Raw genomic sequence first — 135,426 nt, 5'->3', positions numbered from 1 at the left:
TATCAACAATACAGTTATGTTCATACAAAATGTTGTTCTCCATTCACATACAAGAATTGTCGCCTGGACAACCAAACTGTACTGAAATCAGTCAATCAAATGAAGAAAACCCGACTCGCTAAGCCATTGAATTACTCGGACCCTACAAAGCATTTTGTTGCTATTTTAGCGGGCACCATAAAACCATGCGCTCTATCATTTGTTTAGCCAACGATAGCATGTCTGTCCGCCGTGAGCACCAGAGAGGCGTGCTTCCGTTGAATTAATATAGACTATGAAAACGGAAATACTGGTTGATATGTAACAGCGACAAATACTCTTGACGCATGCTTACAGCGTGTTGTATTGAATGTAGACAGTTTAATGCCTGGTTGTGTTCACCAAACAAGACTTTTAGTACTATTCAGTTCTACATGAGCCCGCATTCTCTGGTACCAGATAACCTACAGTGTACAATGGTGGATGTTTATGATTTTGTTTGTGGCCATCTACTTTCTCCGACTAAAGGGATATATGTTACGATGAGAAAACTCTCGAGCGTAGGTTGTCAGTAGTAGTTGTCCATGTACTATATCACTAAATCTTTATGTCCTGTAAATAGGGTTTTCGATTACATGGGGCGAAAACAGGGGTCAGAGGCAACAGCATAAATACATTATTTAAGTAGCAAATCGACATACATGTGACATGTTTACTGTATTCAAAGTGGAAGATTTATTGACTCTTGCGTCTTAACTGATTATATTTGTTTAGTCTTTACAATGATTTTTGTTTAAATAAAATAATAATTTTTCTTCTTCTCCTTCACTTTATTTAGTATTTCTAGGCCACAGGCCTCTTTGTACAATCGGAATACAATTGAAGTGCAAACAGTATCAAATATTACACATTTCTTTGCTTTTTTAAAAAACAAAAGCAGTTTTAACATAATTGCATAATATTATCAAAGTTGTAGTATTTCTGTTCTTACAGCTCTGGCGCAAATCAAGTATTTTGCTGTATATTTATAGTGGGTGAGTGAGTATGGTTTTACGCCGCTTTTATCAGTATTTCAGCAATATCACGGCGGGGAACACCAGAAATGGGCTTCACACATTGTACCCTACCAAAGTCGGGAATCTAATCCGCGTCTTCGGCGTGACGAGCGAACGCTTTAACCACTAGGCTACCCGACCGCCCGTCATATTGATAATAGGGTCTTACGGTGACAGCAGTTTATTAAACTCAAGAATATTTGGATGTAAAGATGTAAAGATGTACAAATTATAATAAATTAATAATTTAATAATTCATATGCCGCACTGACAGGGCTACAGATGCCGCATTGACAGGGCTACAGATGCCGCATTGACAGGGCTACAGATGCCGCATTGACAGGGCTACAGATGTCGCCTTGACAGGGCTACAGATGCCGCATTGACAGGGCTACAGATGCCGCATTGACAGGGTTCAGATGCAGCCTTGAGAGGGCTACAGATGCCGCATTGACAGGGCTACAGATGCCGCATTGACAGGGTTACAGATGCCACATTGACAGAGCTAATTAATACCTTCCTGATAGGACTACAGAAGCCGCCTTGACAGGGCTACCGATGCCACGTTGCATAGGTACAGATGCCGCGTTGACATAGGTACAGATGCCGCATTGACAAGGCTACAGATGTCGCCTTGACAGGGCTACAGATGCCGCATTGACAGGGCTACAGATGCCGCATTGACAGGGTTCAGATGCAGCCTTGAGAGGGCTACAGATGCCGCATTGACAGGGCTACAGATGCCGCATTGACAGGGTTACAGATGCCACATTGACAGAGCTAATTAATACCTTCCTGATAGGACTACAGAAGCCGCCTTGACAGGGCTACCGATGCCACGTTGCATAGGTACAGATGCCGCGTTGACATAGGTACAGATGCCGCATTGACAAGGCTACAGATGCTGCATTGACAGGGCTTTATATGCAGGCTCTGATATTGAACTGTCGCAGCAGATGACGTTACCGTGATAATACGTATGTAGCGTTTTCCTGTGTGGTGGTGAGAGGAGGTGTCAGTCACTCTTGCGCCCAGTTGGCCTGAATCATTCTGTCATTCGGCTACAGCTAAAGCTCCTTGCGACGTGATCATTCGTTGCTCCTTGATGTATCATACTAAGAGTTTGGGTGTGAATGAACAGTATATCGTTTCTTTAATACCCATATCTTTGTAGATTGGCATGCTGTAAGTGCAGCCCAAGTTTCACTTCACACACAAGTTTCACTGTTCTGGGTGCTGTAGCACGTTCGTTACTCAACTTGTTTTGGTTGTGTTTGGGCGATTGATTCTCAACCATTTTGTGACACTGTTCGGAGTTTGGACCAAGCGTGTCCAAATTTTTGTGTTGGTAGCGTCTCTTCATCAGTTTACATCAAAAGTACTATTATTTATGTCCACCATCCACAACAGCAGGAATTACATCTTGCCAGCAGTTGTGAGTACAAACATGTCAAGCTTATCAGTTTCCTGTCAAATTGCAGGGAAATGCACACTGGGCTTTTGCTACACATGGTGTTGTAACAAAATGGCCTTTTATCATATAAAATGAATTACCATACTGCTATTTTCATTGTTCAGTTTCAAAATCACGTACACCTGTACTGTTTTAGTAAACAGTGAGGACATTTTTACATTCTTTCCATATGTTGAATTTGAAATGTGACATAAAAACATTTCAGCTCTCTTTTATGAAGCAAAAAAATTCTGTCGTTGAAAAACCTGCTCTTACCTCTCATTAACATTACCAAAACACTGCAAGCTTCCCTGAATATGCGCATTAATATATATTACGTCAGAAGGTCAGCGATTTGTCAGTCAGACAGTGACATCAGTCAACATAGTTCCACTCTAGTTTCTAGAAACCTGTTTCTGAGACGGTGGTGTTACTAAATACAGTTTGTTTGTTGTTCAACGCCGTTCTCAGCAATATTGCAGCTATATGACGTCGTTCTAGAAATAATGTCCTGGACCAGACAATCCAGTGATTAGCATCATGAGCATCGATCTACGCATTTGGGATACGATGACATGCATCAACCAAGTCAGCGAGTGTTGCCAACCGATCCCGTTAGTCGCCTCTTACGACAAGCACAGTCGCCTCTTACGACAGGCATGGGTGACCTAAAATGATAATTACATACACATATTGTTTCTACCATCTTCTATATCTCCAGAGCTAGCATTTCGGTAAACCTACACTTACTCCTGGATCTTTTCCCGTGGTTTTTGCGAGCCCAAATAGTCCATCTTTAATTTTCATTAACATTTCACCGACCAATCAAACGTCGACATGAATGAAAGGTAAAGGATCGATGTAGCTCGTTTTGCCCAGAAGCCAAAGCTACCGCCAGTTGTAATGGGCATAAAGACATCCTTTCCTTCTAAAAGATTTTTTAGGTATTTCTTTTGCTTGTCAGTCAGTTTTTCAATGATGAATTTCTCGCAAACTCGATCATAGACAATGTGACTGGCCACCATGTTTTTAATATTGCCAACCCAACATTGAGGCTCACATTCTGATTGGTCCGTTATTGAGACTCACATTCTGGTTGGTCCGTTAGACCTAGTAGCACAGCCAATCAAATTGGCAAATGGAAAGGGCGGGTAATTTGAGATTGCGAGAACCACAGGAAAAGATCCAGGGGTAAGTGTAGGTTTATCGAAATGCTTGCTCTGCAGATAGAGAGGATGTGTTTCTACTTGCCTTTCGCGGCAATCCTAAAATAACTGTCCTTTATGAAAGGGAAGCTACTCTAACCCTAGTCTACGAGACGTGACGTTTGTTCTGCTTGTTCGGTCATAACGTTACGAAGTGCACGTTACGCACAGCGACGAAATGCAAAAAGGTTACAATTCGGACATATTTAGACCAAACCCAACTGTTTTAAATGGAGGTAAAGACCCAATTGGGAGAGGTCTATAAGCACAGATATCGGAACTGATCTCGCTAGGCTAGAGTCGTCGCTAAATGTTTTCGCAATGTATGTCTCCAAGGTCGCCCAAACTTGTAAAATGCCTAGCTATCCGTCCCAGTTAGACACTGATTTTTAGTATCTTTGACTATTTTATTGATAATGATAACACTGATCCTATTTTGTCTCCAGATTCCCGATGGTAAGTTCTGACACGATCCCCGATTGACAAGGGCGACGCCATGTTTGTTTGGAAACACTGAATGTAGTACCAACCTGACCTTTCATATTTGCATCTTTATCCGGATATGACCCCAACGGATGCCGTTTTTAGCCGTTGGCCTTACCCTGCCGAGAAACTTACCCATTATATGATAAACCAGATTATTCTCTTATTACCCAAGATCTATGGACTACAGCGACACTTAATCTATATTTTATTCTGCATACAGCACAGCTATATATACTGACATGGTGGTCAAGGCAGTGTCCGTCATTCATTTTCTGTTTCTATCAAGCAACACGTGCTGTAGATATCAGTTACTGAAAGTGTGACGGAAGGTGAGATACAGATCTATCTCGTTAAGACGACACACATACCGTGCACCCAAATGACAAGAAAGTAGGGACGATACCACGTGAAACACCATTGCTGAAATAGCGACGTAGGGACGTTTACTTAGGAATTATGGTAACTGGCTTCCGTTGCGAGAAGCGGCCAGTTCACGAAGCTGTCTTAACTCTAATATTGGTGTATAGGCGTCGTAGCGACACTTACCTAAGTCTATTCTCACAGCTGTCTTAGCGCTAAGTTATCTTGACTTTACGACAAAAAATACGACATTGTCGGACCTGTCTTAAGGGTTCACGACAGGTACAATGTTGGTGCATGGCGGCCAAAAGACGGCATGTTGAAGAAAACGATTCGATGGTATAAGTCTAATGTATCATTTCTGACCACAAAATCCAGTGTTTTCCACTTGCAGTTTAAAGAAACGAACAACATATCCCATCAAACACCGCTGTAACATTGTATTTGCCGATTATGGCTTAAGCCCGACTGCGAGTCGAAAACAGATGATTGCTAAACAGTCACCCCATACAAAATGTTACGTGGAAAAACACATGTACCTTTTTCGTTAATTATTATGGAACACCAACAGCATATGTGCATACGATCGCAAAAACCTTGACCTTTTCTTGCCATGGCCAGTTAATGTTTGTAGAGAGTAAGAGTGGTTTCCCTCTCACTACAAGTTTTTTGTTTGTTTGTTTTTTTGTTGGTTTTGCTTGTTTAACGCCGCTATCAGCAATATTCCAGCTATATGATGGCGGTCTGTAAATAATCGGGTCTGGACCAAACAATCCAGTGATTGATGTCATGAGAATCGATCCACGCAATTGGGATACGACGACATGCATCAACCAATTCAGCGAGCATGACCACCTGATCCCGTTACTCGCTTCTTACGACAAGCATGAGTTGCTGAAGACCTATTCTACCCCGGATCTTACGGTCCTGGCTACAGGTACAAGGTATGAGATATATAGCGTCTAATGGACACTGGCTGGCATGATTATTGATTGATCATGATTAATCATTTAATCCCTGAATGAATATTCCATTACAAATGATTAAGGAAAACGATTCAAGTTTATTCTTCAGTGTTACGATAAAAATACTTAAGATTTATAAGGTCGGTTTACAATCTTGGTAGGGTGATTCACAAAACATTACTTCCAAAGTTATCGAGTTTGCTCTCAGGGAGCGTTGCATATACCACGTCGGGAGATCCTGGATGTGTGTATGAATGTTTCATTGTTGTGTGTTCAGAACTTCCTTTTCACATCTGGCTAAAGCATGTTTGTTCCATGTGTTTGATGCAATCTCTCCTTTTGACGTATGGCCATACCGATAGGATGCACGTATTTATTATCCAGGGCCCCGTTCCACAAAGCCACCTTAGCGCTAAGGTGATCGTAACTCCCATACTTTAACACTGGCTTACGCTAGTCGTAGCGCTAAGATCGCTTTGTGGAACGGGGCCCTGGTCGATAGTTTCCATTTTGCAAGATGTCAGATCCTACGTACAGACAGTTTACAGGAGATATATTAATTTTAATGGATATCTCAAGGCAATCCTGAACATATAACAATGAAACATGTACCATCTTCCCGAGGCAAGGGAATTAACTGACTATAAGAGTCCAGTTTCCACCCTTGCCGAACTAGGCTGGAATTTGAAGTAAATGTTATATTTTGACTGGACTAACGAGTCTATGCGTAACGAAATCCTAAACTAAATTCCTAAACTTTGTTCAGATTTCGGTCGATTGCTGGATTTGCAAAGCAGGTGTACCGTCAAATCGGCGCCAACAGATATTTTCCAAATCTTTTCATGTTTTTAATCAAGGTGCTTTTTCGCAATATAGGTGTGTAGATTCAGATTAGTTCACTTGTTGTTTGAGTTGTACATTGTCGTTACTTTAGTTAAGCAGTGCAGAGTTATCGTCCTAGCTTTGTTTACAAATTATTTAGGTTGCAGGTGTTTGTTTTTAAGCCGAATGAAAAGAGCGTCGTAAAATGTGAGACCCCGTATATATCGCAATAATACGACGAACTTGCGCTTGTTGTACTGACACTATGGCGGCCTGGAGTTGCACACAGATCAGCTGCTCATCACCATGCAGTGCAGCCACATCGACACCAATGCGCATGCAATGGGAATATCAAGCACAGAACGATTGATTCAGAAGGAAATATAGGAAACCCGGAAAGACGAAAAATGCTGAGTGTGCGAAAACTGAAACCGTACATAACAACGCCGTACAGAGAATGAATCCCTCTCCTTTTTTCACCTTTTCTCCATGACGTGTTGCCATTCAATGTAATGATGCTACTATTGATGGAGAACAGTTAAATATATCCCTAAAATGTTTTGCCCCGTTATGTGCTGATGACACTATGAAGACACTATATAGCCTCTACCAAACTAGAATTACAATAGAAATTGGATGTTATTAGCACATATTGTGATAGATAGAAGCTTAAAATAAATATGTAAAATTCTAATATTCAATGGAAGTAAGAAAGAATTTGAAAACACGTTTATCCTACAAAACATCAATCTTCAGAATGTTGAGTATTAATATAGTGTAGAAATATTCCACACGAAATGTACTTTCACACCCACAAAAAAAACAATATGTAAAAAAGGCCTTAGAGCTATGAACTACTCGTATCAAAAGCAAGATCGTACAACTTATCTATAAGTACCCAACTATGTGATGCCATTGTACCTCATAATTTAACATACGATTCAGAAATTTCGGGCTTTGAAAACTTAAGAATGACTGAAAATGTTCACCTGACTTTCATAAGAAAAAATATTTCGTGTAAAGAAAAGCACACACCTATATATGGTGTATGGTGAAAGAGTAAGGAAATCCTTATATGAAGATGTGTAGTCTAAAATGATCACTCACTGGGCAAAACGTTTAACTAGAAACCAACAAAACTCTCCTGTCTCATATACACAGTTCTAATAGTTTTTTTGTGTGAAAAGTATTAATGATAAGGAGAAAATACGAGGCTCAATTGTATTCAAACTATTCTCTTCCAGACAGGTAACAACTACATCTGGACTTTAGGACATCATACAATGAAAAAAACCCAAATTACCTGAAATTGAAAGCAAAACATTGTCTTGAAAACCAATATGTTCAAAAATAATGATTTGACATAGACTCCTAATCTAAGGGAAAATTCTATACGATAATCAAGGAAAATATCCAAAATAAATCTTATTTACAAAATCTACCCAATAAATATATTTTTACTACATACAATATAATTCAGACTTTCAAACCACCGAGTACCAGTTGAGCTTGGTCGGTGGAACCATATGCCTGTTAGAGAGAAACTGTTTCTTATGCCAATCTTATGATATTGGAGACGAGTATCACCATTTTGTTTGCGAATACTTTGGAGGTATAAGAAAAAAGGTATTGCAATTTACACTGTCTGAAGAGGCCTTCTATGTTCCATCTGATAAAATTATATAAAAATAAAAATACTATTATATTAAACAAACATTCTAAATCTTGCTGTAAAATAATAAATAAGTGTAAGTAATATGTAATTTGTCGCCATGTATTTGTATATTGATCTCTGATAACGACCTGATTATGCTAAGCTGTGTGGCCATGGGTGAATTAAGTTCTGTTCTGTTCTGACATATTTGCGACGTTCCCCATCTGCGATGTGGCGTACGCAAATAGGTGCATTACTACTTATTTCCGTTTTCAAATTTTCATTTTTCTTCATCATCACCCTTTTGAATTCTTTTTATCTCCAACGCTTGCCACATCTATCTATAAAGACATCAGCTTTAGGATAAGATCCTTCATTGATCAAATGTACATAACAATAACAAGCAGCATTAACCACAACATCACAATTTATCGTCAATAGTGGTTTAATTGTTTACCTTTAAAACTTATATAACATTTAATAAAAAAATGAAATGAAATTTCGATCTAGGGACTTCCATGAATAATTGATGACGTCATTGGTAAACCTCTAGCTTATTTTCCCTCCGTCACAAAAGAGCTCACTGTCATAGCTAACATTTGTGTCGTAAGTAAATAACGTTGAGATAGGTTTAAGACAACTTCAAGAATAGCTCTTATGGCAGGCGTAATTTTCTCGTAAGACGCTAAGATTTGTCTTAGCTAAGACAGTTTCGTGAATGGGTATGCTAGTCACCTGGGTGGCAGTGTGCCGATCAACACAAGTCGAAATTTCAACATGATTCATTAAGTGACAGTAATTTTATTCCATTCAAAAATCAAAGCGAAAACGTTCTTTCACGGAGTTGATGGTGGCTTGGGTACTGTGTCAGATCTGGAAGAAGGGATTCAAACTGATCTTTCCTATCACGAGTGAACGCACTACCAATGTAGCTATACTTCCATCCAACACGCCATAGGCTACACAAACTTTCAGACAGCCGGAATCGACATACTAATAGGCATAACGTTTTGCACAAGACAATGGGGTCAGCCGTTTCCGGTGGTCGAAAGGGGGAGACCACTCCCGTTTGTCCATCCAAGTCCAGCTACAGGTTGTGTTTAAGCGAAGATGCTGAATGTGCCCTCTCTGTACATCGCTCCTTCATCATGTTGAGTAGGTTTTTCATTGTGAACCGACCAGCCGTTATAGGGCCGTGGCTTGTCAATGCTTCGTGGTTTATCTGCAAATAGACTCTGATCATAAAAATACACGCCACTACAATACACATTATAAAACTCACGAGCAGAGTATCGGAAATCAGGGTCATTAGCAAAATACAGTAAACTACGGTTATAACGAACTCAAAGGGACGACTAATTTTAGTTCGTTATAACCGTAATTTGTTATAAGCATATATACAGTATAACTACAGCAAATAGTCGGGACTAAAAAGTTAGTTCGTTATATCCGTTAGTTCGTTATAAGCGTGTTCGTTATAACCGTAGTTTACTGTAAACAATACGAGCCGTTTACCACACGCTTAATTCTGCCGATGACACCAGGTGTACGTGAAATGTCGGTGTAAGTCTATTGGCCCTTGGAAGTAATTAAACTTATACCAATTGTCTCAATATAATGATTTTATGACATTGCAAGAACAACCCAGTTGCCTTATGTCTATCCCTGTTATTATTCCTTACGTATTTGTTTGACTATCACCAAATTCCAATGCCCAAAACATATATATGTAGTATCTATTACTGAATATATGACCGCGGCCCTGTGAAAAACGGAACATAAAACCAAATTCACTCACTTATTCATTTTTTAATGGCCGCTCATTAAATTTTATGCAAAAAATATCTTCTGATTTTATATCTTTAAGATATTTTTAAAAGAATTTTTTTCCAGTTAATCAACATGGCTGGGATGCCCATCGTACCTTGTGCGGGGGAAACTGTGATAGGCCGCTTGTCTCTTCTCCCACGACGACAAGGAAGTCTGTGTTTACACCACACCACGACAACGACAACGACGACGGCTATCAACACAACAGCAGCCAGCACACTGAGAACTACTACAGCTACACTGCAAAATAGAAAGTATATAATGTAATGTTTTTGTAGAAATTATGATATAGAATACATTCGATTTTTGTAATCTCGAATGTGACAACAAACTCAAGGTTAATACGCGGTCTATATGTTATGATAAATCTCAACCCCTTATATCAGAGTTATCGACCCCTTATATCAAAGTTATCGACCCCTTATATCAGTTATCGACCCCTTATATCAGAGTTATCGCCCCTTATAACAGAGTCATCGCCCCCTTATGGCAAAGTTATCGCCCCCTTATATCAGAGTTATCGACCCCTTACGTCAGAGTTATCGACCCCTTATATCAGAGTTAACGACCCCTTATATCAGTTATCGACCCCTTATTACAGAGTTATCGCCCCTTATATCAGAGTTATCGCCCCTTTATCAGAGTTATCGACCCCTTATATCAGAGTTATCGACCCCTTATATCAGAGTTATCGCCCCTTATATCAGAGTTATCGCCCCTTATATCAGAGTTATCGACCCCTTATATCAGAGTTATCGACCCCTCATATCAGAGTTATCGACCCCCTCATATCAGATTTAATGCACGGTCTAAACTTTGTGTTACACGATCATGCCGATCCCTTATATCAAAGTTTATAAACGGATATTACACTTGTTTATACACTTACATTTGTTACATTTGTTGTCAGTGTTACATGGCCGGTTACATTTCACAAACAGTTTCACATTTGTACTTTTGTTCTGTAAGTGATCGGGTGACATTTATCCCGATTTCAGCACTAAAAAGCAGCCATATTATACTCTACTATTCAGTTTAACACATTGTATCGATACGTATGTCGGGCTTAACCCTGGACGGATGTTCAGCAATAAGTTACACAGAAAGTTCTTGTCCGCCCCGTGCATTGGAAGTATGTCATCACAATCGAATAGAGACCACAGCGTTCTCTATATGTATGGATCGTCACGATATTGCTGAAATATTGCAGATGTGACGTAAAGCACTCACTCACTCTATATGTATGGCCGTATTACTGTACCTGCTGTCCTCGTCAGTGTTGGTGCAGCAAGTGTTGTCACAGCAGTCGGACTCGCAGTAGATCACACTGACGCTGCCAGCGTTGCTGAAGGTGCATGGTTGACCTCCTTCAGCCGGTACTGATGACACAAGGCAGTGGTGAGTGATATGCACCACCTTAGCACACTGCTTTAGAACACATTCGTTTCAGTGTCTGCATATTGTGTGGTTATTATTTAGCCAAAACTACTTTTAAAATTAACTTCGTACGTATATCACGTGAACAGTACGGATTCGGCCTAAGTTCATACGTATATCACGTGAACAATGCAGTTCTATCCTAACCATATACGTATATCACGTGAACAATTCGCTTGTATCCTAACTACATACGTATATAATGTGAATAATACGGCTTCACCCTAACGTCATACGTATATCACGTACGTATATAACGTAAATAATACGGCTTCACCCTAACGTCATACGTATATAACGTGATTAATATGGTTGAATGCTAATTCGATACGTATATAAGGTGAACAATACTTAACCCTAACGTCCTACGTATATAACGTGGACAATATGGTTGTATGCTAATTTCATACGTATATCACGTGAACAATACGGCTTCACCCTAACGTCATACATATATAACGTGATTAATATGGTTGAATGCTAATTCGATACGTATATAAGGTGAACAATACTTAACCCTAACGTCCTACGTATATAACGTGAACAATATGGTTGTATGCTAATTTCATACGTATATCACGTGAACAATACAGCTTCAGCCTAACGTCATACGTATATAACGTGAACAAGACGGCTTCACCCTAACGTCATACGTATATAACGTGATTAATATGGTTGAATGCTAATTCGATACGTATATAAGGTGAACAATACTTAACCCTAACGTCCTACGTATATAACGTGAACAATATGGTTGTATGCTAATTTAATAACGTATAGCACGTGAACAATACGGCTTCACCCTAACGTCATACGTATATCACGTACGCCTATCACGTGAACAATACGCTTGTATCCTAACCATATACGTATATCACGTGAACAATGCACACCTATCCTCACTTCGTACAATAAGGCGATTCGCTAATTTCCTCTTTTACATTTCTGAAGTTACCGAATATTACATGGCTATTACTAAAATATACACCTAGGAACTGGTTGATGCCGCGGTTGTCGGCGTGGCCTTGTGGTTAAAGTCCGTTGAAGGCCCAGGTTCGATTCCCCTTATGGGTGTAACGTCTAGCATTTCTATCTTCGGGTAGACTGATTGAGTTTGGTTCAACGCCGCTCTTGACATGATTGTTCAGTTATATCACAGTATGTCAATCGAAGTGATTTGAGAGGTGTACCACTCCAGCGAGATCCTGGAGCACGGCTATGGTGGTGAAAAACCTAGAAATATAATTAGGGTGAACCTTTTTTTCGAGCTCGCGATCATAGGTTTCCGGCGTGCCCAACGGACATCTAAGGTACGCAAAACATAACCGATTGGATCTGCACTTTGTAAACACTTCTCAATGTACACCCGGTTACACGAGTAACTTAAAACAGTAAAATAACACGGCACATACCTACGTGTAGGAGTAAACTCCAAATTTGAACATTGAGAACACACGACAGTAGATGCAACATCTCGTAGGTCCAAGCAATGTATTTACCCATGGTCTGCTCTCAGCTGACGATAACGTCACAGGTATGTTCCTCGAAACAAACTCTACGGTCAATACTCGCTGTACCAGACAATAGACATATCATTGGCTCAGGGTTTCTGTTTATGGGTCTGTCAATCTCAAACGCCTTTGTAAGGATTCTGTGTACATGTTTTGTAATGAGACGGAATATATACACCCGTTATGAATAGAGACAAATTCGTTTTCTCAAGGGGTGATAGACTACCAGCGACCAAGTCCCGTAAACCACCGGAACAGTACAAAGGACAAACTTGAAAGAGATTTGGCCTTTTAACACTACTACATTATCAAACCCGTTTCGCAGAGCGTAGCCCTTTGAGACGTGGTTTAAGAAACTTGTACCTCTGCAGTAATATTGTCTGTTTATGTGTTGTACTTAGGTCTGTCCATTTGCCACTGTGTTATTTTTCAACACAATATTACTATTAATATATATAGATTGGCTGAGTGAAACGTGTTAACGCCACAGTCAACAACTAAATACCTTTTAGCCAAAACTCGAAATTACAAGGCAAAAGTCACACTGAAAGTCCCCATACTTGCACTATCGCTCTACTTAAATGATAGGTTAATAAAACCTTACTTTCAAATTCTGTTATAAACAACATATATTAAAAAAGCAGCACTGCTTGTCGCATCCTCCTGGGGCAAGGGCATTACCTGACTATAAAAGTCCAGTTTCAATCCTTGACGAACTAGGCTTGAATTTCCAAGCTCGATCGTAGCGCCGACAGTGGCTATTACGACTTATGTCCCTTCTAAGTCCCTCCTATTGACCAATCAGATTCCACCCCTCATATCACTTGCATTTACTTCAAACAAAATGGCTGTGCCCAGTTAAGACGACTTGATAGATAATCTAGATCTATATTTAAACAAAACGAGTCTTACCTCACGAAGTGGATCAAATCACATTGGCACCTTAATTACAAACATAAAAAGATTTGCAAAATCCCGTCGACACCCAGTTGGCGAGACACATAATTTGCAAATCCTGCATTCAATGAAAATCTGCAGGTGGAGTTCCATGTTGTTTACGAACTGGCTATGTAGTTCATTACGCGATTTTGATTGGACTATGCATAGATTCGTTTCTAACTCTGGATTTCCAGCCTAGTTCGGCAAGTTTGGAAACTGGAATTTTATGGTCAGTTAACTCCCTTGCCTCGTGAATATGTGCTTGTCGTAGCAACAAAGCCTCACATCTCAATGTTGAATGGTACGCTTTACATTTTCATCTGTTGTATCTTAAAGGTATGGTTGATACTTGGACAATTAACAAAGCTGGACAGAGGGACTGTTGAACGCTACTGTCAGAAGTATTCGAGCTTTATCACAGCGACCAGTAAATACGTACAACAGAAAGCTCGAGTATGGTGACACAATCAGCAAAGTCACAGAAGTTGACCATCCAATCCACATTATTCGCATCTTATCACAGGTATGTGATCCTGGGTACCAGTACCAGGCAGCCCAGGGGGAGTAATTTACATGTGGGATGGAACCTGAGAGATAATGTCTTTTCTTGTCCTAGTTGAGTTGAGCCTTGTCTATTCATGATGAGGTGATGTGAGGTGAAAGGGGGTTCAACGTAGCAATCAAGGTTATTGCAAACAGAGCGACGTGCACGCACGTGTGTTATGTTAGCTAGAATATTCTCTAATCATTCATGTCCCCAAATTTCGTATCAACAAAGGATGGGTTAAATAATTATTTGATAAATAAAATGTTCCTCGTGGGATTTTTCCATATGTCCAAATCAATTTTCAAACATTTATTAGTAACCATTTCCTTTTTTAACGCAAAATATGAAACTGATCTTCTTAAATTTAAAGATGGAGACATCAATTGTCCAAGGTACATATTCTGATGCAACTGCTACAATTTCATAACGATAATACCATTTCTCACATTGTTTAACATTTGCACTTTTGCGAAAAAACATGTATTTTAGTAGTTTTCGACCGGCTAACATTTAACTTCCAAGTCGAACAATAATCATCTAGAATATCCAGTTGCTCTTTTAGCCCACTTACTCGATCAGAGTGAGTGAGTGAGTGAGTTGGGTTTAACGCCGCTTTTAACAGTATTCCAGTTATATCGCGGCGTGTACTCGATCAGAAATAAAAACTAACATCATCAGCAAACATCAATATAAACAATTCAAATAAGCCGTGGAATAATTGTATTCCTCTTCGATAATTATGTATCAAGAATATCAGCAGCCAACTCATTAATAAAATGTGGAAATAAAATTGGGATTAATACACAGCCCTGTTTTCGTCCAACTGGGCAATCGAAACACTTTGTAAAACCACTGTTACACCGTACACGTGCTGTAACAGATGGGTACACAGACTGAATCATATTCAAGATTTTAACAGGAAGACCACATATTCTTAGTACACCACTTATAAGTTGTTTTCTTTCTTCAGAATCATTTTTTTAAAGTGAGCGAAGGCAACATAGAATCTTCCTCTACGTAAACTTGAATATCTTTGTATACTCGTACAAGTAGTTGGTGTTAACACGTTGTCCTTTGTTGCATACCCGTGTGTAAAACCTGGCACATTAACAACTCAGATAACTCCTGGGTTGACACCAAATAGTAGCAGAACCGTACCAACCTGTTGATGGAGCCCAAGATACCGGCCTTGACGTCCGGAGATACGCCCAAATTTCCTTCCGCGTTACTGTCCGGCACGCCTAGCTTGGTGTAGACAGCATCTGAGATTCTGGAGATGAGACTGGGACAGTATGCTGTACCAAGATTTTCATTGGGGCATTTGTAGTCGCCACCAACCGAAACATTTAGTTTTAGAGGTTATACGTTGCCTATTTCTGAAACTCAAATACCATTCACAATTATGAACTTGTGTCAATATTAGTAATGATGTTCTTTGATACAGTCGCCCTGGACGCATAAAACAAGGAAAACGATGAAAGATGTCACAGTCAATTTTTTGCCACAACCACCAAGTTTCAAGGTTTTGTTTTGAAGAAATAAAAAGGTACAGTAAGTTTAATAAAGAACAAAACTCATAACTACATTCCAAGATGATAAATGATAAACTTATGATAAACGTTTATCTAGAATACATATTGAAACTTTGATTGCGTCTCTGCTGGTAGTTTCAAAGGACTGAGTGAGTGAGTATGGTTTTACGCCGCATTTTAGCAATATTCCAGCAATATCACGGCGGGGGACACCAGAAATGGGCTTCACACATTGTACCCATGTCGGGAATCGAACCCGGGTCTTCGACGTGACGAGCGAACGCTTTAACCACAAGGCTACCCGACCGCCCCAGTTTCAAAGGAGACGACTTTGAATGATAAGTACCCAGAACAAGAGTTTGGATGCCTTAGCAAGACAATCATTCCAATATGGCTAACAGACCACACACCAAAGGACGAGGAAGCACGAGGGCCTTATTTGACCAACTGTAATTGTCAATTTTTGCGGAAACCTTGAAAATGTGAGTCGAAATTATGAGCCATAGGCAAATGAGTGAAAACCCGTTTTCTTTATAACACTAGCAAATTATGGTCTTTGGACATGACAAGTCACATCGGAATATCATCAGAATTCTGATTCGTTGTTTAAGTTTTATGATGCATTACCGTCTATAAATACGTGTTTAACAACTTCCTTGTCTGCAGTCGCAATATCGCAGACCATGTGCGGATGTTGTGACCTAAGTGGTCCCACTCCATACACCGGCCGTAGTCAGCCATCGTCATTCCCCGTGCGGGCGCAGTTGTAGCAACCATGCGTCTCCTGTTGCTCTGGATGCTCGTCGGAGTCGTCGTCGTCGTCGTCGTCGTTGTGTCAGCGCTGCCGGAAAAAAATCAACAGCAGCAACTCCGGCTTTTCTGGCGGAAACTGCTTCACCGGCAACGGAGAGGTAAGTAGTCGCCATTCCGTACATTTAGTACAGAAATACGACACTAACGTATCTCTCTGATGTGGCCGAGCCACCGAATGAGTAAGTGATGTTAGTTTAAACTCCGATTTGGACATTATATTTCATATCAGCATGATGTAGGAGGAAAATCGAAAGTAATGCTGGTCATATATTAAGACGTTTACACGAAGATGTTACTGACAAACTAAGAAACATAACAAGCGCGAAGACAGACTCGAACCAGCGATCATAGGTTTCTGGCACGCCTAAAAGACCTAACTTTGCAAATCGAGTAGCGGCTGTGCCCCGAGCGCACCAACCCTGAATATTACCACACGCTCCTGCCCGTATCCACAAGATACCAAACACAGCTGGTGAGGTGAGGTGAAATGGGGTTTAACGTCGCGTCCGAGATTATTGCACTTATATAGCGACGTGCATACACGTGTGTGTGTGTGACTGCTTGTACTAGACCGGACTGATGCCTATTTATAGTGCTAGCTCACTGAGATACCATGCCGCTGTTTAACATGAATACCCCACTCAGACACAGTATACTGACTCCGAGCCAACCAGTCCTTGTTTTAGCCCCTTAATGCCGAGCGCCAGACAGGGTAACAACAAGTACCATCTTTTAACGTCTTTTGGTATGACGCGGCCGGGGATCGAACTCCGGACCTTCCGCTCTCCGGGCGGGCGCTCTACCACTAGACCACGGAGGCGGTCCCCAAAGACAGCTGACTGTGTGTACCATATACACTGCATTATCATATAATGGATAGGTTTCTCGGCAGGATAAAGCCAACAGATAAAAACGACATCCGTTGGGGTCATATGCGGATAGAGATGCAAATATCAAAGGTCAAGTAGGGACTACTTTCACTGTTTATAAACAAACATGGCGTCGCCCTCGTCATTCGGCGATCGAGTCAGAATTAACCATCGGGAAACTGGATAAACTACAGGGATAATTGCTATCATTATCAATAGAACAGTCTAATATACTGAAAATCAGTGTCGCGAAAGGCAATTAAAAACAATTGTTGTTTGGCGAATATGTTGCTTCGCCACTGTATAAGAAACAGATTTCAGTTGGAACAATATTGGCTACTGTCACTGTCCGACTGACACATCAATTACCCTGTGACGTAATAAATATTAAAGCGCACATTCCAGGAAAAGTCGGTAATGTTTGTGAGAGAGTGAAAGCGATTTTGAAGCACAGCATTAAAGAATGACATTATATGATAAAGAGGTTATCATGCTTGTGTGTTTGGGGATGGTAAATATCCTGTATTAGGAATAAACACTATGTATTTAGCTCGCCAAGGCTCGCTAAATACAATGTTTATTCCAAATGCAGGATATTTACAGGATATAACACACTCGCGTGATAACCTCTATGTTTCTGTGTACACTATTACCTGTACGTACCTTACACTCTTATATGTATGTACCATACACTGCCTTCTGTATGTACCACATAGTTGTCTGTTGCACCATGCACTATCATCTCTATGTACCATACACTGTCATCTCTATGTACCATACACTGCCTTCTGTATGTACAACATAGTTGTCTGTTGCACCATGCACTGTCATCTCTATGTACCATGCACTGTCATCTCTATGTACCATACACTGTCATCTCTATGTACCATACACTGCCTTCTGTATGTACCACATAGTTATCTGTTGCACCATGCACTGTCATCTCTATGTACCATACACTGCCTTCTGTATGTACCACACAGTTGTCTGTTGCACCATGCACTGTCATCTCTATGTAACATACACTGCCTTCTGTATGTACCATACACTGCCTTCTGTATGTACCACATAGTTATCTGTTGCACCATGCACTGTCATGTCTATGTACCATACACTGCCTTCTGTATGTACCATATAGTTATCTGTTGCTCCATGCACTGTCATCTCTATGTAACATACACTGCCTTCTGTATGTACCATACACTGCCTTCTGTATGTACCACATAGTTATCTGTTGCACCATGCACTGTCATGTCTATGTACCATACACTGCCTTCTGTATGTACCATATAGTTATCTGTTGCTCCATGCACTGTCATCTCTATGTAACATACACTGCCTTCTGTATGTACCATACACTGCCTTCTGTATGTACCACATAGTTATCTGTTGCACCATGCACTGTCATGTCTATGTACCATACACTGCCTTCTGTATGTACCACATAGTTACTGTTGCACCATGCACTGTCATCTCTATGTACCATACACTGTCATCTCTATGTACCATACACTGCCTTCTGTATGTACCACATAGTTATCTGTTGCACCATGCACTGTCATGTCTATGTACCATACACTGCCTTCTGTATGTACCACATAGTTATCTGTTGCACCATGCACTGTCATCTCTATGTAACATAAATGCTTCTGTATGTACCATACACTGCCTTCTGTATGTACCATACACTGCCTTCTGTATGTACAACATAGTTGTCTGTTGCACCATGAACTGCCATCTCTATGTACCATACACTGCCTTCTGTATGTACCACATAGTTATCTGTTGCACCATGCACTGTCATCTCTATGTAACATAATGCCTTCTGTATGTAACATACACTGCCTTCTGTATGTACAGCATAGTTGTCTGTTGCACCATGCACTCTCATCTCAATGTATCATAAACTGCCTTCTGTATGTACCACATAGTTATCTGTTGCACCATGCACTGTCATCTCTATGTAACATAAATGCCTTCTGTATGTACCATACACTGCCTTCTGTATGTACCACATAGTTATCTGTTGCACCATGCACTGTCATCTCTATGTAACATAAATGCCTTCTGTATGTACCATAAACTGCCTTCTGTATGTACCATATAGTTATCTGTTGCTCCATGCACTGTCATCTCTATGTATCATACACTGCCTTCTGTATGTACCACACACTGCCTTCTGTATGTACCACATAGTTATCTGTTGCACCATGCACTGTCATCTCTGTGTAACATAAATGCCTTCTGTATGTACCATACACTGCCTTCTGTATGTACCGCATAGTTGTCTGTTGCACCATGCACTCTCATCTCAATGTATCATAAACTGCCTTCTGTATGTACCACATAGTTATCTGTTGCACCATGCACTGTCATCTCTATGTAACATAAATGCCTTCTGTATGTACCATACACTGCCTTCTGTATGTACCGCATAGTTATCTGTTGCACCATGCACTCTCATCTCAATGTATCATAAACTGCCTTCTGTATGTACCACATAGTTATCTGTTGCACCATGCACTGTCATCTCTATGTAACATAAATGCCTTCTGTATGTACCATAAACTGCCTTCTGTATGTACCATATAGTTATCTGTTGCTCCATGCACTGTCATCTCTATGTATCATACACTGCCTTCTGTATGTACCACACACTGCCTTCTGTATGTACCACATAGTTATCTGTTGCACCATGCACTGTCATCTCTGTGTAACATAAATGCCTTCTGTATGTACCATACACTGCCTTCTGTATGTACCGCATAGTTGTCTGTTGCACCATGCACTCTCATCTCAATGTATCATAAACTGCCTTCTGTATGTACCACATAGTTATCTGTTGCACCATGCACTGTCATCTCTATGTAACATAAATGCCTTCTGTATGTACCATACACTGCCTTCTGTATGTACCGCATAGTTATCTGTTGCACCATGCACTCTCATCTCAATGTATCATAAACTGCCTTCTGTATGTACCACATAGTTATCTGTTGCACCATGCACTGTCATCTCTATGTAACATAAATGCCTTCTGTATGTACCATACACTGCCTTCTGTATGTACCGCATAGTTATCTGTTGCTCCATGCACTGTCATCTCTATGTAACATATACTGCCTTCTGTATGTACCATATAGTTATCTGTTGCTCCATGCACTGTCATCTATATGTACCATACACTGCCTTCTGTATGTACCGCATAGTTATCTGTTGCACCATGCACTGTCATCTCTATGTAACATATACTGCCTTCTGTATGTACCACATAGTTATCTGTTGCACCATGCACTATCATCTCTATGTAACATATACTGCCTTCTGTATGTACCATACACTGCCTTCTGTATGTACCACATAGTTATCTGTTGCACCATGCACTGTCATCTCTATGTCACATATACTGCCTTCTGTATGTACCATACACTGCCTTCTGTATGTACCACATAGTTGTCTGTTGCACCATACACTGACAATTATATGTACCATACACTGCCTTCTGTATGTACCATATAGTTATCTGTTGCACCATGCACTGTCATCTCTATGTACCATACACTGCCTTCTGTATGTACCACATAGTTGTCTGTTGCACCATGCACTGTCATCTCTATGTACCATACACTGCCTTCTGTATGTACCACATAGTTGTCTGTTGCACCATGCACTGTCATCTCTATGTACCATACACTGTCATCTCTATGTACCATACACTGCCTTCTGTATGTACCTCATAGTTGTCTGTTGCACCATGCACTGTCATCTCTATGTACCATACACTACCTTCTGTATGTACCATACACTGCCTTCTGTATGTGCCACATAGTTATCTGTTGCCCCATGCACTGTCATCTCTATGTACCATACACTACCTTCTCTATGTACCATACACTGCCTTCTGTATGTACCACATAGTTATCTGTTGCACCATGCACTGTCATCTCTATGTATCATACACTGCCTTCTGTATGTACCACATAGTTATCTGTTGCCCCATGCACTGTCATCTCTATGTATCATACACTGCCTTCTGTATGTACCATACACTGCCTTCTGTATGTACCTCATAGTTGTCTGTTGCATCATCTCTATGCACCAATGCCTTATGTATGTGAAAAACTGTTATCTGTATGTTACATACATTATCTTTTGTATGTACAATACTCTCATCTGTATGTATCACACACTGCTATATGTATGTGCCATACGTTCATCTGTATGTACCATGCATTGTAATCTGTATCTACCATACACCGTTATTTTATGAACCATGCACTCTGGTCTGTATGTACCATATACCGTTATCTGTATGTACCATACATTGCCTTCTGTATGTACCATACATTGCCTTCTGAATGTACCATACATTGTGATCTGTATGTACCATACACCGTTATCTGTATGTACCATACATTGTGATCTGTATGTACCATGCATTGCCTTCTGTATGCACCATACATTGTGATCTGTATGCACCATGCACTGTTATCTGTATGAACCATACATTGCCTTCTGTATGTACCATACATTGTGATCTGTATGTACCATACATTGTGATCTGTATGCAATATACACCGTTATCTGTATGTACCATACATTGCCTTCTGTATTTACCATACATTGTGATCTGTATGCACCATACACCGTTATCTGTATGCACCATACGGCGTTATCTGTAAGTACCATACATTGCCTTCTGTATGTACCATACATTGTGATCTGTATGTACCATATACCGTTATATGTATGTACCATACACTGTGGCCTGTATGTACCATACACTCTGATCTGTATGTACCATACACCGTTATCTGTATGTACCATACATTGCCTTCTGTTGCACCATACACCATTATCTGTATGTACCATACACTGTCATCTGTATGTACCACACACCGTGATCTTTATTTATCATAGACCTATTCTACCCCGAATTTTCGCGGGTCTCACAGTGTATGATGCATACAGATTATGATGTATGGTACATACAGATCAGAGTGTATGGTACATACAGGTCACAGTGTATGGTACATACAGATGACAGTTTATGGTACATACATATCACAGTGTATCTGTATGTACCATACACCGTTACCCGTACGTACCATACGCTCATATGTATGTACCATACATTGCCATCTGTATTTACCATATACACTGCCATCCGTATGTACCATACCATACCAGTATGTACCGTGCACTGTATTCTTTATGTACCAGACACTATAAGCTGTATGTACGATACTCTGTAGTATGTATGTACCATGCATTCCTACCTCTGCGGCTTGAAACCTTCACCACAAATTAAAATAGTTGGATTTGGCCGAAATATATTTGAATTGTTACCATGTTTCGTTTTGTCGCTGTGTGTACATCTGACTACACTTCTGACACACTTAACGTTATGACAGGACAGACCGAGTGTCAACAACGTCTGACCGTGGCCGTGACGTCTCATAGACTAGGGTTAGAGTAGCTTCCCTTTGACAAAGGGCAGTTACTCTAACGGACAGACCGATGGATTGCCGCGAAAGGCAATTAAAAACAATTGTTGTTTTGCGTATATGTTGCTTCGCCACTGTTTAAGAAACAGATTTCAGGTGGAACTACATGTATATTGGCTACTGTCACTGTCCGACTGACACATCACTTACCCTGTGTATGTACCATGCATTCCTACCTGTGCTGGACGACCACCTTACGCTGTATTTCAGCCCGTATCCGGTATGAGTGCACCAACCAGACCATTAGCCTGGACCAGCCTGCCGCCATCGTGGAGGGCTACAACCGGACTCCCGACCACTACTTCGACAACTCCAACTGCAGATGGAAGATTACTGTGGGGAAAGGGGAGAACATCCTCCTCGCTTCGCTGGACTTCCTGTTAGAGTACAGCCCTGACTGCCGGTGAGATTACAGGTTGCCAGGCAAGGACGACCTCATTAACAACATAAGGATATCACCGTTAGTGTTGTAGGATCATATCCAGTATCCAGGGTTCGACATTCGTATAGTAGGGTCGTCTACATCGTAACGTGCATTGCTTGGTGTATATTATGGTGGCAGAGAGGGGACATCGCTTTCTCGCTTTCTCCCTCTATCACTTTCTCGCTTTCTCGCTCTATCGCTTTCTCGCTTTCTCGCTCTATCGCTTCCTCTTATGACTAACCATAGTCATATCAAGGAATCGGGTGTTCTTTAACTACATTTGAATAGTTGTACTGTAAATCTTGAAATTAACGTTAGAGTTAATTATAAATGCAAAAAAATTAGCGTAGACATAATTACCGTATTCGACGTAATAAGCGCCCAGGGCGCTCTCAAAATTAGGATATTATTTTGGTGAAAAAAAAAAGAGTTGAAAGATTAATTTCGTGGTTTATGCTGACAGCCTGAAATGTTTATGTACGACATATATATTTTTCCCGAATCTAATTGCCCATATTTAAGTGTGCATATAACGCACGAGTGCGTATTATACGCCAATAAATAAGTCTTGTGTACATTAATCAATCGGAAGGGGTGCTAATATATTAGCAAATATCGCCGTGGGCGTTGATTAGAGCGGGGCGCTTATTACGTCGAATACGGTAATTATACTTTGCATTTATGTCTCAGAAATGACTGTTGATAAGACGGCCTCACTGAACACTTTGAATAGCGGAAATACCAACTTGAATATAAAACCAATCAACTATCTATTTCCACATTACGGTTACTGAGAACAATATGTCATCCAAAAACTAAAAATTATATAATGGACATCCGGTAGTATTACCATTGCTTGGGTGATAACTTCCACTTTGACGACATCTACTCCGCAAACAGAATAAACGTTGATATAAGCGTTGTTTTTAGGAAAACACTATTGCTTTTTAGGAAGTACGTACTGCTCAGCGCTATTAAGCGGTGTAATTTGCTATCTGTTTTGATAGCTAAATATAGGGCCATAAATCAATCAAATTTTTTTTTTACGCAGAAATACGTGGATTGTTATAAAAGCACATATGTCTGTACTGTTAAATTATATCTAAGTAGATAGTGAGAAAATTTCAACATTCCGTCCATATGTATAATTTGAAATGCGACTCGAAAAATCTCAGCTCTCTTTTATGATTAAAACCCACATCAGCCACACACACACACACACACACACACACACACACACACACACACAACCCACCCACCCACCAACACACTGAGGTCAGGTTTAACCATTCACTAATGTTGTTTTACGTATATACTTTTTATCGTAAAGAAACACATAACGCATACGACCCACATCGTGGCCAAGAGGGAATATTGCTATACCGCGATAAAGCGATAAAGCGAGAAAGCGATGTCCCCTCTCGGCCACCTTAGTATATAGAGCTATGTTACCAACCAACGTGGTCACCAATTAGCCATAATCCTTCATACAGGGGACACGGGTGGCCCAGTCGTCTAAGGCGACGCGATTCACTGTGCAGAGTTGCGTCCCTTGGGCACGCCAGAAACCTATGATTGTAGGTTCGAATCCCGGTTCGCCCCGATTATGTTTCTAGGTTTGTCAGCACCATACCCGTGCTCGTGGGTTTCACCGAAGTGGTAAACGTCTGAGACCTGCATCACTTCGGGCTTTCCTCCCACATTAAGCTGACACGCCGTGATATAACTGGAATAGTGTTAAAAGCAGCGTTAAACCCAACTCACTCACTCACTTCATACAGTCATGATCAATGCAGCCTTTTCTTCATAATCACAGAGAGTGTTTCAGACAAGCGGATTCAAGACAATAGGGAACCACAAATTCAAGAAGGATTAACTCGAATTGTTGCAATCTCATAAAAGAACCTAATTCAATTCTGTCAGAATATTTGATTTTTCAATTTTGTATATCACTATCCCACACTACAAATTTAAGAACACATGCATTCCTTGATCCATCGGACATTTGTCCCTAAACGTGCTAAAGATAAACTTACATCTCTTATCTGCAAGATGGAGGGGCAATGTGTCAAACATGAAAACAAACGTCTTTGATAGGCATTTAGAAGCTGGAGTACTAAGTAAGGATAAGAATTTATGGATGAACAACTTCTTTATTACAACTAAGAGCGACGTTTCGGTGTAGGTTCTAACACCGTTATCATGTTGTTTATGTCACTGACTTCACCGATGATTGTCACCACTACCCTTGTGTGTACATAGCCATCTCCCTGAGGCAAGTGCGTTAACTGACTATAAAAGTCCAGTTTCCACCCTTGCCGAACTAGGCTGGTATTATGGAGTTACATTTTGGCTGGGCTAACGAGTCTATGCATAGTCCAATCAAAATCGCGCACCGAAATCGAAATCCGGTTCGTAAAGTGCCATGCAGATTTCGGTCGACTGCAGGATTTGTAAAGCATGTGCACCGCTAACTCGTTGTCAACAGATATTTTCTATATCTTTTCATGTTTTTAATCAAGGTGTTCACGTGATTTGATGCACTTCGCGATGTAAGACTCGTTTGATCACAATATAGCTCTTGATTATCGATCAGATCGTCTTGACTGGGCGCCACCGTTTTGTTTGAAACAAATGCAAGTGATACGAGAGGTTGAATCTGATTGGTCAATGGGAGAGGCATAGAAAGGACATTACTCGTAATAGCCACTGGTGGCGCTACGATCGAGCCCAGGAATTCCAGCCTAGTTCGACAAGGGTGGAAACTGGACTTTTAAAGTCAGTTAACTCTCTTGCCTCGGGAAGACGGTACATAGCAGGCTTCTCTATTCCAGTATAACAATATCTACTCTACTGTATAAACATTGCCTCCTACTTGTATATATACTTGCCAACCACACTCTGTAAATCACTTGCTTGATAACGGTGTTAGAACCCACACCGAAACGTCGCTCTTAATTGTAATAAAGAAGTTGTTCATCCATAAATTCTTATCCTTTGATGAAAACAAACGTTCCTCTGAAGAATACTGAGAAAACAATATGTGAAATACCGGACTTCCTCATAGATACATGGAGAGGACAGTCATGCAAGGAGTAGGCATTCCCAAGTGTGCTCCCATTCTTCCTGACCCGTTTCCTTATGCACATGAATCGAAATTTCTGATATCTGATGTCGTTCAATAATGGTCAAATAGTCGACCCCCTTCGATTGATGTACCCGCCTCAACTAGCAATAAAAGAGCCCAGTGAAAGCATCTCATCTGTTCAGTGCATAAAGATTCAGAATGACAACCTACTACCCACAAGACTGTGTGACAAAACGGACGAGTGTCCGGGTTCTCTGGTTTGTCAGGCTCAAATCAAAATCCGTGATTATATGGAATAGCATAATGTTGTTGAAATGTCTATTGGCTTTTCGACAAAAATACGAAAAGGATTTATTTCATACTGCTTCTGACTTTTGTTTCAGTTTTGACTTTGTCGAAATATTTGACGGGGCACCTACATCTTCGCACTCCATTGGTAAATTTTGTGGTCGTCGAGATGTCCGTCTCATCAGCAGTTCCAGAAAGTTATACATCTACTTCCGTTCGGATGAAAGTGTTACGGCGCCCGGCTTTCGGTTTCAAATACGCAAAGTTGAAGAGGGTGAGAATATTTGAGTGAATGACTTCGACAATATCTCGGAATGTCAGCCTGCTGTAGGGGAAAACGTATTGCACTTGTTAAATCCCACAAGCAGGGCGCGATGCCAACAAAAGGATCATAATCACAGCTACGATTAAAGGATCCGGGGACGGCTAAAGCCCCCATTTCACCACGGCCACGAATATCCCGAATCACCCCGAATAGGAAATTTTACATGTTCGTAGATAAATCTCAATCATTTCTTGAAGTTCTTAAATGAATCTTATTTAATTCCCAAACATTCGTACAGTTCGCGGGAGTTCGTCGAATCGGCGAGAAAATATTTGTTTGTCAACAACGTCCCTGGAAGGGCTGCATCGTAATCAATTCGTAATGAATTCATATGTTCCGTAACAGCTTCGTAATCGATTCTTTTGCATTCTTGGCTATTCTTAGAGATTCGTGGTTCCCAAAATTTCTTGTCCTCAACCCGAAAACATCCCGAAACAGCCACGAAAGTCCCGAGTCAACTACGAATCATGTAAGAATTAAGTAAGAACAACATTCAGCATATTCGTAACTTAGTCGTAAGCAATTCGTGCATGATCCGTACATGAATCTTGTAATTCGTACATGTTTCTTAACCTATTCCTGGCATTCATCATTTTTTTCAACCCGATAAGCCACGATAGTTGGCATTATATTGGCCGAATCATCACGAATTTCGAAAGTTTCCGATTCGGGGTGATTCGGGATATTCGTGGTCGTAGTGAAAGGGAGGCTTTATGCTACTATTCCACACATACCACGAATCCCACGAATTGATAAATTTTAGGATTCGTAGTAGAATCGTTATCAGTTCGTGAAATTCTTAACTGATTCGCATATATTCGTAGTTAGTTCTTACAATTCTTGAGCTATCGGGAATTCGTGACAAAAGTTTTGAGCTGTTCAAAGTTTTGGCCACGAACTCCCGATTAAAAAATTTCGTAGTTAATTCGTAACAAATGCGTAATGCATTCTTAGGCATCGTAACTGAATCGTAATCGATTCGTAGGCATTCGTAGGTATTCTTTACTCATTCGGGGATTCGTGAATTCGTGAATTCGTGGCTTTACGCAATCGGCTACGAATCCCACGTATACACGCCGAAGCAGGTACGAAGCTCACGATCCAATCACGAATCAGCTACGATTGCCGGGAAATTGGGTATATAAGGAAATTAACATTGATTTCAGGTCATTAGCTGCTGACGATTGTGCCATTATAACACGAAATTCACGATTCAGCAAGATGATCTACGTTGGACATCCATTTTGAAGCTGATGCCCAAATATGGGTGGGGGCCTTTTCATAGCTATCTTGAGGGAAAAAAACAGAAATTGTCAAGAATAGTCACGAATTCATTTTTATTCGTACCTGATTCGTACATGCATTCGGCGTATTCTTAACTGATTCTTAACTGATTCCTAACTTTCGTGCAGTATTCGTAATAACTTCTTGTAAATCGTAGTGAATTCTTGACAATATTCATGCGAATCCAGCCGAATCCCACGAATATTTGTAACTCTATCGTACCTGTATCGTAACTAGATCGTAGAGCGTCACGAATTGAACCAGAATATTTGCCAAATTCCACGAATCCTCACGTATCCTAAAATTTAAAAATCGTGGCGATTCGTGGGATTCGCGCTCTGTGTGGAATAGAAGCATAAGAGAAGCGAACTCTCGATAGCGAATTGCGATATCGTGTGAATGAATAAGTGAATAGGGATTTCTGGAAACATCCTGTCGACCTGAAAAGTAAGGACTTCGGACAGTCAGAGATAGAAAGTAAATCCTTACCGCCGACGTATCCTGACACAAGTGACAGAGCTGTCTTTCAACTTTGTAAATTTGGTACATGGCACCGACTTTGGCACGTATTTCATATTTAGTGACGAACACCTTATACATTCAAATAGAAAACTAGCTGACATTTTCGGTGTACGAAAGTGAACGTAATTTGTTCCCGAAACTGATGAAGACAGGAACTAGCCTGATCAACAACTCTTTCAGCATCCAGCCCCACGTGCAATAGAACCATGACAGCGATTACGGGGACCATTCGCTCCATCAACTACCCAAAGCGTTACAAGGGCGACACCATCTGCTTGTACAAAATCAAGGTTAGAATACATGTTTCGCCAAACACTCTCAAGTTGCTGTGGTGGTGGGCTGTCCGTATGTCAGATGGATACATTTATATTTTCGTGTCAGTATGGCGCTGAACTATCATAACACATAATTTGTACAAGGATTGTGTGTAGCTGATAATTTTAGAAATTGCGAGTCGTTAATGATTAATGAATTGGAAAATTTGTTTCTACATATTGTTTCTTGTATATGTCTTTGTTAGTAGCTAAGTTATATCATCATTGTGGCCAATGCCTCCTTTTGCAGGCACCCGCAAATAAACGGGTGAAGCTGGAGTTTGATGACTTCAGTTTGGAGAAGAGGCCCTGTGAGTACGACTACCTCACTATCTACGACGGACACAGCTCAGGTGAGAGACAGGCTTTAGGTCAGGTGAGAGACCGGCAATATGTCAGGTGAGAGACAGGCAATAGGTCAGGTGAGAGACAGGCAATAGGTCAGGTGAGAGACCGGCAATAGGTCAGGTGAGAGACAGGCAATAGGTCAGATGAGAGACAGGAAATAGGTAAGGTGAGACACAGGCAATATGTCAGGTGAGAGACAGGCAATAGGTCAGATGAGAGACAGGCAATAGGTCAGATGAGAGACAGGCAATATGTCAGGTGAGAGACAGGCAATATGTCAGGTGAGAGACAGGAAATAGGTCAGGTGAGAGACAGGCAATATGTCAGGTGAGAGACCGGCAATAGGTCAGGTGAGAGACAGGCAATAGGTCAGGTGAGAGACAGGCAATAGGTCAGGTGAGAGACCGGCAATAGGTCAGGTGAGAGACCGGCAATATGTCAGGTGAGAGACAGGAAATAGGTCAGGTGAGAGACAGGCAATAGGTCAGGTGAGAGACAGTAAATAGGTCAGATGAGAGACAGGCAATAGGTCAGGTGAGAGACAGGCAATAGGTCAGGTGAGAGACAGGAAATAGGTCAGGTGAGAGACAGGCAATAGGTCAGGTGAGAGACAGGGAATAGGTCAGATGAGAGACAGGCAGTAGGTCAGGTGAGAGACAGGAAATAGGTCAGGTGAGAGACAGGCAATATGTCAGGTGAGAGACAGGCAATATGTCAGGTGAGAGACAGGCAATAGGTCAGATGAGAGACACGAAATAGGTCAGGTGAGACACAGGCAATAGTTCTGGTGAGAGACAGGAAATAGGTCAGGTGAGAGACAGGCAATAGGTCAGGTGAGAGACAGGCACTAGGTCAGGTGAGAGACAGGCAATAGGTCAGGTGAGAGACAGGCAATAGGTCAGGTGAGAGACAGGCAATAGGTCAGGTGAGAGACAGGCAATAGGTCAGGTGAGAGACAGGGAATAGGTCAGGTGAGAGACAGGAAATAGGTCAGGTGAGAGACAGGCAGTAGGTCAGGTGAGAGACAGGAAATAGGTCAGGTGAGAGAGAGTCAATGTGTCAGGTGAGAGACAGGCAATAGGTCAGATGAGAGACAGGAAATAGGTCAGGTGAGACACAGGCAATAGTTCTGGTGAGAGACAGGAAATAGGTCAGGTGAGACACAGGCAATAGTTCTGGTGAGACACAGGCAATAGGTCAGGTGAGAGACAGGCAATAGGTCAGGTGAGAGACAGGCACTAGGTCAGGTGAGAGACAGGCAATAGGTCAGGTGAGAGACAGGCAATAGGTCAGGTGAGAGACAGGCAATAGGTCAGGTGAGAGACAGGCAATAGGTCAGGTGAGAGGCAGGCAATAGGTCAGATGAGAGACAGGCAGTAGGTCAGGTGAGAGACAGGAAATAGGTAAGGTGAGTGACAGGCAATAGGTCAGGTGAGAGACAGGCAATAGGTCAGATGAGAGACAGGAAATATGTCAGGTGAGAGACAGGAAATAGGTCAGGTGAGGGAAGGCAATAGCTCAGGTGAGAGACAGGCAATAGTTCTGGTGAGAGAGAGTCAATAGGTCAGGTGAGAGACAGGCAATAGGTCAGGTGAGGGAAGGCAATAGCTCAGGTGAGGGACAGGAAATAGTTCTGGTGAGAGAGAGTCAATAGGTCAGGTGAGAGACAGGAAATAGTTCTGGTGAGAGAGAGTCAATATGTCAGGTGAGAGACAGGCAATAGGTCAGGTGAGGGAAGGCAATAGCTCAGGTGAGGGAAGGCAATAGTTCTGGTGAGAGAGAGTCAATAGGTCAGGTGAGGGCCAGGAAATAGTTCTGGTGAGAGAGAGTCAATATGTCAGGTGAGAGACAGGCAATAGGTCAGGTGAGGGAAGGCAATAGTTCTGGTGAGAGAGAGTCAATATGTCAGGTGAGAGACAGGCAATAGGTCAGGTGAGGGAAGGCAATAGCTCAGGTGAGGGAAGGCAATAGTTCTGGTGAGAGAGAGTCAATAGGTCAGGTGAGAGACAGGAAATAGTTCTGGTGAGAGAGAGTCAATATGTCAGGTGAGAGACAGGCAATAGGTCAGGTGAGGGAAGGCAATAGTTCTGGTGAGAGAGAGTCAATAGGTCAGCTGAGAGACGGGCAATAGGTCAGCTGAGAGACGGGCAATAGGTCCGGTGAGAGAAGGCCATATATATAGAGATCTGGGTGCAGTTGTACAAAACAACCTTAGCGCTAAGGTTACCTTATATCCTTACGTTTTAACCTTAGGCCTTTACTAAGGTTGATTTCCTGTTGCATAAAACTACCTAACGCTAAGGTAGCCTCAGTGATGGTGAAAGTTTAAGGTTGATCCGACCAAACTTTAGCGTGGCTAAGGTTCACACTTCATTGAATTTCAACATGGCTACTTTCTTGCTGATGTGTGAGGAAACTGAGAGAAGTTTAAGAAAACAACGTGTTTTCCGAGATCACACCATACAGCGTAAGACACGACGCGAAGCCATTTTCTCTCGTAGACAAAGTTCGTCCTTTGGTCGAAAGACCAACACAGCGTTCATACGCTATGACAGTGGAATCTCGAGTTTTACTTACGCTGAGATATTTAGGAAAAGGGGAATTTCTTTCTGGAATTGGAGATTTGCATGGTATGGATAAATCAAGCGTGTCGAGAGGCTTTCATTCTACGGTAAAGGCAATATGCACGGTCTTAGACAATATAACTTTTCCTTGGAGTCACGAGCAGCAAACTAAGGTACAGCAAGGTTTCTATAGAATTGGTCATTCCCAAAACTTCTCGGTGCCGTCGATGGAACATTTATTCCCATAAAACGGCCTTCACCAAACGACGAAGCGGCCTACATATGCATCAAGGGATACCATGTCCAAAGGTACCTTTGTGCAACGGGCGTAGCTTTTTCATAAGGTTGCCTTAAGATTAATCTTAGTAACTAAGGTCAACCTTAGTAGCTAAGGTCAACCTTAGTAAAGGTTGTTTTGTACAAGGCACCCTGGTGAGAGAGTCTATAGAACAAGTGGGAGACAGGCAATAGGTAATTGGTTATTGTATATAAATCGCCGTTATAGCTAAATATACTGGTCATTACAATCAAATAGTGCAACTTCAGAATGGAACATGACTTTTTCAGCATCCAACGTGCTGGGCACCTACTGCGGGCGACGCGCGCCACGGTACATCGTCTCCTCCACCAACAACCTGTTGCTCTACTTCCACACCGACGGCTACGTCAACGAGAAGGGGTTCAGCTTAAATTATTCATTTGTTGCTGACACTGCCCAAGACGCTGAGGAGGTGTTTGGCGACACACCAGTCGAATATGACCCAGGTGAGCTTGACCAGGGACCCTTATCTTGGCAAGATGGTGGCGTATGCCACGTCGCTGTGACATTTGTATTATAAGGCACCAACCGTGACGCAATAAATAGAGAAGCAACAAATAGCAAATTCCTCGCTGTCCCCAATACGCTGTCATTTGATCCCCCCAAAATACCTAACAGAAATATTCTAGAAACCTCAAATCGACTTTTTCTAACCCAACATTTTCTTATATGATCATATGAATTGAATTATATGACCAATCAGAATCGAGTACGTTAAAGTGAGTGAGTTTGGTTTAACGCCGCTTTTACCATTAAGCTGATGTGGAGGAAAGCCCGAAGTGATGCAGGTCTAAGACGTTTACCACTTCGGTGAAACCCACGAGCACGGGTATGGTGCTGACAAACCTTCCTTCCTTCCAGACTGCTCCGCCACGTTTACAGAGCTAAGACCACACTTGAGTAGTCCGATGTTCAATGAAGACCATTATCTCCAGAGGAAGAGGTGCCGAACCATCATCCGGGCACCCGAGGATCAAAGGGTCATCTTAAATGTTCAGACGTTCGACCTTGAGGAGAGCCTTGACTGCATATATGATCACGTGAATGTCACGTACCAATCCAAGCAAGGTAAGCTCTTGGAAATGTATATACATTGCATTTAACTGCTGCATTGCCTATACTCAGCAAAACTACACGGGGCTCCATTTACCGAAGAAGTTGTTGTGATTAATTCTAACCTAAATGACTCGAGACCCCGAGTACAAGATTGAGTGAGTGAGTGAGTGAGTTGGGTTTAACGCTGCTTTTAACAGTATTCCAGTCATATCACGGCGTGTCAGCTTAATGTGGGAGGAAAGCCCGAAGTGATGCAGGTCTCAGGCGTTTACCACTTCGGTGAAACCCACGAGCACGGGTATGGTGCTGACAAAACTAGAAACATAATCGGGGCGAACCGGGATTCGAACCCACAATCATAGGTTCCTGGCGTGCCCAAGGGACGCAACTCTGCACAGCGAATCGCGGCGCCTTAGACGACTGGGCCACCCGTGCCCCCCCGAGTACAAGATATCAAAGAACATAATTAATAGAATGTTTTGTTTATTAATAAGGAACCATTACAAAAAGCATTACCCGGAAAAAAATTAAGAAAACAAAACAGAAAGAAAGAGCTAATTTTCCCCATTATATAGAGGCATTGTCGATTTAACTGATTCGATCTCAACTGATCTCAAAAGAATGGCGGGCTCCTGAATTTTATGAAATTATGATATTATGGAAAAAAGTAAATACATTTCAGACCCTGATGGTCAAAAGCATTCGGATAAGCAAACTATTTTTTAGCACGAAGTGGTAGAACTCGACCGATTCCATAAACATAGGTTTTCACTAGAATTGACATTTGGGGGTTCCATTGTTCCAGTAAATATCTGAAGCCATGTGAATTCGCCCTGACTCCAAGTTTAAATGCCATCAGTGGACATGGAAAACTATACGGATGCTACTTATTGATTATGATTATTATCTCTCTCTCAGTCTCAGTCTCATGCACATTTTGGCAGGTGGACTGAACACAGTCCGGATGTGTGGGTACCAGAATCGGAACTCGCGCTGCTTTGAGTCGTGGAGCAACGAGTTAATCTTGGATTTTTCCTCTGACCGGATGTTCGGGGGGAACGGGTATAACGCCACCTACCGGTTTGTTCCGGATAACTACACCGGTGTCAGTGAGTACAAACCGGTGTAGTGTAGTGTGTGTGTGTTTGCGCGTGTCTGTGTCTCTGTGTGTTTGTGTGTACGTTTATGTGTGTGTGTCTGTGTCTCTGCGTGTGTGTGTGTGTGTGTGTGTGTGTGTGTTTGCGCGTGTCTGTGTCTCTGTGCGTTTGTGTGTGTGTGTGTTTGCGCGTGTCTGTGTCTCTGTGCGTTTGTGTGTGTGTTCGCGCGTGTCTGTGTCTATGTGTGTTTGTGTGTCTGTGTGTTTGTCTGTGTGTGTCCCATCCGAGATTCGAACCTACACTGCTACAGTGAGACCCCTAATCGCCAGCACACAAGGTCATCGATTTAACTCACTCAGCCACCGAGGCTTGCACATAATGAAAGTCCGACTACTGATAGTCTAGATCACGTTCTGTGTGTACCCCTCTGGTCACTGTTAATTGGCAAGTCCGAAAGCTATGAACAAACAATGTCATTTAGAAAGTGGTCGAGAAAAGTACATATTCCAGTACTTTTTTTTGGTTAAGCTCCCATCCGGGATTAGAATATGTACTTTACCAAGAAAGTGTTATCCAAAATATACTATTTGTTACATTTGACCGCTTTCTAAATAGCATTGTGTGATCATTCTTGTTCCAGCCTGCAACATGTTCTCCTGTGACGACGACTGTAACGGCTACTGCTACAGCAACGACCCCGGAGACTTTAAATGCGCATGTCCGATAGGGAGAGTACCTAACAACTGTGCTTTAAACGTGAGTACCAGCATACCCCCTCACTCACACGTTATAATAAATATGTTTTCAGTAACATATAAGAATAAGAAACTATGCCTTATCATCCTCTGGAACAATGACGTTTGCACATTTTAAACGTCATAAAAATCCCGTTATTGTCCACTGACGCCCTATTGTGCCGCTGCCTGATATTTGCAGAGTCGTGAGAGCGACACGATGGTCTACTGAAACGAACGTTTCAGAAAGTAGTACCAGATCACCAGTCCTACTGATATACCCAATTAGTCCTGGGCTGGGATTTTTATTTAAAAATTGTCCCAAAAAAGTCTTCTAAAAATAATAATGCTATATATATTGCAACAAAAATTGCATTGCTCCATTGCGTTTTCTAGGAAAAGATTTTTGGTTCATCGTTTTTAACAAAACAAATATCTAGTTTTTCAGATAATGTCGATAAAATATTTGGTCTCAGTACATGATCCCAGCAAGGAACAGATGTTGGGGAGAATGTCTTCCTGAAGCTCGTCCTGGAAACCAGTCGTTATGTGCTGCAATGTCACATCAATCACTCTTAAACCCGTGACGATTCGGGTTTGAATTGGTCTTCAACCCTGGATTAACGGGATCGGATTGTCACGCTCGCTGACTTGGTTGATGCATGTCATCGTATCCCAAATGCGTGGATCGATGCTCATGATGTCAATCACTTGATCCAGACTTGAGTAATTACAGACGGCCGTCATATAACTCGAATACTGCTGAGTGCGGCGTTAAACAACAACAAACACACAAACAAATCAATCACTCTTAAGATAACGACACAAAGCCCAGACTGAATGTTTTCATTTATGTTTCGTTTGCTATAACGCCGCATACGTACCATAGTCACTCCGACATTCGCTGTGTAGAGTGACGTCCCTTGGGCACGTCAGGAACCTATGATCGTGTATTTGAATACCGGACCACCGATCATGTTTTTAGGTTCCAGACATCATATCTGGCTTTCCTCCAACATCAAGCTGACACGTCGTGACATAAATGGAATACTGTTCAAAGCGGCGATAAACCCAACTCACTCACTCACTCGCTGTTTCAGGTGAAATGGGAGAAACCCCTGCACAATATAACAGTGTATGAACGATCGCAGGTTACCCTAGACTGTGCCATCAACCACCCCTACACTATCACAGTCTGGTAAGTACACGTGGAAGGTCTTTATAATTAGAATACAGATTATTAGCTTACCTAACTGGCCACTGCTCAGTGTATTACTGAGTGGGGGCGGTCGGGGGCGGTTAAATCGTTCGTTCGTCACTCCGAAGACCCGGGTTCGATTCCCGACATGGGTACAATGTGTGAAGCCCATTTTTGGTGTCCCCCGTGATATTGCTGGAACATTGCTAAAAACAGCGTAAAACAATACTCACTCACCCAGTTGTTTCTGAGTATAGTAGTACTAGGAGGCAGCTTATGTTCCGCGTTTCGGGATATTTTGTATTGACCTTTGCATTTTGATCATGCCCCTGAATTCTATTCCCTTTCATTTTCAACACCACTCCTCAGAAACAACTGGACCAATGAAGCTTCACATGCTTGTTGCTACCATTGATGTCATCCCACCAAAAATGTTTGAACATGATTCTCAATATGGCTAAACTTTTGACATTCTTCCACCATCTTCTCCTTTGAAACTGTAAAAAGGGAAGCTGACTTTTTGCATGTTTTTCTTTAAATGTAAGTTTGTTATTTAACGCCCAACTCAGCAATAATCCAGCTTTATGAATTGGTTGCTGAAGACCTATTATACCCCGGATCTTTCGCATGTATGCTTCTTTGTATATTTTCTGAAACTCATTATGATCGGGTTTATAATTTGTTTTGTTTTTCATAATAAAAAGATAATAAATTTAATTTCGCAAGACGTTAAACAGTTAATCCCCAAGAACCATTGTGTGCGTATTGATTGCTATACACATTCCGAGGCGTTGACAAGGTTGCAAAGACAAGTTTTCGTTGAATCATGTTCTGAAAGTCGGTCTGATCATTTGCCCCTAAGGTTGAAGTGTTATAAAATCATAACAGTTCTTACATTTTAAATATAATTGATAAAAATGTTTTAGTTGCAGATTAAGAGACATTTGTGAAATGTAGTTATGTGTTTTCAATAATGAGTGATAATATTTAAGTGAGCTACGCCCGTGGTTCGTTTGTTTTTCTCACCTTTGGACATTGGTCGTCGAACATAGAATCGATACCTTTTGTATTTAATTGAGACTGGATATCTTTTTAAGATACAGAGGTAAAACGTGATATTTTTAGATTACAACTATGAGCCAAAAGATATTAAAAAAATATGTACTATTGTGATTGGTGGCAGACAATTATTTTCAATCAATATGAAGCATGATAGTTTATTTTCGAGGATAAGTACGAATTTTCGATAAAACCCAGGCCACCAGCCTCAGAAAATTAAATGGTCGGTCCCTAACCTGGATCTTCACGGGTTTCGTTATAACTGAGATGTGATTCATGTATTGGCTATAAAGTGCAGTGTAGGTTTTAATGGACTTTCACACATGTTGCATGTGTCATGCAACATTAAAATTAATTACAAATATTTAAAAACAAAATCAACTTACACTGTGCTAATCCAGGGACTTCAACGACACGCTGCTGCCAGATGACACGATGCAACATGTCAGCGTCAGCGAGTCTACCATCACCTTGAAGAACGCCCGATTGAACGACACGGGCAGATATACATGCGTTGTACAAGCTGGGGAATGGCTGAGGTCACGGACAATATGGCTGACTGTCAAAGAGGGTATGCTGTTATTTCGCCACCTTGTTATTCTCCTAGTTGTTTTTGCTTGGAAAAACTCAAGGTGTGGGGTGTGTGTTAAACGTGAATACTGTTCATGATCAGTGGCGGATCCAGGGTTTTGAAATGAATATAAAACGGAGATATTGTGAACATAATACACAGGTCAAACCCATTTCTGCATGTAGTTAGATGCTTTGATAGTTGTTATACATGATTTGAAAATAAAAATTAATTAATTTTTTTAAAATTTAATTTTGTTTAAAGAAAGTAAACTTCTTCTAATACATGATTTCTTTAATGTTCTCCAACTGTTTTTTTCAATCAATCTTATATTCATTGATGAAGTATTTGTTCATTTGTATTGAAGTGATGTTTTCATTGTCAGGCTGTTTATACTTCCTTCACCATCTGTACCACCTCTGATCATAATGTGGTTAGGTGAAAGGATTATTTGGCAAGTCACTTTGACAAACAACAACTTCCCTCCAGCGTGTCTAATTACTATCACCACCTAACAGCTCCATCACCAACAAGAAATGAATTCGTTCTGAGCGTTGACTCGTATATGACTTGAATCCGAGATTCATGTGTGGTACAGCCGAGGCTTGAAAATAATGAAGCTTCACTCTACCATAGATAATATGTGGATAGTCAACACACGAAAACGATTTGAAATAATCAGTAGATTCTTAGGAAATTGAAGGACAATAAATATAAATTACTGTTGTCAAAACCTTTGCCCTGTCAACTTCAGCGCATATATTTATTTTATTAATCAATCAACATAACATTTTACAGATTTATCTGAAATGATAAAGGGATAAAAGAAAAAGAAAATGTGATGAAGAAACTCATCAGTTATAGAAAACGTACAAAAGATGTCAAATTTAAAGATTTTCGATACACCTTTATCCATCGCATCAAACAAACAAAGAACTATTTCGAATGCTAATTCTTGATGATGATCTATGTTCATTCTGTGCAGCTAATTCTGAAGCGGTATTTCATATATATTGCGGCTGCAAGCACGTTAAAGTGTTTGTGGTCAAAATAAAATGTTTTCTAAACGCATAATTTACAGAAAAAACAATTTACATTTACAATAATTTTATTATACTTGGGTACAACTCAAGGTTCAAGGTCACATCCTATTGGCAGGAAAAATATATGTGCATGTATCAAGTATTCAGATAGGACTGGCCAAATTAACAGGTATTTTCTCTTTAAAACAGATGAAAACCTCTGTGGATTTTCGTCTAGGAAGATAATAGACCCAAACATTAACGCTGCTGATAAGAAAATTGCCGGGAAAAACTCCACAAAAGCACCACATTTCATCCCTTGGCAAGTCGTACTTTGGAACATATCTTCGGTAAGATGGTAGAGTATGCCTTTTGGGGGTTGGGGGTTTGTTTGTTTGTTTGTTTGTTTGTTGTGCAACGCCGCACTCAGCAATATTCCAGCTATATGACGGCGGTCTGTAAGTAATCGAATCTGGACCAGACAGTCCAGTGTTTGACATCATGAGCATCGTTCCAGGCAATTGGGATACGATGACATGCATCAACCAAGTCAGCGAGCCTGACCACCCGATCCCGTTAGTCGCCTCTTACGACAAGGATAGTCGTCTTTTACGGCAAGCATGGATCTACCCCGGATCTTCTCGGTTCCGTTTGGGGATCGGGGGGGGGGGGGGGGTCGGATGGATAAATTACATTACCCCACGTTAACATGAATATGGTTGTCACATATCTTGATTGCCTACATGCTCTATACTTTCCTTGATCAGGATAATCTTTTTCTCTCGTTGTCTTTGCAAAGTAGAATGCGTCCCAGCTTCATGGGTGTAATTGTAACGTGAATTTCATTAATATATTTAATCTGTTGCTTTATGTGAGTCTACATACTAACCAGGCGGTTCAGTTTCAAGGAAGCGTATGACGTCATTCCTTGTATCTAGGCGTTTAAGATAGAGGTACCCTGTCCCACAAACCAAGCCTATTTTTGCAAGAGACTGTGATATGTTGGAACTTGTTTTGATTGTATAAAATGTCCATACTCTCTTGCAGTCAATCTGATATTCCCTGACCAGTTTCATTCCACACCATTTGTAAAAATGACATCCCGTATTCGACGTAATAAGCGCTCGGGGCGCAGTAAAAAATCTCTTATTAGAATATAATTTTGGTGAGAAAAAACGACAGAGTTGAAAGATCGTAAATTTCGTGGTGCAATGCTGTCAGCCTGAAATGATACAAAAGAAAAATGTGTGCGTATCATACACGACAGATATATTTTGAAGAATTTAATTGCCCATATAATTAAGGATGCATATAACACACGAGTGCGTATTATACACGAATAAATAAGTCTTGTGTACATTGATCAATCGGAAGGGGTGTTAATTGGGATTGTTCACTGGCCAATATATTAGCAAAATATCGCCGTGGGCGCTTATTAGAGCAGGGCGCTTATTACGTCGAATACGGTAATATTTGTCTCATATACGACAGTTTAGTTACCACACACCCGTGACCTGTTCCAGGAGTCCGTCCATTGCGGAGGCGTGTTGATATCAGACAGACATGTCTTAACTGCAGCTCACTGCGTGAAGGGAACGGACACGGGTAAGCTCAACCTCACCACCATCAGAGCACTGATGGGAACCTTGTCTTGCAAAAGTGAGAACGGCGAGAAGAAAGAAATTACACGGTTTGTCACACATCCCAAATATAACCCGACAACCCTGGAGTACGACTTTGCTATTCTGGAACTGAAACGACCGGTTCGAATGCTCTCTGAGACTATCTACCCGATTTGTTTACCCACCAAAAAAACCTGGTGGGGCATCACAAATAGCCAGAAAGGCATCGCATCAGGTTGTGGCAAAGATTCGGATGGCGCTCTCCCAGACAGGCTGCGAATGGTGGACATTCCTCTGGTGCCCAGGCACAAGTGCACCGAGCAACAGGAGAGGGCCAAAAGAACCTTTTCATCTGACATGTTCTGTGCGGGCTATGCCGGCGGTAACATTGGCGACGCATGTGATGGGGACAGCGGCGGGCCCCTGGCTGCGAGAGTGGACAACCACTGGACGCTTCTTGGACTGGTATCTTATGGTCAGGGCTGTGCCGAGAAGGGAAACTACGGTTTCTATGCCAATGTGTCTCACGCCCTACAATGGATACAGACCTTTGCAGGTAGGATTTAGACCAACCTCAAAATCAAGGGAAAATTTATGTTTCATTTTTCTAGGCCGTGTTTCCCAAACTGGTCGCGGTTACGTAGCCTATTGGGTTCATTCATATTGAAGATATTGATACAATCTTTGAAGCCACAGTATGACTGGAATATTGCAACACGCGGCGTAAAACCTTACTCGTTCACTCGTTCACTTTCACAAAACGTGGCCATAGGATTAGGCAAATGAATGGTGTGTGCTTTCGTCTTTCTGAAGATCCAGAATCTAAGATGATTCTACTTTTTATATGTTCTATTTAATAAGGACCAGTTATTGCCAAAAAAGGCCAAAAGACAGTTTACTTGTTTACTCAGACCAGCCCGAAAGTGTGAGACAAATTAAATAGAATTAAAAAGCAAGCCGTTCACGTTTAAACATTTGAACAAATAATTTTATAGCTCACCTTAACGAAGACCAGTTGAAATGGTAGTTCTACTTTTTATATGTTCTATTTAATAAGGACCAGTTATTGCCAAAAAAGGCCAAAAGACAGTTTACTTGTTTACTCAGACCAGCCCGAAAGTGTGAGACAAATAAAATAGAATTAAAAAGCAAGCCGTTCACGTTTAAACATTTGAACAAATAATTTTATAGCTCACCTTAACGAAGACCAGTTGAAATGGTTCACAAGTTATCCGAAACTTCATATGCTGGATTCCAGTTATGTTTGCTGAGATTAGACTGTATTAAATTCAAATATCTTTTAGAATAATCTTTAAAATCACACTTTTTACTGTAAGATGACCATGTACATGTATGTATTGTATGTATGTTTGATATTGCTAACAAACCTATAGGAAAGATACCCATTTGAGATAACTGGTAGTAAACACAATCTAATGTGTGAGATGCAATTTCAGGTCCTTGAGTGGTCACTCCGAGGTGATGACGTAAGATCAGATTATGATTTACAGTAAACTACGGTTATAACGAACACGCTTATAACGAATTTACGGATATAACGAACTTACTTTTTTGGTCCCGACTATTTGCTGTAGTCATGCTGTATATATGCTTATAACGAACTACGGTTATAACGAACTAAAATTAGTAGTCCCTTTGAGTTCGTTATAACCGTACTTTACTGTACTACTTTCCTGATACATTAAATACATAGGTTATCCGTAATACACTGATGAATTACCCATGATTCAGTCAAATTCACCTACATCTGGATGTGCGTCCGTACCTCATGGTTTTAGAGTGTTAATAAATGTTCTTATCTACAGTAAACTACGGTTATAACGAACACGCTTATAACGAACTTACGGATATAACGAACTTACTTTTGTGGTCCTGACTATTTGCTGTAGTTATGCTGTATATATGCTTATAACGAACTACGGTTATAACGAACTAAAATTAGTAGTCCCTTTGAGTTCGTTATAACCGTACTTTACTGTAGTTTGCATTATAATCATTGCCTTGATAATCAACGGAGTTTGCGAAAACCTTGCGAAACATGGTAGGGATAGTTAGCAGCAATCGGGATGACGTCACTCATGATCGCTGTGGCATGCATTCATGCGCCTCTGGTATGATGAAAATAGACAAAATATGCATCGATTCAATACTCAAATGTTGCGATTTTAGTGTGTGTAAATAACAGATTACTGCCCCCGTGCCAATGATATACCATTTATTGTACAAATCGTTGTTTCATAACGTATCTGACTCGCTTACGCTCTTTAGATAGTTACGTTTCCAAAACAACTCTTGCGATATAAATGGTATCTGACAGCCCCTCGTGTAATAATAATAGTAATAATATGCATGTCTATAATGCGCCAAATCCATGCCCTAAAGTGTGCTCTAAGAGCTAAATTATTACTACTGCCAGTGTATTGATCAGTGTGCGCTCGATTATTGTTAACTTCCTGGGGAGTATACAACCCAAGCTGCCTGTGAGGAGCTAGAAGGTTAACTGCCACATTGCCATCTCATCCTACCGGGTACCCATTAACTGCTGGGTGAACAGAGGCACATTTCGTACTAAGTCACTTGCCTCAGGAGACAGCAAATGTGCTTCAGTGGGGAGTACACAACCCAAGCTGCCTGTGAGGCGCTAGAAGGTTAACTGTCACATTGCCATCTCATCCTACCGGGTACCCATTAACTGCTGGGTGAACAGAGGCACATTTCGTACTAAGTCACTTGCCTCAGGAGACAGCAAATGTGCTTCAGTGGGGAGTACACAACCCAAGCTGCCTGTGAGGCGCTAGAAGGTTAACTGTCACATTGCCATCTCATCCTACCGGGTACCCATTAACTGCTGGGTGAACAGAGGCACATTTCGTACTAAGTCACTTGCCTCAGGAGACAGCAAATGTGCTTCAGGGGCCAAGGTGCTTAACGTAGCCACCCATCCAACTATTCTCGGAGACCGACGTTGCTTTACCTGATTTGTGACCCGTGCACCGTGCACATGGCCACGTGCCACCACTAGGTATTGCATGTAAGATACATCTGTGTAATGTCTATATCGGTTTTCAATGCATAAGTGCATTAATTCACTTTATCAGTGTTGAAAATCTAATATACTCATAAAAAAAGAAACGCAAAGCCAGATAAGTGTGAGGTAGGAAAATACATTTATACGAGGAACCGTACAAGGTATTGAGCCAAACTGTTGTGGAGAGAACACTTGGATACAAGGAAAAAATCCAAGGTGAAGGTCAGCTACCATCAATAACGAGTTTGTCCCCCGTTAGAATCGATAGCGGCCTGACATCTCCTGCCCATGGAAGAGACGAGTATGCGAAGCACGTCCTGGGAAATGGTAGCCCACTCGGCCTGCAACGCAAAAGCCAACTGCTGCAACGTCTGGGGTTGTGGTTGGACGTGTGTCCAATTAATTTCACAGGTGCACTATCGGGTAAATCCGGGGATCTGGGGGGCCAGGGGGGGCCAGGGAAGAACATCAATGTTGTTATTGTGTAGTCAGGCTCTTGTGATCCGTGCTGTATGCGGTCGAGCGTTGTCCTGCTGGAATACACCTGGCTATGGTTATTATTGTGGTAGGAGAATTTCGTTGATGTATCGTTGAGCCGTAAGGTTGCCCTGGATATGGACCAAACCCGCCTGCCATGATGAGAGATACCCACCCACATCATAACGCTACCCCCACCAAACCCGTCTACTTCCTGTACACAGTTTCCGGCGTAATGTTCTTCCCGATGTTTGTAGACCTGTGCTCTTCCATCCCCTCGACGGAGGGACCATCTCCGTGGTCTAGTGGTAGAGCGTCCGCCCGGAGAGCGGAAGGTCCGGGGTTCGATCCCAAGCCGCGTCATACCAAAAGACGTTAAAAGATGGTACTTGTTGTTACCCTGTCTGGCGCTCGGCATTAAGGGGCTTAAACAAGGACTGGTCGGCTCGGAGTCAGTATACTGTGTCTGAGTGGGGTATTCATGTTAAACTGCGGCATGGTATCTCAGTGTGCTAGCACTATAAATAGGCATCAGTCCGGACTAGTACAAGCAGCCACACAAACACACACACGTACATGCACGTCGCTATATAAGTGCAATAATCTTGGACGCGACGTTAAACCCCATTTCACCTCACCTCACCTCACCCTCGACGGAGGAGAAACCTTGATTCGCCGCTATCTCCATCGCATTTGAGGCCATACTCTGTGTTGACCACACCAATGCAGTCGTTGTTGACGATGTTGTCGACTCAGTATGACGCGTCGAACAGGACGTCCTGCTCGTAGAACTGCGGCTTATAAACCGTTTCGTACGGTCTGGTCGGAGATTCTGCGCAGTCCGGGTATTTGGGATGCGGTTGAGGTGGCTGTGGTCGTCCTTTCACGTAGATGGCGCAGTCGGATGTAGCGATCTTGTGAGGGGGTGGTTACTCTTGGTCGTCCCGACCTTGGCCGATCACGTGTTGACCCATGCTGTTAAAACCGATCCCAGGGCCTTGTGATGGTGCTGGGCACTACATTGAAAACCCTGGCTACAGCTGAGTAGGATTCCCCTGCCTGTAAGCGGCCTATGACATTGTTTCTTTGCACTTCCGTTAATCTTGGCATGTTGTTGAACTGTCACTGTTCGATTGACGCAGATGTCAGGCAAACGATAACCCTGCACTTTAATACCGTTAAAAGTGCTGCTGCACGTGCAGAACGTGCAGCTCCATGGTCATTTTGTTAATGCACTGGGTGCGTTTTTTCCGAATCGTATGTGTTTCCTGACTAATTGCTTGCGTGTCCTTATTGTGATCATTTTGATCCGGGACATTTGTCATTGACACTATAACATATTAAACCTCTTCATTTGGCACCTCTTGGTCTGCTAATTTTGCTTTCATGACCAAAAATATCCGTATTGCCTTTCTTGTTTTGAAGAGTATATATGTATAATGTAAAGTGGGTGAGTGCGTTGGGTTTAACTCCGCTTTGAACAGTATGGACACAAAATCGGGGCGAAACGTGATTCGAACCCAAAATGACATAATACTGCCGTGCCTAAGTGACGCAACCTTATCACAGCGAAATACTGCGCCTAAGACGACTGGGTTCCTGTATTATTTAAAGACGACAGTGCGATAGCATTATAAAGGACGAGTGATTATTTTTACAAAATTCCTGGAGAAGGTCGCATATCTGAGTACAATTTCGTCAGTAACTTTTGTATTTTATGACCGTCCTCGGCTCGACATTGAAGCAAAGGTGTCATGGGGCGCCTCCTTGGGCAAGTGCTTTTGATCGAAATTTGCGTCTGTTCACCCCGCAACGAATGGGTACCTGGTAGGATGAGATGGCAATCTAAATGCAAACCTTCACGCGCCGTTTTATTATTATTATTATTATTATTTATTATTATTATTATTATTATTATTATTATTTAGGCTCATGTGGTAGAACGCGGTTTATCGAGGAGAACTACAACACTGGAAGGATTATTAATGGACACGATGCCCTTGAAAATCAGCTCCCGTGGAGCGTGGCATTGGTTGATACGGCAACAAATCTACTCTGCAGCGCTACGATCATCAGCGATTCGTGGCTTTTAACAGCTCGTCACTGCATTGAAGAGTAAGGTCTCATTTAGATTTTCTCCCCCACAATTTTGGATGTGGTAATGTAAAAGGCTACGAATTATTTCCTATAGTACCCTACATCAACCAACGACAAACATAAACCTCGACGCGTGTGGTGCATATGTTCCACTATCGGGTCATCTGGCCGCCTCCGTGGTCTAGTGGTAGAGCGTCCGCCCGGAGAGCGGAAGGTCCGGGGCTCGATCCCCGACCGCGTCATACCAAAAGACGTTAAAAGATGGTACTTGTTGTTACCCTGTTTGGCGCTCGGCATTAAGGGGCTGAAACAAGGACTGGTCGGCTCGGAGTCAGTATACTGTGTCTGAGTGGGGTATTCATGTTAAACTGCGGCATGGTATCCCAGTGGGCTAGCACTATAAATCGGCATCAGTCCGGACTAGTACAAGCAGCCACACAAACACACACACGTACATGCACGTCGCTATATAAGTGCAATAATCTTGGACGCGACGTTAAACCCAATTTCACCTCACCTCACCTCACCTCACTGCCAGGTAATATGGATCAATACAGAGTATAACACGTACACTGTCAGGATGTACATGTACACCTGAGTGGGGTATTCATGTTAAACTGCGGTATGGTTTCTCAGCTGCTAGCACTATAAATCGGCATCAATCCGGACTAGCAAGCACACACACACACACACACACACACACACACACACGTCGCTATATAACCCGGGCGTGTGAGTGACGCAATTCGTTGTGCAGAGTTGGGTCCCTTGAGCACGCCACAAACCTGTTGATCACACATTAAGCTGACACGCAGTGATGTAACTGGAATACTGTTAAAAGCGGCGTTAAAACCATCTCACTCACTCACTCACTCACTCACTCACACTGAAACATGCATGACATGTCATGATAAAACCGCTTCAAAAGTGGCGTCATCATTTCACGTTTGATATGTCTAACAGAATTCGAAATTCAATACATTCGAGAGTATTTGATCTGACGAGTTTTTTAGGGTCGTGTCATTGGAAGCGTTCATGGGTCGAGGTTCGTTATCAGGATGCAGATATAACACGCTTGATTATCGAGGATGATGTTTTCTACTCTTTACAGCCTGACACCCCGTCTTCGAGACAAGTTGAAATTCTTGCCTGGGAGCTTGAAGTTAACAGACAAAAGCAGGATGGTCCGTGTGATCAAAGAAAGCTACATACGTGAGCTGGACAATGTGAACATTTTGCTTCAGGAAAATGGCACTTCTATTGTTTGATTTTAGTGGTATTTCTCTCGTGAATAAGTGTTGGAATTAAGTCTCTCTTTTGAGAGCTACGACATTAAGTTTTAAAACAGAGTACCATCATTCTCTCACTAAACGAACACGTCACCATCTTTTACTGTAATGAAAGTCATCACCCTCACTATGACTCTTTGTGTTGTCTTTCTGCTGTTCAAGAGGAGGCGGTTGGGTAGCCTAGTGGTTTAAGCGTTCGCTCGTCACGCCGAAGACCTGGGTTTGATTCCCGACATGGGTACAATGTGCGAAGCCCATTTCTGGTGTCCCCCGCCGTGATATTGCTTGAATATTGCTAAAAGCGGCGTAAAAACATACTCACTCACTTTTATGTACAAGACATGGGGATTTCGGTTTGACGAACAGGGCCCCGTTCCACCAAGCGATCTTAGCGTTTCGTCGATCGTAACTCAAATTCTTTAATACTGGCCTACGACAGTCGTAGCGCTAAGATCACTTTATGGAACGGGTCCCAGGTGCGATAATAACGACACTTCTTTTTTCAGATGAAAGTGCAGATCTTTCCCTGGTAAAGGTGGATCCTATGCCGTTTGGCGATGCTGTCAAAGCTGCGTGTCTGCCTGCTGAGGATGATGTCACTGAACCAGGGTTGGAGGGCGTGGTCTCTGGGTGGGGGAAGACATCACTTGAGAGTGAAGGTAAGAAGTTTTCTTATTTCTAGTTTGTCATAGTTTTTATAGGCAATATATGCACACTTGAGATCGCCCATATAGTCCAAAATAACAAATCTTCAAAAATACACTGCTCATGCCGTTCAAAACACATCAGTGATTAAAAGTACAATTATTTTGTTTTACGAATGGGCAGTTTGGTGGTTACAAAAGATATTCATGTCTATAGTGGTCAGTAGTATTCAAGCGTGGAAGTGGTGTGTGTGTGTGTGTGTGTGTGTGTGTGCGTGCGTGCGTGCGTGCGTGCGTGCGTGCGTGTGTGTAGTGGGGAGGGGGACTGAAGACACCCTCGTCCTGGAAGGCAAGTCACGTCATCAACACCAGGAACGATCCAGAGAATCCACGAAGGTGATGACTTACCGGCGAATGGAGGAGCATCGTATTGCTGCGTCAATATCGTCCATTATCAGTTCACTGGCTTCCAGACCTCCTGATATCTGATAGAAAAAAAACCATGCACAACATGTCTCTTGATAACTAACAAGGATATGTTTGAAGCTGATTCAGACAGGTTCTGACAACAATCTGTGACTATGGGTGAAACTCTGGTTCACCATTTTCAACCATCAGTCAAACATCAATCAAGAAGTGGAAGTATTTGGCATCACCACCGTCAGAGATGACGAAGACTTCCAATCAGCTGGACACACATAACACAAGGGTTTTGCAGGCTTTTCTTCTGCAATGAACTTGCCGCCGTGATAAAACTGTAAATATGGTTTTTTTTATAAAGGGTGTTGAACCCAAAACAAACGAACTGCTCTGTATTTGTGTTAATGCTATAACACAACCATGATTCTGACTTCTGAGGTAAATGAAACGAAGACTCATTAGAAATACATTTATTTCGGAAAGCCAAAGACGAACGTTGCCTCCGCCGATGTAGCATCAACAGAGGCGGTAGATGTCAACGTTTTAGAAGTTTAGATTGCAGGACCAGAGGCGGCAGATGCAACAGTGGCAGAGGCTGTCGATTTTCTCTGAATGACTACATCTGCTCGCTCCTCCATCTGTGCAAATGTTCTTTGTAACAAAAAAGCGCAGTGCGAGTTTACGCTTCATAACACCTTTTCACAGTAATGAGTGAGTGAGTGAGTAAGTATGGTTTTACGCCGCTTTTAGCAATATTCCAACAATATCACGGCGGGGGACACCAGTAATGGGCTTACACATTGTACCCATGTCGGGAATCGAACCCGGGTCGACAAGCGAACGCTTTAACCACAAGGCTACCCGGCCACCCTTCACAGTAATGTATGTTGGCAGATGTAAAATAATAAAACGTACTTTGTTACACTTAAAACGAATATGTGATGTTAGATATATCGATTAGTTTGAACTCCAGAGAACATGTGATAAATATAACAGTTTGTAAATATACTCACAACGTGAACTAAAGTCTTGTCGAAAATGCAAGAAAAACGATTTTCCACTTCTTTTAAAAGATATAGCTCATAAAGCAAAGGCTGTAACAAATATTATCAATTATCATATAGTTACATGTAACAATGTCAGAAATGCATGTTTACAGCTAAAGTTGAGATAAACATTCATAAGTGTATCACAATGTGTGTATACAGAGATGTCTAGTTCGACTAATTTATATCTCTAAGGTAAGCTTTTTGGCAATAAAATAATGTGTTGTATCTGGATTATTATCTGATTTGCAAATGCCCTGCTTTCCAACAATTTACATCTTGTAACAAATGTTATATTTGGGAAAAAACTCTCTGAGTAAAGTACAGATTCTCGTACTTCTCGCAAGTCTAGGTTTGTCAGGTTTAGATTCAATATAGTTGAGGTACTGCTAAAAGAAAACATATACAACAGTTCATTTCCATTAAGGGGGCACGGGTGGCCCAGTCGTCTAAGGCGCCGCTATTCGCTGTGCAGAGTTGCGTCCCTTGGGCACGCCAGAAACCTATGATTGTGGGTTCGAATCCCGGTTCGCCCCGATTATGTTTCTAGTTTTGTCAGCACCATACCCCTGCTCGTGGGTTTCACCGAAGTGGTAAACGTCTAAGACCTGCATCACTTCGGGCTTTCCTCCCACATTAAGCTGACACGCCGTGATATAACTGGAATAATGTTAAAAGCGGCGTTAAACTCAACTCACTCACTCACTCATTGAAAGAGCATGCTCGATTCTACCTCAAACGTTATGAAATGCAGATACCAAGGGCTGGAGTTGCTGGAACACTGTTCAGCTTAAAGGGAACGTTTACTATCGGAAAGTTGAAGTCATCCCTCTTTTTTGTCACTCTGGATCTTTATGCATAGATCTAGATAATATTATGAAACAGATGAAGAAGTCTCACTGGTCTCCTTTATTTCTATTTCAGGTGGGTATGTCAGTGGAAGGGAATTGGCAATTTGAGTGTTATTGAGCGATATCAGGTCATTGGTGCACGTGAAGCTTAATTAAATTAATTATATTGGCGCAATTCCCTTGTATGTCTACAATCATCCTGCAATAATTATTTCAGGTGGTCCGTCCAACAACCTGCTGTACCTGATGGTGTCCATGCTGAACGACACCCAGTGTCGGCGCGTGTGGCCGCAAGTGAAGGACAACCAGGTGTGCTTCCAGGCGAAGAACACCTCCTCCGAGACTGCTTCTGGGGACAGCGGCAGCGGACTCGTCGCCAAGCTCAGAGGTACGACACACTATTCATCACCCGATGCAAGTTAGATCATTAGATTTTTTGGCAGCCATGAAAGTAAAAGTATTGGCTGTTACTGCAGACCTCACTAACTTCGTATAATATTCTGAAGATTATTTGTCCCCTCAGATGAAGATGAGCGAAATGTTTGGGATAGAACAGTTTCGTATAAGGCTACAGTGGGGTCCGCGTATCGAGGTGAGGGTGAGGGTTTAACGTTGCGCCCAAGATTATTGCACTTGTATAGCACTGAAGATTGGTTTAGTTACTTTAAATGTTGTTTGATGGCCACAAAAGCAACGGTAATGATCTTGACCACAGTCCACACGAAAACTGAAACGCAGCTTCAAGACAATAGTACCAATAGCGTTTAGAGTACAGTAAACTACGTTTATAACGAACACGCTTATAACGAACTGACCGATATTACGAACTTATTTCTTAGTCCGTGCAATTTGCTGTATATATGCTTATAACGAACTACGGCTATTACGAACTAAAATTAGTGGTCCCATTGAGTTCGTTACAACCGTAGTTTAATACTAATTAAGACATAACCAAATCTATAGGATCTTTGAAATGTGGAAAATCGACCTGGTTTTCTTTATAACTTCAAACGAATCATAATTACAATGCATAAATTGATTGTTTAATGTCATGCTTACCACTGGATATGTTCCAGAAGCGTGGCAAAATAGTGTCAAAGTGCCTATATGCAGCGTGTTTACTGACATATGCTTTCATAAACAAGTCTTCGCTTAACCGTTTAGGGTGAAAGCAACGGTAAAGTACCTGTAAACACGCAAAAGGCACTTGTGTTGTGAGTACAGGGGTGTGTTCTGAATCCTTTGGTTTTTTTTTCTTATTCATCAATACATTAGCTGCTGGTATACCTAAAACAATATAATGATAATTGTTAGCGGATGAGGATATTTATTTTCCATTTCTGATAAGTGGACTACAAGACAAAATACGACATACTGAATACCTATTGTTCAACTTGTAAGTTAAACTTTAACCGGATTGTCTGATCCAGACTCCATTATTTACAGAACGCCGTCATACAGGTGGAATATTGCTCAATCAGCAAAAACAAAGAAGAAACACATAACCTTGATCTGGTCGCTTATGCGAAATAATGTAAAAGCTTAACTTGTTTATTCTGGTTTTGTGAAGACGTTAGCTGTGCCCAAACATTTCTCAATACCTTTAAACAATGAACTAGTGGCATATGCCGTCACGAATGGTCTAGCACACGTTCTACCTGTTGTCGTTTTGCTATATATATACAATGTTCAGAATATTGTCCTCGTGATCGAGTTGGGTGCACGCAATTGAATATTGACAATACATTCCTTGACCACACAGTCTGTGTTCTCGCTGTTTTCTTAACCGAATTGAGAACATAAAATTATATAGTTTTGTGTTTATCTGCCCCTCAGTGGAACATGTCAGAAGGGAGCACGTACTAAGTACATATCTCATCAATAGATCAATTTTCTCGCCTCATGTCAACTGTATAAATAAACGGGCTATGGGAGTGTGGGAATGTGATGACAGCATGCACCCCGACGTGCACGTGCAGCGTGATATAACGGAGGAACATTTTCAATGTGTGCGTGCGTGCGTGCAAACTATGATAAAAGGTCTATGGCTCATGATGTTCTTCAATGTGGCTCTGAAAACCGGAAACTTTGACCAATCATGTACGATTTGTATTTGCCACTAGGTGCTCACTTAAACAATATACACGGTGGATTGACAATTTCCACACTTTCGGGTGTCGGAGCCCGTGATTAATATGGTGTTGCTTTTCTTGCAGAGACCAACGTACTGATGGCGACGTACTCGGGAGGACACCCCGGCTCGAATATCCCCGGCGTGTATCTGAGCATCAAATCCTTCGTTCCTTGGATAAAGGAACACATGGGATGGGAGTTGGTGTGAATGTGATGGCAGTATGCACCCCGACGTGCACGTGCGACGTGATATAATCAAGGAGGGACAGAGATATACAATCAGCATGGGTTGCTGATGACCTATTCTACCCCGGGTCCGTTTTATAACAAATATAGAACAATGTTTCCGGCAGACAGAGGAAAATCTAGAGAGATTAAAATCGTTAGGACTTGTCTGAGAGTTTCTTTTACAACTGCATGTTTTGAGTCGCTTTTTGCCTGCTGTTTTACATAATTATTCCAAAGAACGCCGGTCTTACACGTTAAGAGTGCCTGTAAAAGTTGAATACATTTCTAAACACATATATATTATCATAGAGCTTTCTGTAAACTATAAAAATACATGTATTTGTTGATTCACCGTCTTTGTGAAATCACTCTCTTTATCATCTTCCCGAGGCAAGAGAGTTAACTGACTATAAAAGTCGATTTTCCACCCTTGCCGAATGAGTCATGAATTTCTGAATTATAGTTTGGCTGGCTTAACGAGTCTATGCATAGTCTAGTTCGTAAACAACGCCGTTCAGATTTCGGTCTAATGAAGGATTTGCAATGCATGTGTACCGCAAACTGGACGTCAACAGATATTTTCCTAATATTTTCAAGTTTATAATGAACGTGAGTTGATGCACTTAGCTAGGTAAGATCCGTTTCATTAGAAATATAGATCTTAGTTATCGATCAGATCGTCTTGACTGGGCGCCGCCCTTTTTGTTTGAAGCAAATGCAAGTGATATGAGGGGTGTAATCTGATTGGTCAACAGGAGGGACATAGAAGGGACATAACTCGCAATAGCCACTGGTGGTGCCACGGTCAAGCCGCGAAATTCCAACACCGTTCGGCAAGGGTGTAAAGCGGACGTTAACGCCCTTACCTCAGGAAGATGTGTTCATGTTGATTCACGGCTTATGTTGATTGGCGGTCTATGTTGAATCACTGTCTATGGTATATCCCTGTTACTAACGATTCTTGATACTATTGGATTTATATTACATTGATGCCCAGTATATAGCTGCTCGTTATACCACAAATAGTTTCATGTTTTTGAAATAAATATGAAATGATTTTACTAGCATACGCGTTTCTTCAGCGTTAACAATCTATTTTCATTTTGATAGTTTTGCCATTATACATCTTAATATATTTTATTAATGATAAGTTGGCGCAGAGTGAAGAAGCTTGATCATATGGACCGAATTCTAACACTGGTCTGATATGTGACTAGAGTCACGGTCACGACAAGACGGTCACCGTCACAAGACAGTCATGCAAATTATTCATCATCACAAATCTGAATTCAATTTGAACATGTTTGCGCCTAAATCTGTAATATTTCCGTTTAATTGAGGAGCTGTAAAAAAATTAGTGAGTAAGTAAAGTTTTGCACCGCTTTTAGTAATATTCCAGCAATGTAACGGCGGGGGACACAACCAATGGGCTTCACACATTGTACACATGTGGAGAATCGAACTCTGGCCTTCAGCGTTACGAGCGAACGCTTTAACCACGAGGCTACCCCACCGCATCCTCAAAATTAAACCAATAGGATATATTATATACTATATTAACATACATATAATATGAAATATGTCAACATAAGTATCTTAATAACCAATATGATGTCCTGAAATCATCGTGTAATATGAAATATGCAATAACAGCCGATTCGTCCATGTTACTGTAGTTAATCCGTCATGCCATTTTGAACTTCTGGTGATTGGTATATATGCATCTTGTAGCTAAATATGGAGGTGTTGTCAAATAATAACACATAAAAACTGTTAAAAAGCACTGAATTTATTTTCCAAACAAACACATATATTTGAGATCTGTTCGGAGAGTACCGATCCATTTCATAGAGCTAACTATTTGTTGATAATTCCGATGACTTCATGCTAGAGCTAAACAGCATTCTTTGTACAGCAAGACATTATGGCAGTTGAACCGTGACAAACTGTTACAAGTCTGTGACAATATGACACTGCTGTGACAATGTGTGACCATGTCTTGACATTGTTTACGCAGCACTTTTGTCAACAATGTTGTTTTATCTTGGTCGACAGCGTTGTAACCTTTTTATCGTGTGACAAATGTCTACAATGATGTATGGTGTCTAAAAAGTCTTCGCATTGCGATTGACGTTGTCCACGACTGCACTCCGTCACCGCCACCGCAATCCGAGCGATGTGATCATGCATATGAAGCACCCATACAATCACGTTCACCTACACTTCGACACAAAACAATACAGCTTCGCGAAATGGCATTGTGATACACTATATTTAAACATATGTCGGCAGAGATGCTTCCCCTTATAAGTGAACATAAAATGCTTAGCGATGAAGTAACATGGAGCAGACAAAACAAGTCAACTCTCTCTTCTTGTTGTAAAGGAGGTAAATATTTTGAAAATAGATTAAATGATGGAATTCCCATTACAAATCATGAAACAGACCGTCTTAATGGTAACGTCTCTGTATACAGACCGTCTTAATGGTAACGTCTCTGTATACAGGCCGTCTTAATGGTAACGTCTCTGTATACAGACCGTCCTAATGGTAACGTCTCTGTATACAGACCGTCTTAATGGTAACGTCTCTGTATACAGACCGTCTTAATGGTAACGTCTCTGTATACAGACCGTCTTAATAGTGACGCCTCTGTATACAGACCGTCTTAATAGTGACGCCTCTGTATACAGACCGTCTTAATAGTGACGCCTCATGGAACAGACCGTCTTTATGGTGACGTCTCTGTATACAGACCGTCTTAATAGTGACGCCTCATGGAACAGACCGTCTTAATGGTGACGCCTCGTGGAACAGACCGTCTTAATAGTGACGCCTCATGGAACAGACCGTCTTAATGGTGACGCCTCCTTCAACAGGGCGTCTCGGTAATGACGTCTCAAGAAACAAGCCGTTTCAGTGATGACGTCGCAATATACAGATCGTGTCATTGATGACGTCTCAAGAAACAAACAGTCTAATGGTGACGTCTCAGTATACAGATCGTCTCATTGGTGTCGTCTATGAAACAGACCGTCCCAGTGATGACGTCTCGTTGACGTCGCAATATGCAGGCCGTCTCAGCGGTGACGTTTCAAGAAACCTGCCATCTCAGCAGAGAAGTCTCGGGGCATGACCTACTACACTCTATGCCAATGAGCAATGAATGAAATATTCACAGAGATACAAACGATATAAATAATATTTACATAGATAAGAAATTTTGTCTATAGTAGGACGGCATTGCTTATTTACATAATGTACATTACTGTCGCATAGTGGCAAAACAATCATGATATCATTGTAACTGTACGTGATATCACTATAACAGAACTGTAATATCATTATAACCGTACATTATCTTGGTATAACTGTATGTGATATCAGCACGGATAGATGTTCCTTATGAATCTACTAAAGCAGGGCTTGTTTTCAGTTAGGTCTGTTAGAAATTATGAACACCAGAAAACGTTACACATGTGATGTTTCCAAATGAAATCAAGTTCTGCGCGGTTTGTCGCTGCTGCTTTGAATAGTTGGTTTTGCATTAATGTCTTGCATTGATGATAACTCTACAGTGATGGGCAGTCCGTTTGTCAAGAGCTGGAGGTTAACGTGGGTACCTTCAACACTTGCAGATTCATCAACTTCCAACTAGCGATATCAAACTGCAGTAGATCCTTACTCTGTTCGTTGTAATGTTTTTAATTCGTTATTTACTTCGTAATCTCAGATCATGCTCTGTGGTTGAATTAGTTGGTTTGATGAATCTCTTGGCTTTTGGGTGACGCGATCCGGAAACCAGATCTTGAACAGGCTTAATTAATACAGACTTTGTGAACAGTGAGTAGTATACCCCTTAAACAGGGTGGTACGTGGTTTTCCTACAAGTATTTCAATACACATATACAATGAAGTACAGTCTCTAGCAACCGTGGTTAAAACAATTCACCAACGTAATACTTCCAGATATAGTGATATGTGTAATTCCAAACACACACACAAACTGATAGACAGGACAGGCCACGAACCCCTGCAGCCGCCTCACTATTCCCGTTTCGTGACAACTGTGACAAACCACAAACAAGACCTAGTATAGTGTCGCAAAACGGATAAAACATGACACATTATCATAATATTTGTGATACTAAATATTGATATTGATAAAGATACTCATTATTTAAGGTCATACGTTTGTCGTTTTCAAATGTTTAATACATGAAATAAAGCACATAACATAAAATAATTATTCACATTGCGTATTCACACTCCTGAACCTCCATACTCTTACGTTTACTTTCTGAATACTAGTACCCTATCCTTGAAAAACGAAATGTCTCCGGTGTATCTACAGGTTAATGTATCGTCAACTGTCACGGTTTGTCCTGGCTGCAAGAGGATGATATTCTAGATCATCTGATCGACTGTCTACGTCTTAATTAAACAAAGCGCTGATTCTCCAGTTCGCTAAAACCGTTATAAATGACACGTTAATAACCATGACAACTGACAATGTGTGCAGGGTGCGGAGTCCGTGTGGTTGGAAATGGTGGTGGTCCAATGTCAGTCAAAATAGTAGTCATCTTTTATTCGGCGGCACAAACACAGGGCAAACGTCATCCCGAGGACCTGCAAGGTAAAGAATGAAGTAAGTCACATGGGAGTGAGTGAGTGTTGTTTTACGCCGCTTTTAGCAATATTCCAGCAATATCACGGCGGGGGACACCAGAAATGGGCTTCACACATTGTACCCATGTCGGGAATCGAACCCGGGTCTTCAGCGCGACGAGCGAACGCTTTAACCACTTAGCTACCCGACCGCCCCTCAAGACACATGGAGAAAAGGCAGTATATTTGTTTTATATGATGTTAAGGTGATTATCTCAACTTAAGTAATAATTCTCCTCGTTTGGCTGTTTATTGTCAGAAATATACTAGCGGTGACCTGTAAATAATCGAGTCTGGACCAGACAATCCAGTGATCGATATTGTGAGCAACGATTCACGCCGTCGGGGTACTATGACACACAATTAACCAAATCACCAAGCCTATTCTAACCCAGTATCCCAACGCTACTACATCTAGTGGTACAACTACCAGGTCACTTTCTCCTGAAGATCCGGGTTAGAATATGTCTTCAGCAACCCATGCTTGCCATAAAAGGCGATTATGCTTGTCGTGAGAGGCAACTAAAGGGATCGGGTGATCAAGCTCGCTGACTTGTTTGATGCATGTCATCGTATCCCATTTGCGACTGGGATCGATGCTCATGATATCAATCACTCAATTATTTACGAACCGTGCGGCGGTAAACAACAAACAAACCAGGCAACTACATGTACGCTGTGAAGAGTTGCGTCCCTTGGGCATGCCAGAAACCTATGATTGTGGGTTCGAATCCCGGTTAGCCCCGATTGTGTTTCTAGGTTTGTCAGCATCATACACGTGCTCGTGGGTTTCACCGAAGTGGTAAACGTCTGAGACCTTAATCACTTCGGGCTTTCCTCCCACATCAAGCTGAAACGCCGTGATATAACTGCAATACTGTTAAAAGCGGCATTAAACCCAACTCACTCACTCACTCACTCACTACATGTACGTATACTGAAAGAGCATGACATTAATACAACTAGCATTATCCTTACCATCATTGCAGCCACGCCCACCCCTACCCCACCAAGTATCCGTGCGTTGCTTGCGAGGAAAGCAAAAAACTTCGTGTAGCAACCCTGAAACAAAATTCACAAACGGCATCAACCAAGAAGATAATGACCAAATAACATTACAAGTTATTATTTTGACTTATCACATAAATCTACGGTGGTCGCATGGTGATCCATTTATAACAGACATTGTGTCGGGGAAGTAATTATCCGGCTTTGATTGCGTCCTACCTCTGTAAACATCTGGTCATTGAAGGTGATGTCAACCACCGGAGGCCCGACCGCTGGTGTCAGTTTGGGATAGTCCAATCCGGTACACTTTGTCAGGTTCTCGGACATCTGTGTTTTACAACAGCTGTCGGGGATGTACCTTCTGATACCTAAAACAGACAAACAACAGACATACATCAGACGAGACACGTCTCTCAGACATCTGTGTTTTACAAATGCTGTCAGGGTTTTACCTTCTGATACCTAAAACAGACAAACAACAGACATACATCAGACGACACACGTCTCTCAGACATCTGTGTTTTACAACAGCTGTCGGGGATGTACCTTCTGATACCTGTAACAGACAAACAACAGACATACATTAGACGACACACGTCTCTCAGACATCTGTGTTTTACAACAGCTGTCGGGGATGTACCGTCTGATACCTGTAACAGACAAACAACAGACATACATCAGACGACAACCGTCTCTCACACATCTGTGTTTTACAACAGCTGTCGGGGATGTACCGTCTGATACCTGTAACAGACAAACAACAGACATACATCAGACGACACACGTCTCTCAGACATCTGTGTTTTACAACAGCTGTCAATGTGCGCCGTTTGTCATCTTTAACATGCAAAATTGAAGAATGCAATTTTTTAATTATTTTGACAAAATACCTGTCCACTGAACCCGGCTAGGATCTGACCAGTGGCCGGCCCCTATTCCCACCATGGTCAGTAGTTGCCACTACGTACACCCTCCCGCACCTCACACAGTATCTACCGACTGTATGTCCCAGGTGTACGCTATATCATAAGTAATACACGAGTCAGGTAGATTATGCCCCGGCGTTGCCAGGCTACCTGTCACATTTTCTCTTTACAATAATACATTTTCGGCCTAACGAGACCCTAAATTAGATCCCCACCTCGCTCGTGCAATGCTATCTTGACCGTCTCACTCCAGGGTGAACGACAAGATATCCCACTTAGCTTCGCCCAAAGTCTGGCGTGATTTGTGGAGCCGAAGCAGCAAATGTCAGTATTGATAACGCAAGTATTACGGACGTAACAGATAGCGAGAGGCGAATGTTCATCTGAAGGAGATAGCCGCTAGAATTATTGAAACCATTACAGTTATACGGTTGGAATGGAGAGGCTGTATGACAAGCATACAGTCCTGACTATAGGTGTGTTCAGACCTGGAACAATCATACCATTGGATGATAGTGTGAGTAGCAGTCTAGTGAGTGAGTGAGTTGGGTTTAACACAGCTTTTAACAGTAATACAGTGATATCACGGCGTGTCAGCTTAATGTGGGAGGAAAGCCCGAATTGATGCAGGTCTCAGACGTTTACCATTTCGGTGAAACCCATGAGCGCGGGTATGGTGCTGACAAACCTAGAAACATAATCGGGGCGAACCGGGATTCGAACCCACAATCATAGGTTTCTGGCGTGCCCAAGGGACGCAACTCTGCACAGCGAATCTCGGCGCCTTAGACGACTTGGCCACCCGTGCCCCCGAGTAGCAGTTTTATTAGTGAGTGAGTATGGTTTAACGCCGCTTTTAGCAATATTCCAGCAATATCACGGCGGGGGACACCAGAAATGGGCTTCACACATTGTACCCATGTCGGGAATCGAACCCGGGTGTTTGGCGTGACGAGCGAACGCTTTAACCACTAGGCTACCCGACCGCCCCAGCAGTTTTATTAAGCGGGGTACGCAGACCAACCAAAGCTGGTATCCGCTGCGGATGTCACCCTCTCCCTCAACTCGTTGTTAGGTTAAGCCGACCATAGTAACAGGAGTGGGGCACGGGTGGCTCAGTCGTCTAAGGCGATGCGATTCGCTGTGCAGAGTTGCGTCCCTTGGACACGCCAGAAACCTCAGATTGTGGGTTCGAATTCCGGTTAGCCCCGATTATGTTTCTAGGTTTGTCAGTACCATACCCGTGCTCGTGGGTTTCACCGAAGTGGTAAACGGCTTAGACCTGCATTACTTCGGGCTTTCCTCCCGAATTAAGCTGACACGTCGTGATATAACTGGTTAAACCCAACTCACTCACTCACTACTTAGAGGAAACGCGCAGACACAAAGGGCCGTTCTGTCTCTTAACACACACGTAGGGACACGTATTAGTCTTATAGTTTGTTTGTCTGTTTGTTGTTTAACGCCGCACTCAGCAATACTCCAGCTATATGACGTCTCCCTGTAAATAATCGAGTCTGGACCAGACAATCCAGTGATTGACATCATGAGCTCATGATACACACAAGCAACACACATTAAACTGAGGACCTAGTCTGTCTCATGTACACACAGGCTACACACACTATACTGAGGACCTAGTCTGTCTCATTATACACACAGGCAACACACTATATACTGAGGACCTAGTCTGTCTCATGTACAAACAGGCAACACACACTATACTGAGGACCTAGTCTGTCTCATGATACACACAGGCAACACACATTATACTGAGGGTCTGGTCTGTCTCATGATACACACAGGCAGCACACACTATACTGAGGACCTAGTATGTCCCATGATACACACAGGCAACACACACTATACTGAGGACCTAGTATGTCCCATGATACACACAGGCAGCACACATTACACTGAGGACCTAGTCTGTCTCATGATACACACAGGCAGCACACACTATACTGAGGACCTAGTATGTCCCATGATACACACAGGCAACACACACTATACTGAGGACCTAGTATGTCCCATGATACACACAGGCAGCACACATTACACTGAGGACCTAGTCTGTCTCATGATACACACAGGCAGCACACATTACACTGAGGACCTAGTCTGTCTCATGATACACACAGGCAGCACACATTATACTGAGGACCTAGTCTGTCTCATGATACATACAGGCAGCACACATTACACTGAGGACCTAGTCTGTCTCATGATACACACAGGCAGCACACATTACACTGAGGACCTAGTCTGTCTCATGATACACACAGGCAGCACACATTACACTGAGGACCTAGTCTGTCTCATGATACACACAGGCAGCACACATTACACTGAGGACCTAATCTGTCTCATGATACACACAGGCAGCACACATTACACTGAGGAACTAGACTGTCTCATGATACACACAGGCAGCACACATTACACTGAGGAACTAGACTGTCTCATGATACACACAGGCAGCACACATTACACTGAGGACCTAGTCTGTCTCATGATACACACAGGCAGCACACATTATACTGAGGACCTAGTCTGTCTCATGATACATACAGGCAGCACACATTACACTGAGGACCTAATCTGTTGCATTATGCACACATATACATTTCCAGCTTAATGACGCTGCCACCATTGTGTAAGTATCTGACCATGTTACCTGTCTGGTTCTTGTACCACAGGGTGTTCTCCTTGTAGTACGCCCAAGATGTCGTCGAGTTGATGCCACCATCCACTCCACAGCAACCGAACTGAGAAGAAACAAATACAAAATTACGCGTCAGTATTGTTCCTCTTCCTTAGGGATGATTACATATGCCTATCAAGGTACGACAAAGTGTTAAGATTTACGTCCCTTTGCCGTGTCAGGATCCCTATCTCGTTCTTGTGGCAAACGTCTTCGAACCCCGTCACCTTGAGATTTTCTGTTACAGTTGGTGATTTCAACTTCAGGCTTTAACCTAACTCACTATTTAATTATGATGCCAATGGAATCGACAAAGCCCTTTCCATATTTATGAGAAATTTGCGATTCTGACTACATCATGAGAATGTGTTTATGAATCCCTATCAAATAGTGATGGTACAAGGTATTCATGAAAAGGTGCGCGTACCCTGCACCACCGATAGAACAAACACATGCAAAGGCAAGTCAATTGTTCACCTGATCAAAACCTTAATTATGGTACAAGGGAATTGGTCACTGATGTGTCAAATTTGGAAATGTCCTCCATATATCTACAATAACAAATTTTGAAAGCTTTAATGAGGCCTTGAATGTTCTGACCTTGGTAATTATAAAACAACTTCTGAGCAAGAGTTTATGACGCTCTTTGAAATCTAGGTAGAAAGAGCTTGCTCGATTGTACCTCAAAATTGGCGAAATGGAAACACTAGGGGCTGGAGCTGCATGAATACTGCTCGACATAAAGGGAATGTTGATTATCGAAAAGTTGTAGTCATCCCTCAGGGAGACCAGACCGGGATGATGTGTAGTTTTACTTGGTACTGACCCTTGAAGATGCAATCCATCCTTGTCAATCCATGCTTGCCGAAAAATGGGACTATGCTTGTCGTACGAGGCGACTAACGGGAAGGGGTGGTCACGTTCACTGATTTGGTTGATGCTTGTCATCGTATTCCAATTGCGTGGACCGACGCTCATGATATCAATCACTGGAAGTCTGGTCCAGAGTTACTAATTTACATACCGCCGTCATATTGCCGGACTATTGTTAAGGGCAGCGTTAAAAAACAAACAAACAAAAAAACTTGGTACCGGAGCAGTCCAGTCCCTGCCTTCTGGGTATGGTAATACATTGTATCAGCTATCTCACCGCAGAGCAGAGGAAATTACGGTAGGCAAAACTGGGCGTCTGTAACCTGGGCCTCCGTGGGTTAGAGTTGGGCGGCATTGTCACTTCTGATCGTCTTGTCTAGTTTGACGTTCCCACTATGTAAGTTTTAGGGCATATTACCATTGAGAACACTACAAATCGGCTTCAATTGTCATTAGGATAAGCTAGCATGGGGCTTGATCATCAGGCTTTGGTTGTAGGACATTACATCCAAACGGTGGTGTTTGTTGTTCGCCAGTGCAGTACCTGGTTCAGGTTCGAATCTGCCACGGTGATATTGGTAAAATATTGCCGACTGCCGCTCAGTCATTTCTGCACGACGAACAATTAAACGCCCCAAACACACGTCTGTGACCCCCCCCCCCCCCCCCCCCCCCCTCCCCCCCACAACAGTCCGACCTAACCCAGTCGGGATTTTTTATTCACATGCTTCAAGCAGCGTGCACTCGCTTCAGAAATACACTTACAGAATTTATGGCAATCGTTGACTTCTCTGCAGCATGTTTGAGATTCTTCATCTCATTCCAATGCTACAGATGTAATGCGAACAATGTCTCCATCATTAAGTCTTCCAATGTAACCTGACTGTCGCTGTAGGTTAGAGTGGGCCAATCAGAGCGACACTCACACCGAACCTAGCCTACAGAGAGTTTCATCATGTCATAGAGGTAATCATCCCTGTTGTGTCCCTTGACGTTGAGAATACAATGAATTCTAATGCGAATAGCGCACTGGCTTGGTATGTTTGCTCATACGTGATTCAAGATGATAGAACATCATTTTAAGCCAGGCGCATTTTGTTTTAACGGATGAGACTTTGAAATATAAATAGGATATTTTTGTGTAAGAATCTGCCTTTAAATCAACCCTTGAAATAACTTTCTTTCGCCTCTTGCATCTTGTCACGTTAACCTGAACATTCGTGAAACATGTAGAAGGTTTGTCTGGTTGGAGTGGAAATATAATATTTTGGAAGCTGCATGTTTAAGTTCATGTTATTTTGCAAGCATAAAGTACGAGTCAGATGTCGGTTCCAGCTTTGTACTGGATAATATTCACCTTCCTAATTCAATGAAACTGTCGACCAATCTGCCACCCACTTTCCCTGAGCGCTTGCTCATGTGATATTTAACAGAACGTCGAGTGTAAGGACAGTCCTTCAAAATTGTCATGTAATTTTCAGGATAAATAGTTTATACGGCGTCCTGGCCCTAACAACGTCCCGTTCTCTTTGGTCACCGTGACCTGTGCTTCATACACAAACGACCTTGTCAAGGCCAGGCTAAATATTCCTGAAAACTCACAATTTTTTGCATAAAATCCCACGCATTTGTAACTGGATCTTTTCCTGCCATGCCGTAACTTGAGTTCAGTGACCGATACAGCTCGTTTATCGTATGCTCGCCAATCTGGAAATAATAATAATAACGATCATAAGTATAATCATAATGGGAGGGCGTGGTTTGATTAACGTTGGGGCTCTTCGTGATAGAATTGTTTTGTGCTCTTTTGTACACATTTATTTGTCTGATGATCCTCTTGTGAAGCATGTCAAGACTCATGATGAAAACAAGGCAACGAGCCAAGGATGTGGGACATAATCTCAATGTCAATGTTGTTTTAGTTGATGGTTCTGTACTGCTGGACCGTGCGGAAATGAGTGTCGACCAAGCGAAGAGCCATATCAAATCGGCCCAGACTCAGTTTTTCAAGGAGAGGCTATCTGAACGACCACTGCATCGAGTTTATGTGCAGTGCGTTGAGAAAATCAGCAACCCTGCGGAGTCCTTCGCTTGGATGAAGGCGGCTGGCATGAAAAGTGCTGCTCAGGACCAGTCACTTCCTATTCGAGACCGCCAGTGTGTGATTTTGCAAAATGTAAATATGAAATGTAGATTGTGCAATGAATTACGTGAGACTGCCCAACACATTGTCAGTGGGTGCCCCGCGTTAGCATATACACAGTATCCTAAGCGACGATCATTTTATTACCGTCTTCGCAATGCTTGTGGTTTTGACACAGAGGTCCATCCATGGTACGACCCGGAATAGGGCGTCATGGAAAATGTAAATACAAAATTCTTTGGAATAGGTCAGTTTACAGCCTCAGACGTATCCGGGCCTACAAACCTGATCTTGTCCTTTTTGATAAATCCAATTATAACACGTATAACATTTAATTTTCTGTCCCTTTTGACACTATTTTGATTGACAAGATTCAAGAAAAATATGGCAAATATGTGGACCTCCCTTTCGAAATTTCCCGCTTACATCCCAAGTACCAAGTTGTCCTACCCCCTATTATTCTCGGTGTCTTAGGCTTGGTACCTCCCAATCTGTTGACTGACATTGGGAGAGTACCCGGGGTTGCTACCAGGAATACAGCCCTTCTGACAATCTGGGTAATGCAGAAGGCTGCAGTGTTGGGGAGTTTTCACATTCTCCGAAAGGTTCTGGGTGGGTTTGGCTAGGCAGCGCTTCCTGGGAGAAGTCCCATTCGCTGTCTGGGCTGCGTGTAGAGGGGGCAAGGGCCCTGAGCTGATGATGATGAGCCTAACAAGCCTGACTGTGCCAGGATCACCCAAACTCTCTTTGATGCATTTTTTTTATTTTAATATGTCAATAATTATAATAACAATAACAAAAACAATAATCATAATAATATTGGTTCAATGAAGCCTGGGGCTAGATAGGTGCAACCACATGGCACCTACCTGGTTTGAAATGTTGTAAATTTGTGCAGAAAAACGCAAATTTCATTTGTTTCAAAGATAAGATGTTTAAGATATGTGATTTTTTTTAAAAAGACAAAAAGTTATAAATAAAAATATATTCTAAACATTAGAACCATGTGGAGGTATTCTATGAGTGTTCACTGAGCGCCAGCACATTTCATGTTTTGGATATGATATCGCTAACGTAAGATATTGAAAAATCAAGCATGTGATAAACTGGACTGCGTGGTCTAATTTCTTTTCTTCCTCAGTTTAACGTATTATACGTATCGCACGACTGATTTAATCTAACTTGCTTGATTTACTTTTGACTAGTTCAAATAACTACAAAGCGACACCAGCAAGTCAAAGACGTATACAGATATGACAACAGCTACAAACCAGGTCTCATATGGCTAGCTTTGTCCTACACATGTCTAGACGGTTTAATTAGTACCGTGTGTGAAATGTGTATAGCTGGATCGTAATAAAGTTAGGGTGTCTGCTTGCTGCTTGGTAAATTAGAATATGAAACCTTACAGACGAGGAAGGGTTTGCTGTCATGATGATGATGTCCTACCTGGCCTCTGTATGCATAGACGAGGACGCCGCCCACGACAAGCCCGAAGAACATCACAAGCAGTAAGGCGAAGAACTGCAACAGACACCAGTACTTAGCTAGAGCATCATGGGGTGCATATACATACATACATACATACATGAAGGTATTAATTGCATGTCTATGCAAGGTTAAATACACGTTTCAAAGGTAAATCCCGAATTCTACATAAGGTTATTCACACGTGTCAACAGGAGAAAACGAGTATGTGTATGACTACATAAGGGTACTTACTCGTTTCAACCAGAGTTGTATGTATGTCTACATGAGTTTATTTACACGTGTCAACCAGAGCTATATAAGTTCTGCACCAGGCGTAAATGTCTCCACAATAGTTCATGGTACAGTGGAATGCTTAGAGGTACCTGTAAGCTTTATGTTACAGTTAAAGACCCAGAGGTGTCCAATGTCTACTTCAGGTTACAGTTAAAGACTCGGGGGTGTCCGATGTCTACTTCAGGTTACAGTTAAAGACTCGGGGGTGTCCGATGTCTACTTCAGGTTACAGTTAAAGTCTCAGAGGTGCCCAATGTCTAGTTCAGGTTACAGTTAAAGACTCGGGAGTCTCCAATGTCTACTTCAGGTTACAGTTAAAGACTCGGGGGTGTCCAATGTCTACTTCAGGTTACAGTCAAAGCATCGGGGTGTCCGATGTCTACTTTGTGTTACAGTTAAAGACTCAGAGGTGTCCGATGTCTACTTTGTGTTACAGTTGAAAACCAGAGGTGTCCGATGTCTACTTTATGTTACAGTTGAAGACACAGAGGTGTCCGATGTCTACTTTATGTTACAGTTGAAGACTCAGAGGTGTCCAATATCTACTTTGTGTTACAGTTAAAGACACAGAGGTGTCCGATGTCTATTTTATGTTACAGTTGAAGACACAGAGGTGTCCGATGTCTATTTTATGTTACAGTTGAAGACACAGAGGTGTCCGATGTCTACTTTATGTTACAGTTGAAGACTCAGAGGTGTCCAATATCTACTTTGTGTTACAGTTAAAGACACAGAGGTGTCCGATGTCTATTTTATGTTACAGTTGAAGACACAGAGGTGTCCGATGTCTATTTTATGTTACAGTTGAAGACACAGAGGTGTCCGATGTCTATTTTATGTTACAGTTGAAGACACAGAGGTGTCCGATGTCTATTTTATGTTACAGTTGAAGACACAGAGGTGTCCGATGTCTATTTTATGTTACAGTTGAAGACACAGAGGTGTCCGATGTCTATTTTATGTTACAGTTGAAGACACAGAGGTGTCCGATGTCTATTTTATGTTACAGTTGAAGACACAGAGGTGTCCGATGTCTATTTTATGTTACAGTTGAAGACACAGAGGTGTCCGATGTCTATTTTATGTTACAGTTGAAGACACAGAGGTGTCCGATGTCTATTTTATGTTACAGTTGAAGACACAGAGGTGTCCGATGACTGTTTATGTTACATGCGATGATAGGAAGCTGGTAGATGTATTACCGTAACCAGCATGCATCGGACTTCCTTGATGGCGCCGCAGCATCCGAGGAATGAGAGAACGATGACCACGCCCCCAGTTACCATGAGAGCCAATGACAGTATGGAGTAGAGATTGCTGCCCAAGATGGCCGACACCTTCGTGATCCCCGTCTGGCTGGTGCGGGTGTAGATGCCCAGCCCTAACAACCCACATCCTGCGACCTGGAACATCGAATATGACGTTCAAACAAGCACACATGTTATAATGAAGTCGGATAAAATACATTGTCCACTTCAAGTTTCACTGACAGTTCATTTTGAAATAATTAATGCCATGTTTTATGTGGATGGAGAATACAAAAATGATTTTCAACATATTCCTTGGAAATGCCCAGATCTGACTGAAGCGTGTGCTGTTATGCCAATATCATACGCATCGAAAAAACCCTTGAGCATTCTTCAATTACCGTTAAGTGTAGAAATGTCTATCTAATGCACTGGCTGTAGACACATCGATTAACTTTGAAAAGTAATACATTGAACTAGACAAGAGGTCATAACACAGAAAGGTCAAGATTGGAGATGCGGTGGGAAGTTTCCGATAACATGAAATATTGTCCCTGACCAATTAATAGTTGGTTTTGTTTGGGTTTTATTTGGGTTTTTTTTTTTTTTTTTTGGGGGGGGGGGGGGGGGGGGGGGGCTCACAGAAAATTTATCTAATATTTATTTTGTGCGGTGTTTTCTTCAGATACACTTAAAATTAGTCAATACGTCATGTATGGTTGCAAGCCACGGGTCAAAGCAGTGCCATTTACACCAGCACAATGTGATCGTGGAACATGAGGATGTTACAGGCATTGATCGCGAGTCACTCCGCCATACTGATGAAGGACTCGCTTGCCCCCTGTGTCCTGAATTCAGTTAGATTAACGGTGTAGCTATCTCAGAAAAATAGCTATACATTGATCCAAAGTTTGTCGATTTCCGGACCACGATAATGAAACACTTAATCGTGAGTTGAGAGCTGCATGGACCTTCAACGGGACTTGTTATCGCGGAGATAAAGCGGGGAATTGTTTAAGATGTTAGCCTTAGAAACAGGCTCGAGACTCGTTGAAGGATGAGACTTTCAAATAAAATCGGAGCTTTGATGTGAATCTCCCTTCAAGCAAAAGGATGGCACCCCATTAAACTGTTTGCGTTGTAAAACATAATCATGTAGGAGTGAAGCGTCGTAACTCTCCATGACATCAGCATCTGTTTGAAATGAAACCACACAGCCTTTGATTTATCACTCGTAATAAGTCGAAACACGACTGGGATTGTCAGACACTGGACTTTGAAATTTGATGAGTGTTATAAAAGGGAAACGGGAACGTCATACATTGGGGACATAACACCAAAAGAGAAAGCGTTGTTCATGGAACACCTGGTGTCTGCACTTCCTCTGTGCTGTGTCCTGTGTCCTGTGTTCTGATTCGCATATCGTGTGTGGCATTTGATTTCCGTGGCTGATATCTTCCCGGCACCTACTTTCAACTCTATGAAATCATATTACAGTGAACTACGGTTATAACGAACACGCTTATAACGAACTAACGGATATAACGAACTAACTTTTTAGTCCCGACTATTTGCTGTAGCTATACTGTATATATGCTTATAACGAATTACGGTTATAACGAACTAAAATTAGTAGTCCCTTTAAGTTCGTTATAACCGTAGTTTACTGTAGTATAGATTTTCGACACTGTTGGAATGCACCCCCTTCCAGTGTAAGAGCCAGCTGAAATAAGGTCGCGATAAGCTATATGAAATCACCATGAGTATGGTGAGATAGATTTATGTGATTATAAGTCCTACTACAATGTTACTAACCAGAAGAGAAAGGTCAGTCAGTTATTTCGAATGTGAACGACACCGATAACATATTTCCGTTACATCCGGGGCTTGTTGGTTGGTTGGTTGTTTAACGCCACACTCAGCAATATTCCAGCTATACGACGGCGGTCTGTAAATAATCATCGAGTCTGGACCAGACAACCCAGTGATTGATGTCATGAGCATCGATCAACGCAATTGAGATCGATGACATGCATCAACCAAGTCAGCCATCCTGACCCCCCGATCCCGTTAGTCGCCTCTTACAACAAGCACAGTCGCCATTTACGGCAAGCATGAGTTGATGAGGACCTATTCTAACCCGGATCTTCACGGGTCGGGGGCTTGTAATCTGGTTCTGGAATAACGGTAAGAAGACGGCGGCTGGTGGCCCAGATGTTAAAGGGTGTGACAAGAACCCTGGAGACATTCCCCAAAAGTTCAAAAGTGCGAAGCCCACTGACACTGTCGAGACAAAACAACGAATGAGGTTCGTTATGTCCGATCTTCGGTACATTATTTGTGTTTGTTTAACGCAGTAAACCGACACAATCCAACGACGACGTTCCGTTGTCCGTGTTGTCACAGACCCGCAATTTACACTGGACGAAGCACAGGAATATCTATTGTGACCGTTGGAAGGTGTAACGAGGACAACGAATCAAGTCGTCCTCAACAATCCTCTGATACCCAGCATCAGTAATGACATGATTACAGACTTTATGTCGGTGATGGAGACGCTATCGCGGACGCTGTCGTGGATGTTGTCCTACTTGGGGAATCAAACAGTGGTATTGACACGTTCCCGGGATAATTGCAGTTAGAAACACCAAGTCTTATAACTCTTGTGTCAGTGTGGGAGTGAGTGGAGGGGTCACCAGTAGCACTCCATGTCAATAGTGATTAGTCCAGATACTCGCAATTAAATCTTAAGGTGGAGTGAGTGAGTGAGTTGGTGTTAACAGTAATACAACGGCCATTAATCATAGATTTCTGGAACACCCCGAGGATGCAAATCGACACAAACGTGCCTCAATTCAGGTTCATCTGAACGGAGAAGCTGAAGTGATATTTAAGAGAGACATTAAGAGATCCAATGCCACATTTATAGTTCTCCGTGAGGCGCGTGTTGAGAAACAGCCGTCATGGCTGATAGTGTTAATGGCGCGATCGAGGGGGGTGAATTAAGCCGAGTAGGCATGTCGAGCTCATTATGATGCCATTACGACCCAGACAAAAGCTATAATTTGCACCGACAGAGTCAAATACATGAGAAAACCACCTGGATGAATAGACGGGAAGAATTAAAGATTTTGTTTTGTTTGTTTGTTGTTTAACGCCGCACTCAGTAATGTTCCAGCTGTATGACCTCTCTCGGTAAATAATCAAGTCTGGACCAGACAATCAAGAGATGGACATCATGAGCATCGATCCACTCAATTGGGATCGATGACATGCATCAACCAAGTCATCGAGCCTGACCACCCGATCCCGTAAGTCGCCTCTTACGACAAGCACAGTTGCCTTTTACGGAAAGTATGTTGGGTTTAATGCCGCTTTGAACAGTATTCCAGTAATATCACGGCGTGTCAGCTTGATATGGGAGGAAAGTTATGCAGGTCTCAGACTTTTACCACTTTGGTGAAACCCACGAGCACGGGTATGGCCAAACATAATCGGGGCGAACCGGGATTTTCGAAACATCATAGGTTTCTAGCGTGACTAAGGCGGCGCCTTACACGATAGGCCCGTGCCCCTACCCACCCCACAAGCATAAACCATGACTCACCAGGATGATGGCGTTGAACAGGAACATGGAGTATTTGAGGAAGTTACCACATCCATTGAGGCCCATCTTGGATGACTAAAACACAGAAAAGATATGGTGAGTGAGTAGGATTTTACGCAAAATCACGGCGGTTGGCGTACAAATCGCCTTCACGCATTTGGGGAATCGAACCTACGGCGTGACGATGGAATGCTTTAAACACTGCTCCACCGCCCAGAAAAACAAGACGAATCTTCAAATCCCGTGAGACACGAGCTAAATATCCCGTGACTTAAGAGAATATTATTCTAACCCTGTCATGTGAGGGTAATGCATACTTGACTGGGCGTGGAAACAATAAAATTCTTCGTGAAATGAGAAGAAAACGTACATTTTCACTTGCAATAAGGAATACCCTGTCTGTCTGATATAATAATGTGAGTGAGTGAGTGAGTTGGGTTTAACGCCGCTTTTAACATTATTCCAGTTATATCACGGCATGTGGGAGGATAGCCCGAAGTGATGCAGGTTTCAGATGTTTACCACTTCGGCGAAACCAACGGGCACGGGTATGGTGCTGACAAACCTAGAAACATAATCGGGGCAAACCGGGATTCGAACCCACAATCATAGGTTTCTGGCGTGCCCAAGGGACGCAACTCTGCTCAGCGAATTGCGGCGCCTTAGACGACTGGGCCACCCGTGCCCCCTCCTATGTTGCGTAATGCTCGATTACCCAGTGTATATTACATCTGTATTCTATTCGATGTACGACGAACCCCTTCGACAACATATCTTTGTTCCGGAAGTGACGTCCCCACTTCCATCGAGGTAATATCTAAGTACCCACAACATTTCTCTCTCATGATAGTAATTTGGTATGACGAGAATTTTTAGCGTCGTGCTTTCGAAACAAAGCGAAAATAAGGCAATGGTATCGAATTGGTCCAGGTACGTATTTATCACATAAAGGTATAACACACTGGATAATCGAGGGTGGCGTGACGTATGAACAATACATGCTGAATACAGAAAACACGTGGATTGTGTATCGGAACAACAACTAAATATCCATGCTAGGCAAAAGCTATACCTCCAACGTGCGATTCGAGAATACTATCAGAACCTGAGAACAATGAAATCTCCGAGTAACCTGAGAACAATGAAAACTCCAAGTAATCTGAGAACAATGAAATATCCGTGTAACCTGAGAACAATGAAACCTCCGTGTAACCGGAGAACAATGAAATCTCTGTGTAACCTGAGAACAATTAAATCTCCGTGTAACCTGAGAACAATGAAATCGCTGTGTAACCTGAGAACAATGAATACTCCGTGTAACCTGAGAACAAAGAAATCTCCGTGTAACCTGAGAACAATGAAAACTCCGTGTAATCTGAGAACAATGAAATATCCGTGTAACCTGAGAACAATGAAACCTCCGTGTAACCTGAGAACAATGAAATCTTTGTGTAACCTGAGAACAATTAAATCTCCGTGTAACCTGAAAACAATGAAATCTCTGTGTAACCTGAGAACAATGAATACTCCGTGTAACCTGAGAACAATGAAATCTCCGTGTAACCTGAGAACAATGAAAACTCCAAGTAATCTGAGAACAATGAAATCTCCGTGTAACCTGAGAACAATGAAATCTCCGTGTAACCTGAGAATAATGAAAACTCCGTGTAATCTGAGAACAATGAAATCTCCGTGTAACCTGAGAACAATGAAATCTCTGCGTAACCTGAGTACAATGAAATCTCTGTGTAACCTGAGAACAATGAATACTCTGTGTAACCTGAGAACAATGAAATCTCCGTGTAACCTGAGAACAATGAAAACTCTGTGTAATCTGAGAACAGTGAAATCTCCGTGTAACCTGAGAACAATGAAATCTCTGCGTAACCTGATAACAATGAAATCTCTGTGTAACCTGAGAACAATGAATACTCCGTGTAACCTGAGAACAATGAAATCTCCGTGTAACCTGAGAACAATAAATACTCCGTGTAAACTGAGAACAATGAATACTCCGTGTAACCTGAGAACAATGAAATCTCCGTGTAACCAGAGAACAATGAAAACTCCGTGTAATCTGGGTACAATGAAATCTCCGAGTAACCTGAGTACAATGCAATCTCCGTGTAACCTGAGAACAATGCAATATCCGTGTAACCTGTGAACAATGAAATCTCCGTGTAACCTGAGAACAATAAATACTCCGTGTAACCTGAGAACAATGCAATATCCGTGTAACCTGAGAATAATGAAATCTCTTTGTAACCTGAGAACAATGCAATCTCCGTGTAACCTGATCACAATGCAATCTCCGTGTAACCTGTGAATATTGCAATATCCGTGTAACCTGAGAACAATGAAACCTCCGTGTTACCTGAGAACAATGAAATCTCTGTGTAACCTGAGAACAATGAAATCTCCGTGTAACCTGGGAACAATGAAATCTCCGTGTAACCTGAGAACAATGAGTACTCCGTGTAACCTGAGAACACTGAAATCTCCGAGTAACCAGTGAACGATGAAATCTCCGTGTAACCTGAGAACAATGCAATATCCGTGTAACCTCAGAACAATGAAAACTCCGTGTAACCAGTGAACGATGAAATCTCCGTGTAACCTGAGAACAATGCAATCTCCGTGTAACCTGAGAACAATGAAATCTCCTTGTGACGTAATGTAAATGAATACCCCGTGTGATTTGAGGAAAATGAAAAAATACAGTGTCACGTGAGAACAGTGAAAAGTCCTAGTAATGTCAAGACAACGATAATCCCGTGTAATGTGAGATAAAGGAAATCCCCATGTCTTCTTACATGAATGAAATCTCCGTGTAACATGAGATCAAAGAATACCCAGTGTGACGTGTGAACAAGGAATGCCGTGTGTAATTCGAAAATAATGAAGTCTCCCTGTAACGTGAGAACGAAGAATTCCGCGTGTAACGTAAGAAAAACTGATATACCGTGAAAAAGACCCATCCTAACCGTGATCAATACATTTTATAATTCGTAAAATTAGAGGGGAGTGGAGGGGTTAAAGATGCCACATGTTAAAATCATATGTGTTTTGAAGAATAGTAAAGACCTTATCAGACTGGAAACTTTAAGGTTGGGGAAGGTTGTTTTGTGAAAAAGAAAAATCATATTTTTCAGTATTTCCCACCAAACGACGGCTGAAAATGTTTTTTGTTTACGGAAAGAATTTGCCAAAACTTTAAAATGGCCAAACCATTCGCATTGATTGAACTACCCGACATCATATAGAAGCCAATTGTAATCATGTTCAATATACGTGTAATGTCTGTTAAAACTAAAGTTTAATCCCTTGCATATTCCACCATGAACAAACACTTCACCCTAAAGAAATAAGCGATACCGTCTTCGTGGAATGACCTCATGTTGGCAACAATTTGGAACATTTACATTTCAAAATGTTACGTGTTTTCTGAGACACAGCTCCCATTTTTGGCAGTGACAAGGTGACCTTGTGAACTATTGATTGCGCATTGACTGTCAACAACCCCTGCCCTTGCAGTGTGCTCATCAGAGGTCAGGACGATCTGAGAGTTGACTTAAGCATGCACATCGTTAGATGTCAATCCACGGGCAAAGAAACAAGACCCGCTAGAAATATGTACCTGAAACACCTGCTTAAATCGACACAACTTTATAATAGAGACATTAACAAGTGCATGTCGTGATCTTAGTGTCTTGCAGCGATGGCGGCATAAGGTGTTGGTCTTTGTTCTACAAAGCGGTCTTAGCGCTACGATTGTCGTAATTACATGTTAAAGAAAGGAGCTCCGATAGTTTGTATATAATGTATTTTGTGTATTTTATCTTTAGTTGTGTCATCGTATAACCGCTAAGATAGCTTTGAAGAATGGGCCCTGGGCCACCCCTTTTCACAAAGCGGTCGTAGCGCAACGACTATCGTAAGTCTTGGCTGGGGCGTAAGTCCTTGTTAGTTACGGCAATCATAGCGCTGCGATCGCTTCATGGAACGAGGTCCTGCATATGACCATGTCCAATGTTTTGTTCTTACTTTGATTCTCAATACATCATATAAAGATACACCGAACCCCATTAATGCTGACACCGAAACCGCTTACAGTGAAATCATCCCATTTAAACAAATCAAGATGAAGTAACCACGTTCGGATGTCCATTTGACACTGACAGTCCATAATGAGTGGTGTCCGCACTATCGGGGTCCTGACTCACCGGTATTGCCATTAATACTAAAATGTAGAAAATGTATATTTTATGAATGATACAGATAACGTTGGGAGTAGAGATACCTAACAGTGACGGGGAGGTGGAGTAGGCTATAATACAGATAACGTTGGGAGTAGAGATACCTAACAGTGAGGGGGAGGTGGAGTAGGCTATAATACACATAACGTTGGGAGTAGAGATACCTAACAGTGACGGGGAGGTGGAGTAGGCTATAATACAGATAACGTTGGGAGTAGAGATACCTAACAGTGACGGGGAGGTGGAGTAGGCTATAATACAGATAACGTTGGGAGTAGAGATACCTAACAGTGAGGGGGAGGTGGAGTAGGCTATAATACACATAACGTTGGGAGTAGAGATACCTAACAGTGACGGGGAGGTGGAGTAGGCTATAATACAGATAACGTTGGGAGTAGAGATACCTAACAGTGACGGGGAGGTGGAGTAGGCTATAATACAGATAACGTTGGGAGTAGAGATACCTAACAGTGAGGGGGAGGTGGAGTAGGCTATAATACACATAACGTTGGGAGTAGAGATACCTAACAGTGACGGGGAGGTGGAGTAGGCTATAATACAGATAACGTTGGGAGTAGAGATACCTAACAGTGACGGGGAGGTGGAGTAGGCTATAATACACATAACGTTGGGAGTAGAGATACCTAACAGTGACGGGGAGGTGGAGTAGGCTATAATACAGATAACGTTGGGAGTAGAGATACCCAACAGTGAGGGGGAGGTGGAGTAGGCTATAATACAGATAACGTTGGGAGTAGAGATACCTAACAGTGAGGGGGAGGTGGAGTAGGCTATAATACAGATAACGTTGAGAGTAGAGATACCTAACAGTGACGGGGAGGTGGAGTAGGCTATAATACAGATAACGTTGAGAGTAGAGATACCTAACAGTGACGGGGAGGTGGTGTAGGCTATAATACAGATAACGTTGGGAGTAGAGATACCTAACAGTGACGGGGAGGTGGAGTAGGCTATAATACACATAACGTTGGGAGTAGAGATACCTAACAGTGAGGGGGAGGTGTAGTAGGCTATAATACAGATAACGTTGGGAGTAGAGATACCTAACAGTGACGGGGAGGTGGAGTAGGCTATAATACAGATAACGTTGAGAGTAGAGATACGTAACAGTGAGGGGGAGGTGGAGTAGGCTATAATACTCATAACGTTGAGAGTAGAGATACCCAACAGTGAGGGGGAGGTGGAGTAGGCTATAATACAGATAACGTTGAGAGTAGAGATACCTAACAGTGACGGGGAGGTGGAGTAGGCTATAATACACATAACGTTGAGAGTAGAGATACCTAACAGTGAGGGGGAGGTGGAGTAGGCTATAATACAGATAACGTTGAGAGTAGAGATACCTAACAGTGACGGGGAGGTGGAGTAGGCTATAATACACATAACGTTGAGAGTAGAGATACCTAACAGTGAGGGGGAGGTGGAGTAGGCTATAATACACATAACGTTGAGAGTAGAGATACCTAACAGTGACGGGGAGGTGGAGTAGGCTATAATACAGATAACGTTGAGAGTAGAGATACCTAACAGTGACGGGGAGGTGGAGTAGGCTATAATACACATAACGTTGGGAGTAGAGATACCTAACAGTGACGGGGAGGTGGAGTAGGCTATAATACACATAACGTTGGGAGTAGAGATACCTAACAGTGAGGGGGAGGTGGAGTAGGCTATAATACACATAACGTTGGGAGTAGAGATACCTAACAGTGAGGGGGAGGTGGAGTAGGCTATAATACAGATAACGTTGGGAGTAGAGATACCTAACAGTGACGGGGAGGTGGAGTAGGCTATAATACAGATAACGTTGAGAGTAGAGATACCCAACAGTGAGGGGGAGGTGGAGTAGGCTATAATACAGATAACGTTGAGAGTAGAGATACCTAACAGTGACGGGGAGGTGGAGTAGGCTATAATACAGATAACGTTGAGAGTAGAGATACCTAACAGTGACGGGGAGGTGGAGTAGGCTATAATACAGATAACGTTGAGAGTAGAGATACCTTACAGTGACGGAGAGGTGGAGTAGGCTATAATACAGATAACGTTGAGGGTAGAGATACCTAACAGTGAGGGGGAGGTGGAGTAGGCTATAATACAGATAACGTTGAGAGTAGAGATACCTAACAGTGACGGGGAGGTGGAGTAGGCTATAATACAGATAACGTTGAGAGTAGAGATACCTAACAGTGACGGGGAGGTGGAGTAGGCTATAATACAGATAACGTTGAGAGTAGAGATACCTTACAGTGACGGAGAGGTGGAGTAGGCTATAATACAGATAACGTTGAGAGTAGAGATACCTAACAGTGACGGAGAGGTGGTGTAGCCTAGTGGATAGGGTGTTCGCTCGTCTCGGATCGATTCCCAATGAGTACAACGTGTGACATTGCTGGAGATATTGCCGCGATATTGCTGGAGTTTATAAACGTCAAACTCACTAACTCTTACTGTGAAGTGATACGGTATTTTAGACAAATATCTTTTAGAAGTATTCGGGAAAAAGCATGTTTTCAGGTGCATTCAAACATATACATTTCAAATCTACATGATGGTGCTTCTGTTGAAATATCGCATTTAGCCGCCTGAATCAATATGTGACGTGGGTCTTTGAGTGCTAGTGGTTAATTAACGTTCGCTCGTCACGCCGTGACTCGTGTTACCATTTCGAAAAGACACCATTTCTGAGTACAGTGCCACCACATTTAGCCTGAATATTGCTAAAACCGACGTAAAACCCCTACTCACTCACTCACACGCTCCTAACGGGTAAATGATAATACACATGATATATACACTGCAGTACAAATGGAGCATCCTCACATGTGGTAAGAGCATCGAATATATCTCTTTTACAGAATAGCTTTCAGGTTCAGCATTTGATCCTAGGCTTATCTTCATGTGTTTAAATGGATGTCCATAATAAAAATGTTTACAAAAACGGTTTATACAATTTGCCTTTAATGACATCAATGAGGTTAATGGTCGGGAAACTAGGTTACTCGAAAACTGTGTGGAATGGAACTCTGTATGTCAGCTGTTCACAGTTTTTCTTTTAAACGTTTAAGCATATTTACATAGGAAGAAATACTAGACACACTTTGAAAGTATTGCCCCACCGTCTACATACGAACTCGCGTAGTTTATAATCAAAACGGCTAAGGAGCACCCAAAATGAAGCCGATGAAAGGTTGCCTCAATGCAGTGAACAGTTAGATCAACAATTTACTGCAGAGAGAAGTTGTTGTTATTGCTTGTCTGAAAATACCCCCTCACCTGCTGCTGGAAGCTGTGCGTTTATAAAGTTTTGCTGGAAATTGGGCGAGAAATTAATAATTAGAAACATGCAGAGTGTGATTAGGTAATTTGGCCTAAGTGATTAGTTTATTTTGCATGCAGTACTGGCGGGTAGGAGATATGCAGGTCTTCAGTTAGACTAACGCTTAGTCTCTGAAAATATATAATTTTGACAGCACATTTAAATTGAAAGGAGTCCTAGTGAGATGGGAGCCTAAACCCGTGGAAAGTCTAGACTTGCTTCATTTAGAAATTACAATAAGCCTGAACGGAAGAGGAAATAATATTGTTCAGGGACTGTGACACAGGCTAGACAGCTTACCGATGTGTTGGTGGGTTCGGGGTTCTAGGGTGTAGGGGGGGGGGGGATGTAGGGGGGGGGGGGGAATGGAAATTCAAGGATATGTTCGCATGGTGTGCGTTCGTCCCATCTCCTTGAAATTGTATATATTACAGGAATATGTACAAATTTTTTTAACATTCAATCAAGAAGTTCAATTAAAAAAGAACAATTATGAAGATATTGATTTACATATTCCCATTCAAACGCTGACAAGAGTATCTCGGACTTTCCGCGTGACGAGCTAACGCTTTGACCACTTGGCTATCCCTCCGCCGAAATTAAGACATGAGTGAGTGAGTAAGTGAGTGAGTGAGTATGGTTTTATGCCGCTTTTAGCAATATTCCAGCAATATCACGGCGGGAGACACCAGAAATGGGCTTCACACATTGTACCCATGTGGGGAATCGAACCCGGACCTTCCCCGCGACGAGCGAACGTTTTAACCACTTGGGTATCCCTCCACCCCTATTAATACTTGAAACATGCTGAACATTGCTTAGAGGTTAATATCTGACTTTGGTAATGTGTCAGCAATCTGTTGTCGGTGATAATATTGGTGACAAATGCAAAGTGGGCGGTGTTGTCTTCTTATTTGAACATGTATGTGATAAAAACACGTGATTCAGTGAAGGAACGTGTCTCAACGAACAGTAGACATATATACTTTCTCTGTCTCAAACGACTCGTCAAATTCAAACGACACCTGAAATAAATAGTAAATTAAATTAACAACAGTGCACTGTTGTTTACAAATGGTTCATAAATAATTGGATTGATATTCAAATTAGTTGCTTGACATTCCTTACATATATAACACATATTGATACAGATAAAAAAAACTTTAAACATAAAATATTACGCTTGCCAATTAAGGAATGTGTGGTTCCTTTAGTACGAAGAATTGTATGTTATCAAAGATGGCGGGAGGTGAGAAATATTATATTTACTGGTTATACTACTTGTCATTAGATGAATTCAGTTACCGTATTCGACGTAATAAGCGCCCCGCTCTAATAAGCGCCCACGGCGAAATTTGCTAATATATTGGCGAGTGAACAATCCCAATCAGCACCCCTTCCGATTGATCAATGTACACAAGACTTATTTATTCGTGAATAATACGCACTCTTGTGTTATATCACCCTTAATTATTGGCAATTAAATTCTTGAAAAATATATCTGTCGTATGTAAACATTTCAGGCGAAATTTACGATCTTTTGATTTTACGAGATTTTGAGAGCGCCCTGGGCGCTTATTACGTCGAACACGGTATATCAATTTTAACACATACATCACATTAAATTACACAACTCATAAATACAACAGTGGAATTTACGTGCTGTACATACACATTAAGACGAAGCATACTTGGGATGGGAGAAAAAATGACAGGTGCCCATTCAGCAATAGGTGAAATATGAACCGAGTGTTTGTTACGCAAACAAAGGTTCCGACAGGTACATAAGAGAGATGAAAAGAAACACTGAATATATGCACACACAGATATCACTAGAACGACAGAGACGTGTACATGTGAATATTGCATGCTTTAATCAACAGAAAGTCAACAAAAATGTCAGCAATAATTTCTTTTGCATTTGTGACCGATAAAACTGAGGTGTGTGAAATAGAATGGTTTGAAAATTGTTTACTTTATCCGGGCTATACGTTCCATCACAATCATATGGCACCTGCAAAGAAAACAGTCAATATTGTATCACTAAATATGCTAAGGCGTCCAACATGTGTATCTTGACCTCAAGGGAAGCTGGATGGTTGTATCAGGTGAAATAAAGACGGCTGGTGTACATTGGACGTTGTGAGAAAACCCGTGGGCTGGAAATAAGAAGTACCTGTCTCTCCGGATAGATAATCCGTATAAAGTAATCCTAGTTGCCTGAATGTTATTCTATCTATTCCAAAATTGTCTTTTTTCTGAGAAAGGAAGAGGTGGTTTCCTGATTACATGTGGAGACATTAGCCCAGTCAATCTAGTATTTGATGACGTCACAGTACTGTGACGTCATAAAGAATGGATGAGGTCATCTTTCTTTATTTGCGACAACGCATTGACGTGACACCACGTTGCAGTGGATCGCTTTCCATCAAATGAAAACAATCGAACTGATATGAATTTGGCAATCAGCACGAAGCAGAAATAATCATTCTCATCGAGACATCCTGAACATGATTGCATCGATATCCTTTCCCCTGTTGCCATAATTAATTTGGAAGACAATTGTAATTGATCTCCATACGAAAACAGTAATCGTCAAGGGCCAGTTACACAATTTTTCATCTTTCTTACTGTAACCAGACATAGTTGTATGTTCATGGTCACAAACACACAACCATTATTTTTTTTTAGCAAAACCAAACACGCACATACACACACACAGACACAAAGAGTCAATGTATTTGGCGGGAACATAAACATAAACAATTCCTACCTCATCCACAAAAACGGAATCTTATAGAGTATATTTGTGTGTTATTTTAGTCACTAAGATAAACTTTAAACCAGATCATTCCCGGGGACCTTTGATCGTGCAAAACGTGTGTCCATCACTGTTCCTCTGTCAAATAGGGGGCACACTAACACCGACATCTAGGGTTTAACAAGTACACGTTCGCCTAAGCTCTTCAAATATCTCCAATCAGATCGTTTTGCAGCTTCAGAGGCGGGCGGCTGTAGTCGACTACAGCGGTAACAATCACGACGTGATCCCCAGAACAAACTAGAGTAAGACTGAGCACACATACGCTTCACCGTCTATATTAGATGAGAGACTTGCGTGTGACTCCAGTTATAGTAGCTTGGCTGCGTACAGTGCACAGGAAAGAAGCAGGTGTTACTCCAGTTTACACTGGCCCACAGGTGCTTTATCACACCTCCATCGACACAAAATCCAGCCGAAACAATGAGCTAAAAGCGGCTTCCATGTGACGATTATACCTTTTCTTTTTTCAAGGCGTTGTAAAAAACAAAAGATGCTTTCGTATCTCATCCTTATTCGCCCTTTGATATTGGCCGTTTGGGGTTACTAAGGAGAGTTTAGCAGGCAATATGTACAGATTGTAACTGTAAATGAATAAACCAGACACCCATTGTAAGCTCTGCTATATATGTACATATATGGACAAGCTTAGATAACAACTGTTGAGAGTAGCAAAATAGGACAATGGTGATCGAAGGCAATGCACGTGTTGTTGATATTTTCACTTTGAACATTGATTTTATAAAATAAGTCGATTTTTTAGAAGTTCGAGTCACAAAGATATTAAATGACATAAGCCTCTACACTACAAAATTGACAAGTAATCCATATTACATTTTCATGAGAAATGTTGATAGTTGAGCCATGTAATATTGTTGTTGCTGGAGCAGCAACTGTTGTAGTCGACTCTTCAAAGGGTGAGAAAGGGGTTATAATTAGTCTTATCTCTGTAATAACACGTTGAGGTATTTATTCACAAATTATTAGTTTTAATCGGTAATCGATAATTACTGTCCGATTTACAGTCACGGACTCTCACTGTCACATGATAAAAGCGGTGTCTCCCGACCGGAAGTGTGCGTTGACGTCGCTAAAGTCTGTAGGAAATATCTGTCGACCGGGGACTTTAAAGCGGAAAGAACGTTTCTTTATAAGCAATGTGTCTCTAATATCCAATTCCAGACCTTATCTCAATCCACGATGTCGACAAAGGTGTACATGCCGCTTTCAGCGTAGTCCATGCTGTTGGCGTACATTTCCTCACTAACGTGTCACCGACATCTCGGATGCCCAAACATGGCTCTACTTCCGAAAACGTCATAAAACGCCACTATTTTAAGAAAGGCATACAGACTTTTTGCACGGAGCTTTACCTGGCCAAACATATTGAGAGGTTGAGACTGAACCGTTACATGCTTCAGCTGGATGAGGTGAGGGATCAATGGGTCCGGTGTTTAACACCGGTGTTTTACATCTCGGGAAACCTAACATTCAGATTGATCGTACTGAGCATGTCTGTCTGGCATAGCTTCCGGGCATTGATCAGAAAAAATACCCTTTGAAGAAATTAAGACTGTTCGAGCATACCTGACTAACCCAGCACCGGTAGTGCCATACGTTGATGAGATCAAATTCGGGGAACTGTTCAACATTGGTCAGAAAAAAATATTCTTTGAACAAATTAAGTCTATGCGAGCGTAACTGACTAATCTAGCACCGGTAGTGCCATGCGTTGATTAGAACAAATACGGTAAAACTGTTCAATATTGGTCAGAAAACAAAAACAATACTATGTGATCAAATTAAGTCTGTGCGAGCGTATCTAACTAATCTAGCACCAGTATTTTCACGTTGATTAGAATAAATACGGTGGGACTTTTCAACAAAACGATGCTGGAATATTCCATTAAGGACTGTAATATTCATACTTGAATACTTGGACGCAGTGATAGTAGTAGATATAAGACATAGCCAGTGGCATTACTCAACATAGGATATTAAATATAGGACCCTCCTTCTGTCAGTATTCAGTAAAGGGTACTGACTATGGCATTATTAAATATAGGACATTTCTTGTTTTATTTAGTGTAAGACACTGCTTGTGTCAGCATTCAGAATAGGGTACTGAGTGTAGCATTATTAAATATAGGACTATCCTGTCAGTATTCAATATAGGGTACTGACTATGACATTATCAAATACAGTACGGTTATAACGAACTCAAAAGGACCACTAATTTTCGTTCGTAATAACCGTAGTTCGTTATAAGCGTATATACATAATCTTTACAACAAATAGCCGGGACTAGTAAATACGTTCGTTATATCAGTCAGTTCGTTATAAGAGAGTTCGTTATAAACGTAGTATACTGTAAAGGACATTTCTTGTATTTTTTAGTGTAAGACACTGCTTGTGTCCGGATTCTACATAGGACAGTGGTAATGACATTTATGACATTACACTTCTAGTGACACTATTCAACATAGAATAATGCTTGTACACCTATGAAATAAAAACAAACAATATTGCTTGTTGCCCAGATAAATAAACATTACTTGTTTTCATTATAAGTCACTGTTTGTAACGTATTCTGCTTGTGTCAGTATTCAAACCAGGACAGTACTATAGGATACTACTGGTTACAGTATCCAATAAGCACAGTACTACAGTACTAGTGACATAATTCCATATGGGACTGTAATGTATTACTCTACTGACAATATTCAATAAAGGACATTTCTGTTGTACACTTTCAACATATGAGTGAATATGGTTTTACGCCGCTTTAAGCAATATTCCAGCAATATCACGGCGGGGGATACCAGAAATGGGCTTCACACATTGTACCCATGTCGGGAATCGAACCCGGGTCTTCGGTGTGACGAGCGAAAGCTTTAACCACTAGACTACCCGACCGCCCCCTCAACATATGCCATTACCTCGGTACATTACCAGTGAAAATCTTCAATATAAGATATTGGTAGTGATATTAGTCCATATAGAAAACTTATTAACGATATTTTTCGATACACAATATTCCGTGTTACACCGATAAAAAAGAATACCTCCAATGGCTACATTAAATACATTCAATATGGGACAATGACAGTGACAATCTCCAATATAACTTAAAGCAGCAAAACCCTTTCCATATTCATAAGAAATCTCTTCCAAAAGCATAAACACATGCTCATGATATAGTCGGAATCGTACAATCGACTTGTTTTGGGCAGATATTTCTTAGTTTTGTCGCTTACATTTATGCATTACTATCAAATAGTGAGCGTATCCTGCCCAACAGGTGGCACTCGCCACAAACACATGCCCAGGCGAGTCAATTGTGCACCTAAAAAGCACGGGAACATATGGTAAAAGTCAAAATAGTGAAAAGCATCGCATATAATTCTTGTAACTGAGGTATTAAATGTCGAAATGTCCTCCACATGTCTACCATAAAAAAGGTGTACACTTTTGAGCAAGCCTCGTAAGACGCTCTTCGACATCTTTGTCGAAAGAGTTGCTCGATTGTACATCAAGAGTGAAATGTAAACACCAGAGGTTGGAGCTGATGGAAGATTGCTCGACATAAGGGTACAGTTGACTATTGGAAAGTAGAAACCATCCCTCTTGTTATACAGTCTGATGGAAAGTGTTTTGTAACTCTGAATCTTTAAGCATCGATCTAAACATGAAACTGATGAGGAGGTCCCATTGGTCACCTTGATTTCGAGTTTAAGACACCAGTGACACAATTCAGTACAGGATACTCTCATGACACAATTCATTGATGGGCACATTTAATGACTGTATTCAATGTTAAACAACTCCCGCAACAGTTGCAGTAATGAGGCAACACAATGAAGAGCCTACTTCCCACCCAGTGCACTACAGTATCTGTAAATAACATTGCTAGGGGCGAAAGGTGCTGTTTCTGCCCGTTACCCTATGATGTGGGTTGTCAGAACCTACACCTTCCATGGCTGCCCTTTGCTATTAGTGACACTTGGTGTCCAATGAAAGCCCATGTGATGAAATAGGAATATGAAGATGTGTCCTTTACCATGGTGTTAAAAGTAGGAAAAGGGGAATCTGTGTAGATCCCGAGAGATAAGAGGTATCCCTCATACAACTTCAAACGACCCAAAACTGTTTTCTGTTAAATAGGCACGTTTTGTTAAAACCATGAAGTAATGTAGTTTCACGTAATTTGCATTTCCCTACAGTTGTCAGGGAGCCTCGGAGGTATTTCGAGCCACCATGCAATCAGAGTATGACCGAGCTAACCCACATTTCATGTTTTTACTTGATAGATGCACCCAATAGTGCAACTACATCTCTACACTTTGTTTCTTTGATGTTTAACGCCGCTCTCAGCAATATTCCATCTGTATGACGGTGTTCTGTACATAATCGAGTCTGGACCAGACAACCAAGTGATTGACATCATGCATCGAGCCGCGCAATGGGGAAACGATGACATGCATAAAAAAATCAGCGAGCCTGATTACCCGATCCCATTAGTCACCTCTTGCGACAAACAAGGGTTCCTGAAGATCCAGCCTGGATCTGGGCCTGTACAGAGTGACTGCAATTAGGAAACACATCAGTCTTTATGAAGTGTCCATCTGTACATAGTGAATGCGTTGTTCGACATGTGGAGCTAGTGCGGAGACCAGAGACGACATTAATAAGGACGATATTGATGTAAAGACTTTGAGCAGTCTGCCAGATACCTAGTGTGTTGCTGGTTGGATACAGGTCACCAGCGAGGTTGTACCTAGTCATGACTCAAACACTTTACTTACAGAAAAACAACATAGCAAGATAACGTGTAATGTGTCCAATGCTAAAGCATCGTTTGCGTTGCGTCACCATTTGGACATTCAACGTGATTTATTATCGATTGATCTGAAGTAGGCATTCGGGACGAGAGGCGGTAAGCTCATCCCATTATGTGACTTAATTTAGGTCACATGTTAAATACTCTGTTTACGTTCTATTTAAACTCTCAAACCCATAAATGTTATTTACTAACAAAAGTAATAAAAAATCATTCGAATTATAAGACGACCGAAATTATTGAAAACGTAAGACTAAGTTTAGATATATATTAAAGTAAAACTAAACTCCTGCCGTACAAAGAGCAGCTTAAATAAAATCTTCGTTAAATAATCAGGTCGTGCAAATATTAAAAGAAAACGCTGCAAATCTAAAAATTGTGAATGTAAATCTAAGATATTTTTATCCATAGTCGAATCGGGATTATCTTTATCATTTTTGCTTATGACATTCTATGCACTGGAAACCCTGAATGTACACAAATAGGATATTGATATAGCAGACAGGGCAAATAGACATATCCGGGACCACAAGCTCTTTGTTCAGTCCACGAGTCCGGAGCCACACATGGTGCCAAAATATGATCGCTCGGAAGTCAGTGCATGACAGCCATCTTTCAAAGGTCTCTATAGTGTTCCGAATGAATAATTGAACATTATTCTTCACCTCAATGCCAAAGCAGCAACAGCAGACCACATCCAGAACGGTGGGTTTACAGCCTGCTTCACACCTGCACACGATGCGGAAGCTGTCTGTCTCGCTTATACTTCCGCATGGGAATTCCGGTGTTGGTCTTTTGTACATCTAGCTATTGCAAGAATGGGTTCATGGACATTGTATCCGTGTATGCAATCGTACTCGGGTATTCATTTCGACATCGACTTTTCAACCACTAGGGGGGCGGTCGGGTAGCCTGGTGGTTAAAGCGTTCGCTCGTCACGCCGAAGACCCGGGTTCGATTCCCGACATGGGTACAATGTGTGAAGCCCATTTCTGGTGTCCTCCGCCGTGATATAACTAGAATATTGCTAAAAGCGGTGTAAATCCATACTTACTCACTCACTCCAACCACTAGGTTACCTAACCCACTGCCCCTTTTGTAAGGAACACGGTTCTTCTTGATTAAGTTTCTAGCATAATACCCGAACTCGTGGGTTTCACTTCAGAAAAACGTCTAAGACCTGCATCATTTCGGGCTTTCCCTCCACACCGAACTGACACGCTGTGATAAACTGAAACTCACTCATTCTTCTAAGCAGGGACTGAATTACTTTAGGTTCCTGTCATTGGTTCCTTGGTGATGTTCGTGCATGCGAGGTTCACTTTACTACGACCCGGTTGACCTTGTGTTGCATCGCATCCCGAAAGCCTGGATTAAGGCTCATGATGCTGAGACAGGTTTGACTTCAGTCATGTCTATGGAGTATATAACGTTAGCTGCAAACGGCGATGTAGCATTCATTCACGCTCCATGAACACTGTCACAGAGCAGGCAAACCAGTGGGTGATGGAGTGAGCATCGACTAAAGGGTGGCATGTCATGATCGCTATTGCACGTTTCCAACTAGGAATTATTGTTGTCATCAGTCACTGGGACCAATCGCTGTTTATTAAAACCCCATTTGAATACCAAAGGATGTTATGTACACACTCTACCGCCATAACATTAAAAAACGTTTAAAACATTGACCGGTAAAATCATTTTCACATGACGTATTTAAACACACCAGATTGAAATAAATGAAATGCATGATCATTTATGAAATATTATCATTATTTCCAGGGAATGTTCAGTGGTTCCAATTATTATCTTTGTTTCATGTAGAATTCCATATTTTCAACGCTTTCGTTCAATCTAAATGGGAGTCAATACAATGAATACCAAATAGTTCAATAACTTCGATTCATGCAATTCCTCTATGCCTAAGCAAATACATTCTGTCCGCTGGTCATATTTACACGGGGCACTGTGTCCATGACACCGGTCTTGGCAAGTTCGGAGTGTAATAGTGTCCGCATTTGCGATGGCCAGCAAGGACCTCATCATGCACGACAGGCGCCCCGGGCCTCCGCAAGGCAGGGCCTACAACACGTCGCTGGTAAATACAACACAGCTTCGCTAATCACTATCGCAAACAAAAGAGTCAAATGGTGGAGGAGCGATGTACTATATTCCTGTCTACACACGAGAGTTCTACCTCACAGTACATCACAGGCGCGGAGGAATTTCTGACTTTTTTATTTAGCGGAAGCACTAAAACTCTAAATAACTGATTACAAACATTCTATATGTGTGCTGGTGCTTCTTTCCTTGCGTTGTTTTGTATTAAGGTTAAGGGTTTATGAAGAAAACAGTCTCGGTACAAAGAAACATAATGCAATATGTTTTCCATCAGGAAATTGTTTTAGCAGGAACAACTGGTTTACTAGTTTCCATGCAAGACACATCAGTCACTGCTGTCGCACCATCTCTGATTTAATAAGGCAAATTATACATATGGGCATCAATGGCTTCCGACTGAATACTTTATATCAATGTTATAAATACGTTTGCATAATAGTGTCAGTACAAACTGTTATTTTGATAGATGGATGGATGGGAATATAGATACTTTGTTATTCCGTTGTTCATTAAGATCCGTTCTGTGTGTAAGGAAATATACAACATTTTGAATTGTTTCTTGTTTTTCACATATCGTTTGAGACGATGTAGTTTCATGAACCCGGTAGACCGTAATAGCATGTAAGGTTTAGCATGTAAGGCTAGTGCGGACACCAGAGACGACATTAATAAGGACGATATTGATGTAAAGACCTTGTGCAGTCTGCAAGATACCCAGTGAGTTGCTGGTTGGATACGGGTCTCCAGTAGACGGTAGACCGTAATAGCATGTAAGGTTTAGCAGTGACACCCCTCACGTCTTCAGCTTCGGATAATTCGATATATTTCACCGATCTCGTTGACTTCGCATTCACGTGGTTTCACTGCACAAATGGGCACATTTAGTGACTGTATTCAATGTTAAACACCTCCCGCAACAGATGCAGCAATGAGGCAACACAAGCTAGAGTCTACTTCCCACCCAGTGCACTACAGTAACTGTAAATAACATTGCTAGGGGCGAAACGTGCTGTTTCTGCCCGTTACCCTATGATGTTGGTTGTCAGAACCTACATCTTTCATGGCTGCCCTTTGCTATTAGTGACACTTGGTGTCCAATGAAAGCCCATGTGATGAAATAGGAATATGAAGATGTGTCCTTAACCATGGTGTTAATAGTAGGAAAAGGGGAATCTGTGTAGATCCCGAGAGATGAGAGGTATCCCTCATACAACTTCAAACGACCCAAAACTGTTTTCTGTTAAATAGGCACGTTTTGTTAAACCCATGAAGTAATGTAGTTTCATGTAATTTGCATTTCCCCACAGTTGTCAGGGAGCCTCAGGGGTATTTCGAGCCACCATGCAATCAGAGTATGACCGAGCTAACCCTCATTTCATGTTTTTACTTGATAGATGCACCCAATAGTGCAACGTACATCTCTTCACTTTGTTTGTTCTTTGATGTTTAATGCCGCTCTCAGCAATATTACACCTATATGACGGCGGTCTGTAAATAATCGAGTCTGGACCAGACAATCTGGTGATTGACATCATGCGCATCGAACCACGCATTTGGGAAACGATGACATGCATCAACCAAGTCAGCGAGCCTGACTACCCGATCCCATTAGTCGCCTCTTGCGACAAACAAGGGTTGCTGAAGATCCAGCCTGGATCTGGGCCTGTACAGAATGACTGCATTTGGAAACACATCAGTCTTTATGAAGTGTCCATCTGTACATAGTGAATGCGTTGTTCGACATGTGGAGCTAGTGCGGACACCAGAGACGACATTAATAAGGACGATATTGATGTAAAGACCTTGTGCAGTCTGCAAGATACCCAGTGAGTTGCTGGTTGGATACGGGTCTCCAGTAGACGGTAGACCGTAATAGCATGTAAGGTTTAGTAGTGACACCCCTCACGTCTTCAGCTTCGGATAATTCGATATATTTCACCGATCTCCATGACTTCGCATTCACGTGGTTTCACTGCACAGCGCATGCACTTAATAAATCAACCGTTTTCATTTACAACCATTTATTAATTTATTGACGAACTACAATTATACATTTTCACTCTACTTAATCGCCTATCTAGAAATATTGCAGACGATTTCGCTTAAAGCTGCAGCGTCCGGAGTAACGGAATTCCTTGTACACTGTAAGTTTATGAATTAAGGTGGGTTTTTTTCTGCAGAACTATGCACATGTGCAGAAAACGTAATTCTCCACTTTGCAGTTTTATTTTCTAATTGTTACCACTGCCCCTCCTTGCTGAGGCATTGCCCCCAGATACAGAACAGACACATGTAATTATTGTTCAGAGCTCAGAACACAAACTTAGGTACAGAACCTACCGCGATGAATAATCAGTAAGCTACCTAACAAGAATGTATTTTGAGAGCAGGGGTGTATGAAGTAATTATTTGGTGCAAAATGTTGTTCCGTTCTTCGTATTCCAGCAGAGGTAACGAGAAGCACATGCAGACAAGAACACTGACCAGCAACCTCATGCTCATTACTCTACAGTGAAAGATGAACATGGTACAGCGAAGTGCTTAGTTCTAATTACTCACTTTATTTATTCATTGAGGATTACCAAGCTGAATGTTTCAGAAGGGGATACATGTTTCCTAAATGGGGTGAATGCTTCTTGGTACACTCTTTAAGAACAGAGTGCTGTTTTTTTCTATTGAGAGACGTGTCAATATTTCCGAATATCTTTTTCCATGTGGAACTAGATCAACATTAGAACAAGGGATTACTACATGTGGACCTGTATTGGTTTAGAATCATCATCTGGCCCATATATGGTTGGTCAGTCTACTGGAAGCATGGTCCGTGCTGATACAACTATATTTGAAGGCATAAGTAAACGTTCTCTTATGAAAATGGAAGAGTGAGTGAATGTGAGTGAGTTGGGTTTAACGCCGCTTTTAACAATATTCCAGTTATATCGCGGCGTGTCAGCTTAATGTGGGAGGAAAGCCCGAAGTGATGCAGGTCTCAGACGTTTACCACCTCGGTGAAACCCACGAGTACGGGTATGGTGCTGACAAACCTAGAAACATAATTGGGGCGAACCGGGATTCGAACCAACAATCATAGGTTTCTGGCGTGCCCAAGGGACGCAACTCTGCACAGCGAATCGCGGCGCCTTAGACGACTGGGCCACCCGTGCCCCCGTCAATGGAAGAACCAAATATGTATAACTGTCGATGGAAGAACCAAATACATGTGTATGTATAACTGTCATTGAAAGAACCAAATATGTATAACTGTCGATGGAAGAACCAGATATGTATAACTGTCATTGAAAGAACCAAATGTCTGTGGAAGAACCAAATATGAATAACTGTCATTGAAAAAAACAAATATGTATAACTGTCAATGGAAGAACCAAATATGTATAACTGTCATTGAAAGAAACAAATGTCTATGGAAGAACCAAATATGTATAACTGTCAATGGAAGAACCAAATATGTATAACTGTCATTGAAAGAACCAAATATGTATAACTGTCGATGGAAGAACCAAATATGTATACCTGTCATTGAAAGAACCAAATTTCTATAGAAGAACCAAATATGTATAACTGTCTTTGAAAGAACCAAATGTCTATGGAAGAATCAAATATGTATAACTGTCATTGAAAGAACCAAATATGTATAACTGTCATGGAAAGACCAAACGGCCAATGGAAGATATGTATAACTGTCAATGGAAGAACCAAATATATATAACTGTCAATGGAAGAACCAAATATGTATAACTGTCAATGGTAGAACCAAACTGTGAATGGAAGATATGTATTATTGTCAATGGAAGAACCAAATATGTATAACTGTCAATGGAAGAACCAATTATGTATAACTGTAAATGGAAGAACCAAACTGTCAATGGAAGATATATATTATTGTCAATGGAAGAACCAAATATGTATAACTAAATTACAATGATACGCTTCCAGTGTTAATCTATCTTCATTCCGAGTATTTTCGAGCACATTCTGAACTCTTGATCGCCAGGTTTGCATGATGTTACAGTGACGTGTGTATTCAATTCAACATATCATCCAACATATCATAGCAGCCAAGGACACGTGGTACAGATCGCCAGTGAACAGACGTCCCTTCTGTGGAGAGCAATCCCAGTTGGCGGGACTCCAGTGTTAATTAACCTAATGTTTGCAAACATTATCCACAACTCGTAAGGCGTCAGCGGTGCTTCAACATCGTAAAACAAAGATAAGGATCAGCCCTATTTTCACGATATCACTGTTGCCTCATCGCCATAAAAGTGAATCTTACTCTTGCGATAGCATCGCTACCTCACCACTGTAAAAGATAGATAAAGATCACCTTACCCGTGCCATCTCAACGAGGGTTTTTAACAATGATAAGCCTAGTGCGATGTTAGCCTTGTCATCATTAAACGGAAATAAAGAGGTGCCTTACTTTTGCGATATTATCACTGCCTCATCATCCTAAACACAAGTAAATGTGTGCCTTTCCTTTACGTTATCATCCCTGCCATGTCATCATAAAACAAAGATAAATGTGTGCCTTACTTTTATGATATCATCACTGCCTTATTGTCATAAAACAAAGATAAATGTGTGCCTTACTTTTATGATATCATCACTGCCTTATTGTCATAAAACAAAGATAAATGTGTGCCTTACTTTTATGATATCATCACTGCCTTATTGTCATAAAACAAAGATAAATGTGTGCCTTACTTTTATGATATCATCACTGCCTTATTGTCATAAAACACAGATAAATGTGTGCCTTACTTTTATGATATCATCACTGTCTTATTGTCATAAAACAAAGATAAATGTGTGCCTTACTTTTATGATATCATCACTGCCTTATTGTCATAAAACAAAGATAAATGTGTACCTTACTTTTATGATATCATCACTGCCTTATTGTCATAAAACAAAGATAAATGTGTGCCTTACTTTTATGATATCATCACTGCCTTATTGTCATAAAACAAAGATAAATGTGTGCCTTACGTTTACGATATCAACACTGCCTTTTTGTCATAAAACACAGATAAATGTGTACCTTACTTTTATGATATCAACACTGCCTTATTGTCATAAAACACAGATAAATGTGTGCCTTACTTTTACGATCATATCATCACTGCCTTATTGTCATAAAACACAGATAAATGTGTGCCTTGCGTTTGAGATAGCATCACTGCATTATTGTCATAAAACACAGATAAAGATGAACCTTACTTTCGCGACACCACACATGCCTTGTCGTCATAAAACACAGGTATAAATGAACCTTACTTTTGCGACATCATGTCCCAGAACTGTCTTATTATTCCATGCAATCATGTTGACCAGGCGAACTTATCCTCCAACTACACACACCTACATCTACAACTACACCTACATCAACACCTACATCTACCGTTAAGGAAGCCTACGTAGGAAGTACAGGAACTCCACACAGAAGTGCCTCACCACCATACCGGCTGCGGCCAGGACATCCCTATACGGGATTAAAACACACACAACTCAATCACTGCACATCTCAACTGGAGGACCTTGCCGGTGGACCTTCCGTGCAGGTGTTGTCCCAGTCGTCCCAGCGGTCTGGGTGGTACAAAGGGTGGTTGATAAAGATGTGAATGAAATGCACTGCAGTAGTTACAGACACTCAGCTTTGTTGCTATTAAATCTATCTCTTTGACGTCGTCGGATGAAAGGAGCTGTTGGTAACTGTATTCCAAGCCTACACATATTTAAACACGTTAAGAGAGGCAGTGTACAGATAGGGTTAAAGACTGTAATTAACATTTCAAAACGGCTTGAAAAGTACCTGAGCTCCCGCATAGAAGGAAATCTCGTTTACACAATCGGTTTGTTGATTAAGATTGTCATTTAACGAACTGTAGTCTTACACTGAGCCTTGTCAAACAACTGATACACACACTCGGTTTTCACTCTGACTAAGCAATAGTGAGGTGTTTCTAACAAACAAATAGTGACACATGTATTGAAAGACGACATTACCCTCTATATAGTATGCTGATTTGAATCAGAACTGTTCGAAATCATCTATAGCCATTGTAAACGTGTAAATAACAAACTCACATTCCCAATCAATATTATTCCTTCGTGATCAAGTCTGTGACAGTCCCTTACTTACATACTACACAATACTGAGTAAGCACGTAGCTGTAGCTGACTAGGAACTTACGTTCAGTCATTAGGTCTTGTTAAAATTGCCTTTACATTTAGTACTGAGGTGTTTCTCAACTGTCATTTCACTATAAATATATGTTCATCTTGAACGCTGACCATTTCCAACGATTCAGTCTCTAAAATACCTTTCGATGAAACATTTTAATACCCTTGCTCTATTTAGTACTGAGTTGCTGAAGATCTGTCATTTAACTAGAAACTCACGTTCGGCCATTTTAAACCCTGAAACAATCCCGACTCATTCCCCATCATTAATATTCCCAAATTATATCATCCATCGTTAGAATACGATTCACCACACCTAAGTACTGAACACATGCGATACTACTTTGGTGTACAAACTGAACAGGACATGGATTAAATAACTTTAAAGAGGATTAACTCACGATTTGTCGGAGTGAACGCCTTCCAAGTACTTCCCCGCGGCGTTCAGAGTCACCTGCAGCAGTTACCTGGTCGCCGAGTGTTGAGCTGCCCGGTGACCGGGCTATCGACTCGGTTGTGGACAGACGGAACTACACACCAACACACGCTGTCGCACACAGATCTCACGAAAACAATAGCTGTAAATATTTGGGCATGCAGGGGACTAGCCTGATCGAAGCTGTGTTCCTATGGTGAACAAAAAACCCTGCTGACAAGGTATAATTCGTACGGGATTAGACCGAAGGTTTCAAAGGTGGTCAAAATAAGGAGTCAATTTGTTTTTAATCGTTGATATGACAACGTGACTTAAAACATACATCGTTAAGGAATCTGCTTAGCTGTACATTCCCATTTTGTCTAATTCAAGTTATACATTTTTTTACCTAACTGATTTTGTCAAAAATGAATCTGATTAGTTAACGTCTACTTTGACATCTAAATGTATTGTCGGAGATGTTTAATTTAATCACGTCACATGCAGTACTTTAGAATAATATTAGAATAAAAATGTTTCTCAAGATCCTGAAACGCCTAAATTGTTTAATCTAAATACTAGTATTGTGTAAAATTGCCATTTGTAGTTCACACGCTAGATAATGATTTAATTAATTGTTTGAGGTATAGTTGGTGTTTCCGTTGTCACCTTACCTTACAAGTTTACATCTTTGAAAAAGGACACGTAAGGTTATTGCAGATAATGTTCCCTAAAACACTATATTGAGGCTATCTTACATATACACCTGAGTAATCTTTATTTTCAGCCTGTGTTTACCCCGTGGGACGCGCAAGTCGCTACAAGGAGCAATAGGGATTTACTTGGTTCGAGCAGCGGTAGAAACTCCACAAAGGCGCCAACACTGGATTAGCTTAGGTTAAATAAGATTTAGTTGCTCACAACCTCAAAAAGTCAGCCTTTGAAACACGGACGGTCCTACTGCACTGAGAATGTCTTTAGGTGACTCTCAACAAGGATGTTCTTTAACGCTTTTCATGACGCAGTGCCAAGTCTGACAAGACCCATCACCTGAGATGTCTATGTATCTGTGTCGTCACATGCATACTGATGACTGGACCAAGAGCATCATCAGTGACCCGATGCCCTGGCTGTACAAATATGTCCTTTCATAGAAACGATGCAACGTTGGAATGGTGTGGAAGTGGGACGCAGGGGAAAGATACATAACTAATTGTTTCCAATACACAAGGCTCTTAATACAAGGACAAGTAGAGTCTTCAAAGTAATACCAAACATCGAATGTACCCGTTGTAATACTACCGTGAACGCAACCTTCATCGCAATACAACACAGCGAATGAAACAATCGCAATACAACACGGCGAATGCAACCGTCATCGCAATACTACACAGCGAATGCAACCGTTACCGCAATACTTCACAGCTAACGCAACCGTCATCACAATACTACAAAGCTAATGCAACCGCCATCGCTATACAACACAGCCATTGCAACCGTCATCGCAGTACTTCACAGCTATTGCAACCGTCATCGCAATACTTCACAGCGAATGCTACCGTCATTGCAATACTACACAGCGAATGCAACCGTCACCGCAAAACTTCACAGCTAATGCAACCGTCATCGCAATACTACACAGCGAATGCAACAGTCATCGCAATACTACACAGCTATTTCAACCGTCACCGCAAAATTTCACAGCTAATGCAACCGTCATCGCAATACTACACAGCGAATGCAACAGTCATCGCAATACTACACAGCTATTGCAACCGTCATCGCAATACTTCACAGCTAAAAGCAACCGTCTTGTGCCGTCAAAAATGACGCTGTTCGTTCTTACTTTTGTTTTGTTTGTTTGTTGTGTAACGCCGCACTCAGCAATATTCCAACTATTTGACAGCGGTCTGTAAATAATCGAGTCAGTTATTTACAACATGTGCATCGACCTACGCAGCTGGGAAGCGATGACATGCATCACCCAAGTCAGCGAGTCTGACCACCCGATCACGTTAGTAACCTCTTACGACAGGCATGGGTTGCTGAAGATCAATTCTCCCCGGATCTTCACGGGTGTCTCTCCAACTGAGAGCATGACATCCGTAAAAATGTTTTAACTTTTATTTTATTGTCACAGGCACATATACTGTATATCACCAAAATTAATTCTTTGTAACTTGTGAACTTGTAATGTTAAATGGTTTTAGTAATATTCCTGCAGTATCGCGGCGGGCACGCAGAATGGGATTCACACATTGTGCCCATCTGAGAAATCGAACCAGGTAGTTGGGCGTTGCAAGCGAATGCCAAACCACTATACGAAACTTCATAGCCCCGTATGATATATAAAACACAGCCAGTTCAGCTGACATGTTAGGCTGAATACGTGCGCGACAGACCTTTTCCCGATAGAATACTTAACTTTTCGCTCAAGTATCCCTGTTAGGTGGTTACCGTGTCTGAATGGCCGTCATTGTACCCGAGGATATCGACAAACGGTTTATCTAGTCCACTCTCCAACAGTTTTATCAGATGATCATGCAACGTACACACGTATAATCGTCGACTGTGCGGTCTTATAATTGCACATTGTCTAATCTTATAAGCGAACAATCATAAGTAGACATACACGAGTACAACCAAACATGTGCGGAACAATATTGCCGTGTTAACCGTATAATCTTGTAAGCGTAAGACCGTGAAATCGCAGTCCGACAGTGATGAAACGTAGATACCATCGTGCCCAAGCATAATTCTGGAACTGGGGGCTTGGGTAGAGTCATGTTGTTGTTTTTTTCTTCATTTTCAGATTTGTGTTCTTCATAAAAGAGAGCTGAGAATTTTTACGTCACATTTCAAATTCGACATGTTGAAAGAATGTTAAAATTTTCTCACTGTTCACTAAAACAGTACAGATGGGGGGATTATAAAACAGTGCATTGAAAAAAGCAGTATAATAAAACATTTTTATATAATAAAAGACCATTTTTATAACACCATGTGTAGCAAAAGCCAAGTGTGCAGTTTTCTTCAGATCAGATTGGCAGGAAACTGGTCAACCTGTCACCACTACCCAGGAACCTTTACATGCGTATCCTCCATCTGAGAAAAGATATTATCACTGTGACGTAATCAGTTGATGGAGTCATCCTGGCAGTCGCTGGGCAGTGTCCAGAAACCTGCGTCGGTACAAAATGAGAGCTTGCAGACCACTACGAGACGTAACGCTGACACTGAAACGCTGGTAGAACACATACTGGCAAATACAATACAAGCATGTTTATGTTGTATCGTTTTCCAAGTAAGAGAAAATGATGCTTAATGGGCATTTCACACCACTGTCAACAACTGTTTCAGTCATATCACAGCGGGACAAGTGGAGTCAATAACATTGTCCAAGGATACGATACAGTCAGTGACTTGCATGATAAGGCATCTGGAAATGGAAGATTTGAAATGACTGCTGGTATTAAAAGATAAGTGTGACAGGTGTACTGTCCATCATGCTCCTGGACCCGTGAAGATTCCGGGGTAGAAAAGGTCTTCAGCAACCCATGCTTGCCGTAAAAGGTGACTTTGCTTGTCGTAAAAGTCGACTCGCTCGCTGACTTGGTTGATGCATGTCATCGATCCCAATTGCGTGGGTCGATGCTCATGATATCAATCACTGGATTGTCTGGTCCAGACTCGATTATTTACAGACCGCCTTCATATAGCTGGAATATTGCTGAGTGCGGCGTTAAACAACAAACCAACCAACCAACCAACATCATGCTCCTGTCTCGATGTGGTAACCTTCCAACTGTCAGACGGCTAGGCTAATACACCAGGAGTAGGTAAGGTTGTGTGCACTGGAAATTGTTTGTTACCTGTTCACCTTAGTGTAAGTGGAACAGCCCTACACAAATGACAGAGAACCAAACTATTATTGCTCAACCCAGCTTTAGCAAAAGTCCAACCTCATTAAAACATTCAAGGAGTCTTCAGCCCAGTGCACAACTTCTCCTTCAGACGCAGCAGTCTCCCTTCAGACTGTCTGTACACCTTCCTGGGTGGGAGAACAGCACCAAAGTCTATCTAGGTCAGCTTAGCACCTTCTGACTTCTTCATCTCCTACCAGTTCCACAAACCTGAAGAGGTTGAGGTACTTATGTTGGAGACTACGGTTCACACGAACATGGAGACCCTCCACATACTACATGTGGGATTATAGTAATACTGTAATGGTTTATCTTCCCACTTGGGAAAAGTGGTTTGTAAATGGCAAAGAGACATTTCTTATCAACGTGTCCCAAGTTTCACACAAATAGAGAGCTTGTAGCCCAAGTTTTCTTTTCTAGAACTTCTGTTCTAATCTGTTTATGTTATGGATAGGTTAATCTTTTAAATGCTTTCTTATTCTTTCTAGCATTTAATTCACTTGATAAGAATGCAAAATAAATTCTAAGATCAAACGATTTTATTAACATACACTGAGTCCCATGGTCTATACCATTGAAAGAAACGGACACAGATCAATAACAACTTGTAGACACTGGTTAAAAATCTGGTTAACCTGTATCACCCAACGAGTTTAAGTATCTTACTCTGCACACAGTTGGGAGATGCTCTTTCATTTAGTAGGTAAACTAGGCGGTGATACTGGTCACTCTTCACTGACCTGTCCGACCATTGGCACGTCTGACATTTGGGAGATAACCCTCGATGTCAGAGATAACCGGTATCGCTTTGCTCCCGAAATACTCTGTATTGATGAGGATGTCCATATTTCCGTCGAGAATTTTTTTAGGATAAGATTTTCAAGCAGATGGAGGCTGAGTTACTTATTTACACACAGTTATAAGCTGTGCCCCCCCCCCCCCCCCCCCCCCCCCCAACCCCTACCCCCCTTGAAATATAATGGTGTGCCTTACCGAACAATAATGGAACTGTGTGCTAATATTTGTGTCTATTCGTACAATTAATGAACTGTGCGATGAAATTGGCGTCTAGCCGTACATTTCTGGAATTGTATGGCCGCTGAACCGCATAGTGTGTAACCATGTAATCAAATAGAATACGTATACTAGTACGTTCATCATTAAAGCTCCACCACCGTGATATTGCCAAAAGCGGTCCTAACCACACTCACTCACGAATCATTCAATCACACAATAGTACACCCCCGTTATCCTGGAACCGTATACTCATAAACTATATATGTGATAATATTCTCTGATCATATCCTGGGGCGGTGGGGTAACGTTGCTAAAAGCGTTCGCTCGTCACGCCGAAGACACGGGTTCGATTCCCTACAATGTGTGAAGCCCTTTTCTGGTGTCCATCGCCGTGATATTGGTGGACTATTGCTAAATGCGGCGTAAAACCATACGCACTAACTAATCATATCCGTTTCCTACCGTTTCCACCGAGAACAACGATGTCCCGCACATCGATGCAGCCGTCGCAATGACCTTAACTCATAAGCCTTGTTCAAATAACCTATATGACAATAAAAGTCCTGGTTGTCTTTTCCACTGCCGTTACCAGGCCTGGGCAATTCACTACAATCTGAAACCCAGCAACAGCAGCTGCCGACAGCGGAGTTTCACATCGGTACGACTACGTGGTAAAGCAAGCAGCCTGAGACTTGATCAGTTACCTTAACAGTACCTCTTTAACTCTCCAAGACAAAGTAGCACAACCGTCTGGTACTCCTGGAACGTTGTGTCTATTTTACGTTAAAAACGGGTAAATGTGTAGCCAAAAAAGTTCACAGTCTGATCCACTGCGAGGTAGTCATCGGATGAAAGGTATAAAAACTGATTGTATTTCACGAATGTCCGCCTCAGTCTCATCTAGATAGCTGTACACACAGGGGAACATTGCTGCAAGCCCTGGCTTCTAGGCAGTGGTATGAGAGTGCATTATTTGGTGGTCGTTGTTTGCCTTGATTGGCTTGTAAACAGCTCCCCCTTCAACACACATCGGCCTGACCACGTGATTGAGCGGAATCACCACAGCGGTTTTATATTGATATTCCCACAACAACATACAATGTGGATGTCACAAGCCTGGATGACGTGTAACGTGCTGGTTCGATAATATTATTCTGTCCGGCCATCTTAGTAACTTCTACAGCTCTCGCACGGACTTTCTGCGAGTTGTTTCACGCTAAATACCCTACGAAAACGCAGCGCCGTTTGTAAAAGCTTTAAGTAAATAATTATAACATTTTCTTCACTGATGTTTGACAAAGGACGAGATATAACAATGAAGGGAAATTTTTACTTTAGGACAAATTTTAAACTTAAACTGCTACATATTGTTATGGAAATCATAGGGCATACACATGTGACTGACACGTAACCTTTAAATTTCATTTTCGCTCACTTATAAATGTTTAACGCGTGGCATGATCAAGTATAGACGTGTTGAAATAATGATCAAAAAGTTGGATTCACGATCATACGAACACATCTGAACTTTCACAACGATTTAATTAGCGTTTTGCTTTTATGTAATTATGCAGACCTCGTCCTTTAATTTGTATCTTGGTATGACTGATTAAAAGATAAAATCCCTGGAGCGGTTGCTATTGGCCACGTGATTATGGACACCATAATCCTGGACAAAACGACGATGTGGCTCCAATTCTTGGCAGTTAAAGACAAATATCATGGTCTCTTCCCACAGACAGGAAGTCGGACGGCGACTCTTCAACGTCGACGTTGTCGTTGGTGAGGCGACGGCCGAAGCCGACGCTACGACTAGCCGCACAATCCGTCCGTTTCTGTCGAAGATCTGTCTCCCTGATTGACCATGTCAGTCAGGTTTTGTTGATAGAGGTACTACATAAAGTGGTGCGAGGTCAGTAACCCACGAACATTCGGCGACGTGAGCTGTTAATTTACATTTATAGATCGCGCTTGGGATTAAGGGTCCTACCCGGAGGGGGCTTATGATTAGAGGGGATACGCCGAGTTTACTGTATGCAAATGGGATAGAATTTCGATGCACTTTAGAAACATATTGAAACAATTAGGTATTTTAGATAAACGACGTTTCAAAATAGCAGCCTCCTAGTGTTAACCTAGACGTGATGATAGGGTGCTGAGTGAACACCTCCTAGTGTTAACCTAGACGTGATGATTGGGTGCTAAGTGAACGCCTCCTAGTGTTAACCTGGTCGTGATGAGGTGGTGCTGAGTGAACACCTCCTAGTGTTAACCTAGACGTGATGAGGTGGTGCTGAGTGAAAGCCTCCTAGTGTTAACCTAGACGTGATGAGGTGGTGCTGAGTGAAAGCCTCCTAGTGTTAACCTAGACGTGATGAGGTGGTGCTGAGTGAAAGCCTCCTAGTGTTAACCTAGACGTGATGATAGGGTGCTGATTGAACACCTCCTAGTGTTAACCTAGACGTGATGAGGTGGTGCTGAGTGAACGCCTCCTAGTATTAACCTGGTCGTGATGAGGTGGTGCTGAGTGAACGCCTCCTAGTATTAACCTGGTCGTGATGAGGTGGTGCTGAGTGAACGCCTCCTAGTATTAACCTGGTCGTTATGAGGTGGTGCTGAGTGAACGCCTCCTAGTGTTAACCTAGGCGTGATGAGGTGGTGCTGAGTGAACGCCTCCTAGTGTTAACCTGGTCGTGATGAGGTGGTGCTGAGTGAACGCCTCCTAGTGTTAACCTAGACGTGATGATAGGGTGCTGAGTGAACGCCTCCTAGTGTTAACCTAGACGTGATGATAGGGTGATGAGTGAACGCCTCCTAGTGTTAACCTGGTCGTTATGAGGTGGTGCTGAGTGAACGCCTCCTAGTGTTAACCTAGACGTGATGATAGGGTGCTGAGTGAACGCCTCCTAGTGTTAACCTAGACGTGATGATAGGGCGCTGAGTGAACGCCTCCTAGTGTTAACCTAGACGTGATGATAGGGTGCTGAGTGAACGCCTCCTAGTATTAAGTTAGTCGTGATGAGGTGATGCTTAGTGAACGCCATAACAGCGACAACATTAATTTAGATCTACCGAGGATGTTGAGAATCCTGTCGTGTCATTATCTCCAATGATGTATTAAATGCATTGAAGATATTGGGGGTTTTAATCACTCCTTAAATTGTCTGATGGTGCGGAGAAGCTCGTCCTTAGACATACTGTGAGGATAGACAAAGGCATCCTATCACACACTCCTGAGACATACTGAGAGAATAGACAAAGGCGCCTTATCATACACTCCTAAGATATACTGAGAGGGGAGACAAACACGTCCTGTCATATAATTCTAAGATATCTAATGAAAAGATAGATTAGACGTATTATCAAACACTCGTAAGACATACCGAGAGGGTTCACGAGCATGTATCTTGAAAGTAACACATCGGGCCGAGAATCCAACAACCGGGCTTGTTTGACAGTACGTTTATACTTTAATATCCCTTCTGTTTCATGCGAGGCAAATGAGATTCATGTTTACAACTTTACATTGGTTTGTATTCAGTGCGTGCGGGTATCAAGTGCCAATTAAGTATCGCCATTGTAATAAAAAACCGTTAAGGTTCATCCACGTGCAAAGCAAATTTAAAATTTGAGTTTACTTTTATTACTCAGAGAAACAGTCCAGACTATATGAGGGACATGAGCTGTGCTACTGGAAACAGGATAACGTAACTGCTCTCAAACAATCGATAGTGTCAACATTGGCAATATCATCGACCACCTCCTACATGCTGAAACCGAGAGCTCGGTCCCCTCACATTTCTTTGCTTATTTGAATCGTCTAGATTCAGGGGAAAACTGGGGTACTACACAACCACTTTAATCTCGTAATTGGTTCCATGATGTCGATTCCGCCTCGAAGCAACAAACCAAGGCAGCAGACGGCAAGTATCGTCTGCTCGGAGCACGTGCTGCACCCACTCACATCCCCTTTGCACCTGTGAGGGGGAAATCACCGAGCCTTAAAATCTACAGGTAAACACGCGAAGGTAGAGTTTTCTCTTTGTTGAAGGTTTAGGGGATCAGCCATGTTTATGGTAAAACTGGTGTATGAATATTTGCAAAATCAGCAAACGATACATTTCTCAGTACAAAAGTTAATCCATGTCAGACAAGCTTTTGAGTTTACCTCCTGCAGGTTATACAGCGTGGATCTCATCAAAGTGGGTACAATCTTCATCATGTGGGCATATTATACAATATGGTAGGTTCTATAACTGTGAGAGGGGGGAGGGGGAACAGAGAGAGAGAGGGGGAAATCGGGAGAGGGGGTGGGGGAAGGCGTGAGAGAGAGGCGGGGAGAGGGAGGGAAGGAGAGAGGGAGGGAGGGAGAGATGGTTTCCACACACCATGAATTGATTTTCGTGTGATTATATTTGAATATTTAACTAGAGTGCCAACATGACATAATTAGACATATAAATAAAACAAGATTCAGAAACGTCGGGCTGATTGTACATTCTTTGTTCATTCTGATCCATTTCTCCTTCACTGAGATATTTCAACCTGTAATTGCACATGGAAACTCGAGGTTGAAGCGCAACACCGGCCTTGGAAGGTGGTGCACGTCAATGCATCTCACTCCAATGCTACGGACGTTGAGCTTCTTGCAACAAAGTGTCAAATTTGACGAATGGAAAATATTGCCATTTTAGACTGCCATAAAAGAAGTGCATCAGCACATGTCAACAAAACTGTCAATAAAATGTCAAATATACAAATCCCATGATCCTTTTAATCTGCTGTTACACCTGACAACACAACATAGCGGTTAGTCAAAGGGTGACGTTTGACATCGGGGAAGCATCGCGGCCGCTGCCACATTCTGTTCTCACATAACATACAACCGTGACCATGGGAGTGCCTCGATATAACACATACATAAACATCATCGAGCATAGACTCACATAACATACAACCGTTACCATGGGAGTGCCTCGATATAACACATACATAAACATCATCGAGCATAGAGAGGTACCGGGGGGCGCAATCTGGACAACCCATCCCAACAGAGTAACAAGCACTGGGGTATATAGCATCCCCTTAGAGACACAGGCATTGGTTGTTGGATCTATACCTTCAACGAATCCCAGTAAAGGGGCAAGCATTCAATTTGGTACTGATGATCTGTATGACCCATGGATCCCAACAGTGTGACAGGCATTGGGGTATTTACCGCCCAAGAATCCAAATAAAGACACAGGCATTTGTACTGGGAACCGATACATGTACTCTCCCTGGAGGAGATATAAACTTACAATAAAAAGAAGAGATTGGAAAAGCAAAAGTGAGAATGTCGTAGGTAGATAAGAGATGATCGGAAGTATATTTCCAAACCGGTGAGTTGTTGGTCCCATGAGCATCTCATGGCGCTTATGTTGTTCAGGAATTGGGAACAAATATATCTTCAACTTTATCAACCAAGCCATTTTAAAGGTGTCTTTGAACCAGAATCTAAGAGGCATTTTAGGTCACATTGTCAAACAGAAACACTACTTAAAGAAGAAATGAATAATATTATTGATGCAACCACATATTTAGTGCAAATCGGACCAGTATGTATTCAAATTGAATTCTCAGCTCCCTGGGGAGTATGGCTACAGAAGAATAAATACGTTCGTGGCCTCGTAGCTTGATTGTTTTGTGTTTTGTGAGGTCTCAACACGTACATAAAGAATATCGTCACACCAAATAAGTGACTGACAACTGTATCTGTTTTCCAGAAGGTAACTGGAGAATTTGACAGGAGTGTGAGAAACTGCGAAAATGGTGAAAACTGAGAAACAAGCAGTGATTAATCACCTGTATAAAAGGACATGTTACAAAAAATACACAAAGATATGAAGCACGCATTTGAGATGACTGCTTCATACACTTAACTGTTCTGTGATCTGATCTTTCCACTTGCTGTTATCTAAACGCGAATGGTGAGAGCTCGGTCGACCACATTGATCAAAAGTTAAAATGAAGGTGGTGAGTAAATAGGAAAATATACAACTTTATGTATAACAACTTCTGTTTTATTGCATTTAGCAGCGTTTCAGTGTAGATTCTTACACCGTTATCAAGCTGGAGTGACGAGGTCATAGCCGCCGTCGAGGCCTTTGGGGGAACTAATAATAATAAGACTTCCATAGGTCGGAGATAACAAAGCTGGAGCATCGCTGGACCCAGAAGATTATATTAAAAAATACATGACCAATATTTATTCTGAACTATTTTCTTTGTTAAGCCACGAACTGTTTGACGTACCGTCGTACATACAATAATTGTATTGACCTATGTGGGTGGTTAAAACTGGCATCGTGTTATTGGACTTAATGTTATGCCCAAAAAACGTTTTTCTTCTTGATCTATCAGCATTTTTACGGTACCCTTTTTCCAGCTATGTATCGGATCGTTGATAAAGGAAGGGGCCCGTCGTTTTATGAAAGGAGACAACATTATTCAGTCACAATCTTCCGTCAGACGATCCATGGGAGATAATTGGAAAGGGATAGTGCTCACCCTTGACCTGACAGGACGTATGTCTAACTGTCTGATATATAACACACTAGGTAAGCGGGTTTCAGACACCGGGCTGTGCAGACAGCTGCATGGCTAATATCCCAGTCTAAATAGAGCCAATCCAGTAGGCCGCCGAAATTAACAGTGCGTATACCCCTGCACTCGCTCAAGGAGAAACCAGCCAGTTATTCACTTATCTTGAGACAATAGACGTAAGTAATTTATTTACTGGAGTATTATTGCTTATTTCAAGTGATCAATGCCCCTGATAAAGATCATGATCTCGCGCAAATAAACTGCCACTTCCGATTAGGCCTGACAATGACTTTCAGACACAGGGGAAATTGGCCCCCGTGTTTTCTGAGAGATGAATGCTCCTCCAGCTACCTGCCGAACTCTGGAACCCATTGGTCTGCCGAACTGTGCTTAACACTTGCCCTATGCATTCTGGCTTATATCTTCCAGATATTTCCACCATGTAAAGGTAATACGCTGGCAGTATTTCATTGGTCATGAAGGGATTTCTGGAGACCTTATTTAAACACGGTGCTTTTTGTCCATTGCTACTGATGTCGATGTCATTATATACATTCTCACAAGGTGGAACTTTTCAGCTTGCAGGCACATTATTGCATTTTAATTGACGTCGTGTGTTTTATCTCACTGGCAATTTGCATGTTATGGAACTGATAGCAGACAAGCATACCGCATATAGTTGGTTATGACCATGTGTCTCGATCTACCACAGGGCCTAGTGCGCTGATGCCAACAAAACAGTTATCTATGGGTACTACATACCAGGAGAGCCATGCCTGTTTTCGTGTACATAAAGAGTGAAAACTGGGAACAAATCGAGCAGACAAAGAATGTATTTCTATTAGTGTATCCGTAAATATCATATATCACTACACTGAAATTGAAACATCATGTGTCACCAGTGGTGTGAGTGAGTTTAGGTTTAAAGCCGTTTTGACTAGCATTTCAAATACAGTAAACTACGGTTATAACGAACACGCTTATAACGAACTGACGGATATAACGAACCTACTTTTTTGTCCCTAAAATTTGCTGTAGTTATGCTGTATATATGCCTATAACGAACTACGGTTATAACGAACTAAACTTAGTGGTCCCTTTGGGTTCGTTATAACCGTAGTTTACTGTAGCTGCAAAATTTCTGATGCGATATAAATCATGAAACTTATGTGGGAGAAAATCCCTGATGTCACATAGGTCTAAACCCCATGGGTCATTACCAGGACGAATCTCAGATGCAAACCTACAGTCAGCGGATCCTGGGTACAATACGGGACACAACGCTGCACACTGAAGTCAGGGATAGACATTAACACTCGCCCCATAGTCCTTGCCAAACTGCCCAATTGTTGAGGTGTCATAAGGACTAGAAAAATTATTTATGGGTTTTGCTAAAGGCTATCATTATAAGGACAAGTGGACCACAAATGTTAGTTTCAGTCGCTGGAATTGTGACGGGTTTGACCAAGGGGCGTCCTATGCCTATATATGTGTCAGTAATTTGAACACGAAGCGAACTGAAACACGTTATATGAAGCGTAATGCATGTACGTATGTCGCGAGACTAAGAAACATTAGCATATCACAATAGATATGAAATGGAGTGAAATTGTTGTGAAAGGTGGCACGTTGAGTGAGTGAGTGAATAGGTTTTTTTAAGCCGCTTGTAGAAGTATTATTGCAATATTACCAAGGAGAGGCCATCAAATTGTGTTACCTAATTCTACCTCATTGGTGAATCAAAATCATACGCGTGACGAGACAGCACACCACCGACCAGAACTGCCGAACTCTAAACCGATCATTGTTAAGTCACATCACTAAATATAACTACAAATACTGAAACATCGTTAACTTGAGATTCTCGCAAACATATATATACATATGGCGTAGTGAAGCGATAATTCGCGATGACTATCAGTTCCGGTGTTGCAGCCAAGGCGGAGTGATACAGTGTTAACTGCTAGAGCATTGCGGATAAGCTAGGTCTGTGACGTCAATATACGGGCTGCATCAGCACTTAAATTGGTAGATACGCGTGAATCATTTTGATTTTACAAAGCAAATTATTGGCAAATCGCTGTCTGAACACGAATGTAATAATTGAATAATCACGCAATTTATCGAATGTAGTACCTCTGCCTGTAATAGAGTGCACTCTTATGTGAATCAGTAGTATCCCTTCCTCACCCAAATTCTCTCCGTTATTGACATCAAACATCGTCATCGTCGCTGCCAACGCGATCACCATGATAGCTGTCATCGTCATTATCCTCTCATCGGCATCGTCCACCGCATTTCTATTTATCTTCGTCACAATTACCAGTCAATAATCTTTTGGCAATCAACATGACTTCCATTGGAGGAGTGACAAGTTATAGAAATAGAGACAAAACGCTCAAAAATAGTTTATTTCTTAAATAACTTAAATCAGTTTTTCAGTTATTTATAAGTTGCAAATGCCGAATTAGCTGTAGACGAATCTGCATAGTATACGACCCGAGAGAGTCTTAGAGACTGCTCATTTCCGTGACCGATAATTGCGTTGCCCTGACCCAGTGGTTTGTATGTGTTGTACTTAGTTGTGTCTCATGAACTAGATTTAAACCTATTTGATAAGCAGTAGTTCTGATATCGAACGTATACAATTCTAATGCGTATTCGGCAGCCATGCATAAATCGATGTTCTCAAACGCAAGGCGTTTGTGTGAAATGACATTTGAGGTATGGAATAAGATCAGAATCAAGAATTCTTCAGTGTCATGGTAGAATATTGTTTTCCGTATTTCTCATAAACCTACTGGACGAAAGTGCATGCCGTGTACACATGTGAGTGGTGAGGTCGTCTATTGCCAGACGTTGCGGAGTTATCTGACCATCAGCTAGAATCCCGACAGCGATAGCAACAACAGGGATTCACCTTCTCCCCCAAGCGCCATATTTCACACCGTGAGGGTGTCTGAAACCTATCAACTCGTACAGGGAAATAAAGGCTAAGAGGCTTCCCCTGTCCGGCAGCTGATCCTCATTGACGGTCTTCAAGAGCCATTTCTACAATACATCTGTCTACAAACCCTTCTCCTAACAGGTTGCCAGGCGGCGCTAAATCAACGTTTATTGTACCTCAATGACGGGAGGGCAATGCTTGGAGTTTTGTGAATCTGTTTTATAGCGATTTTATTTTCTGCCGTGAGAAGTATTCAAATGGCTGTATTAAAGGATAAGCGGTCAGGATAACGATCTACGGTATATCACCATTTACACCTTTACAGGCAAGCAATCTCACTTGAAATTCAATTGGACTCTGCTGTTTTCATGTCTCTGCGTTATCGGGGGGAAACATAACTCTGGAGTTTGAATGGACAAGCAAAGTGGATTTTGTGTGACTTGAATCAAACGTGACTACGAGAGTAGGCTCCCTTTATGGTAGGGATTCAAATACCGTAGACAGTTACAGAAATGTCTTCCGGAATTACATAACTTAATATGACAGCAATATCGCCATTATCAAACAAAATGACTTACGAGTACAGGAATCGCACCGTGCATAAATAAGTGCCGCTTGAGTTCAACTGCAGTCATGCAGGACTTTACAGCTATATATATCACGGCAACCTGTTAAATAATTCAGACAAACCAGTGACTGATAACACTGACACTAGGCAACGATAACGCGTTCTATATCTTACACTCTTAACCTGAGGGAGATCTCGCAAAGCCGGCATCCATTAAACACCACACACTGTCGTCCTGTGAACACACATGCAGAACAGTGTCATAAGCATACAGATTTGATAATATTGTTGGAATTCAACACATTCAGCATTAATTGATTGTCTTTGTGTGTAGTATCTAAATGAGATAGAAACTTTGATCTCAAAGTTTTATAGTTTTCACAAATAAAAACATGGAATCCAGGCTCCAGTCTCCAGGTTGGTACTGTTAGTACATATACAATTAACAGAATCAATATCCATGGTTCTACAACATTTATTCACGTGCAAGTGATATTCTCAGTAGTGATTTTTCTTGTAATACAGTTAAACACATTTTCTGGTTGTAACAATGATTTAATACAGCATAATGCTTGAGGAAATGTGAAGAAGACATTTGTTGGTGCCAGTTTTGCTGAAATATATCGAATAATGTTTACTTAAATGTATTTAAAAGTACTTTTAATTGCCGGTGTCTTGTGTTTTAATTGCCGGTGTCTTGTGAGATCCATACAAAGGAAAATCTGGAACATTGAAATGGGTACCTGTGTACGTCCATTTCTAATAATTGTATACACTATTTAACAACACGCGGCTGGCGATGAACATATATACTACAGCGTTCAGTTTCACCAAGTACTGCCTTATATGAAGCATATTTACCAATGCATAATGATCGCTTAAAATACAAAGTACGAACTGTTTCAATGGATTCAAAATATTTTATGCCCAATATTTCTGAGCCCTATAACAAAATGGGATCAATTTTACTATCAAATATCGACTTTGCTAAGGAAAATGAGATACATTCTCTTCTTTAAATAATTTCTAAACAAAAAACATTGCCTTAGATGCCTGTAGCGCTAAGGTGTTACCAGCCGTTCACCAATTTAGTCTTGAGGAAATTAATAGTCCTAATACTTATTATAACCAACAACTTTTAAATGTTTATCACAATATATCCACCTTTCAAGCTTCGAGTACAATTCAACAAAGGCACAATAACAACGACCTCTAGGTTTACATATAAAATATTTGGAACAAAGTGACTGTTTGACAAAGATATTGTCAACTGTAGAATACTCAGAGTGAAATCCTGCTTGAGCTTCAGATATCATATCATCTACTTAAAGCCATTTTTTATATCAACAATAAATGCAAATAGTTTTCCCATGACATTCAAATCAGATTTACTTTTGTAATTGTTTGGTTGACTGACATTTCCCGAATTGTACAAAGACATCAAAATAGTATTCCAATATTCTATGCATGGGGGAAAATACCTGAGTCAAGGATTTTATTGAACTAAAGGAACAAATATGGTGTTAGAAAATCTCCTGATATTTTATAAAATTCTGGTGGGACTTCATCAACGCCTGACGCTTTACCGTTTTTAAGCCGTTTTAATGCTTCTCTCACTTCTTTGTTCTGTGATCTCGCTAGATTACAATAATTCCGTGATCACTGTGATTGGAGATTCATTTATCACACGTATGAGTATCTTAAAACTCAGATATTGATAGATCAAATTCTGTTTTTGCCGTCATGCACATCGGCATCAATAAATTCTGAAAATAGGGAAGCCATGCATTGGGAGTTATAGAACTGTTTGGTGATTTCTTTATGTAACGACTTCTTAAGTATTTTCCAAAAAGTTCTACAATCTGCATAATGCGCAGCTAACTTAGTTGATTCATTAAATTTTATGTCATACAGTTTTTCTTACGTTCACAAATCATTTAAAATTCTGTTTTTTGCACTTGTATAAGTTGAAATTACACTTCGGATTTCTGAACTTGAGACGTAAATACTTTCCAGATTTCATTTTCTGACAATCAAACCAGGCTGGCTGAGATACACGACGTTTACTGGACCAAGAACAAACAATGTCAGCACTTGTAGCACCACATATCACAATATCAGTGAGCTTAGAATCTGCTGCGTTAAAATTATTCTTCAAAATAACTGCAAACTCATTAAACATTTTAGACTAACACTTAGTCAATGAAAACATGTCTTTAAAATAATTTTAAAAAACATTTTTCGAAAGAACCTTTCCTCTTCTGCTGTTTTCATAAGTTAACTAGACTTGGTTAGTTTGATCTAGACTTGCCTAGGCTTTAAGTAAAAAAAATACCTAAAAAATATAAATTCCACAGTCATGGTGCAGGACTATAAAAATTTCTCCACATAATGTATTACTGAGATGGGGGTGGTAGAAAACAACTTGTATATCAATGAACATGGAGAATCATTAGTGACATACAGTTCCAGGTCAGCTCGCCAACACCTCGTGTAGCTCATCTCTTAGCGTGACCTTTCGTCTAACTGGGTGAGCTTTAACGCTGTCCAGCAACTGTATTGACCACTCTGTCCGAGTTCCCCCATGACTAGAGGTCTGTCTGCCACATTGGGGCTCACGACGCCTCGCTACGTCATCACGACTCCCACGGGACCTCGTTATAACGCCGCTAGTACGTTGAGTCCAGACATCACAACCATAATTGACATTGCCAGTAATTTTAAAAAGAGACACAGTTTTAACAAATAACAATCGTATGTTTAGTCAGCCATGTATTGGTTGAGCAACCTCATGTCGTATGCGTCAGCTGCGTAACGCTGGAGGTACATTTTCATGTATGTGGATCAGCTTGGAAGTAGACAGTGACGTCTTTATTCATTACGAGATAGGTTGGTTTGATATAAAGAATGATTTAGCGATGTCCCGTTATGTCGAATGTTTGTGTCTTTGTTGTTTAACGCCGCACTTAGTAAAATTCCAGTTATATGACGGCGGTCTGTAAATAATCGAGTCCGGACCAGACAATCCAGTGATTGACATCATGAGCATCGTTCTACGCAATTGAGATAAAATGACAGGCATCAACCAAGTCGACCACTCGATCCCGTAAGTCGCCTCATACGACAAGCATGGGTTGCTGAAGACCCATTCCCTACCCGGATCTTCACCGGTCTCTGAATCAGGGCTGCGTGAAGCTCGGGGTAAAGGGAGTTCGAGAGCGGAATGACAATACAAGGTACAATCAAGAATGTAGAGCGGCCTGGCAATACATTTCAATACGAGATTGCTATATAAGTATTTGTGTTTTGTTCTGTCGGTCTCAGCATCATAACGTTTATGGAAATGATGTATTCATTTCGTGGGCTGTATACTGGGGACAGTATAGCGGTTTCAGAGGCTAATATAATATGGGTTGGTAGACATTTGGCACTTGAAACGATGAAGAGGATACCAATCTTTCAACAGTTTCGACTGAATTCAATATAATGCAATGCATCGCGGTAATGCAAAAAAATGAAAAGATTATTCTATCTCAAAAACTTAATTTACAATATTGACCTGTTTTGGCACATAGCCAGAACAACATACAGTAGCGATAACTCGACGATGCCTATTTATAACATTAATCCATCTGTCTTGCAGGAAAGCCCTTCAAAGAACACCATGGCGGATACTTAGTCGCTTAAAAAGGCATACGCTATTTGTTCGTTTATGGGACATTGATTTACCCGAAAAATATGCGTTAGTGAGGAAATAGAATCGAATTAAGACGGTTATATCAATACATAATGACCATTACAGGATTAATAGTTGTGGCAAGTAGCATATCTCCCTATTGTGGGTAAATGCTTGATGATGTAAGGACAACCTCAGGGCGTAATGGTCATTTATCTAATCATGTCTAAGGACAAGGGAAGTAGCAGTTCACAGAATGACTAAGTCAGAGGTGTCCTTTAAGTCTGGTTTGTATGTAGAGGAAAATGAGTGTTCACTGAGAAAGCAATTGGTTAATATCTACTTCTCTCATCTCCGTGTAGACGTACGGAATTACAAGTATGCACGATGTGTAATGGCCATCACTGCCGAAAAACGTCCAATTTAATCACATAACGATGCATGTCCCTGACGACAAGGGTTTAATTTAAATACCGCCTCGTATTTCGTTGCTCAGACCACTCCAGGTTTTTTATGCACAACGGTGTACGAAACCTTCAATTACCGACACACCGGAAATTTGCGGAAGGATCTCTCTCCGCTTCCATCGATCACGAGATTTGCTTTCGTTTCACAAGAGCACAGGTTTACAATTGGTGCCAATAATGCACAGACCTGGTAAATTAAATCATCTTGAGGAATTTATCGTAGCGTATTCGTTACTCAGATAGTGAATCCCGGCCAATAAACCTTGATAACTAGTGCCGAAAAGTGCCACTTAAAGGCTCAAAAGGGCCATGTTTGAGTGAGCCGGTGTCGACGAAACTTGGATTTTATGAAAAGACGGAATTGCGATCTGAAAGGAACTTGGAAATCAAATTTGTGGAATCAGCACCTCTGTGTTTGAACAGCTTTTCAGTTTGCATCACCATCGTGAATTCAGGTTGTGCATCAAATAGATGGTAGTAGACTGTCGTAGATGCATCGAGTAAACATCAGAGGATGAGGCTTGGAGACGCTAGTTCTGTAATGCCCAACTCTTATTAATGGCTCCCAACCCAGATTTAAATGCCCACTAAATTTCATAGAAACAAGTTCCATACGTCTAATGGATTTCCACCTAATGTTATGAGTTGAGCATTCAGCAATTTTACTCTTAATGGGAGAGTAAATACTGAATTGTGTTTCTCAGATTGAATCAAAATTGTAAATATTTGAACGAAATCGTCATAGCAATATCTGATGATTGTATTCAATGCCTTCTTCTCCCTCGTCCCTATCGGGCGACGCTCGCCACGAGACAGCTTCCTCAACTTCATCTCTTACAATAACTCAGAATCCAATACCGGCAGCACATGCTTCTGTGCCACTCATGCAGATCGTGGCGTCTAAGTGCTATATCATGGGTTCAATGAGCTACTGATTTACAACAAAAATACGGTAAGATTCCGATCAGAGGCTAAACGCCTTTCAGATATGTGCAAGAAAAACATTACTTAAAACATGACACGCGTGTCTGCCGCTGGTGCTCTCAATGTTGAAGATGATCTCATTGGAAGGACGTTAAGGTTGATTTATCTTGTTTTCCGAGTTTAATCGCAATCGTTTGAGGCAGAGAGCAAGTTTTATATGTACCCGGATGTTACTTCGCCTCCCGTTATCGCTATTTGTTTCACGTGAAGCACGTGTTGGCATTATCCTTCCAAACGAATCACACATCAGCCATGTAATACCTGAGAAAACCATGCAAGGATAGTCGCGCACAAAACGCTCGTTTCCTTCTGGCTGCTTTCACCGCGGAACAGGTGGCAGGGAGCTTATAACTCTGTTATTTAAATACTTTACTGTGAACTTCGTTATCTCAAAGACCTGAGGACCATTGAAAATACGGTGGCGAAACGGAGACGCGATCATATAGAATTCAGCTGGGACCAATCCAGCGAAGGCAAACATCGACCCATGCTTGGAGTCAGTACCGAGGCCTATGCTTGGAGTCAGTACCGCGACCCATGCTTGGAGTCCGTACCGAGGCCCATGCTTGGAGTCAGTACCGCGGCCAAAGTTTTGAGTCAGTAGTGCGACTCATGCTTGGAGTCAGTACCGAGGCCCATGCTTGGAGTCAGTATCACTGCCCAAGCGTGGAGTCAGTACTGCGGCCCATGCTTGGAGTCAGTACTGCGGCCCATGCTTGGAGTCAGTACCGCGGTCCTTGCTTGGAGTCAATACCGCGGCCCATGTTTGGAGTCAGTACCGAGGCCCATGCTTGGAGTCAGTACCGAGGCCCATGCTTGGAGTCATTACCGCGACCCATGCTTGGAGTCAGTACCGCGGCCCAAGTGTGGAGTCAGTACCGCGGCCCATGCTTGGAGTCAGTACCGCGGCCCATGCTTGGAGTCAGTACCGCGGCCCATGCTTGGAGTCAGTACCGCGGCCCATGCTTGGAGTCAGTACCGCGGCCCATGTTTTGAGTCAGTACCGCGGCCCATGCTTGGAGTTAGTACTGCGACCCATGCTTTGAGTCAGTACCGTCGCCTATGCTTGGAGTCAGTACCGAGGCCCGTGCTTGGAGTCAATACCGCGGCCCATTCTTGGAGTCAATACCGCGGCCCATGCTTGGAGTCAGTATCACTGCCCATGCTTGGAGTCATTACCGCGACCCATGCTTGGAGTCAGTACCGCGGCCCATGCTTGAAGTCAGTACCGCGGTCCATGCTTGAAGTCAGTACCGCGGCCAATGCTTGAAGTCAGTACCGCGGCCCATGCTTGGAGTCAGTACCGCGGCCCATGTTTTGAGTTAGTACCGCGGCCCATGCTTGGAGTAAGTACTACGCCCATGCTTTGAGTCAGTACCGCGGCCTATGCTTTGAGTCAGTACCGTCGCCTATGCTTGGAGTCAGTACCGAGGCCCGTGCTTGGAGTCAATACCGCGGCCCATTCTTGGAGTCAATACCGCGGCCCATGCTTGGAGTCAGTATCACTGCCCATGCTTGGAGTCATTACCGCGACCCATGCTTGGAGTCAGTACCGCGGCCCATGCTTGAAGTCAGTACCGCGGTCCATGCTTGAAGTCAGTACCGCGGCCAATGCTTGAAGTCAGTACCGAGGCCTATGCTTGGAGTCAGTACCGCGGCCCATGCTTGGAATCAGTACCGCGGCCCATGTTTGGAGTCAGTACCGCGGCCCGTTCTTGGAGTCAGTACCGCGGCCCATGTTTTGAGTTAGTACCGCGGCCCATGCTTGGAGTAAGTACTACGCCCATGCTTTGAGTCAGTACCGCGGCCTATGCTTGGAGTCAGTACCGAGGCCCGTGCTTGGAGTCAATACCGCGGCCCATGAGTGTCGATATAAGACGAGAGTACCGAAAAGAACTCCGACATAAATATATACATGTGCACTGTCTTATATATCAGCCTTTTTTTAGTTCGAGTAACAACGTTTCCTTGCAGAACCAACCCCGGATTTAGCGACGTTATGGAATCCGAGTAACAACCTTTCCATGCAGAATCGACTCAGGACAAAACGAAATTTTATTGTTGGCTATCACAAATACAATTCCAGCCTCCAAAGAGTGGCAACAGATTGTTAGTATTTATGCAAATATCGTACTAGGGATCTAAGGAACTATTTTCTTTGGCTCGTGGGGTTGTCTGTGCAATCCTTGACCGTTAACACGGAACACGGAGAACAATCAGTGCGTGGGTGTTGATTTTAACAGTCATGTTTCTGGCAGTCATATTCCAGAGTTGGCACCGCGAGTTCTCATCCATGCAGGGGTTGATTGGCGAACGTTATACCTTGTAGGCTCTGTTTCTGGGTCCAACGATACAATGACATACTTCCAACATTGATCAATATTATAAGTAAAAGCGACAAACCTTTCCATAATAAACGTCTATCTAAAAGCTTTCAATTGTTTTTTGGGGAGTATAAAGTACGGATAGAGATCATGACCATGTATGACGTTTTACGAGCGAACGCTTTAACTAGCTTGGTTACCCCACCACCCCACAACTATATGACGGCGGTCTGTAAATAAATCTGGGCTGGACAATCCAGTGAATTGCATCATGCTCATCGATCGACACGATTTGGATACTATGACATGCACAAACCAAGCCAGCGAGCCTGACCACCCGATCCCGTTAGCATGGCTTGCTGAAGACAAATTCAAACCAATATCTTTACGGGGTACATTTTGGTAGTAGTTGTTTTACCACTTGCACTGAAACCCAATTAGCTGTAGCGCTCCTAATGAGGTCGTGCGGATCAATGAAACGTTGGCATATAGAAATGTACTTTTACATCATATAAAGAAAAATACTCTGTATGAAATATACAATGTCCGGCCAAAAGGCGTATGGGACACTCAAAACACCACATACATAAAAATACAAAATAAAGGTAATTGCAGTACAGTGTGAGAGATCATATACAACATAAACAGACCTGTACGTAAATATTTAGACTCACAAATTGAAAACGTTTAGCTTTTTTGACATATAGACGCTCCCAACAATATATATAGATATAGCGTGCGAGGAAGGGACTATATATTGGTCGGTGCAGAGGGACGATGGGTGCCTGTTGTTATTTTATCAGTTATGACTTATGCCAGTAACGTTTATGTGTGAAGCATGTGAATCGATACCAGAACACAAAGAAATACCACCTCAGCGCATTCGATATTGAGAGGCGACGTCACAAAATCTCTAAAAATCTTTCACTATTATTGTAGATAAATAATAAATTTATTATAAAATACAAGATAATACACGTCAGCATTTTCATTTCACAACTTTCACTTATTCATAAAATGTCCATGAAGAACTATTTGCAACAGCTGCCATGTGAGAGACACGCTGAGTATCCTTGTAACTTTCGTTTTTGGTGTTGTGCGTGAAAGCCAGGATATGTCTTAACAGGTTACCAGGTCAACGGAGCTATTTTTGTACCTGATGTCAGCCCAGTTGCCGATAGACCAATCGCCGTCACAAAGAATCGAGGACGCCACTCGGCCCGAATTACATTTTGACAAGCAGCCTGTAACATCGCTAGCAAATAGAATGTCGACATTTTTTTCTAATTGTAATGCCATGACCCACTAGTATTATTCCATGACGTCACAATCAGTTCTTGACGTCACTTCCCATCACAATTTCCCTAGATTTCAGTTAACACTGCAGGCTCATCGTTTGTCCCTTCTCATTACTGTAGCTATTGATTTTAATAACGTGTTATGTGAGAAACAATTTTCACTGTTGCCCTCCGACGTTTTTGACAGTGCTGAGATACAAATGACATAAACCAGCCTATGCGGTTAGATCTAATTTGGGACAGATTAAAAACTTGTAAGACTTTTTTCACTTTTGCCAGCCAAATGTCAAACTGCAGATTGAGCCAACTAACCAGTAAGTAGGCAATTAGAACAGGCGACTTGGGATTTGGAGTATGTTTTATTGTATAGCAAATGCATATCTATAGAAGTTTGGTCATAATCAGAAACAAAAGCTCTTTCCTGTCCCTTAATATTCTACATTTTACAATATTAAACACATTTTTCATTTCGTTACACACTTTCTTTGCAGCATTCCAGCATATTCCATCATTGCAGAAACCTTATTGACAAATTTAAAATTGCTGCAGCCAGTGTAGTGTGGGTGATACCAACACGGGTGCTTTGGGTTCGATGTAATAAATACATATTAAACACTTTGTTGGAGATGGTGCACTTCCAGAGAACGTGGGCCGTCCATGTTTGCACGATGTCACCCGCACGGCCTCATCAAAACGAATGCCTGTGTGAAACAACACTTTACGAAGCAAGGGTATGTGTAACGTCTTAGTCAATGATCATGTTGCTACCTCTTAAAGAGTGTTTTCATCATGATAGCCTCTATGTGGAATGACTAACGTACCTTAGCTGTGCCAGGATCTGCTGATCGAGCGGTCGAATCCTAGATTTGCTTCGATTATCACATCTGCTTTTACACAGTTGATATTTTCTCAACGACCTTCGTTACTTTTGGACGTTCCACCACCTTGGCAAGTTATAATGTTTTTTTCTGACAGTGCCAAACGGCGTTAACTCAACTCACTCACTTACTCACTCGACCCGTGTAGATCCGGGGTAGAATATGTCTTCATCAACCCATGTCTGCCGTAAAAGGCGACTATGCTTGTCGTAAGAGGCGACTAACGGGATCGGGTGGTCAGGCTCGCTGACTTGGTTGATGCATGTCATCGATCCCAATTGAGTGGATCGATGCTCATGATGTTAATCACTGGATTGTCTGGTCAACACCCGATTATTTACAGACCGCCGTCATATAGCCTGAATGTTGCTGAGTGCAAACACTCACTCACTCACTCACTTACTCACTATGCTGCAGTTCAACCTAGTAGCTTTCTCGTCAATTGAAGGTCAAAGTGGATGAGGGTGTCACACTCAAGCATAAATCTAAACAGAATATATCATAGAGAAACACTATTACACATGTCTCTTGAATCAGAGAACATCAAACATACCTAGGGATTTTAGATATTGTAAACATGAAATGAATGTTGTCTAAACAGTTTTTGTAATCATTAAACTCAAAGTTTATAGCTATGTTAAAAGCATTTTGCTAGACACAAGGCATGTCCCACCTTAAAACATGGGCGGTTTATATTCCTGTGTCTGTAAACCAGATAATTGCCTTCAGTGGAGACATGAAAGGAATAGCTATAGATTTGCCACACCGTTGGTGCCACATTCACTCGGCTATTCTCGTATTTCTCCATGGAGTTCTAAATTATGTATCATTGGAAAATTTCATATAGTTCCTGTCACAGAGACACACTTGTTATATAATTCATGTGTGTTGGGCAAACCGACCCCTAGACTCCCCCACAACACTTGTCCATGCAGCGTCTGATATGAGGAACAGCATCATAGGGGGTAGATGCGTTCAGGATTAGTAATCCCCAAATATGTCCGGTAAGGGATATCGTGTAGCCCTCATTTAGATTATTAATCGTGTTTGATGGGATAAAAAGATGAGGTTTAGAATTACAAACTGATTATGATGTCTGCGTTTCAAGTTCCCATATAACCGTAAATCAGGGGTAGTGAAAGTGAATCAGTTTATGACAGGTGTTTCCTTTTCTATTTTATCAAAATCGTCACAGACTAATCACCGTTATTTCCTAGCCAGAAAGTAGAGAGCGATATAATTTAGGAAAAACGGGCCACGAAGATTACATTAAACCTGAAGCCCTTCGAGAGAGACGTGTCTTTGAAGGTATCCTGAATACGATCAGGGAGTAGGAATAAATATATGCCAGTATTGACTTGGCACAGCGTGACAAGGTTTAACTCCGACTGCCGCTACGCTACTTTGGTTCTACTGAACTGAGACCATGTGTCATGCATCATTTTGATCATCGCCATTATAAGGGTGGGTGAATGTTGTTTAACGCCGCAAAGATAAATATTTTATCTATATCGATTATGCATAATTGAGTCAAATTATAAGTCAGCCATGTCACAGAACCTAAGGTACTGAGGGCCTCTCCTTAGCCTAACCCCCCGTGGGGCTCATTGTTAGGGGTAGTTCAGTAAGTATACAGTAGTTTGAAGATTCATTATCACTTTTGTTGATGTTATAACCATTTCATGGCACATCGTTGTTGTCGGATCGTCGTAAATCAAGGCTGAACGCGATGCAGGGAGTGTCGGTACATCAAGGCTGAACGCGGTGCCAGGAGTGTTGGTACATCAAGGCTGGACGCGATGCAGGGAGTGTTGGGACATCAAGGCTGAACGCGAAGCCGGAAGTGTCGGTACAAGGCTAAACGCGATGCCGGAAGTGTTGGTACATCAAGGCTGAACGCGAAACCGGAAGTGTCGGTACAAGGCTGAACGCGATGCCGGAAGTGTTGGGACATGCGATGCCGGAAGTGTTGGTACATCAGGGCTGAACGCGATGCAGGGAGTGGTGTTACATCAAGGCTGAACGCGATGCAGGGAGTGTTGGTACATCAAGGCTGAACGCGATAAAGGGAGTGTTAGTACATCAAGGCTGAACGCGGTGCCAGGAGTGTCTGTACATAAGGCTGAACGCGGTGCCAGGAGTGTTGGTACATCAAGTCTGAACGCGATGCAGGGAGTGTTGGGACATCAAGGCTGAACGCGAAGCCGGAAGTGTCGGTACAAGGCTGAACGCGATGCCGGAAGTGTCGGTACAAGGCTGAACGCGATGCCGGAAGTGTCGGTACAAGGCTGAAAGCGATACAGGAAGTGTTGGTACATCAAGGCTGAACGCGATGCAGGGAGTGTTGGTACATCAAGGCTGAACGCGATGCCGGAAGTGTTGGTACATCAAGGCTGAAAGCGATACAGGGAGTGTCTGTACATCAAGGCTGAAAGCGATACAGGGAGTGTCGGTACAAAGCTAAACGCGATGCCGGAAGTGTCGGTACAAGGCTGAACGCGATGCCGGAAGTGTCGGTACAAGGCTGAACGCGATGCCGGAAGTGTTGGTACATCAAGGCTGAACGCGATGCAGGGAGTGTTGGTACATCAAGGCTGAACGCGATGCCGGAAGTGTTGGTACATCAAGTCTGAACACGATGCAGGGAGTGTTGGGACATCAAGGCTGAACGCGAAGCCGGAAGTGTCGGTACAAGGCTGAACGCGATGCCGGAAGTGTCGGTGCAAGGCTGAACGCGATGCAGGGAGTGTTGGTACATCAAGGCTGAACGCGATGCCGGAAGTGTTGGTACATCAAGGCTGAAAGCGATACAGGGAGTGTTGGTACATCAAGGCTGAAAGCGATACAGGGAGTGTTGGTACATCAAGGCTGAACGCGATGCAGGGTGTGTTGGTACATCAAGGCTGAAAGCGATGCAGGGAGTGTTGGGACATCAAGGCTGAACGCGATGCAGGGTGTGTTGGTACATCAAGGCTGAACACGATGCCGGAAGTGTCGGTACACCAAGGCTGATCACGATGCATGGAGTTTTGGAACATCAAGGCTGAACATGATGCAGGAAGCGTTGGGACATCAAGGCTGAACGCAATGCAGGGGGTGTCGGTACATCAAGGCTGAACACGGTGCAGGGGGCTTCGGCACATCAAGGCAGAGCACAAAGCAGAAGCGTTGGCACAAACATACTTGCAAACAAAGATAATTATATAATGACATAATGGCTTAAAGCCTGTTGATGCGGTCACGTTCTATAAATAAACATACATCTGTCGATATGCATCAGTGATCAGGCACTGTGACGTCACTGCTGTTTGTGAGAGTAATTTACCGATACATTCTTGCCAAAACAGATGCCGGGCCATTCGAGGCAATCGAAGCAACATGTTGCAATCCGACACCGTGCCCGCCTCCTGTGATCGTTTCAACATACACCGACCCCAACTTCGAAGGAATAAATCTAGTCGCGATTAATCAAGTGATCAAAGTAATGTTGGAGGACGTCCTGCTGAGAAGGTGATTGACAAAAACATAGAATAAAATGGCCACTGTATCAGTATTTTTAATGATGTTTATAGGATTGAACTGGCTGTCCCATCAGCATAAAACGATGTCTGGAAGAGATAACAGTCACAGTTATTGGAGAGAAGTGGGTACGTGTTCAGTACTTGCGCCTGGTGCTGTACTTTTTTAATACGTCACTGCGTTTATGGTTTTGCGTAAAGTGCCTAGAGTGAGTGAAGACAAGTTAACGCACCAGTCAGCAATGTTCCAGCTACATGTATATCACTACCGCCTTCAATACTCGAGTCTGGGACAGACAAACAAGACGTTGGTTGTATAATTTGTTTGTTTATTGTTTGACGCCGCAGTCAGCAATAGTCCAGCTTTTTGACGGCGTTCTGTAAATAATCGAGTGTGGCCCAGACAATCCAGTGATTTGTATCATGAGCATCGATCAACGGAATTGGGATACGAAGACATGCATCAACCAAGTCAGCGATCTTCACGGGTCGAGTAGTAAAAGCAACCTTCCACGCCGCCAGGACGTAAAAGAGTGATCCGCTTCATTCATTAGATTTTTATTCTAAACCCTGATGAAATCGTGATTGAAGTGCAATCGACTATCATATGATTTGTGGCATAGCCCAAAAGTTAAAACGTAGCTCATCGTGCCGCAGAATCAGATTCGGTTCTCCGGCATGGGTACCGTGAAGCCACTCCTGATGCCCTCTCTCTCTCTCTCTACGGTAATTGCGTGATCCCATGATATCAACAGCTATTGCTGCCCCCCTTAATACACGAACAGAGGAGATCGTGCTTCCAACGCATGTATGAGAGCATATATCGCACGTTATCTCAGACAACGCCCTCAATGTATTGCGAGACTTGATGACTACCTTCCAAATTATCGCAACCTGCTCCTTCGCAATTAGCAGCGCAATGAGGTTTGTTACGCCATTATCAGGCATAAACTGGTTTGTGTTGCCCTCTATCAATAGACACTGTCGGTTCTTGCTCTTTTAATCTCTCTCATGAAACAAGTCCTTGGAAGCATCAATTTAGAATTCAAATTCTACCCATGCAAAGGCCTCTGACCCAAGAGACAATGGTATCTAGCTACCCTTAATCTATTTGTATTGAACTGTTTTATAGGGAGTCGCCCACATCTTGACGTCAGAGTATGGTGCGAATGAAACCATCAGAAGGATCAGAAGAACGTAAATAAGGTGCCTTGGATACCGATAAACATATAAACCATTAAACTAATGCCACAACTTTCAGTGACCACAAAGTCAATGATTCAATAGGAGCGGTGTTGTTTCTATGGCCTATTTTTACCACACTCTGAAAAAGAATGTTTCGTCTACAAAACCAGCCACAACAATCATTTTGTCAAAGCTCCATTCAGTGACGAAACGTTCTTTTCGGACACCTTACAAATGTCCCATGTCCTGAAATGACTCTTTTTCACCAGACAGACTGACAGACGCAGTTATCTGAGTGGTTTGATGACTATAGACACGGATTATTGTCACTTTCAATTGAAAAGAACACACAGACACTAACAAATATGATATATAATTGCACTTTAACTGCGTTGCTGAATACAAGAGCTTATAAAAGCAAACATTTGTGTCTCGACATGACATCGCCCGAATGGTTTTAAGAAAAGGTAAAATATTCAGCACGCAAACATCCGTGTGTTTGCTTACATCAGTATTTGAAAAAAAAACCGAAATAAGACTCATTGCACGTTTTAAACAGAAGGAATCCGATCACAACAAAAGATGCGAGAGCACCTGGTTCATTGAAGCAGAGTCCGACTCCCAATCACAAGAATACAAAATAGTCCCGCAGTAGCACCACAGGGGAATATGCAGGGAATAATAGCGACCCAGGGCTCTTTACAGTGCTCGTTACAGAGGTAATCATGTAAACACACTGTGGGTTAATGGATACCAAAGGACACGTAGGAATCAAAATGAGGAGCGCGCAGTAAGGAGCCTGGCAAAGAAAGCCGCAATGTTGGAAACAAGACGGCCTGTGTCTATGAAGACAAGCGTTATCGCGGAGTTCCTGTAAACCAACCACACCTGCCTCCTACTAACAAGTTTTTAATGTTGAACTTCTAGTCACACATCTCCATGGTCAATATAAACACCACCTACCTGGGGCCCGATCCCCAATGCTTTCGTATCGCTACGAACTCTGTAAGCCTTCGATAACCTGTTGCCTGTTTGTTTGTTGTTTAACGCCACACTCAGCAATATTTCAGCTATATGACGGCGGTCGAGTATGGACCAGACAATGAAGTGATTGACATCATGAGCATCGATCTACGCAACTGGGATACGTTGACATGCATCAATCAAGTCAGCAAGCCTGACCACCCGATCCCGTTAGTCGCCTCTTACGACAAGCATAGGTTGCTGAAGACCAAACTTAACCCGGACCTTCACTGTTTTGATAAACTATAGAGTTACGAAAGGTCGTAACGTTGAGAACGCTTTGTGGTCTATAAAATAGCTCATTAAGTATAGCTTATAGGTTGACATGCATATTCGTCAGATGTAAAACCCTTACTCAAAAGCTAACTACAATATGGAATAAGTTAATGAACGATCATTCCAAAGATTTTGAATAGGGGCTGCACGTGGGATCTAAAGGTTCGGCTATGACTGATACAACCTTTTACTCCTCTCAACTACCTACAACAAACTCCTCTTATCCGTTTGATCGGGTAAAAGATAAACCATGTTGCAAATTTCATAGGATACTGTTAGTTTAAAGAGATTTACGTACCCCCATCTCTTCAGTTCCTCAGACAGCCGCGGCGAGGTTTCTGCTCCGCTAGACTTGGTCAAATGCCAACTTCGTCATTTGTAGATTGACAGGTTTAAAATGCCCTGTCTGTGTTTCTGACTTCACATGATTATTTGTTTGTTTATCTTAGGCACAGACTAAAGAGGCAGGTAAGAGGTGTAGTGTAAAAGACTTCCATATCACTCTACAAGTCAATATAGCAATCGTAGCCTGCTTATTCATAGTCACCTCTGTTTACCAAACATTGTGAACATATCTCCAACATACAAACATCCCTATCCATCATACATATTTCACGTTAGCACCTTAATGTTTTTACCTGTGTATATTATACGTTCTGTGATGATGAATGGGAAGTCATATGTTAAAGTACTGGCCACTCACGTTCGATAACCAACATCGGTATTATGTGTTAAAACGATTTTTGATGCGCCCCGCCGTGATATTATCGATATATTTCTTATAGCTGCATAAACCTACACTCACCCACTATTAATTCTATATTAGCCTTAGATAAACACCACGCGGGAAAAAAACACTACAATCACGTGAAGTATTGAAGATGCGGATATAAAACCATTATACCGTACAATGTCCTTTTTAGCAAATGGGCTGATGATACAAATATTATTTGGAAATATTCAGCTGAAACCTTGACCAATAATTATAGCCGGGGTTAATCAAAGTTCTCTCCGCTTATGCATGGTGGCAACGTGTCCCTTTGAACCAATAAATCTAATTATTGAACTGGTTATCGATCGTGTGCCCTGTACGCCTTGCACAAGGTCCTGGTATTAATCACGTGGAGTTGGATTATTCTGACCAAATGGGGCCGTTTATGTGGTATAGTAATTACATTTCTATACAAACTTGTTTATTTTCCAATAAAACTAGCTTACTTGATTTCAGTGTGTGGTAAGAACGGACACGATTTGATTGTTTCTTTGCTAAAAAATCTGAATTGGGAGAGATCAAAGGGAATGCATGTGATATGGTGGGTATTTTTTTAGGATTGTTTTTGCACATGTGGTGAGCGATTGGGAACATGTTAATCCCCATTATGAGGCCTTTAGCGACGACGTGAGAGTAAGTGCGTGTATGTCCATCGAAGTCACTGACTAAAGCATTGTAGATGATCGAAATATCTGTCCTTGCCCTGGTTGCGTTACAGGCAATCAGACTGACACACAGATGCATCAAAATTTGTATGTCCTCCATTGCCTTGCCTACGACTTCAAGTACTACAAATTTGCACACAGGTTAAAATAGATAGAATTCGGGAGAAATATTTTACAAATATTACAAATGTATGCTTGCGAAATGTGAGTGCTCAACGTAAGCACTGTCGACTTGTAAATCGTTTGTCTAAATCTTCCAATCAGTTCACGTGTTTACAGCTCTCAGAAAATAAACTATTTAAACATTATGACCCATTACGCCAATGCATTTATTAAAACGTAAATTTTGAAATTATAGACGACAACAAAGTAAACAAAACAATTATATATTTAGGTTATCTACGCGATATTTTTAGTTAGTGTTCACTGAATCCTGGTAGCTTGCATTCATTACCATTGCTACCTCCTCTGTTATCTATACAAGTGGAGTCGACAGCCTCTGCGAGGAGAGCGGAAGGTCGGTGGTTCGATCCTGGGACGCGTCAAACAAAATGACGTTAAATGACGGTACTTGTTGTTACCCTGCCTGTCGTGGGGCATTAAGGGGATAAGAGAAGAACTGGTCGGCTGGGAGTCAGTATACTGTGTCAGATTGGGGTATCCATGTTAAACTGCGGCTTGGTATCTCAGTAGGGTAGCACTTTAACACCGTCATTAGTCTGAGATAGTACACCCACACACAGGTTTTACCCCCCAAACATAATGGCTTGACCACTACCGGTATCACAGAACTGTATAAAATGATAGTACTATGACATCGGTTAGGACAATACATCTGGCTGATAATTGTTACAAACTGCAGAGAGATGCTCTTCAAAAGATAACTGGAACTCGTCGTGATAAGCGAACGCCTTAACCACAAGGCTTCCCCCATACCATCTAACAGCACCGATGTTTCACGCTGTAGCAACCTCTTTGAGAGAGACGTGTTTAGACATAAATGCAAAGCTACATAAACACCTGAATCAAGAGGTATACATAAGTATATGCTGACATACGCTGAAGCAGCTGTCCCTAAATGGTGGCCGCGGAAATGAGAAATTTCAATGCTGATGTTATCATGTAAATGTCATTTCTCTCTACATACACATTCACCACAGGATACTACAATACAAGATCGATAAATCTTTTAATTTCTTTGTTAGATAACATTAAGTTAAGTGGTTAAGTTAAAGGTTAAGTGGCCATGAGTATGGGTGGCACAAAGGTTTGTGTCCATTTCTTGTGCAGAGTTGCGTCCCTTTACTTTCCCTGTCGTATGTTCGACTACAATCCGATAGATTATATTAGAACAGCAACTATTACTATCCTTGATCTAGAGTTCACCTGTGTCACAGTGTGATGTGGGCATAACCCCCAACGTTACACTGAAACGCCGTTTTATACTAATATATAGTGAGTATATAACAGTATTCCTGTTAAATCACAGAGTGTTAGCTTAATATAGGAGGAAAGCGCCAAGTGATGCTGGTCGAAGACGTTTACCACTGTGGTGAAATTATGGTGCTGACAAATATAATTGGAGCGAACCGGGATTCGAACCTCGACAATCATAAGTTTCTGGCGTGCTCAAGGGACGCAACCCTGCACAACGAATTGCAGCGCCTCAGACGACTGGGCCACCCAGGTGTAAGTAATTTGCATGTGTAATCTGTACGTTATGAATTCATTGCAGGATCCCGTGAAGCCAACATTGACCCGGTCTCCGCTAGGTGTTTTAAAGCTAGAGATGCTGTTCAGGCTGATGATTGCAGCTGCTGCGGCAACACCATCCTACACGGTGGGAAAACATGTAACTAATCAGATTTCCGAACCCCTTGACATTTACTCCTATTTTAAATCCTAAGTGAATGAAAAGTTCAAAAATATTTATAAAATTGCAACATCCAAGGTGGTATAATAGCTACAGGAAACAGTTGATCGTTACTAGTAAACACACAGCTGGAGGCTGCAACAACGAGACAAGTGAAGTCAATTAAAATGATGTTATAAGGTATTTTGAGTGGAGCTCTTAGCATGAGGAAAACGTAGGTTCTGTCAGTTAACCCAGCTGGAACGCTTGGCACACGGGATGAATGCATGGGGTAGTGGAGTATGTAAGGCGCGTCTACATTTACCCATATTGAACTTCAGCCCCTGCTTGATAGCTGGAATATTTCATGATTAACACAAGTGTATGTCAAGTGCAAATATGCCGAGCTGGCCTGGAGGGGTGAGAAGGTGGTGGAATTCATGGAACTCACGATAGCAGTGGGAGATAATTATTGGTTTGCCTTTAAACAAGTCAAGCGTGGCACGCCCGTTCATCACTGGACAGCACTTCCTGTCCTCGCATTCCCACTATAAAGATAGTGTATGACGGAAGCATACACTATAGACTTCCAATACACGTTCATATCCTGCAGATACATGTTGTATTAAGGCTCTTTCTACAGGTAAATAAAGACATAGATGCATGTCATGGTTCATGAGTATTAAACTTTGCCCCTCCATACAGCCACGCCCACATCTTCTCTCAAACCCTTCACATGCCTGTGTGGAAAAAGGCAACATTCGATACACAAATATTAGTGTATTAGACAGACAAAACGTTCCTCGGTATTCCAGACCGTAATTGTATATACACACTTCAAAACCTGCATCATCAAGATAAAACACACTTTACTGGGCAGTTGCCATGGTTGCGAATTCTTTTGTTAACTTTTGAAATTACAGAAGAGAATTAACTGTGCAGTAAAACTGGAAGCCTACTCACGTCTCGGTCTTGTTCCTGCTGCATCGAAGATAGTCCCGTATAACCCACTGGTAATCCTTACTCAAAAACACTAGCCTGCTTTTCAAATCAACAGCGACTCTGCTAAAAAGCTACAGCCTTTTTTCACGATGTTTGAACTCTATACGTTATTTTGAAACATGGCCTGGCAGTTCCCGGCTGTCTGAGCTTACTCGCAGAGAGAATTCCCCCCTACCAACAAAACGGACGATATATATCAAAGATTCCCTTCGTCATTCCGTTTCCAAGGCAACCGTGGAGAAGCGAATGAGGGTTTCCAATTTAAGCGCTATCAACTTAAGGGTTTCCCAGGCGAACCATGTGTTGATATGGTGGGGAACGTCCTCGGTGGAAGCTTGCTCTAAGTGATCAGAATACAACTCAGATTAAATCCGGAGCGATCGAACATAGGGTCTTAACTGATGCTTGAAAAGGGATATAGTTGGTGTATATTGCTACTTTACATGGAGAGGAAGAATTCCCTGCCACTTAAGTCGGAATAAGGAGAGTTTATTGTTAATGGCATTGACACGGCCTTGTATGGCGTTCATTGTGGAGAATGTTATATATGGCCTAATGTAAGGGGCATATGTATCATTTCCTTGTATTCTTGGAAAGAACAGTGTCGCGTTATACCACAGATGAGGAGCAGCTTGCGTTATTTCGGCATGATTGTTTTTTAACATGTCCATCTCTGGACGAAAGTATTATAAGTATGTTTTCGAAAGAAAATGAAAAAAAATGGAATATGAAGACTTCTACCAAGGTATGATAACTATCCAGCTATAATATTCTATTAATTATAAACATATTGGGGTTTAATGTCATCTTCCCTGTCTGCGAAACAATATGTCCTAGCCACGGTAAAAGCAGTCGTATAGAAAATATGATATCTGGAGATCTATAGCCATTAAGGATGGTCCCGCGGCGCTTCGAGAATATTACGGTTAGATGATGTTTTATGTTCACATAGTGACCTCAAGACACCGGCTCATATGGTGTAGAATAAACGGTTTACATGGTCTATCGCCGTGATATTGCTGGGAAAGTGATATGGTAATCTTGTGTTATGAACAACCGCAACGAGGTGTATTGGGAACAGTTAACTTTACAGCAGCCTAATAATGCATATGTCGATATCAATACCGCATGTGTCATTATCAATATGATTGCCTGTCCTAAAACTACACAACCAATTTAAGTCCGTGCACCTAGTGTCGTCTCCCAGAACACAGAATAACAACACAGCATTTCTTATAAAGTCAAAGACAAAGCAAGGGAGAAAATATCGATTCCGCAAGTGACACAATATATCCGACCCATTTCTCCACACAGCTCTCCAAATCCCGACTGTTTATAAGTCACAACAGTCTCACGACACGTAGCATTGATCGCCATGCTGTATTCAGTAGGACAAAGATGGCTTTGACATCTAGTTTAATCTAATGCTGATCACACGCTCGTGTTCCAGTACAGTATAAGTCTGTGTCTTAAATCAATGTTATACTTCCCCGGCAGTGTGGTAGCGTTAGAGCAGGCTTCAGGTGTTCTCGTTCCTCAGATGGTTATGCCACACAGTTACAAGAAGGCCCCCTATGAGGATCCATACACGCCATCGGTACACGGGCATTATTCATGTCTTATGTCGGCAGCAGAATAAACGATCTGTTTACTAGCTCACGAACACAGGTTGGTACTTATAGATCCAGTTCTTCTGGATAATGGTTAAAGTGTTCTATCGTTTGTCGATTATCATCTTTGCACGTAAATAAAGCCTCTATCTTCAGCTTGTATCAGCATCAGACTTTAGAATGTCAGTAAGATTATCTACAGATTTCAATGGGTGACACGTTTAGTGCGCGGAGGAAGAAAAACACAAGTTGTATTGCAAAACAATGACTTACTGTCAGAGACCTTATAGGAACAGAAATATCTTCACTCTCATGGTACAAAATGAGAACGTTTGCCCTGTTATGATGGGTTTGTAAAGGAAATGAAAACCTTTATAGGTTACATAATTGATACTTAGACAACGATAAAACACATAAACGGGTTAAACTATCAGGCTATGAAACGGAATATAATGCTTGCACTGTCAGGATGAATATGTACACTGTCAGGTGTTGTGCATGAATACAGAGTATAACACGTACACTGTCAGGATGAATATATACACTGTCAGGTGATATGGATCAATACAGAGTATAACACGCACACTGTCAGGATGTATATATTATACACTGTCAGGTGATATGGATCAATACAGAGTATATCACTACACTGTCAGGATGTATTATATATACACTGTCAGGTGATATGGATCAATACAGAGTATAAAAAGCACACTGTCAGGATGTATATATATATACACTGTCAGGTGATATGGATCAATACAGAGTATAACACGTACACTGCCAGGATGTACATGTACACCGTCAGGTGACATTAATGAATACTAAGTATATCACTACACTGTCAGGATGTATTATATATACACTGTCAGGTGATATGGATGAATACAGAGTATAAAAAGCACACTGTCAGGATGTATATATATATACACTGTCAGGTGATATGGATCAATACAGAGTATAACACGTACACTGTCAGGATGTACATGTACACCGTCAGGTGACATGAATGAATAGTATTACTAAGTATATCACTATACACTGTCAGGGGATCTAGAGGAATATAAGACCAAAACTGTTAGGTATAATACAGAAATATTAACTGTCAGACGATAGAGAGTAATATAAGGCCAACACTGTCATGCACATGTCCGGTAACCATTCTCTGATAAAACATAAGGTCTACACAGAAGGTCTACACAATCGGGCGATATAGAGGAATATAAGGCCAACAATGTCAGGCCTAAAAAAGGAAGAGACGGCCTAAACTTTCAGTTGTACTGAAGGAATGTATAATATACTTCAATGAAACCACATTTTCTTACAAATTCACACAATGACGAACCTGTTTTATCCCTTCAATAAAACATGTCCCTACATGGTTTTATGTGTTGAACCAGGACGGCGGAGAGGTGACACGTTTCCTTTTTTAGGTGCTCTTTGGTAACATGCTTAATAATATCAAAACACCCCATCTTGCCTCTTCTGGCTAACTAATCCTACTTTTCCTCAGCATCGAAAAGACGTAAAGTGTGAAATGTTCAGCTCATTATTCGTAACACTCTTATTCCTCCTTATTCACCTTAAGCCTTAGCAAATTGTATTCGCACCTGTCGCGTGAAGTGAACGCTACACCAGCCGCTACTTAAGATCAACACCGACAATGCTACGTTAAAAGCCAGCACTGTTGTTAGCCGAGTAAGAGACGTCGGCGGGAAAACAATCAGAACTTACCATCCTGTCCTCTGCATTCGGAACATCGGTATCACTGTCCCAAGTCGACTCCATCTTGACGCACAAACTGCGCGCTAGGAGAACAACAGTGTAAATCACGACGACGTCCGACGAAATACGCCTTCATCGGAAATCAATGTATTGATAAAAGACCCGATCACTTAGGACTCTCCGATGTTATCCAGAATTGATCGGGGGTTATGTTTTGCGTCGGAAGTCATTGTACTGAAAACGTCCCAAGCCAAGTTATTGGATTTAGCGTAAGACATATAGGACATCTGATAGCTTGCTCTTTAAACAACATTTGTGGCTATTTGGATGAGATTATCGTAAGAAAAACTCTACAAGAAAACGAAGTTGAAAGAACGCATAAATAAGTGCCCTGCCGTCATTATGGCAAAGCACCTGAGATGATAATGGATCATTGTTAATCAAGCTCAGACCTAAAGGGTTTCCAGACGGAGTTAGCCTGGTTTAATAGCTTGGTAATGCCACGAATCATTTCTACATCTGTTTACAGGGCACGGGAGGCTATGTAACCTACGAGCTGTCTCATTGATCTGAGAAACGTATGCTGCAATGAAGAAACACTGTGTCTTCAACCGATAAAACTTCCCATGAACACACAGTTCCGGTTTGTCTTCTTTCGTTAAGTGTGTGTCGATGAGGACATGATCAAGTTCTGTCTTGTGACGATGGATACCAAACACAGGATCTGCATATTTTACGAAAAAAGCAAAATATTTTGAATGTTTATGAAAATTAACAGATATGTCCAGAATGTTACAGAATGGTTGCGAATACCCCCCCCCCCCCCCCCACACACACACACACACACACACACAACCATAACCATTTGATAAGTAATGCACGTGCTACAGTACCCGGATCAGAGAAACTTGGGTATGAAGTGAAACTTTGGCGGCACTTACAGTGATCCACCATATGATATTCGGGGGGGACCTAAGACCTGGAATTTTGCATCCATCTTAGATAACTTTCAAGACAGGTTTAGGAATGACCTCCTGCCACCACCACCCAGGAAAATGCTACATACGTATCCTCCATCTGAGGTATCATCACGGGGACAGCATCGGCTGCGACAATCTTCATGTCAGTCGCTGGACAGCGTCACTACATCAGACCTTGGAA

At 41.8% G+C, this 135,426-nt stretch overlaps 3 protein-coding genes across 11 annotated transcripts; 1 reads left to right on the top strand and 2 right to left on the bottom strand.

Moving 5' to 3' along the window:
* Window positions 1-8,764: 8,764 nt before the first annotated feature.
* On the bottom strand, window positions 8,765-15,607 carry LOC124117383. Of its 2 annotated transcripts, none has more exons than XR_006858260.2 (4): window positions 15,406-15,607; window positions 11,071-11,188; window positions 9,904-10,049; window positions 8,765-9,201 (listed from the first exon to the last, which is right to left on the bottom strand). XR_006858260.2 is itself a non-coding variant. In XM_046479223.2 (4 exons), exons 1-4 carry the CDS (start codon window positions 12,747-12,749, stop codon window positions 9,080-9,082), a joined length of 477 nt encoding a protein of 158 aa, XP_046335179.2. In that variant the 5' UTR covers window positions 12,750-12,772; the 3' UTR covers window positions 8,765-9,079. The 2 variants fall into 2 exon arrangements, 1 of the variants encoding a protein (XP_046335179.2); XM_046479223.2 differs by lacking the exon at window positions 15,406-15,607 and adding an exon at window positions 12,659-12,772.
* An 844-nt stretch (window positions 15,608-16,451) lies between these two features.
* LOC124117380 (mannan-binding lectin serine protease 1-like) lies at window positions 16,452-54,100 on the top strand. The gene is made up of 18 exons (XM_046479214.2): window positions 16,452-16,686; window positions 23,175-23,367; window positions 26,860-27,038; window positions 29,076-29,185; window positions 29,460-29,562; window positions 32,689-32,886; window positions 33,302-33,508; window positions 34,441-34,605; window positions 35,234-35,349; window positions 36,428-36,525; window positions 37,986-38,155; window positions 39,388-39,527; window positions 40,701-41,355; window positions 46,254-46,440; window positions 47,534-47,634; window positions 48,218-48,370; window positions 50,890-51,060; window positions 52,889-54,100. The coding sequence occupies exons 1-18, from the start codon at window positions 16,551-16,553 to the stop codon at window positions 53,011-53,013; spliced, it is 3,207 nt and encodes a 1,068-aa protein (XP_046335170.2). The 5' UTR covers window positions 16,452-16,550; the 3' UTR covers window positions 53,014-54,100.
* Window positions 54,101-54,806: 706 nt separating this feature from the next.
* Window positions 54,807-134,386, bottom strand: LOC124117381 (CD151 antigen-like). 8 transcript variants are annotated; one of them, XM_046479215.2, is made up of 11 exons: window positions 134,275-134,376; window positions 81,545-81,583; window positions 80,556-80,594; window positions 71,974-72,048; window positions 68,322-68,522; window positions 66,805-66,879; window positions 64,815-64,919; window positions 62,313-62,403; window positions 58,929-59,077; window positions 58,680-58,763; window positions 54,807-57,662 (listed from the first exon to the last, which is right to left on the bottom strand). In XM_046479215.2, the coding sequence occupies exons 1-11, from the start codon at window positions 134,326-134,328 to the stop codon at window positions 57,597-57,599; spliced, it is 978 nt and encodes a 325-aa protein (XP_046335171.1). In that variant the 5' UTR covers window positions 134,329-134,376; the 3' UTR covers window positions 54,807-57,596. The 8 variants fall into 8 exon arrangements, with proteins under 8 accessions (XP_046335171.1, XP_046335172.1, XP_046335173.1 ...); XM_046479216.2 differs by lacking the exon at window positions 134,275-134,376 and adding an exon at window positions 130,892-131,136; XM_046479217.2 differs by lacking the exon at window positions 80,556-80,594 and having other exon boundaries at window positions 134,275-134,386.
* Between the last annotated feature and the right edge of the window lie 1,040 nt (window positions 134,387-135,426).

Source organism: Haliotis rufescens, unplaced genomic scaffold (genome assembly GCF_023055435.1).
Source record: "Haliotis rufescens isolate VD_foot unplaced genomic scaffold, xgHalRufe1.0.p SCAF_22, whole genome shotgun sequence".
NCBI classification, from domain to species: Eukaryota; Metazoa; Mollusca; class Gastropoda; order Lepetellida; family Haliotidae; genus Haliotis; species Haliotis rufescens.
Note: the sequence above shows the minus strand (reverse complement) of the source record. Positions and strands in the feature narration are given on the sequence as shown.

Bases quoted from the DNA above. Each gene is read 5' to 3' on its own strand.
- LOC124117383 (XM_046479223.2), bottom strand. From the start codon at position 12,749: ATGGGTAAATACATTGCTTGGACCTACGAGATGTTGCATCTACTGTCG. The intron at 10,050-11,070 runs GTACAGTAATAC...TCTATTTTGCAG, and splicing joins AACACTGACGAGGACAGCAG to TGTAGCTGTAGTAGTTCTCA. The intron at 9,202-9,903 runs GTACGATGGGCA...GTCTATTTGCAG, and splicing joins CACAGTTTCCCCCGCACAAG to ATAAACCACGAAGCATTGAC.
- LOC124117380 (XM_046479214.2), top strand. From the start codon at position 16,551: ATGCGTCTCCTGTTGCTCTGGATGCTCGTCGGAGTCGTCGTCGTCGTC. The intron at 38,156-39,387 runs GTATGCTGTTAT...TCTTTAAAACAG, and splicing joins ATGGCTGACTGTCAAAGAGG to ATGAAAACCTCTGTGGATTT. The intron at 47,635-48,217 runs GTGAGCTGGACA...TTCTTTTTTCAG, and splicing joins GATCAAAGAAAGCTACATAC to ATGAAAGTGCAGATCTTTCC.
- LOC124117381 (XM_046479215.2), bottom strand. From the start codon at position 134,328: ATGGAGTCGACTTGGGACAGTGATACCGATGTTCCGAATGCAGAGGAC. The intron at 81,584-134,274 runs GTAAGTTCTGAT...TTTTCTTTGCAG, and splicing joins CGAATGCAGAGGACAGGATG to GTGCCATATGATTGTGATGG. The intron at 80,595-81,544 runs GTAAACAATTTT...TATTTATTTCAG, and splicing joins GAACGTATAGCCCGGATAAA to GTGTCGTTTGAATTTGACGA.